Here is a 140,936-nt window from a genome sequence, read left to right as displayed (position 1 = left end):
AGGGTAGATTGGGCTGCAGAAATGCCAGAGGACAAAGCCAGATGTCAGCAGAGCTTAGTCAGGGGTGGTGTGTGCGGTAGCCTTTACCACATAATTGCCAGTTTGCCCCGCCCTCCTTTGGGGAAACGAGTTCTGAAGCAGTGAAAGCAGAAGGGCTGGAGGTGGGAGGTAGAGTCCAAGAAGCTGAAGCTGTAGCATCAGCTCCACACAGACAACCGAAGCTCGCTTCACTGCTCCTTGCCTGGCCTGTCGCAGCAGCCCCGTCTCTGGCCTCCTTCCTTTAGTGTCACCTGCACAGTACACATTCTCCATGTCCCCAGACAGATCTTTCTTAAGTACAAATCTAAGCAAGTGTCTCTTTTGCTGTAAACCCATCACTGGCTCCCACTGCCATCAGGAGGGAGTCCACATTCTTCATTGTGGTCTTCCAGCCTATACTGGGGTCTTGCTTCTGGCCCCTCTGTTTTCTCCCCCACCGCACTAAGTTCCTTACCATGGCAGAACCCACTGCGTTCATTCTCAACCTCCTTTTTGGCTGCTTCCTCTGCTTAGAACACACTTATGATGAACTAAAACACGACCTTCTCTGTGGAGTCTCTCCTGACTTCTCAAGGCCCCAGAGGCATCCTGTCCCGCTGCCTGCCTACAGCCGCTTTGCCAGCCCTGTTTCTGGTCTCTCCTCTGCTGAGCGGTCTGCCTCAGGAAGCTCTTAGCTTCAGGGACAGAGGTTGTGGCAGGCCCCTGTGTTCTCTTACCCTCTCCCAGGTGTCTTGCAGACTTTGAATTCAAGAGGATGGATGAGCATAAAATGTAGGAGTGAAGTGAGTAAGTGAATGAATTAAAGAATGAAGAACGAAGGAGAGGACTCTGCCTGCGCCAGCAGGAAACAGGATTTCCAAGGTTACCTGGAATGTGTCCCTTTTCTCTCTCTCAGGAGGGTTGTGGAGAGATGTCCCCCCGCCATAACTTGACCTTGTTAGTAAAATGAGAGGCAGAAAGGATGGTGACCTGGGCTTTTGCCTGGTGACCAAGCTTAGAGGAAAGCACATCAGGGCTGAGAGGCAGGGACCGGTCCTCTTGAACCTGTGGCCTCTGACTTCTGTGCGCCCAGAAGGTTCTCAGCAGAGCTTTTGGTGGTGGGGGCTTTTCCTCAGGGAGCTGAGCGTCTTTGCCAAGAGCTCCTGCAGGCAGCATTACAGGCCTCCAGAGTCCAAGCTGCTTGAGCAGGAAGAGTCCTCGTGGCTGTGGGCAAGATGTGGGGGTAAAATGTGAGCACATAGAAGGCCTCAGACCGGGGGGACTCTGAGCCAAGGCACCAATGTCTTCATGTGACTCTGTCTTCTAGATGATGTCTGTCCTCATGAACACTATTGTCTTTGAAGACTGTCGGAACCAGTGGTCAGTATCCAGGCCTCTCCTGGGGCTCATCCTGCTCAATGAGAAGGTGAGTGTGATTGCAGGAAACTGAGGCAGAGAGGAAGCGATCCTGGGGAAGAGGGCGCAGCCATATGCCAGGCCAGGCTGTGACAACGACAGACAGGGGAGCCAACTGAGCTTGAGCCGGGGCCTTGAGCCCCCGGGGACAAGGCCATGTTCCCCCAGAAGGCCCTTCCCCAAAGGCCTCAGATCTCCTTCAGTTAAGCCGAGGCCTCAAGACTAGCTCTCCTGGAGCCCAGAGCCCCTGCACTGGGCAGGCGGTGGGCTCAGCATTGCTTCAGACTCACCCTCACTCCCCTCCCTGTTCCCCGAGATTCTGGGCAGCAACCCCCTTTGCTCCTTCCTTGGCCTCCTCTCATTTCTGAGACGCCCATTGCCCTCGCTGGCAGCAATAGCCGCTCACGGTCAACCCCGAAGCGGCACCCTTCGGCAAGAGCACGCGCCACTCTGGGCGGCCTCCCAAGTTCTCCGGCTTGCCCTGTAACCCACCCGTCTCCCCAGCAGTCGGTAGGAACAGTGCATTATTGCTGGGGAGAATGAATTGTCTATACAATAAGATAGTACTGGGGAAAAAGACAGTGAGATTAGAGGCAGCCGCATACATTAAAATTCAAACTGAAATCCCAGCCTTGGAAGGAAACTAATAGAAGAAGAAAATATATCAAAAAGAGGAGAGCTGTCTCATCACTCACCTGTGCTGAAGTATCCAATTTTAGCCACATTCAATAGCGGTGTCATTCATCTTCCCTCGGTGTTATTGTGATTTAAATCCAAGCTCTATAAAAGAGAGCAGTTCTTTTAAAATGATTGAGAGGGAATAAGGGCAAATTCAGTGTTTAGAAAAAGCTTATGACATCACGATATTATACTTTACTGATGGAGGCAATATTTCATGGTTTGGGATGAAAAACTAATAATTTTCTATTTGGTGTGAGTCACTGCATCATTATAAAAGGGAAAAATAAGTAGTTTTGTGCATTCCCAATCTTGTTCAGGAAGACACTGTGGTTTAACTGTAATGCCTCTGATATATCGTATTTAAGTATTAGTCTGACTACATATTAATTATGTGTGTTTTTGATGTGAGCTGTTTTAACGTATGATGGAAATTAAATATCATGCTGTTTGGACTTGGAAGGATAAGCATGTGACCGGCAAAATGTTGTCTCTGTGCTAAAATTAGGCTGTTCTCAATGATTAGGAGCCACTTTTAGCAGAAGAGTTGGTGTTTGTACAAAAGCCCAGGGGCCCTGGCAGAGGGGAAGGGGCTGAGCAGTTCTTGGAGACCAAGTGTGACAGGCATCTCCCTTAGTGCCGGAACGCTCTCCCAGAACGAAGCACGCCCCTCCAGCCCACCTCACCTAGCAGGCCCGTCCTAACCCAGGAGGACGGGGACTTGGGACAGAGCCTGGGATGGTTTGAGGGGTAGTCGTTCACTAAAGCCACGGAAGATGAGGATGCCTGAGGGGGACCCTGGGCCTGGCCTGCAGTCACCAACCTGCTTCCTGGCCATCTTCAGTGAAGTTCCTCCCCTCAGCCTGAGAGGCCCTTCCTCTGTCAGGTGTTCTGTGATTAGAGGGGGTGAGAGTCAGGAAGACATGTATGTTCTTGGTCCCCACAGAGGAGGCGAGGACTCCATCAGCCTACATTGTTCAGTGACAATAAAACAATTAGAGCAAGAGGTTTTTATGGAAAGGGATGGTACAGCTTACACTCAGGAATGTCTCTATTGCTTTGCTTTTCTCTAAAGGCTTTAAGTCCACAGTGGGTCTGAACCAGAGCTCCTTTGAGCGTTAGGAGCCCTGAGCACTTCAGAGCTGGTCTGCCCCCTCCCCAACAGCCCCCCTCAGGCCCAGGTTTGCAGCCCGAGCGCTGATGCTCCTTCTGTCTCCCAACAGTACTTCAGTGAACTGAGGGCAAGTCTGATAAGCAGCCAGCCGCTCCCCAAGCAGGAGGTCCTTGCCCAGTGCTTCAGGAGCCTGATGGAAGGAGTGGAGCAGAATCTGTCTGTCAAGAACAGAGACAGGTAAGCAACACCCAGCAGCTGAGCATCTCTAGGGGAGGCAGATGTTCCAGGTTTGTAGCAAATAGCTGGATTGTGCTTAACACAGCTCCCAGACTGATGCGGCTTTTCTTTACAGCTGGTAATCCTAGATTCGATTTAGTTGCCTCCAATAAATATGCCTGAGTATTTGCTTTCTTCCAAGCATCATGCTAGGCGTTGTGCAGGATGCAGAGATGAATAAAATGCAGCCTTTGCCCTTAAGCGGTTTATAATCCAGCAGGAGAGATATAAAGAAAAAAAAATAATTAAAAAGGCCAAAAGAAGGAGAGCTTAGATCTGCTATGAAGGACAAAGAGAGGCTTCCTGGCATTTGAACAAGCATAGACTTTGAGGTCAAATAGACTCCAATTTTAATTTTACCCCAGCCCTTTATAAGCTGTGTGGCACTGAATAAGGCAATCAGCTTCTCTGATCCTCAGTTTCCTCACAAGTAAAGCAGACATGATGGTAATTGGTTGTGATGTTTAAAAGTGGCTGGTTTTGCAAAAACACAGACAGGTAAGTTGCCAATGAGATCTTGATGAGAGGAACTGGAACTTACCACCTCTGCCTGAATTCATTCATGCATTCATTGATTCATTTAGTTCACAAAATTTTATTGAGATTCTACTATGTGCCAGGCACTGGGGATACCAGTGGGGAACGCATTGTTCAAGGAGTGTCTAATGGAAGAGACAGGCATGATGAATGATGGAGAAAGAAAATGTTTTCAGGGAAAAAAGAAAGCTGCCCGCCTCATCCTTCTATAAAAGCGGCAGCATTCAGATGCTACATTGTTTGAAATACAAATTATTAGTCTCCCTGATGAGAGGCTCCTTTGGTAACACAAGGCCAAGTCGGACGGGCTTTGCGGGCATGTTCTCTTGACTGCTTGTTCTGTGCCAAGACCCTCTATCGGGCAGGAAGGGGCAGCCTCCGAAGCCAGCAGGAGGAGAGACTTAGTGAAGGAAGGAGGGAACCTTCCCTGGGTGCCTCAGGGAGGAAACTGCTTCCCTTGAGGCTTGAGAATGTGAGTACCACCTCGTGAGCCGCTCTGTCAAACGGTGTCAGACAAGCTCCTTGTTTAATGAGAGCACCAGCCTGCCAGGACTAGGCGATCCACGCGCCCGGCACTGTCTCACTGGACTCAGTAAATTCCTCCTTCCCACAACCCTGTAAGGTAACCACTCGTGCGGGCACCAAGACGAGGTTAAGTATTCATCCGAGATCACCCAGCTTAGTCAGGGAGCCAGGATTTGAACCTACGTAGTCTTACCCAGTACACTCTGTTTTTGAAGCATTAAGTTCAATTTTCTTATCTGCAAATGAGGCTGTTAATACCTATTTTGGGGAAGACTTGTGATAATTAAATGAATTTATATGTAAACTTGACCAGTGCCTGGCACATAAGCTTTTGTTCTTTTCATTATATTCCTTACCATCTATGTGTAATTTGACTTTTTAAAATAATTTTTAAATAGCATAACCACAGAATGCACCCCTCAAAATGGTCAGAGTGCATTTGCTGGTAACGCTTGTTTCGCGACAGGGGAAGGAGAAGGGTGCTGCTGGAGGGAAAGTAGTGGCCGAGAAAATGGGAGGAAGGAGCTCAGCCAGGGTCTAGGGCCCTCTCCAGGGTCCTGAACTCCACTGTGGCTTCAGCATCCAGAGGTTCACACAGCCTCGGCCCCACCACTGCCCTCGGCCCGGTCTTCCTCTTTCCACAGGTTCACCCAGAACCTTTCCGTCTTCAGAAGAGATGTGGCAGAGGCCCTGCGCAGCGATGGCAGCCCTGAGTCCTGTGGCCTGGACATGATGAGCTGACCTGACTTCTGACCATGTGCCGAGCAGCCTTTATCAAGAGACTTTTGTGGGTCTGGGTCCCAGGACAGTGATATTGGCTAGGGGAATCTATTTTTCAAAACAAACAAACAAACAATAACAAAAGCCCTACCTTTTTGTAAGTTTAGCCTAGTTAAAAGAATTTATAATAGTGCACAAAAATTATAAATTCAGTCTTCACACTGAAAAAGCGAAAGATGTGTTTTCAGTCTTTCTATGAAACATCATTATCTTTGTTCTTATAATGCTCTGAAAGGATGTAGAAACAGTATTTAACCAAAGAACATAATAAACCAGGTTTGCACCTAACTGTGTACTAGTTAATGGTTCTGCAGTCAAGGCTGTGAGTTTGTTGGAGGTGCAGCCTTCAGCGGGGTCCCAGATTGAGACAAACACCACTTGAACCTGCGAAGTTGGTGGCAGATAGCTATGAGTCTGGAAGCAGCCGCACGGGGGCTCTGAGCTGCGGGCCTTTACCAGGGGCTGGGAGCTGTCCGGCGCATCCCACAGGACTGCACCCGGCCCTCCCCGCCTCCGCGGCATCTGATAAAGTTGAGAGACAGTAACACGATTAAATGTCTTACAAACAACATTTGCTTTTCACTGGCATAAATCTGAAGTGGTTTAGTCTAGAAGAATTAAGCTGTGCAATTACTGCCTGCAGAGCTATTTCCTCAGAAGGCCCAGGTAGCCCCAGCAAGAAGTTCTGGGTGCTGCCAACACCCAGTCCTTCTGCCTCCATTTAACTTCTAAGAGATGCTGAAGCTATCTAATTAAAACACAGACTCAAAGCAGCTCTGCCTTCCTGAGCCACCCAAAACAGTTCTAGGTGCTAAAGCACAGGTTTTCAGAGAATGAGGGTATCAGCTGGTTTCCATACCTCCACAAAAACTCTTATCACTGTGAGGATTGCAGTGCAACCCAAACCGAGGACAAGGACACGGAGGAGGCCTTTACAGTTTGGGATAGACTGTAACGAGGCTATTCACTTGGCATTGCCGCTGTCAAATGGCTTGGCGTCTCACTGCTCTGTCTTCACGGTTCAGGCCTGTAATAACCATTTCTGATAAGACATGAAAGGCTGGCCTTGCTGTTGAAGAAGAAGTGAGTCCACAGGCTCTTGTTACGACCTCGTTTCTCAGACTAGTGTTTTGTGAAGCCTTTCTTGATGGTTGAGTTTCGCAACAGGCTTGTCGCATGAAAGCAAAGTCGCCCAAGTTCATCTCCAAGTGTTTGTCTTCCATGTGTGAACCCAGGAAATCAGGGAAAAGCGGGTTCTAGGGTTACTTCCGGTACTTAATGGAGACGTAAACCTCGGCTTTATGTATTTCATTAGCAGCGGGATATATAATTTTCCTTGAAAAGGCAATTCTGAACTTCATAAAAAAAAACTTCAACTGTTTGGAGGTGTCTGGATTGAGAATTTTCCGTTTCTCAGGGGCTTATTACTGCATACCACGCATCCCCCCTAAATTCCTCATAGAAGGCCTATCCCATTCTGGCACTGTTTTCTTTACAAAGGCCCGAGACCTAAAAGCATCGTGTCACTTACATTAAAATGCTCACGCGAAGATCCCCAAGTGCACTTGCCTTTCTTGACTGCGTTGCCCAAGGCTGCCTGGTGGTTTCACACCAGCCAGAGAAGGCTCCGTCTTGGCGTCTTGGTGTTGGAGAGCTGCTCAGGGAGGAGGTCATCAGGCCTGCTCGTGGCACTGGATTTACAGAGCACACCGTGAGGCACAGCACCCGGCAGGGGACAGACTCAGCAAAGCGGTGGACCAGCCGCCACGCCCTCCCCACTTGTCCCCTCCCTTAGTCCTCACAACAGCCCTGTGAAGGCAGACAGCATCACTCCCACTTTTCAGGTGAGGAAACTGAGGCTCAAAGGTGGTACCTAGCTTACAGGTCTCACAAAGCAGGACTTGAACCCAGATCCTTGTCACCTGAGACGAATTCCTGTTCTCTTCCACGACCTAAATTTGAGAATGGTGGGTTGAAACCAGTTAATATTTACATCCATTTCCACATGTTTTTCAGAACTCTATTGCTATACAGCAAATTACCCCCAAATGTAGTTGGCTTAGAGCAACAACACTGCTCATCCCACGGCTCCTGCGGGTGCTCCGCCCCGGGCTCTCTCCCAGGCCGCAGTCAGCACTGTCCACCAGGGCTGTGACCGTCACAAGGCTCGGCCGTGCAAGGATCTGCTTCCACGTGCACTCGTGGCTGGCGGCAAGAGTCAGCTTCTCACAGACTGGTAGACTGAGCCTCAGCTCCTCCGCGAGTGGCCTCGCCGTAGGGCAGCTCACGACGTGGCATCCTGCTTTATCAGCGAGCAGGGGAGACGAGCCCGGGAGCACAGCAGTCTGGAAGCCACAGCCTTTTACCCCCCAGTCTCAGGGCACCCGTCACTTCTGCTGTATTCCCTTCACTAGAAGGAAAGCACGAGAACCAGGCCGCACCCGAGGGGAGGGGTTATACAAGGGTGGGAGGCAGGATCTTCGGAGCCATGTTCAAAGCCGCTTGCCACAACTCTGATCTGGCCTTTGCTGGAGAGGTTGAGTTTGGCCACAAGCTTCTCCCCTGAAACCTGGAAAGGAATACTGATTTCCCTTAGAGGACCGAGTTCCAGTCTGTGCCCTTTCCGAGGGAGGAAAAGGGAGTGGGGAAGCTGAGATGTTTCCAGAGTACATCAGACTGCACACTGAACCCCCATTCAGCAGGGACCCATTTGGAACGGCACCCTCCCCATCCCCCCACAGCCTTGCCAGAGTCGGCCTTGGGAAGGGGCAATGGGGACTCCTGGGGAAGAGTGGAGTCCCACATGGGAGTTCTTGGGTGGGTCATCCTATCCCAAGGATGAAGCATTCAAGGATGCACCCAATCTTGCGGTGCCTACACAAAAGAGAACTGGTTGGATCTGTTATACGCTCTGATCAGATCACAGGTGTATCTAACTTACACTCAACAACGGGAAGAAACTAATAATCCTGGCAGTTCCACGGGGCCTGCCACTTACCCAGCATCTGGCCTGGAGTGAGGAGCAGAGGAAGGTGTGGGCCACTGCTGATGAGAGCCCACCAGGCAAACGTGTCTCGGCAGTGCAGCCTGGGGCTCTAGGTCAAAGCCAGCAGCTTCAGCTGATAGTCAAGCAGGAAGCAGTCCGGAGGTTTTGTGACTGCTCAGTTTTTGCCGTCTACACTGACTTAAGAACCTGACCTCCTGCTTGTGTTCTCGATGTTTCCATCTTTTCTGTGCTTTCCAGTCAGGCTTCCCTAGGACGGGGGGATGAGGGTGCTGCGCTACGTGATGATCGGAGCGGCCAGAGGAGTCCTCTCGGCCCCCAGACTCCCTTGCACAGGTCCTGCCAACCTAGAACTGCCTTTGGCTTATGTACGGAGGCCCCTTTCAGCGTGCACAGCTGGCCTGGCATTGGCCGTTAGCTGAGATGAGTGACTGAGTGAGTTAATGACCAATAGAGCTGAGCGTAAGAACAAAGAACAGGGTAGGTTTGGTGAGAGAAACTGGGGAAAGTGAAAGATCTGGCATATGGGAGCCTTGTCTAGAAGCAGGCCGGCCCGGCAGTGGGGGAGGGGGGCAGCATCTGAGAGAACTCAGCACCTTCAGGGAAGGAGGGAGGGAGGGAAAACACACCCGGAGAGCAGAGCAGAGAGGGAGAAAGGGGGAGCCTCAAGGTGAACATTAATAGCTGGCACCGCTCTCAGTTAACAGGCACCCATTAAGCACTGCAAATCGCTATCTCATGTGACTTTAATGCTTCTCAATAAGAAGGTTAAGTAAGTAGTGACCCCATTTTAGAGATGAGAAAACTGAGACTAAAAGACTGACCCAAGCCATATAGCCAAAAAGTGGACAAGCCAGGATTCAAAGTCAGGTCAGCTTGACTGCAAAACTCATGGTTCTTTTCCGCTCACACCCCTTAAGCTAGGTGCTTCACCACTGGGCTTTGAGGACAGCTGGGTGGAGAGGTGGACACAGACCCTCTGGGAACCCCAGGTGGGGCTGGGAAACCCCCAAGAAAGGCCAGGCCAGCACCTGGGCCCCTTATGTGCTGTGTCTGTGGCTTCTGCCACCGATTCCTCCTCCACCCTGAACTTTATAAAATCATTCTTGAGACTTTTTAATGTTTTATTGAGGTGCACGTTTACGATGACAGCAAACCTTTCAAACTACAGCAAGAGTAACCTGCCTCCTTGGCATATTAAAAAATAATGTTAGTGTCGGTTTTTACGTCCCATAGTTTGGATTGCTGATAAGAGCGCTTCCTTGACAAGATTCTTTTCGAGGTTTACAGAAAGCGTAATAAAATATGTAAGTTACATTTCCACAAACAAAAGCTATAACATAAGTTATTTATAAGCGTGAGATACAAACAGTATCACGATAAATAAACCATAAAGGGTACCTGCGCCATCCATCTTAATGTAATTTGCCCAACAAAATGTTGAAACAAAGTCAAATTTAGTAGATCTGTCAGGAAGAGAAGAAAGTTGTAAAACACAAAATGGGAAAAATGGCTGATGGGGTGGGAGGAAACGAGGGCACAAGATCAGGTGTTGAGCAGCTCAGAAGGCCACCATGCGCACCTGCCCTGGACGCCTGCCCTTGCCCCTGAAACTGCGTGCTCTCTGTCCTGCCACCACCGCATCCTCCACCAGGCCACACCAGGGAAGGAATCTCTCCTTCCCTCCCCCTGCCTGCCTTACACCCTCTCTCCTAACCCCCTAGCCCCGTGGCAGCTCCCTCCTGCTGCTGCCAGTCTCCCTGCCAGGCTGGGCCCTCCTCAAGGCCAGGGCCAGGGTCTGACTCAGCACAAGGATCCTGGAGATCGTTCATTCGCTCATTCCTTCACCTACCAGTGAACGAGGTGAAGTCTCTGCCTTCAGAGAGCTGGTGAGCAGGACAAATAAGATAGGGTCCAAAGGCAATGAGTGCAATGATGAAAATAAACAGGGACAGAAAATGGCTGGGGGCCGGGGGGCTGCTTTAGAAGACAGGCAGAGAGGTGATAGCTGGCTTGGGTCTTAAAGCAGGCACCTGCTGTGGGCAGAGCTGGGGGTGGCGAGTGCTGAATTTCTGACCCCTTTTTCCTTACCCCCTCGTCTGACCTTGCTGTGTGCTATTCAACTTAATACCACAAATTCCGGACGACCCTCCAGTGAGCCCCGGGCCAGCACCGGGACATGGACTTGAGTGCCACCAACACCTTTTCTGCCCCGGAGACTGTATCGAGGCCAATGCGGAGACAAGTGAACCTACTGCCAGCAGCCCTCACCCAGCTCTGGAGCTCCTTCACCCAGAGCCTCCACAGATTTCCCCTCCCTACTCAGTCCTGTGACTTAGAAGCTTTACTACCTGCTTCCAGAGCAGAAATGGGGGTAATGAGGTAAAGGGAAAAGCATGGACTTTGCAGTCAAGGCAGTACTGGGTTCAGACCCCAGCTCTAGCCCTTCCCCACCGCACGCCCCTGGGCAAGGGGCTTCACTTCCTTACGCCAACTGTTTTTTAAGCTCATGCACCGGCACCAGGTGTCTTGGCCTTCCTCCAGCTGGCAGAGTCTCCGAGGCCTTTCAGACCTCCTCAGGAAGGTCCTTCCCCTAGTCCTCCCAGTAGCGGGGAGGCAGTGATGAAAAGCTCAGACTGCATTACTTCCACTATCAGATGGGGAAACTGAGGCCCAAAGTTGGGACACGGCCCAGAAAATCTGAGTAGGTGCTCAGTAAATACCTGAACAAATGAATGAATGAGTGAATAAGTTTGGGCAAGTGTCTTTAGAGCCTTCCGTCGTAAGAAATGGAAGGGCCCCTACAGAACCCTAACCAGGGCATGTGAATTAAGAATGGAGGGTGGGCAGGTGAGCAACCCACAATATGCCAAACTGAGGTGTTTGTGTCTCTGTCTATGGAAGTGGTCCATAATATTTTCGTCAATCTTTCAAATTAGGTTGCTGACCCAAATACGTTCAAGAGCTGTGATTCAAACTCTACCCCATTTATAGGCAGGGAAATTGAGTCCCAGCCTACACACGAAGTCAGTGGCAGAGCGAGCCTGAATTCGGGCCTCCTGCACACAGACAGCTGAAAGTGTCAACATCCTGCCTCTTATCCCTGAAGCCTCCCTTGCTCCTGTATGACACCTGAGGCCTCCACCACCTCTAACCCTTCTCCCAGCTGCTTCATCAGGAAGAGGAGAAGGTATGCTGCATCCTGGAAGTCTTTCTGGCCTCACAAGTCTGGGCCACCATGCCAGCTGCCCAGTCCTTTAGAGATTTTCTAGTGTGTGTGTGTGTGTGTGTGTGTGTGTGTGTGTGTGTGTGTGATTGTTCAATTGATAACAGGTTAAAAAGGCACAGCAAAAAATTATAATTTCAGAAACACCAAATATACATCAAATAATATTTGGCCTAAACAGTGCTCAGAAGAAAATGTATGATGTTAAATGTATTTATAACAAAAAAAAGATTGACCAAAATGAACTGAATTTTCACCTCAACAAAGAAGAAATTAAGTAATAAAAATAAGACAAAATATTTCTGAAAGAGATGCTACGTAAAAAGAGAAAGAAATAAAAGTCTTTTCTTTAAGACCAATAAAAGAGACAAACCTTTGGCAAATATGATCAAAAGGCACAACTGAGTAACACTAAGAATGAAACACAGAGAATGTTAACACAGATTCAACACGAGAGTTTCAAAGCAAGAGAGAATCGCCCCACAATGTTATAGCACTGAATTTGAAAACTTGGATGAAATGGACAATATTCTGGGCACCAGCTTCCAAATTCGCATGAGTAGGCATCTGAATCACCTGGAAGGCTTGTTAAACACAGACTGCTGAACCCAACCCCAGGGGTACTGATCTGGGCTGGGATCCAAGAATGCGCATTCCTAACGAATTCCCAGGTGATGCTGATGCTGCTGGTCCGGGAACACACTTCGAAAACACTGTCCCAGGGACTACCTACCACCTGCTCCATTTACTCCTTTTCCTGAGCTGCCCAACAGCCCTGTTCTGTCTGGGCCGGGAAAGAAAGGGGGTTTGTGCTCAGTGGCTCCAAGCGCCTACTGCTGGATGACTGAGAAGCTAGGGTCCCAGGCAGCCAGGAGCTCAGTGAGGCTGAGCCCTCCCGCACACCAGGCACTGTGCCAGATGCTTGCCTGGAAGACCTCATTTAATCCCATGATGTTAGCGTTGGTGATTTACCAGATGAGGAAACTGAAACACAAAGAGGATTCCTTGAGCCCACAGCTGATAAACAACGGTGGGGATTTGATTCTTAAGCACTGGGCCCATTCACCATACTCGGGAAGCAATGTTGCCCACACAACCCACACCTTCTTCCTAACTCTCTGCCCACATACCTTTCGTGCATCCCCTTGAACAGAGCTGGGAGGTGGCAAAGACAGGCCTGGAATCCAGGGCTCTGGAAGCCTGGAAGAAAGTGGAGCTAGTGAGGAGTCTTTGCCAGTCTCTGCGTCAGAATGCTCTGAGCCTCAGTTCCCTCATCACGTGAAAAATGGAATCAATAACAGCCCTTTTGGCATAAGGTTGTTGTGAGGAATAAATAAATAAGTGCCCCTACCCTTGCCTGGCATGTGCTAAGTTCTCAACCCACAGTTGCTCTACTGTTGTCGTTAAAGTTATTATGTAACCGCTAGTTTCTCACAGGCAATTCCACAGACCTTCTCTCATTTACTTCTCACAGCCACCCTGGGGGTAGCTATTACCCTTTCCGTTTTACAAATTAGGAAAATGAGGCTCCAGGAGAGGCAATGAGGGACCCAACAACCCCCAGGCCCCCGGTGACTGAGCCTGAATTAGAAGTGGGAGGCTCCCCGTCCCGAGCAATGGCATCTACTCCATCCGAAGGTTCTGGTCTCCAGAAGCAGTGGAGGAGGGCTGGCCCAGAGCCCAACGGCCTCATTCTCCCCACCCAAAACTGAGGTTCCACTAGGGCCAGACATTTGCCCAAGGTCACAGAGTGGATGGTGACCTGACTCAGGGAGCCAGGCCTTAAGATTGTGAATTCTGAGGACTCCTGTGATTGAGGGCAGGTTGCCTTCCCTGCCCTCTGAGACTTGAGCCCACGGTAGACGAATACACCTTTCTCTCCAAGATACTGAGCCTTCGCAAATAAAATTGCAAACAACCAAACAGGAATGGCGAGAATAATACATCAACTGGTACCCTGGGGGGTAGGTGTGGGGAGGCCCTAACCCGGGCTCTCTCAACAACTCACGACCATCCCGCAGTTCACACAGTCCCGTTTCATAAATGAGAAAACCAAAGCCTAAAGCTTTGCTCAAGGTCACTCAGCTAGGAAGTGACCTGGCCCAAAGGTGAACACCTTTCCGGCCAACAGGGCAACCGAGTTCTCACCACGTCCGCCAGACTGAAAGCAAGAGGTAGAGACCTGGCAACGGGGCAGCAGTCTCAGTTTGCACCTAACGATTTTAGAATTAGCAGGTAGAAAACGATTCTGTAAGCCACCCCCGGGGAAACAGCTGAGGCTGGTGCAGGGATGGGGCTGCCCTGCACGGGCCTGTCACCGGTGCCCCTCGGCCTGCCTGCACAGTCTCCGAGGGCTTGGGCAGAGCAGGGAGTGGTCCCAGAGCCCTGGCTGGACTAGAGCGGGAAGAGCTCGCTGCTCCGGTTACCCAAAGAAACCCCGCTATTTGCTTTAATTATGAGCCGCCCCCGCCCATGTCCCTCGGGAACCCCAGGTCCCACACCTGATGCGCCATGGGTGGGTCCCCACGTATGACTACAGTCCGGTCCATCCTGCAACGAATTTTGAGGGACCGGATCCCGCTCCCCACGTGGCGACCCAGGGTCCCTAGCTCAGCCAGGCCTGGCACTCGTGGGCACCTGAGAGTCACGCCTCGGTCCTCCCGGCTGGAGCCAGGGAGCGTCTCCAAAGTGGCCGCGACGCCGCGGCCGAAGCCCAGGCAGGGGCGAATTTCTCCCCACGCGGGTTGGGGTTCTCGCGAGCGCGGGACACGCTCCGGTGCCGTCCTCACCCCGCGCACAAGGAGCGCGGAGCTTGCGCCCCGCTGTGCGCCCGTTTCGTTGCTCCCGTGACGGTGGGGTATCCAGAACGCTGCAGCGGTTTCCGCAGGGTCGTTCGGGGGTTGCAACTCCATTGCGATTGAAAGGATTCATACGGTTTGATTTTTGCTCAGATAAAAATTTGGAAGAAAACGAAACCCCCCTCAGCAAGCGACAATTTCACCAGCAGAGCGCCCTGCCCGCCCCGCGCGGCGGCCAGGAAGCGGCCCTGGCCGGGAGGAGCGGGGAGCGTCTGCTAATTGCAGCTTCGTTAGATTTCGGGTTTGGGAGGCTGCGGTTCGGGCGCTAATATCCGCCGCCCATTATCCCGGCTAATAAATTTGACCTATTGTTCGTTTGTTAAAATGATGTCACCTTGGAACAGTCCCTAAGCTCCTATTTCCATGAATTAGGCCTTTATTGAAAGCCGGGAGCCAATGGGAGGAGAGAGGCTTGTTGATAGCAGCCAATGGCTGCGGCAGGAGAGGAATTAGCAGCGGAAACTCCAGGTTCGGTTCAAGAAAGATGACACAGAGCCTGTCGGGCCCGCGCACTCTTGGCAAAGTTTCAGTGCGACGAGAGGCGCCGGGCGCTCCATGGCCGCGCCGTAACGGGGACCCAGCCGCCTCCCCGCCCAGCCCAGCCCAGCCCTTCTGCCCACCCAGGATGGAGGCGCCCGCCAGCGCGCAGACCCCGCACCCGCACGAGCCCATCAGCTTCGGCATCGACCAGATCCTCAACAGCCCGGACCAGGACAGCGCACCAGCCCCGCGGGGCCCCGATGGCGCCAGCTACCTGGGAGGGCCCCCCGGGGGCCGTCCGGGCGCCACGTACCCATCTCTGCCCGCCTCCTTTGCCGGCCTCGGAGCGCCCTTCGAGGATGCAGGATCTTATAGTGTCAACCTAAGCCTGGCGCCCGCCGGCGTGATCCGGGTGCCAGCTCACAGGCCGCTGCCCGGGGCCGTGCCGCCGCCTCTGCCTAGCGCGCTGCCCGCCATGCCCTCCGTGCCCACGGTCTCCAGCCTGGGCGGCCTCAATTTCCCCTGGATGGAGAGCAGCCGCCGCTTCGTGAAAGACCGTTTCACAGGTGAGCAAGGTGGCCAAAACAGGCACCGGCCCTCGGCCCTCCTGGGGTCAGAGGCCCCGCGCCCGATGTGCTCCATTTGAGAAACGATTTCGGAGGCCCAAGCTTGGTGGAGGCCTCAGTGCCCAGGGGCCCTGGCAACCACAGAGGGGAGGAAAATCAGGGAGTTTGGGGAAATAAGCCTGTACCCGGGGGAAGAGGGGGGCATCTCCCAAACGGCTTGGGGCCGCTGGGGAAGCGCGGGACCAACGAAATAGCCGAGGACGCTGCGCCCCACCGGGCGGCACCGGGTACGCATGGGGCCTGAATGGCAGTCGAGCCGGGCTGAGCTTCAGGGGGCCTGGTGTGTCTCCGCAGCGGCCGCAGCGCTCACGCCCTTCACCGTGACCCGGCGCATCGGCCACCCTTACCAGAACAGGACGCCGCCCAAGCGTAAGAAGCCGCGCACATCCTTTTCTCGGGTGCAGATCTGCGAGCTAGAAAAGCGCTTCCACCGCCAGAAGTACCTGGCCTCCGCCGAGAGGGCGGCGCTCGCCAAGTCCCTCAAAATGACGGATGCGCAGGTCAAGACCTGGTTCCAAAACAGGAGGACCAAGTGGCGGTGAGAGAGGCCCGGCCCTGCACCTGCCCTTCGCCCGCCCTGCGCCGCTCTCTCCATCCTGTAATACCCACTACCCGCCCTCCTAAGGCTGTGCCTCCCCACTCCTTTCCAGGTTTTATCTCCCTGCTTGACTTCCTGCCCGCCTCTCCCCACTCTCCCGCGCCTCGGCTTCTCCTCCACTGCCATCCCCGTGTCGCGTTCGTGAGCCTCTCCAACTCTCTCGGTGTTTTATTCCGTCTCCTGAGCTCGTTCGGTTTCCTCTCACCAGCCCTCTCCACACCCCACCCCACCGCACCCCAGGCCTCTTGCGCTCCCCTAATCCCTCCCGCTTGCTCTCTGCACTCAGATTTCCGACAATACGCGCGGACTCCGAGTTCCCCCTCTAGCTGCCCAGCCCGACTCCAGCCCAGTTTCTACCCGATCCTTGTTTCGATTTAACCCGTAAACGGCGAAGCGATCGCGTTCTACAAGAGGGGTTTGAGACAGAGCCTGGGAGAACTGGATGAGGCTGAGCGGGCCCGGGGACACCGGGAGGCGCGGAGCCAGCCCGCCCGCCCCACCCGTGGACCACGGTGACCTGGCTGCCCGCATAATCTAGTCAGTTACACACACGCCCTCCTCTCGTTATCCCGCAAAGAAACAATCTTTGTTGTTGGCGAAGTCACAAAACCCAGGCGTGCAGGTGGGCGGCGGGCGGAGTTCCCTCTTGGCGATCTCCGGCGCACGACAAAAACAAACGATCCCAACCCATCCCCCGGACTCGCGAGTCTCCAGCGCACAGCGCGGGTGGGGAGGCAGACGGACCAAGTGCCTCGAGGCTCCCGGCTGGCCTCGGCTCCTCGGCGTGCTGGGGCCCCCGCCGGCAGCCCCGGAGTGCCGGGTGCCTGACGGTGCTGTCCCTCTCCCTCCCCCGGTGCAGGCGGCAGACGGCGGAGGAGCGGGAGGCGGAGCGGCAGCAGGCGAGCCGGCTCATGCTGCAGCTGCAACACGACGCCTTCCAAAAGAGCCTCAACGACTCCATCCAGCCCGACCCGCTCTGTCTGCACAACTCGTCGCTCTTTGCTCTGCAGAATCTGCAGCCCTGGGAGGAGGATAGCTCCAAGGTCCCCGCCGTCACCTCTCTGGTGTGAGCCACCAGCGCGTACCGTCGCCAAGGATCGCCGCCGCGACCCGGCGGGGCGCTCCGAGCCCCCAGCCGGGCTGGGGGGGAACCAAGGCCGAGAGGGGAAGGGGCCGCCAAGCTCGAGTAGGCCCCAGGGCGCGGCCGCATCCCCGCCGGCCGCGGTGGGGGGCTGGGCCCGGGCTCCGAGCGGCTGCACAATCCGAGCCTCCGCCCCGCGCCCAGTCCCGCCCCAGGCCCGGGCCTGACAAAGAAAGCGCCTTACGTTTCTCCGCCCCTCGCCCGCAGCCCCCCGGGCTGGGCGCCTGTATTATACTTTGTACTTTTGCCCAAACGTGTAAATAATAAAAGTTTTGGCTTTTTTCTTTAGAAACCGGCCACCTGCTTCCCCCGCGGGGGCCGCTAGAGGAGGGGCGGCCCACCAGGCGGCTGGGGGAAGCGCCAGGGGCTGGGGCACCCTGCGTTGAGGCTGAGTCCACTCTTCTTTTCCGTTCATTTTATTTAAGTCGTTTTATTTAATAAAAAAGTTAGCTATTTCACTTAACGCCGCTTTTATTTCGTTTTCGTTCCAATAATGCTCGGCGACCCCCGGCCCTGCGCCCTACTCTTGTGGCGGTAGAGGCTGAGCGGCGGTGTGCGGGCGCGCGTCCACTTCTCCGAGCCTCGTGGATATCCGCCTCAGCTCAGCTCGAACCCCGGTCCGGGGCCCCGCGGAGGACCCGCGGTGCAGGTCAGTGCGTGCCGGCCGCCCGTAGTCTGGGTGCCCGCGGGAAGGGGTGGACGTGGGAAGGGCACTCTAGGCCCAGAGGTCGCAGAGCAAGCAGTGTCAGGCTGAGCTGAGGAGTGAAAGACCCCACCTGGACGGGTACTTCGACCGTCCTAGGTCACCCACCCACCTAGGGGGTGGGAGGCGGGGCGACCTCGAATTTCTTGGGACGCAAATCTCACCCCTCTTCCTCTGCTCACAACCCACTGTCTCTCTCCAACGAGGCAGGCCCCAGAGAGGCCTTGAGGCGGCCCCGCCGACTGGCTTCAAGGGATCTGGGCGTACTAAGGGCGGGCTGTGCGCCCAGACCCGGTGCGCATCCCGGGTCTCCAAACGATAGGCGTCTAGGGAGCAAGGGCGGCGCACAACCCCGGGATATCCGCGCCCTTTTGGGTTGTGTGGGACCGCAGGTGGAGCGTGACGTCAAGTGACGTCACTGCAGCCACAGCGTTTTCACAGGAGGGGGGGGGGTGGCGCCCAAACGCCCAGTACCACAGCCCCAGGTTGAGAAGCAGCGTGGCCCCGTCTACCCGCTTTACCTGGGCTCAGAAGCTGGAAGTTTGGGGATTACGAGATCTAGAGCGGGTGCCTCTTCCGACAACGACAAACACACCCGAAGCATCCGTGAACATTTCCGCTTGCTCGTTTATTTTTTTCCCCTTTTATCATTCTCCCTTTCAGTCTTTTAAAAACTTTTATTTTCTGGACTCTCCATCTCTTTCTCTACGACATTCTCTATTTTCCCCTCTATTTGTTACTCTTGGTTTCTGTTACTTTTTTCCCCTTTTCTTTACAATTTTATGTTCTCTATATAGGTTCGTTCTCTGTTGCTTTTAGTTTCTCATCTTTCTTTGTCATACCCTCTCTTCCTCCTCTTCTTTTCTCCATTTCTGACTCTCCAGTCCTCTGGCTCTCTCCTTCCCTCCTCTTATTTTTTTTCTTTTTGTCCTTTTTGTTTTCTGTCTGGTCTTTCAGAATCTCTTTGCCTCTACCTCGCTCCATCTCGCGCGCTCTCTCCCTCCTTTCCCCCCTCCAGGCCGGGCTCCCAGGAGCTCCCTGAGGTAAACCTTTTTGAATGCCATCCCAGAAGCCCTGTAGGAGCCCCGCGCGTCTCATTGCCCTGCACGCCTTGGGCCCACGAGCCACCCTGCGGGCTCCTGTATTTGAACGCCTTCGTTGTAGGCGGGCTGCGGGGAATGTGCATGGCAGGCCTCGAGGAAAGGGAGGGAGTCAGAAAGAACTGGCGCTCCCAGCGTTTCTGCCCTTAGCTCTACCTCCAGCCCTACTGATCTCGGTCGCTGGGGACTTACAGACACCCCAGAGGGGAACTAGGGTGACTCAGAGCTTCGGGTCTCTTCTGTGAGTGTCTTCCTGAAATGCTTCCATTTTCTCCTCTAAAAAAGCCAAATGAACGCCTTTATCAGGATGGGAAAGGTTGGCCCTTCTGCTGAGAACTTGAATATCTAAAAACTAGTGCGACCTTCTTTTGCCTTTGCTGGTCCAGCAGTCCCTTCCTCAGGCGCTGGAGTCGATTTCCAATTTCCCTCACTTTTATTATATTTCCCCATAATAAACTTAGTGGGTTTTGTTTTTCTAAATTATTTTTGTTGTTTCGCTAGGATGACCCTCAATTCTTGGGACTTTTAGGGGTACAGACACACGTCTTTATCTTTCTCTCTGGCGTGGTGCCTTGCTTTGCACAAAAAGGTCTCTGATCGATAGGCCCGCCGGTGTGGGCATTCAGGCAGGCCTGGGGACCGGGACAAAGTCCCACTGGCCCTCAGGAGCGCCAGTTTTTCCCCCACCGGTGCCTCCACGGCGTTCGCCCTCTCTGAGCGCATTGTCCCAACAAAGCCTTGTCCAGTCAGAAACGAGCTAGGAGTCTCTTCGAGTTAGGGGGACTGAGCCCACTTTGTGGGGCCGGGTGGCGATTCTTTTCCCAACCATGCTTGCCCAGGGCAGCGCGGGCGCCCTCAGCGGGTAGGAGCGATTGTGAGCCATGTGAGGCCATTTAGCGACTAACGCCCTCCTTCCGCTGTGTAAAGCCTTTGGCTGCGCTGGATGGGAGCCTGAGGATGCCCTGTTAAGGAACACTACTTCCAGTCTCCCGACCAGGGTACGGAAATATGCGGATCAGGCAGGAGCCCCTGAGGCTGAGTTTAGGATAAAGAGAATCTGGAGTAAGCTGGGAGGCCCACAAGGGCGCCTTCTTCGCGATCCTCTTCCAACATCAGCCCCCACCTAGCCCCGGGAAGCGGCCAAGGCTCCGGAGGCAGGCGGGTAAGTGTGGACGTCCAGCCCAGCCGCGGAGGGAGCTGAGGAAAAGCAGCAGCAGGCCTCTGGGCAAGGGCTAGCGATTTCGCCCTTCCCCGTGGCCTTCCCTCATCTCGTTGAGAGATTCTCTAAAGCCGCGTCCATTTTGCGTAAGCAGGACCAGGAGGCAAGAGGCAGCTTCTCGGCCCAGGCGGGCTGGTAGCAGGAGCTTTCCCCGCGTGCCGGTTTCGGGGCTCCACCCCCAGAAAGGGGAGGAGGAGGACGCTGGGCCCGAGGCTTTCGCAAAGAGCTGCGAGGCTGCCTGGCCCTGGGACTGGGAGGTAGGCTGCGCTCAGCTCTCCCCGGGAGACTCCGCAGCCGGTGGAGTCTGGGGTTGGGCGATGCAGTGAGGACCCAGCCGAATCAGAGCCAGAGAGAGAGAGAAACTCAAGGGCGGGCCGCTCGATTTCCGCAAGCGGATGATTCTTCTAGAGCAGTTCCCTGTACAATGCCGGCTGCGGACCACGCGTTTTGCATGCAGCGTGGTTGACGATTCGCACGTCTCTGCGGGGATTGGATGCCCCTCCCCATTTTGCAGTTGGAAAAACTAAGGCCCAGGGAAGTTCAGAAATTAGTTCTGGGTCTCCCATCGGCGTCGGACCAGCGCTCTCCACCCCCAAACAAAGCCCGCTAATATTTGGGGGGAAAGGGGTACTTTGCCTAATGAAGGATGGGCAGCAGACCCAGGGTACAACGGCAGCAACACTGACATTAGCCCCGGGGCCACAGTGAGGCAGAAGGGCCTTCTTGCTCTGGCTCGGACGGTGGACCCCAAGGATGCTGGGCTCCAAGGGTGCCCAGCTCTTGCCTCTCAGGCTTGCGCGCTGACCTGCATTTGACATTCGGGCAGGGACGGGGAGAGGCGCCGCGCCGCCCCCGGTTTGGCGATAACATCGGAGGCCTGGCTGCGCCCCTGGGCCAGGCAACCTCTGCCAGCCCGTCTGCCTCGTCAGTTCCACAAGCAGTTGGGGCCTGAGGCCCTTCTTGCGAACCTAAGGACGCGGCCTGGTCCAGTAGGGTCCAGCCACTGGCCGCGCCGATTCGGTGGCCGGGGCCCAGGCTGCAGCAGGCGGTACGCGACTGTTTGGAAGCGGTCCAGCTAGGCGCCCCGCGTTAGGGACCTCAGAATGTGGCAACTTCCCGCTGAAACCTCCCGCCCAAGGACCCGGCCTAGGTTGCAACAGTGCTTAAGATTCCTGGGTATCTTCGCCAAAATTCCAGTCTCGGCCACAGCGCAACTCAAACACAGGCAGAGCAATGCCCAAGAAGGGCCAGCATGGTGCAGGCGCCCGCATTCTGGAAACGGAAGGTTTCTCAACACCGAAAGCGGTTTTCCTTGCACGAAATCTGCCGGCTCCCGGAGAGGCTGCCACATTCCCAAGCATCTGCTCACTCGGTTATGAGCGCCTCCTCTCAGCGACGCCCAGACCCAGTCGCACACTTACTTGGTTCCGACAGACACAAAATCCAAGCAGAACTGCCACAATGATCGGTGTCTTCCCAGCCGACGATGGCCCGGAGTTCTCTGCGCACTTCTGTTGCTCCCTTGCTGTGCGGCCCTGTTGGAGTGGCTTTGATTTCTGTATCTGTAAAATTAGGGCTGCATAGTCATTAAAGACTTTCAGGAAAAGTAAAAAACCCACAGCTTATAATACAGCTGCTCTTCAAATTACTATGCGTTTAGAAGCATTTAAAATACATATTTATAGATAAGAAATCTAATTAAACATCTAATAACCTAGGGGTTTAATCAGAGGTATTGCTATTTTGGAGGAAAGGGCAGGAATGGGGCAGTGGCCCCCACTGAGGTCAGTTCTCCAGTCCACTGAAGGTGGACAGTTGGTGGAGAAATCACCTGGGAAACTGGGCCTGGGTTGATCTGGTTAGAGGCTGCAGTGTCCTGGTGTTACCCTGAGATCCGTGGCTGTATCTGCCTCTCACTTTAGTTGAAATGATCTGACAAAAGTTGTTCCTGTAAGTGTCAGACTGGCTGCCAATTAATGAGTTATTAAACCCTTTAAATATGCTCCCAATCAGTGTGGAGAGGAGGTAGGGTAAAAGAACAAAATATATTTGAACAGAACATTTGTATAGTGGTTCTCACACCATCCACCAACCCACTGAATCCTGAAACAGTCTCATGTTTTCATTCTACAAATAAGTTGGGGAGCAGAAAAGGCAGCTGACCCACCCAGGTTCACCCCACACCTTAACTGGGCTCTGACTCAAACTCTGGGTCTGCCGGCTGGGCTGGCTGTGTGGCCCGAGCCAGGCTGTGTTCCCACCCTACCACAGAGCAGAGACTGGAAAAGCTCTGCCGGCTGCTGGATCATTAGATTTGTGCTGACCCAGACTGCCCCAACTTTAAAGAAGCCAAATCTTCAAATGGAAGAATCCTAGCTTGGCTTTAAAAGCCTCTAGACCCCATGTAGCTCCCATGCTGGCCGGCTAGCTGGAATGTACTGGGTTTGTTATCAAGCCCTAGTGATCGATGGATTTATCTGGGACATGTTGAAACTCTCCAAGGCCTGGAACCTGGGTCGGCAGCGCATCCTTTGCCTCCTCCATCCTCCATCCAGGAAAAATCCTCTCCTTCCTGCCAGCACAGAAGCTGCCAACAGAAACTCAGCCAAGAGGAGGGATGTGGAGTGCTCTAGGAATAGACCGACCCTCTTGGGAAGGTGTGCCCTCAGGGGTACTAGTGGGCAAGGCCCACCGAGACCCTGGGGCTAGAGAAGGTGGTGCTGGGCTCAGAGGGGCGCCAGTGAATAGCCAGTATGCTAAACAGCACATGCTTGCATCTGCTGTCTGGGCAGACACAGCTGGGCCACTTTTGTTCTTAGGAAGTGGTGGGACTAAGGAGGAGGGGCATGGGGGAGAACAGGGAGGAAACTTAACCCAGGAAGTCAGAGGGAGAGGACCTTGGAATGGGGTCCCCCATATTATTGCCTGCAGTTTCAAGTTCGATTGTTGGAGAGGCCCCTCTGAGCAGGGATGGGGCTGTGTGCACCCAGTCCCCAGCTCCCAGTGGATCCGGAGCCCAGACTCTGGCTGCCCAGCAGTTACCATTTGTGGATAATATTTGCACAATCTTATATAATCTTCAGAACAGCCCTCAGAGATAGGTACTATTGCAATTCCCATTTTACAGATGAGGAAACTGAGGCTCTAAGAAGTGACACAACATCCCCAAGGTCACTCTGACTTTAAAGGCCAGGACTTCAACCCAAGGACACTGGCTTCAGCTCATGTGTTTTTACCCAGTGAGGCCCCTCAAACCTCCTTATTATTAAAGCCAATGTTTTTGTGTGACTGCCAGAGAGAATTCCAAATGGTTTGAAGACTATTATCCCTAAACAAATTCATATACAAACCAGAAAACCTTGGGTTGTATTTACAGCAGTATTTTTGTTGCTGCTGCTAATGTTATTTTTCTTTTGAGCCTCTTGAAGGTGGTTGGAAGGTGCTGGGTCTTACACTCCATCTAAGGGATTCAGGGCGCTTCTACTGCCCTTTCCCTCAGCCCACGCTAACGAACAGGCTCTGAGCCCCTGCGGGTGCTGACGAGCCATGGGGTAACCTGCAGCCACTAGGCCCTGAGGATTTTCAGCTCATGGAAAGAAGATGGTATTTAAATGTGACTTGCCTCCTTACCAAAATGCCCACAACATGTACAGAGCATAAAGAAGCCTGTGTTAAAATCCCAGCTTCACCACTCACCAGCTGCATGGCCTCGGAAAAGTCACTTGCCTCTGAGCCTTTGTGTCCTCATGTGTACCCTGTAAGGACAGACCTTTCTTACAGGGTTGTTGGAGAATTAAATGACATAATCCATTGAGCACTTCACCAGGAGCCCAATGCATGATAACCACGATGATACATTTGCTGTTCGTCTTATTAGTGGTGGATTAATTTTCCCAAGATAAATTGTTCTTGTTCTCCTCACAGAGAGAAGGAAGCAAACCCAGAGACGATATCAGTAACTTGCTTACGGTCAGACATTAAGCGATTGAGCAAAAATTCAAACCCATTTATGTCAGAGCTCAGAGTCCTGACCCACCTCAGTCTGCAATGTCTCTTCCACAGAGAACCTTCTAGAAATGGCTGCTGACTGGCTGTGGAGAATCTAGATTATTCTAAGTCAGAGAAGCCAGGTGCTCTGCTGCCTTCTGGGGCTTCCATTTACTTTGGTTGCTGACGTTTGGCACACTGCAACTGCTAAGTATATACTTATTAAATAAAAATAATAGTAAATAGCATTTCTAGAACATCTATGTAAGCCAGACAGTGGACTAAGCATTTTACCCAAATGATTGCATTTAACCCTTAAAATAACCCTAGGAAGTAGATCTCATTTTGAAGATGAGAAATGTGAGGTTTGGGGACGTTAAATAACACAGTGACATCACGCAGGACATGGACTGGAATCTAGCCCTCCAACTCCAGAGAGGGGGAAACCTAACATATGCTGAGCACCGACCATGTACTGTACTGAGCACTGTGCTCTGTACATTATGCATATTTTCTCATTCAATCCTCTTAATAATCTTATTAAACAGTTTTGAAACCCATTTTACAGATGAGAACACTAAGCCCTGGCAACTTTAAAGTATATTTGCCCAAGGTTGCATAGCTGCCTGAATGCAACAGTTTTCTATCAGCCCAGGCTGCTCCAATCTGTCTCCAAAGCTGAGCTCTTCAACCAAAGTTGGGGTGCTCTACAGAGATGCGGCAGACACGGTTATGAGAGGTGAGTTCTCATACAAAATGTGACTTCTCCCACGAGGAGGCCAGGCAACCCTGCTATCTCCTGGATTCTCTCTGAGGGAAGGAAGTCAGTGATATTTAGTGAGAGGATAATGATGTGTCTCGAGGTAAGATGAACACAAAAGGATAAACTAAAGTTAAGGTGTACAGAAGGCCTGCAGGCCTGCTCTCTGCCTGCAAGCATGCAGGAAAGAGCCTTGCCTCCCTCCCTCAGAAAGAGTCCAGGCAATATCTCCTCTCCTTGCCTCCCTACCCACTGTACTCTTGGAGTCCATGCCCACCTACCTCCAGAAGGAGCTGCTTTCAATAAAGACCCCATATCTGTTATACATTCATATTCAAAAGCAGGGGAGAGTGGACATCTGTGTTACTCAGTTGGATCTGAGACTTAAAGATCAAGTAAGGTGGATTGTTTTGTTTGTCCTCAAATCCATTCGGTGAAAAGCAAAGGACCTTGAAGCTGGAGGTGTTACTGAATCCGGAAGGGCAGGGTGCGGGCTGACATCTTGGATTTGTTTCCCCCACAGAAGCCAGGGTTTGCCAGCCTGGCCATGCGCTGCACCAGACAGGCTTCTGCTGGGCCCCGTGATGCTCAGCGCACTGGGTGCTTAGTAGGTGGCTCGGTGAGTCCTGGCGACCGTCCGACCCACAGCTTGCGCTGCTCGGCTTGAGCTGTGTGACTGCCAGCAACCCCCCCCCCAACCCCCGTCGGGCCATGCTTGGTAAGTACAGGTCAGAGTCTGAAGGCTTCTCTGAAGACGGGTTGCTTGGGCACCCTGAAGAGAAGACTAAACCTGCACTCTGAATAGTTTAAAAATGATTTGTCAATGGCGACAATTTACAAAAATGTACTTCTGTTGCGGCATCTTCCAGTCTTTGGGATTTATGGCTTCATCTCTGCGACTTGAAAGCACACTCGCGTGCTCTGGCAAATGAGAAAATGTATGAACAATTTGTTGGTTTTTTTTTTTTATCAAGTTTCCCCAAATATGTAAACTCTGAGAGTGCCTTATTCTTTTTAAATGATCATTCATTTGTCTCCAGACTGTATCTTTTGGCACAATTTATTATTCTCTATTTCAAAAAACTTAAATGCATTTTGCATATTAGCACGTAACTCTTGTTCCTGTCTCCTCAGTTGTGGAAAGGGCTGGATTGCTTTTATAAAGAAAAAAATGGCTAATAAAATTGGCCTCAGCACCATTGCTCTGCAATTCTTATGAACAGTAAAGTGGTACTTACCGTCATTGATGTTAAAAGCTATTTCTAAATTATGGTGCCATTTATTATCTCTAGTGTCCAAAGTAAGTTTAAATGATGCTTATAATTCATGTTTTACCAAATTTCCTTTTCCCCCCGAGGATACCTCTGATTAACTTATGCACATTAAAGCGCTTTTTAAATTCTTCTTTTATTGCCATTATGCTCTGAAAATCTCAGCGATTCTCAAAAATGGGTAATAAACTTGAGATAAAATGCTGCAGTTTTAGATCAATGCTGACATATCACTGTGGTGATTTCTACAGAGCTAAAGTGATAATGCTTCATATTTACGGAATATATACTAGGTTATTACTACAGTATTACCATTTTGTTCTAAGATGAAATGAGTAATTTACCAATTTATTAAACAGTTACATTTAAGTATTGCTTAGGACATTACCACCCCAATCTGTTTACTTAGCTTGAAGAGTTACCATTAAGATACCCTGTTTATTTAGGTAAAATTTGTAATCATCATGCCTTCCATTAACCAACTTATTTTTCTGCAAGGCTAATTGTCTGGAAATGAGTTGCTTCTTATTTACTGTGCTACATTCTGCTTAGCTGGCTGAAAACGTCACCCCGGCAAGGAGTGCTAGGGAAATTAATAATACATACAGAGAACAGTTTTAATTAGTATAATACCAAATGTTAATAAAAGATTTATGACACCGTTAAAAAGTTCTAACAGAAGAGATCTTCACAGCTTCAGGCTCAATTTGTCAGGAGAGGACAACCATGGCTGCATCCTTTTGTGGGAGGCCAGATTTGGGTGATTCTCAGGAGCTTCTGGGGCTCCTGAGAGCACAGGCTGGAGGTGAGAGGCTCTGTGTCCAGAAGAGGTTTTCTGGGAGCTGTAAAGAGAGAGTTCACACCAAGGAAGGAGAATTTGGAACATGGACGTAGAATGCCGATTCTAACTAGAAAGATACCAAGTTTTCTGCAAAGTAGGAGAGGAACACAGCCCAACCTGAGGCCCCTCCTGAGATATTTCTAGGGGCACCACTGGTCTTTAGTCCCAGTGGAGAATAGGACTTTGAGAGGCTGAACTGCTGTTAGCTCAAAAGCTATGGGGAAAATGGATTGACACAGAACTGGGAAAAGGATGCATATTTACTGAATATCTATAATGTTCCATTTGCTTACACACATCTATCTTCATCTTCACAGCTGAGAGCTAGCACTGTCCTCATTTGGTGGGTCAGGAAGTGAAGCCCTGGGAAGGGTAAGGCCCTTGCCTGAGGTTGGGCAGCTAGTCAGTGGAGCAGAGTTTGAATCCAGGTCTGTGGAAACCTCACAGCACTGACCCCTGCAAGGCAGTACTGATGTGAGGAGAAAGCAAGCAACCCCATTATAGACCCGGACATTTTGTCCCGTGATGTCAGCCAAGTAGGCATCCGGACAAGTAGTTGTATGCTTCCATTTTCATATGGATGGGTTGGTGCATTCCCATCCCTCCACTTTCCTGCTTGCCCCAAAGGGGCAGCATTCTTTCTTCATGTGTCCATCTTCTCTCTTTGACATGAGCTCACCAGGGCAGGGCCATTTCTTTCCGTCTTTAGATCCTGGCACATAGGGGGCCCCTTTAAAAAGATTTAAGGGACCAAAGAAAAAGGAAGTGAAAAAGAAAGACAAATACGGCTCCCATTTGCAGTGTTCAGAAGAAATACTGACCCCAGCTGGATATATTTTGTTGGATTATAGGGAGCTATTCCCCTCCCCACCACCGAGCCCACACAACCCTGGCTGTAGTATAAGGGTTATTATTGTTGCCATCTTTTCTAGTCCCCAAGGGCCAGGATTTAGGAGCAGTGGGAATACTTTGTACGATGAACTGATTATTTCCTAGCATGTGTAATAAAAACTGACCAAGCCAGTAACTTTTTCAAATTTCTCTCCAGTTTGAGAAACTCCATATCATGAGACACTTGAGGGCCGATGACTCTTTTACCCTACTCTTGATTAAAGAGAAAAAAAGAAAACAACAACCAAAACAAACAAAAGTTCTTGGACAGAAGGTCTCCAGGATACGAGGCACAATGGCCTGGGCTGCTTCTAGGAAAGGACGTGTAATGCCTGAGACCAGGGCCACCTGTGAGGCCCACTGAACACCTTGCTCTCCTTGGCTGTTCCCTCTGAGAAGGAATTTTAATCCTTCAGCGGATGAACAGATAAGCAAATTGGTGTCTACAATGGAATAGTATTCAGCCATAAAAAAGGAAGTATCCATATGTACTACAGCTTGGATGAGCCTCAAAAATATTATGCTAAGTGAAAGAAACCAGGCACAAAAGGCCATATATTGTATGATTCCATTTATATGAAATGTCCAGAAAGGGCAAATCCATAGAGACAGAGGAGAGATTAATGGTCACTGGGGACAGAGGAAGGGGAGAATTAGGACTGATTACTTAATGGGTACAGGGAGTTTTTCTGCAGTGATGAAGAAGTTCTGGAACTAGAGATCTGGTGGTTGCACAACATTGTGAATACACAAAATGCCATGGAATTGTGTGTGTTAAAACAGTTAATTATACGCTATGTGAATTTCACCTCAGTTTTTTTAAAAAAAGGCATTTAAGGATACTAGCATAATTGTCCAAAACTACACTGTACCTGGGTGTTCACTGCAGTGGACATAAGAAGGAAAAATTGGAAATAGCCATCTGTCTATCGTTTAGAGACTGGTCACATAAAGTAAAACCAAACCATTCATACTGCGGCATAAAAGACAACCATCAAAAAGAATGGGGGAAATTGATAGATAATGACATGGACAGATGTCCACGATGCATTATTGAGTGAAACAATTCACTTGCAAAGTCATATATATGTTCTATCTCTTCAAAAAACATATATACAGGTGTGCCCCAGTCTATCATAGGACAAGAAATGTAACCAACAGACATCAACCAAAATACGGGCTGAGGAAAGAATGCTGTAAGGAGTGGAGGCTTTTGCTTTTTACTGTATCCCGTTGTCATTTGCGAAAATTTTAAGGTTTTTTGAAAATAAATGAGTATGTTTTGAATTAAGTCAAAAATTTTAATAATGCTTAAGATGTAGAAGAGGAGTGACAGGGAGAAAGAAAGTGACCCATAGTCCTGCCACCAATTTAGTTTACAAGGCTCAATGTTTTGTTTTGTTTTGTTTCTTAAACACGTTGGACACCACGATTAAAAACAACAACACTAAAAATCTCTGTCAGACAACAAAAGATGAAACTTTAGACTAAGCAGGGCCTCCTTAACCTGCTCTGTGTTTCTTCTGATGCCCAGCACCAGGCCTTGAAGATGGTAGGAACTCACTAAGTTCTCAGCCCCTACTTTCTTAAAGGTTTCAAAACTCACTGCGTTTTCCTACAGTTTTCAGTATCCAGCACAGAGACGTTGAACCTAAAACGTTTATGAGACAAAATGGCTGTTCAATGTGCAAAAAAGCAACTCTAGAGGACAAATGCCCAAGGAAGCCTTTTGATCTCCGTCACTGGGATGCTTCAGAAGGTGTTTTTACCCTGAATGATTTGGATACTTCTCTCAACCTTTCACTTTGCTTTGTTTAGCTCTGCAGACTGGTTTGAGTTCAGAAGGGGTATCAGTTACTTCAACTAAATATTCCTTCAAACGCATAATGCCAGCTTGGGAGGTTGGTTTGTTTGTTTCTCAATGGCTTTTCTCAAACACAGCCAACATTTAAATTTCTGCTGTTTTATCCCTTTTCAAAAGGTGGCATTCTTAGAAGCTGTAAGAATGGAATCAAAGTGATGAGTGGACCTCAGTGTGTGTGTGTTTCTGCATGTGTGGGTGTGATTTTCTGTGTGTGCGTGAGTGTATGTGCTCTCTGTGTCAAATTTTCAAGGCAGAAGACAGAGCTAATTTTTCTCTTTTATTTTCAGTGGGTTATTTTCTGTGGGTTTTAAATAATTGATAAGGAGGTCCCTTTCCATAATTAAAATGGATGTCCCGACATGTCAACACTGATAGCTCTTCCAGTAATGAGTGAATTTAGACATACGTTAAGTATAGGCTATATTTACGCCCCCCTGGACAGGCTGAAGTGCAGCATGTGTGGGTAAGGACTTGGGGGCTGGCGGGAGACACAGGCCAGTTTCAACAGAGATGATAAGAGATCAGAAAAGACAGAAGCCTGGGCAATTACCAGGATAAAAGCCCCTGCCTGGCCCCAAGATGCGTCTCGGACACATAAGTGAGCCTGGCGCAGAAAGGCAACATCAGGCAAGAAGTTTGAAGACGTACTTGGTGCCATTTGGAATCTGTTGAGGATTTTTTGTTTGTTTTTGGGGTTTTGTTTTGTTTTGTTTTTTGTCTTTTCTTCCAACCCTAATGCCCTCCCAGTCTTTCACCTTCTTAGTGACATCTCCCAATTGCATCTCCTGGATGAAAACCTACTATCAAAACCTTCCCCAGCAAGGGGAGAAGGGTCATCGGAACACTTCCAGGGGTGGTTACCTTCTTATAAACATCAAAGACAGTTCATTCACCTTTGGGCTCAACAAACTCTTCCTCATCACCCACCATGGGCCCTACTCTGTGGCTGGTGCTAGGGACACTACAATAAAAGGCTCCTTGTCCTGGAGGAACTCCCATAGAGGGTTGGACAGATGGATGTCTACCAGCGGGGAGGCAGGTACAGGGCTTGGGCGCAGAGGAATGTGGGTGAGGAATGGTCCACCTCAGCTCTACCTGCAGACTGTGCAGGTGGGGCTGGGGTCGGGAGTCCTCCCTGTAGAGAAGTCACCCCAAGAATGGGGAGAGGGACAGGCGCTGGGGTAGGAGGGCAGCATGTGTGAGGGAGAGATGGACGGCAGAGCAGCCGTGTGGATGAGGACCCACTCCCTGGGGGCTGAATTCCTTGTCTAGGAGCTCAGCCATCATCCTGTGTGTGAAGCCGAGGCACTGGAAGGCTTGCTGCAAGCCTGTGAGTGCTGAGGGTGTAATTTTAGGGAAATTCCCCTGGTGGCCACTGAGGAGGAGGGTCTGGAAGTGAGACTGGAAGCAGGACTTAAGATTCAGGCTGTAAAAGTGGGGTTCCAGAAGGGAGAAGGGGGATGGCACTGTGCTCTAGAAACCTCGTCCAAAGTGAGGAGGGAGAAGAGAGTTGTGGTGGGCCTGAGTGAGAGACCAGGGGGCTGAAACAGCTGTGTGCAGCCCAGAATGCTCGTCACTCCGACAGGGAGGCAGGGCTGAGAATGGGAGCTGGCAAGTTCAAGTCCCACTGCTCCCCGACTGGTAGCTCTGTGAGCTGGGGTAATTTGGGCACAATGATACCTGCTTTGCTCATATCTACCCACCACATCAGCTGCTCAATAAATAGCGGGGTTGATGATTAGCTGAGGGTGGAATGGGCTGTTCCGCAAATAGACTTGCAGGGGAGCCCGCCCAGAGGTGCACTGACAAGCAGTCCTGGTGCAGGAGCTGAGTGCGGATGGGGCCGTGGAGAGCTCGTCACCGAGCCCTGCTGAGTGAGGAGACCTTTGAACAAGGGGAAGAGAGAGCCACAGACTGGTGTGGGTGCGTTCACTTCCCAGCAGACTCTTGTCAAGAAAAAAAAAAAAAAAAAAAAAGGGCAACAGAGTGTCGGTTCTGGCAGAAATACCCGAGACCACAGATGCATGTGCCCGCCCGCCCGCCCCGCTGTTCCCTCTGTCTGTCTCCCTCTGGCCTCCTTCATACGGTCTTGGCTTTGATACCACCAGCTGACTCCAGAGAGGCGACAGGCAACTGGGAGCAGATCGCCACCAGGGAAGAAGCCATTGGATAACTCTGGAAAAGGGGGCCCATTCTGGAAAGATAGCAAGTTCTCACCTCCCAAGAACAAACAGGGATAATGCTGATCCAAACTTAAAAAAGAAAAAAAAAAAAAAACCTTTAAAGCAGCCTTGCTGACATGTTAAAGATGCATATCTATTTGATTCACTTAAATGCGCTCAATGTTCAAAGGTCCTTAGAAAGATTTTTTCCAATTAAAAAAATTTAATCAAATTCCAGGATCCAATATTTCCTTTAAGGGAAAAAACCAAAGACTTTCTTGCTTCCCCACAAAAAGTGGGGAATAGCGGGGCTTGTGGAAGGATGACCCACGACCTCTGCAGGTACCCTGGAGAGCACAGAAAGGCTGTTATTATGGGCAGTTACTCACTGAGAAGTCAGTTGACCAACACTCAGAAACAGAGGATTTGAGTGAGTGGGGGACTACAGCATTTTGTTCTAACTTAACAGTTAGAAAAGGGGAAATCTTCATGCCTGCACCTCCTAAGCTGTGTGTAATGCATGGCCTCCTTGCAAAATACCACACAAGAAATCTGGCAGAGCCTCCTGGAAGCCCCAGTCCCCAGGCTGCTCCTGTCCTCCCTTGGCCCTGTGTACAGGCTCCCCCAGCACAGGCACCACTGCCTCAGCCGGCAGCGGCCACGTCCCGAGTCTCCCTTCCATAAGGCAGAGCCGACTGTGTTAACCATAAACTTAGCTCTCGGAGCAGCCAAGCCAGAGGATGCTCTTATGACTTAGAACCCTGCACTTCTGTCCCTTGTGTTAGTGCTGACGTGGATGCTGCCACCTGTGTGAGCTTATCCGTACCCATCCATGGCGGCTGACCCTTTCACGTGACTGTGGTTGTGGGCGCAGGGAGGTGACTACCTGGGGGAGTAGATATGGCATGGAGACTCCAACAACTCTGTGACAGCATCCTTCTCCTTGGGGTCCACACCTGTGCCTCTCAGCCTTTGGGCTTTTTCCCCAGACATGGGAGCTCGTGCTCTGTTGCCTGTGCTCCACGGAGAGAGGTATTGCTTATTGCCCTCAACCAATGATGGGCAAGGAGCTGGCGGATTAGTACCCCCGCTGCCCGGCCCTAGGTGAAGAGGTGTATTCTCCCATCTCCTAGACAATGAACTCCAGCTGCCCACAGTGGGAACTAGCTTGAAAACACACCTTTTATTGGCCGCCTTCTTTTCCCGTCTCTCTTACCTACTCTCATGCCATTGCCTCCTAGGATCACTGCCAAATAACTACTCCCACCGCAGCCCTTGTCTCAGTGTCTGCTTTTGGGGAAGCCTGAACAGAGCAAGGTGGGGTTAGCTACACAGAGCCCTGTGAAATTGCCAGCTCTAACCGGAGCAAGTTCATATGGTTTAACTAATAATTCTTGGTGCCTCAGCTCTATCTTCTGAGATGCCAAAACAACACATCTGGTCTCTGTTACCTCAAGCATATCCATGTCTGTGAAGCTACAGGCTGTGGGCAACAACAGTTTGATGGGTTTTTTTCATGTGTGTTTTCCTGTCCTGATGCATGTCTCAGGCTTGTCATGTTTAATGATGACCTGATATTCCATTGTTCTGTTCTATCCACTTGCAGGAGCAGCTTTGTGGGTGTGTAATCTGTGTGGTCGCACCGGGCCCCGAGTTTGGAAGAGGCCTGCACTTGGTTTAATGCTCTGCTGTTGCCACCAAGGTAATTCATTGCAGCACCACTTAAAAAAGCAACCCATTTTAAACAACCTAAATGAATATCAACAGGAGACATTCAATAGCATACAGAATAATTACGCCATGGAATACTATGCAACCATTTAAAAAACAGACCAAAGCATAAAGGTACCTCACAAGACTGCAAAGAGAAAAAAAAAGGAACAGAATGGTGTTCACAGTAACTTACATTTCTATTTAAAAAAAAAAGATGAGAGATAGGCTAAATACTGTAAACTCATGCACAGATCAGCTCTGGATGGAAGGATGGAGGAAATGGCTTCAAGACTGCGGTGGGGAGGGGAGTTGGAGGCTGGGAGATAAGAATGGAGAATGACAGACTTTTCACCACTGCGCTCCTTCTTGGTGTTTGAATTTTCTTTTTTTTCTTCCCCTGTGTGTATTTTTTAAAAATCAGTTCCAAAATTTAATACTTTAAAATGTTTTTTTTTAAGGGAATAAATAGAAAGAAAGAGGGAGGGAGGGAGGGAGGGAGGGAGGAAGGAAGGAAGAAGCAAGCTAGCTAATACGATGCCAAGCCAGCCAAGCAGCCCTTCTGCTCCGACTCAAGCTTCTGGTCTGGAGTAACCAGAGCTACAGAAAAGCCTGCAGCTCATTTCTGCATTGCCCTGATGTCAACTTCCTCATATTTCCCTGGGGCTGCCATTGCAAGGTCCCAAGTAACAGTTCTTTTGAAATCCGGAGCAAAATAAAACCTCTTTATTTCTCTTGATGAATTTGTACATTTTCTGTTTTGAAAATAGGAATATATAACTGACTGTATCTCCCTTTTTTTTTCCCCCTTTGGCTGCCAGGAAGCTCAGAGACAAATTTTAAGCTCAGTTATATGTTTTCCACATGAGCTGTAGGTTAAATTCTTTTCTTTCCTCTGGGCTTGACTTTCTACTTCTATTGCATTTTCTTTGTCTCTGATTCTCTATTTATATTTTAATTTATGATTGATTTTAATGTATATGGGCTAAAAGAATAATTTGAATTTTTCAACTGAGGTTTTTCTCTTCCTGTAATTCCTTGTACCCTGCCTTCCCCCCAACTCTTCCCTTCATTCAGTTAATAAGACCAGGTGGCATCCTCGCCTCAGGGAAGGGATGTCACAGTAGGAGGATGAAGAAAAATCTTTTGAGTTTCAAAGTCCAGGCTCTGTGGGACTATGAGCCTGAGCAGTACGTCTGGGAGAGGAGGTAAGAAGTCACACAGAGCAAAGCTGGCTGAAGCTTCTCAGGCTGGAGAAGGGAGCAAAATGAAGTTGCGAGTAAGGGGACAGCAGAAAATCCAGATTTCTGGGAGAAGTCTGTCCCAGGGAAGCCTGTGCCCTGCTTCCCGTTCAAAGTACTGTGGCACAAATGGCTGTGTAGTAGACAGATGGGCCTGAGGCCACCTTCCAGAGTGTCCTGCACCCCAGGCAGCAGAGGAGCTATGTAAGATGACTCCCATATGCCACAGGAGGAGGGGTGTCTGGATGAGCTCAGAGGGATATCCAGAGGGGCCTTGTGGTCAAGAATGATACTATGACAGCATCCTTCATGGGCCCAAGACCAAAGTTAGATAATGGTCATCACCCCAGATGCAGCATGCTAGGACAGTGGCTGAGGACAAGTGTCTGGCTTGCCCTGATGCTCCGTAGCCTCCCCAAATTGAGAGCAACCCATTGAAATCAAGACTTGATTGAGATGAACTTCCTGCCCTTTGGCAAAATGGTACCCATAAAAGAAACTGACTTGCTGTGGAGCGAAACAGTTAAATGTATCTTATAAACCTGAGTTTGCAAAATGTCACACTCTAAGCCCCTCAATGAAATGCAAAGGAGAATCAAACGAAGAAAGCAGCAAAGAGCCTTATCCTAAAATTAATCCTTTCCAGACTCTTCTCTAAGAGAAAGCCCAGGACAGAGGCCTGGCAGGGCCCCTCTGATAAGGACAGAATTTTCATGCTCAGGACACAGCTAGATCCAGCTCCCACATTTTGACAGGCCAGGAAGCGATGTGACTCACTTCCTATGTCTTCCTCCGTAAAAAATGTTTTCAGAATAAACTGAAGCTGCCACTGAGCACGGTTAATGGCCTGGAAGCTTCCCAGGTGCTTCAGGAAAGAAGCGGCCTTTTAACCATGGTTTTTGGCCACCATAACTAAAGTCAGCCTTAAATGCTATTTGGAATAACAAATGAATGCTTGTCTGACACTGAAAGCCTTTGCTAACTGCACTCCCATGCTTTATCATTTCACTGATGGAGTCTGCTTTTGTCATCTGGAGCAAGTTGCCTTGGCAGTCTGACTGTTAGTTTACCTGTCTTTCAAATGAACATAAGAATAATTTCTTCGTAGGGGACTGATACTGAGCAGATGTTCACAAAACCCCTTAAGATCGCCGGCACAGGGCCCTCCGTAGGATTGAGGTTGTTGTTGTACAATACTTTTTCTTCCAGTTTTGATTAAAAATGATCCATATGGGTTTATGTCCACGAATGCGTAGACGCTAAAGGGACGTGCGCACCAGAACCACCTCCATGCAGATCGGAATACAAGGAGGGCGTCCTCCAGCCAGTCTCCCTAACAGCAAGCTTGCACAAACAAAATGATTGGAGGATAAAAATCTCTTTAAAAAAAAAAAAATCGCGATGTTCCTGACCTTTAGATGCCGCACATTCGTGGTGAAAGGACGTTAACATAGAGCCTTACTTGGCCTTGTGGTAGACTCTGGTGCCCTCTGCTGTCATCTGAGAGATGAACATTTCTTCAGGGAGCCATCAAGGTCGGCCACAAGGAAGGCAAACCAGCTACTCAAGTTTCCACCTGAACTGGGCTCTGTTTTGAGCTACCTGGGTTGGAAGCTAGGTGTCCCCCATGGAGCCCGGGGTGTCCTGTCACACTCACTGTTCATCCCATAGATGACACTGAGATGTCTTGCAACAAAAAAGCAAACTCACTGAACACAAGGATTCCCAGGGATTGAAACAGCGCCAAAGTGTTTTGGAAAGCTCAGTGAGAGGCTAACGCGGGCCGGGTTTGATGCAGCCCCGAGACGTTGTGTTCTGAGGGTTGCTTATTCATTTTGAAATTTGTTTTAATTTTATTTGGGTCCATCAAGCAAGAAAAGGGCTTGAATTTGGCCTGAAGTGTGGCATTCTTCATTGGACGTGCCCCCTCTGTCTGAGCCTGTCTGTAACACCTGGGAATGGCCCAAAGATGGAGTGCTCATTTACTCTGTAAGTGAGAAGGATATTTGCCCATTAATTTCAACTCCAGTGCTCCAAGCCCCATGTAAGTCTCAGTTAATATCATCTCACTTTAGATGACACTCAGAGGAGCTGGAAGACAATTTGTGGGGGGAAAGGAATAAGAGTTAGCGCACATTTAACCAGAATGTTAATATTTACTCGTTGCCGCACTTGGTATCTGGGAGGCTACACAGTCACTAAGTGGGGATTACATCTTCAATTAAGTAGCGGTAGCAGGGGAGTTGGTGATGTTTCACAGAGGGAAACTGCCGAAATCAAACTTTAAGGAGAATAATTTTTTTAAAAGCTACAAAAAAAATTGAAATAAAAGCCCGAGGGGAAAAAATAGAGGGAACATTTCTGTTTAGGGAATCCTAATATTTTGGCTGAACACATTATGCAAAATTAAATACTATTTTAAACCAAGGAGATATAATATCTAATTAAGTTTTTGTGGTTGATGGGCTTAGAGAGGGCTGTGAATGTTGTATCCATTGAACTGAAAGAAGTAGAAAAATTAAATAACACTGCTTTACGGTTGAGTTTCACCCAGACATACAAGCAGTCTTCCATAGCCTGCTTTTACTCGGCCCGCTTCCTAGGCCTCACTGAAGGCATGAAAGAGAAATGAGAATGTGCACGATGAGCTCATTAAGCCTTCTAATGACCCCAAGGAGCAGGAATCAAGAGTTGTTAGCCTCATTTCCAAGCTGTGACCAGAGGCTGAGGGGCCATGGGACTCTCACAGGGTCATCTCATGAGTCCAGGGGTGGAGAACAAACAGAACCACCATCTTCCAAATGCATCTGGAACTTCTTCTGCCCCAGAATGCTCTTTGCTCTACAGTAAGAAGAATATCAAACTTTGGGATGTGAAGCTTTCTGTTACTGAGCAGAATTACCAGGAAGCACTACGACTTTAAGGCTACTTGAAGTTTTAGGAGAATGTCCATGTAAGGTGTGGCGAAACCAGACACAGAAGGTTAGTTTTAAAAGAGATGTTGATTTCTAATTGTTACATGAAGGCATTTTCAAGTCACTGAATAAAATAATTTTTAAAGATAGGAAATAAAAAGATTACTATGTGAGTTTTGGTAGGCAATTTTTAAAAACTTAACTTGAATAGTAGGCTTTCTTAAACTGAGTAAAATCAAAATAGCTGCAAATATAATCCAGACAGAGACAATACTAACAGGGCAAAGACTGAGTATTTCTATCGTATATCATTAGTTTTTCCTTTAAATTTACCATCACAGAGGTACAATAAAAGAATTAACTCACCACTTTAAAAAGTTTAAACTTTGGTAATATTTTGTCTATAGTTCCTGAGATAAATTAAGCAGGGTCACATTTAATATTTAGGGGGAAAAAGAACTCTCAGGACATCTTCATACTGAGGTAAAAGAAATTTGGTCAGCAGGCTATTCTAGAAAGTAGGATATTCAGATAATAATTTGGCAATAAGGAAGCAGTTTAAATAATTGAAAATGAGGAATTGAGCTGGGAGAAGTCGCTCTTCGGTGGTCGTTTTTGTTTCAATTGCCACAAGCGAGAAGTAGGTGTTAAAAATAGATCACCAGGGCAGGGCAAGTGTCTCTGACAGGCACTTGCAGGCAGGATTCTAGAAATTACAATCATTTAACAAATTGCACCATTAAAAGTCATAATAGGTCTAAAAGCCATTCTAAAAAGAACTTACTAAGTAATTTGATCTACATAATCATCTTGTTAAATTCATTTGATATCATGAGACAGTTAGTGAAATATGCATAGTCCATTATATTAAAGAGAAAAGCACCCTGCGATGGGTATCTGATGTGCACTTTGCAATCAGAGCTATTAGTTGTCTATAAAACTCCTAGACATGATTTGATTTGATTTGATTACTGTTATATCATTTTACTTTGTAACATATAGGGGTGGAGATTACAGGTCTGCTATTGCTTACTAGGAAATATTTAACGAAGGATGTTTTATTTATTAGCATAAAGAGACACAGTGGATTATTGGGTGATTAAAGTGATGATGTGGCTGCCGTACTTGTCAAAAATATCGCTCTAATTCAATAACAAGGCGACAGTCAGTCTCTGAGTTGATCTATGCCTGAGCAAACTGACTCTGAAAGCAGGACATGGCCCGCTTAAAAGGATCTTGGTAAATTTCTGCAATTGCACATTATCAGAAACAAACAGCAACAACAGCAAACCCACAGAATGATTTCTCAATTGAAAGTTTGCTTTTTCTCTGCCAGGAGCCCCTGCATCTTATCTTTTGCGTTCCTAACGTGCCAAATCAATAACAGAGAGTGAGATTTAATGTTACTAATCTACGTGGGAAATACAATATTTTTTATAAGAAGTAAATTGAGAAGAGAATCAATGAAGAGAGCAAAGGAGCTAGCATTTCTTGAGTGGCTGCTGTGTGCCGGGCTCTGTGCTAAGTATTTCACGAGTAATAGGCAAGCTATCTCATTTAATCCTGTGGGAAGCTGCAAGTGAATGCATAAATAAATTTATTTTTAAATTTTGAATTGCACATATATTTACTACTTTGTCCTTTGTTATCCTTTGGTTTAATGTCATTCAAGCCCTACGAGTAATTTGTGTCATCAGAACGACTTCATACCATGTTGGGAGGGAAAAGTTATTAATATCACTTGTCAATGAAGATGTTTACTGCCATGAATGTCCATATTTTATTCTCAACTCTTGCTCAGAGAATACTTGGTCAGAATTTTACTCTGCATCTAGTTAAGCATAAAATAGATCCTTCCTGAAATACCAGCTCTTTGCTAATCGCTGCAAATTTAAAGAAGTCTTCAAAGATAAACTCCATCATGTAAATCGGTTTGTTCTTTAATATTTGCTAACTGTATTTATATGCGTTTCAGGACAAAGCTAGTGCTGTTTCAAGTTAACTATTAAAGATTCTGATTTATTTTAGGTTACAAGCCAAGAAATGGTAGAGACTTTCAATTATTTTAATATGTCAGTGAGCTAAAACTGATCTGGTACATCATAAATGTTTACTGGGCTTTAGGAGCAGTTTAGTTTCACAGCGCCCTCTGCTGTTACTACATAAGTTTTTCACTCTTCTAACTCGCTAAGAGAGCAGAACCCAGCGAGGAGAGGAATCTACTCCTCAGGGAAGGGTCATCGCAAGACAGAGGCAGATCCTCAGGCTTTCAGAACTTGAATACTGACAGTGAACCTAGCTCAGGACACTGATGTTCGCTGACCAAACCCCCAGGAATTCTCTTTCTATCCCTGTCCTCTCCCCCAACCCCCAAGGCTCCTATCCTCCAGCCGCCTCCAGACAACAACTAATGGGCATTATACAATTTGCACCTCCAGAACAGACCTCTTGTCTTATCACTCCCAGTCCAAACATGACTTACCCCAGGTCTTCTCATCTCTATTTGTGGACCATTAGTCATGCAGCCCTCAAACCTAGGAGTTGTCTGTGATTTCTCTCTCCTCTCACCTGGCACACAGTAAGACTTCATAAATATCTGCTGGATTAACTGGACAAAGAAGCAGAATTTCAGTGAATTAATTCATAGAAAAGCATCTGTGAAAACAGGAATAAGATCAACACATTATTTCCAGACAGGCAGCCCTACATGGAGAGAGGCCAGCGCCGTTTATACATCCCTGGCCATCCCTATCCAGGCAGGATAGAATCCCTTTTGATTCCCATCAGGCGGCGCAGAGAACAAAGGGTCTGGCTTTAGGCTTCTAAGTTATGAGCACATTCCTTCCTCACTCTCTGAGACTGTGCACTGCTTCTAGTTACTTGGAGTATAACTGGATTGCTGCTAAACCCGCCAATCTGTAAACAAGCCATCTCATGTGCTTCTTGTCCCCAGAAAGCTCATCTGCAACATTGTGTGTGGAAGCTTACTCTTGTCACTGGCTGAGAATAACTTTTTCCTTGTTCTAGGAGACCCTTATGTGGCTCCTTCAACCACTGATCTTTATTGGTCAAACTTTACTAACCAAAATGTGGCATTCTTGCAGGTCAAAGTAATTTCTAAATTATCTTGGTTAGTTTGATTTAAACTAATGCCCTTTGATTTAATACTTATAATACACAATTTGATAACATACATAATTCAAAATATCAACATTAGGCTAATCCCACAACCCAGAGATAAATTCTGTTAGCATTTTGATGTATTTTTTAATAGTGTATTTTTTAGACAAGTTTTAGTTTTACAGCAAAGTTGAGTGAGATACAGAGATTTCCCATATATGCCCTGCCCCTACATACCACAGCCTCCCTCATCATCATGCCCACTGTGGGGCATTTCTTACAATTGATGGGCCTATACCAACCCATCATCACCCACAGTCTGCAGTTGACATATGGTTCCCTCTTGAGTGTTACACATTCTGTAAGTTTGGACAACTGTATAAAGTCAAGTATCTACCATTATAGTGTCACATACAGAATGATTCCACTACCCTAAAAGCCCTCTGTGCTCTATCTGGTCATCCCTCCCTGCTCCCCAACACTTAGCAGCCACTGATCTTTTCTCATTGACATATTTTTTAGTCTCTTTTCTGTGTATATGTGTGTATGTATATACACATACATATGTGTATATACAGATATAAAATTGGGCACATACTATATATATAATTTTATTTTCTGCTTTGTTTTCTCCTTAAACTTTAAAAACTTCATGTTATGGAAAGTCTCAAACATACAAAAGAGGTAAAGGGGAAACTATAATGAATCTCCATGTGCCCAGCACCTGGCTTCAGTAATTATCAACAGTTTGACAATTGTGTTTCATCTATCTCCCTCAACTGCTTTTATTTATTTATTTATTTTTTGCTGAAGTATCTTCAACACATTCAAGCATCATGTCATTTCATCCATAATACTGAAATATGTATGCATATAGACTGCCTTTTTCATTTAACATGACATCTTGAATACTTCCCATATCATTCACTATGGTTTGAAACATTGTTTTGAACAACTGCCAAATACTGTCATTGTTTATATACATTACAAACCTTCCAGTGCATCTCTGATTATTTTCTTAGGATACAGCTCTAGAATTAATTACAGGATCAAAGGATAAGAATTTTAAAGACACGAGAAATACTATAATGATTAATCAATTTATATTCCAATCACTGGAATATGAAAGGGTTTGTTTCCTTGAACCCACACTAACTCTGGGTATTACCAATCATATGGGTCAAGATTCCATTGCAGATAACAGAATCCACTCTAGCTGGAAACAGATTTATTACCAGTTATTATAAAATCACTAGAAGATTTGGAAAGCTATTGAGCTCCCAGAAATGAATTCAGAACCACACTACAGAACTGGCTCACCGAGGGAGCCAGCCACCTCTGTCATACTGGGAAGCTGGGAATAAGAAATTCATCATCACAATTGCAGGTTCTAGGCTCACAGTGCCTTTGTCCTGATTTTCACTGTCAAAATGAATGCCTCTAAACACCTGTAAAACGAATTGGACCTTGGTCTTCTACTACAAATGCCATAGAAACTCTAAATGCCTCTAGGACTGCGCTTGCTGGCAAAAACAGTAGAATTATGGCTTGTGCCACAGAATATTGCTACTGTCATAACTTCACATGGGCACACTGCTCAACAAAAGGTAGGTCATCTGAAAAATTCTAGCTGTAAGGGAGTCTGGGAAATGTAGTGTTTTGCTTTCCAGCTTTTAGCAGGCAGCAAGACATAATACAAAGTGGTTGGAATGGAGCTAAATGAGCCAATCTGCACTGTCTGCTACAATCCACCCTTTTGGCAATGCAGCATCCATATATAGTCTTCTGTCAATAAATCTTGCAAACAAAAATAACAGCCAAAACCAACATACTTTCTTAATGGACTCATACCTCATACAAACAAAAATGAGCTTATCCTAGAAAGGAGGCGCAAATCTCACTACATGCATCTCTAAGTGATATTCATTCCTCTTCCAGTATAATCACCTATTGATGCCTTGAAACCTATGTGCTAACTAATAAAACTTACTACAATGCTGTATTAAGTATCTTAACTTACTCTATATAATACAGGAGGTGAGAGAGGACGAAAAAAAAAAAGAAACAGTATTATGTATAAAACTTGTAATCATGGATCTCATTTCTTCGATTAGTCATAAGGTATTCAACACCAGTCAATGGTCAAAGATGCTGTTTACAGTTGGTTTATTTGATTCAGAATCCAAACAAGGCCCACATGTTTGGTTGTTTGGTCTCATAAGTCTCTTTTATCCAACATAGCCTCCACCTTTCTTTTTCATGCTTTGATTTGTTAGAGAAACCAAATTATTTTTAAAGTGTAGAATGTTTCATGTTTTGGATTTGGTTGATTGTGTTCTCTTGATATCATCTAACTTGTTCCACTATTCCCTATTATTTCCTGAAAGCTGGTGGTTATTCTCAAGACCTGATTAGATTCAGGTTCCATTTGTCTGTTGGCAGTGGAGCTCACAGGCACCTTTGTGTGCTTCCTGTTGCATCACACTGTGATGCATATACTGTCTATTACCTACTTTCGGAGAGTCTAAGATTGAGCATTGGGTTCAAGTGATGTGGCCTTGGTCCCCGCGTTATAAAGAGTCTCACCAATACTCCACCTAATGAGTGTCCCTTGTGATTATGATCTGGATCTATTATTTCATTAGGGATCAAAATAGATGATTTTTCTAATTCTACCAAACAGTTAGCTACCCATGAATCACTGTAGGTCTGCACCTCTGGCTATCTCTTTCGCTAAGCAGAACAAATGACCAGGTACTTCTGTAGTAATTCTATATGTAATACCAGACATCATTGTTTGTTGTTCCTCAATTAAAACTGCCAAATTTAGCAAATAAAAATACCGGACATCCAGTTAAATTTGAATTGCAGAAATAATAAATAATTTTAAATATAAGTGTGTTTGAAATGCTAAAAGATAAACTGAGACATATGGAAAATTTTAAGAGTGTTTTTGAGCAAAAATCAATTTGAATCGGGCAACATCCGCTCTAGCACATAGAAAGGAGCTCCAAGGAGCTGTACAAAATGAAACACTTTTATAGACAGAAGGGAGCAGGAACAAAGAAGTTATATCAGGCAAAAGAGTGGGTTGGTTATTGCAAGGTTACTTTCCTTTAGGGGATGGCAGGGGTCTATCAGGCAGATTACCCAACTAGTGCTGATCAGACAATTCCTGATTGACTGGTTTGAGATTCCATTTCTGGGAAAGCTGAAACTATAACGAAGTCTAGTCTTGGTTTGGTGACATGGGGCTTAGCATAAGCAACTCCACTGTTGTCTTGTTTTTCAGAGAAATTTTCAGAGGCAGGGGCAGGTTAGGGTTAGCTGGGACAGAGAGAAGTCTGGAAGGGGACAGTGAGAGGATCAGAAAGAAGTCATTAGCCAAGGACCACAAAGGGGACCCAGTGAAGACAGCTTCCTACGGAAGGTTTTGTGTCTAATTGTTGGACTAAAGTCGTTGTGGGTCCACAGGGCTAGATGTTGGGAATAAAAAATGAATGTGAAGCAGAAGAGAGAAGGGACAAACTGGAAGCCATGAAGACATACTAGAACTCACATCTGTTTTTCAGAGCCTCCACCCTTGATGCCATGAGTGACATGCAGAAGAAGCTGCACATGCACCTCGCTCAGGACCCAGAACTGAAGGAGAAGATGCAAAGAGCCAAGGAACCAGCCAATGAGGGACAACATAAGCCAACAGCAGCAGCACCTGGAACCCTCTACTCATCTTTAGGCCTTGATGGCGACTGTTTCACTCTCATCGTCCAAACCTCATGCACATTTTTCTTATGGCTGCCCTTAACATAAGAGTTAAGGGAAGGGAATTCCAAGTAACATAGTTCCAGTTAACCAGGTTAGCACCCTACAAAACCACCACAGTTCACCTCATGTCTATTAACCATAGTTATCTTCTAAATAAAGGCAGCAGTAGAATCATACCTCTGGCTAACATGTGGCCACTATCCCCCATACAATAAAAACATGCTAACCCTCTATCAAAAAGAAAGTATGAAAGCCCGTCTTTTGGATTATTAGCTAAGTCACACTCTATCTTTGACACCCTGTAATTTTAATACTGAGCTATTGAGTTGTGGTAGTTTTTCATTACATTTTATCATAGGTCATGGGAGAACTAAGATGCTTCCCAGGGGAATGACTGCATTCCAGACGTAGTCCTCCTGACTCCATTGTGTACTAGCAACCCAATTTCCCTTTGATAGTCAAGATCAATCGCCCTAGCCAGTACAGAAACTGTTTTTGCCTGAGGAGACTTCAGTGGCCGGGCACAAGCCTCAGTTTCCAGTTTAATGGAATCATTGCTATGTCCCCTGGTGGAAGCATTCCTTCCTTAGGAACTAAGACCTCTAGACCAACAAAACCCAAAGATAAGGGAATGGGAAGCAAAAATTGTATTAGGGATCACTAGGGGTAGAAATGGGAGTGGCTTTTCTCGTGATTACCATTCCATTTCACTCCTAGATTTCCATGGATCCTGGCTATATACTAACCCTTGATTTCGCACATTTACTGCAACATGGAGGACATTACTCCAGCCCAAAAAGATGTTGCCATCTGGCTGAGAATGTAACTGAATCTTCACAAGGCCACTATACCATTCCATGAGGCCAGATGACAGGAAACAAGGGACCAGTGGGTTCCATGGGCGTGGATTTATCACCACACTTCATTTGCTGTAATGTAAGTCACTTGGTCTTGTAAGTTCATTGGTTGATGCATTATGGAATGCTATGACAGTTAAAAGTCTATTAATTCCATGGAGGTTGGTTTTGGCAGAAGCAAGTGGGCAGGGAAAGCAAATCTACATACAAAGTTAAGTATATAATCTAGTGAGAACAAAGTGCTATCCCTTCCAATACAGAAGAGACCCACTGAAAACAAGATAAACTTACTTCTAACACCACATGACTGGCTCATCCCCCTGGGGAATGGGGCCACATCAGAAGCTCATTGCGGGTCTTTGCTGTTGGCAGGTTGGGCTGTGGAAATCCGTGTTGCTAAGCCCATGCATAACCTGTCTCTGCCACTTTGGCCTTTTTTTTTTCCCATGAGCTTTTTGGCCAGGGATAGGGGTCACTGGAGAAAGAGGCTGACTGATGGTAGCAGAACAGCTCACCTTGCCTGTATGATAATTAAGATTCTTCTTTGCTTAGGTTACTCTTTGCTAAGCATTCACTTAAAATACTAAAATCTTCATATCCTGTGCCCTTCAGAGAGGTCTGTCCACAAACCTATTCCCCAGACCTCCTTGGCACTAATTTTCTAATAATTCTCCCTCCAAATCCCTGACCATCCAGCCAGACAATTATCCATGAATCACTGTAGATCTGTGCCTCTGGCCGTATCTTTTCCAGGCAGAATGAACAACCAATCAGGTACATTGCTCAGAGTTCTGCCTGCTGAGAGGATGTCCCTTCTCCATGGTCTTTCAGGGACATAAATGAGTATACCAGTTATCTATCGCTATATAACTAACCACTCCAAAACTTAGTGGCCTTAAATAACAACAATCACTTATCTTGCTCATGAATTGGTTCTTTGGGCCAGGCTCAATAGAGATGGCTCGTCTCTATTCCATGTTGGAATAGCCTGTTAAGAAACCTGACTGGGTCCTGGAGGATGGACTTTCAGTTTGGCTCATTCAGTGACGGGTGAACTGGTGCTGGCTGTTGGCTGAAGCATAGCCAGGACTGTGGGCCAGGTCTTTGTTCTTCTCCAGGTAGGTCCCCCCACAGGCTGCCTGAGCTTTCTTCATAGTATAGTGGCAAGGTTCCAAGAGTGAGAACCCCAAGACCCTTGGGAGTCACATGACATCACTTCTGCCTTAACTCTACTGGACAAGGTGTAGGTTCAAGGGGAGGGTACACCGACTCTACTTCTTGTTGGGGGAGTGTCAAGGTTATAGAAGAACTGATGGGGCAAGAGATATGACTGTGGCCTTCTTCAGAAATACAGCCTGCCATAATGCAGGTTGAGAGAGAGGAGCAATGAAGTGAGAGTAGGGACCCTAGGCATCTGGGCCCCTTGCCTAAGAAACTTATTGTCTCTTCTGGATTTACCTGGACCTGATCTCATATACCACTTCCACCTGCAGGTGAAGTGCTGCTGTGCATGCCTAACTTTATGACTGGATGAATGGGACAACACTCAGTCTATGATGGGCAGAACAGGTTACATGGTAACTTGATGACTCACAGTCAAGTGTTTAGTTGCCACTAGTGCCCTTTAGCAAACCATTCTCAAAGGAGAGTAGCTTTCTGTAGAGGATGACATAACTTTGGTCCAAAATCCTAAATGTCTGAGCAGAGAATCATCTATGGGGGCTTGCCGAAGTCTCCACATAGATCCCTATGTTCCACAGACACTTCAAGCACCAGGGGATCTTCTGGGTCATGTGAGTCATATGACCCAAATGGTGGAGCAGCATCATAGACTTTCTCTTGTTCCTACTAAAAGCTGGTAGCCTTTTGGGTTACTCAGTAAATATGTTGGAACAGCATGGCCAAATGAGATATATGTTGCCTCCCAAGTCTAAAGAGGCTCACTAAGCATTGTGCTTCTTTCTTGGTAGTAGAAGGGAACAGATATAGAAACTCATCCTTTCTCTTGGAAGGGAAATCTTGAGATATCTCAGACCACTGGACCCCTAGAAATTTTACCAAGGTTGCAGACCCTTGAAATTTGTGGGATTTGTTTCCTACGCTGTGGTATGCAAGTGTCTCTCCAAATATCTAGAGTAGTTGCTACTTCCTGCTCACCAGGTCCAATCAGCACGATATCATCAATGGAACAAACCAGCTTAATATCCTGTGGAAAGGCAATCAAGGTCCTTCCAGACTAGATCATGACAGAGGTTCTGAAGATTGATATAGCCCTGAGGGAGGACACTGAAGGTGCCTTGCCAGCTAAAACGAACTGTGTCTGATGGTCTTAATTAACAGATATAGGCAGGGAAGGCATTCTCCAGGTCAACAGCTTAACAGCAGGTCCTAGGGATGTGTTGATTGACTCCAGATATTAAACTGTATCTGGAAGAGCCGTGCAATAGAAGTCATTACTGAATAAGTTTATGATAATCCACTGCCCTTCTCCAAGATTCATTTGTCTTCCGCACAAGCCAAAGAGGCAAGTTGAAGGGGGAATAGGGTAGGAATTACCACCACTTCATCTTCTTCCAAGTCCTTGATAATGGCATTAACCTCTGCAATCTCTCCAGGAACATGGTATTGCCTTTGGTTTACTATTTTCATAGGTAACCATAAATAGAGGCAGTTATGGTGACTTCCATTTGGCCTTTTCTCTCATCATAGCCCTCATTCCACAGGTCAGGGAAACATTGTGGGGATTCTGCTAGCTTATGAATATATCTCTGCCAATTACACATTCTGAAAGAAGAAAATGACAACCTCAGGTTGGCCAATTACTAATTCAGGACATGGTGGGAGTCCTCCACGGTGAGGTTTAAAAGTACCCTCATCCAGAGGGCAAACCATGTGGAAAATTGGGTCTAGGTCTTAGTAGTAACATAACTACTAAGGAATTCAGAGGAGCCTGAATTTGTAGCCTCTGCAAGTCTCTTAGCCATGAGAGGGAAGAAACAGGTCCCAGAGAGCTGGTGTGGCGATACCTAAGGAGAACTTGTTTGACTTCATTGAAATTCCAGCTTCCTCTGAACCTGTGGGCCTGCAGGAGTGGTCCAATGCCCGTTGCTAGAATCCCTCTGCCTGAAGATTACATTTGTTCCAGCTAAGGTTGGATGACTTTCAAGATGATACTTGCCCTCCCCAAGATCTGTTCCCACCTCCCCTATTGGATATTAGACCAGTAACTAAAGTCAAGTCATAGCATGGCCTGAACCTGCTAGGAAAGAAGAGAGATTATTCCCTGAAGAAGAGTACAGGGCCTAGAATCTGAGGGAAAATACCCACTGACAGTGGATTTTAAGGAATGAGAGGTGAATATAAAGTCTGATGATAAGGAGGATCTTTTCATAGTTCAGGATTCAGAACCTTAGCAAGGGTTCCTAGATCAGCTCTAGCTGGGATGGCTGCTGAAAGCTTGGGAAAAAATGATAGTGTACAGAATTAAAGGTAGGTGTGCTAGAAGGATGTTGGGAAGTGCTGAGGAAGAGATTACAAAGCTCATTATGTAAGACCCAAGAATTCACCAGATGATCAGGGGAAAGAGAGCCCAGAGGTTCTTCCTTTCATTAAGTGATACTGAATGTCTTAGTGAAGGAGCAATTTTCATCACTGAGAAGCTCAGTATTGGCTGTTATCTGGGGCCAGGAGGTGCTACCAAAGGCAAGGTGGGTGAAATTAACTTAATGGGTAGTAAGTCTGGAGTACCATTGTGGTAAAGGAACGACACCAATGAGAAGTTTCTGTCAAGCCCTATGGGTAAACCACAATGCAGACCCCTAGAGTGCTGGAGCAAGGGCATGATGTCTGCAGTAGAGAACCACTTCTGGAGTGTTACTGTGTCCTGGTAAAGACTGAGTATCCAACCATGGGGCCAAGTCACTGTCAGATGCACTAAATCATAAGGCTGGGGAGACTCAGCAACACTCCACTATACAATGGAAGTAATATACTCAGGGTTGAGCTGAAGCAGCTCCAAAGGGCATAAGCAAGCTGTATGAACAGGTGGCCCAGACCCTACATTACCTACTTCCATTGCACAAATGCTTATACCTATGGCCTCACTGGTAGGTTCCTTAAAACCAGCTGATTAAAAGAGAAACCCTGGGCTGCAAGCTGGGAATGGATGAGATGGGCCACTCTGAGGTGGTCCTAAAAGACAATGGGGAGGATTAATCTTCCCAATGGGCAGACCTTTGGATGGTGCCCTTAGTCATTCACTTTGCATGGACAGCAAACTGGTCTCACATAAAGAAATAGACAGAATCCTGGACAGTGACAAATGGCGAGTTGGCCAGGGACTAGAAGAAATGGGATTGAAAGATCATAGATAAGGAGGTCTGATAAGGGGAACAGGCACTTGATAGACCTATGGAGTAGACGCTAAATGTGCAGATATATGTCATTTCTGTTTTTGGGGGGTGGGTGGGTAATTAGGTTTATTTATTTATTTTTTAATGGAGGTACTGGGGATTTAACCCAGGACCTCATGTATGCTAAGCGTGTGCTCTACCACTGAGCTATACCCCACCCCTTCCCAGATCTTTGAATCACACATTGATGCTCACCAGAGAGCATCCACTGCAGAAGACGAACTAAACAACCTATGAACAGGATGACCCATTCAGGAGATGTCAGCCAGCTTCTGCCCCTACTCCAGTGCTCATGTAGTGGCTCATGAATGGAGAAATCATGGTGGCACAGATGGATACCAATAGCATAGGCTTGCTCTCACTAAGGCTGATGCGGTAGTGTCACCACCAAATGTCCAGTTTGTCAGCAGCAAAAATCAATGTTGAGGGTCAGTTAAAACTCTTAGGTGAATGGAGGACTTTATAAAGGAAGAATCAGGCTGACGATACCTGAACTTAACATCACAAAAAGTGAAGCAATCAGACAATCTGTGTTCATGTACAACAGGAAACATTCAAGCCTCCTATGAAGTATTCTTGCCAAGAAAGTGAACACATCCTGGTGAAGACTCTACATCATAGCTGCAGACAACAGAACTTTCTGCAATGATGGAAATGTTTTTGTGTGCTACCTAATACTATATCCAATACTAGAGCCATTAGTCAATAGCCACATGGGTATTGAGCACTTAACTAATGAGACTGAGGACCTGACTTTTAAATTTTAGTTAATGTTAATTATTTGAAATTTAAGTAGCCACATGTAGTTAGTGGCAACTACATTTGACAGAGCAGCTGCAGATCTACTAATTTACAGAAAAAACAGGGAGTAAAGGAATAGGAATAGGGGTAAATGGTAACACATCTCAGTGTATAATGTGTAGACCTTGTTTGGATCCTTAATTAAGCAAACCAAAGGTAAGAGATAATTGGGTAAATCTGAACTGGATAATTCATGATATTAGGAATTATTTAAAATTTTGATATGTATCATAATGATATGTTTAAGCTTTACAAAATTATCTCTCAAAGATTCATACTGAAGTATAGATAGGTGAAAATATACATATGTGGGATTTACTTTAAAAGAATCCAGCAGAGGTGGAGAGCAAAAGGTGGTAAGAGGGTATATATAAAATAAGATTAGCTGTAGCAACGTACTAACTGTTGAAGCTGGGTGATGGGTATGTGGGTGTTCATCATAATAGTCTTTCTATTTTTGTGCATGTTTGAAAATTTCCATTACAGAATGTGTTAACACATGAAGAGATAAATAAAACCTGGAATTTTAAAAATAGTGTATATTTCATCCTGTGGAATATTATGCAACTCTTAAAAAGAATGCAATGGGCCTCTATACATTAGATATCACAGAACGATAAGGATATGTACAAAGATACTATAGCAGTCTGCTTGGGTTGCCATAACAACATATCACAAACTGGGTGGCTTAAACAACAGAAATTTCTCAGTTTTGGAGGCTGGGAAATCTAAGATGAAAGTGCCAGCCAATTCAACTCCTAGTGAGAGCTTTTTTCTGGCTTGCAGATGGCTGCCTTCATCCCATGTCCTTACAAAGAGGAGAGAGAGAAAGCTTTGGTGTCCCTTGCTTTTCTTATAAGGGTACCAATCCTATCAGATTAGGGCCCATCCTTAAGACCTCATTTAACCTTTATCACCTTTTCACAAGTTCTATCTCCAAACAATCACATTGAGGTTTAGGTTTTGGAGGAACACATATGAATTGGGGGGGAACACAAATATTCAGTCCAAAACACTTACTAAAGCATTATGTCTTACAGTAAAGTTATGAAGAAGATTTTTGCATTTATCTATGGAGAAATGAATAGTTAAATTATAACATATCCATATTATGTACTCGTTTGGACAAATGTCCAAGATGTATTTTTGAATATAAAAAGCAAGTTGAACAATATATGAATCACATACATTAAAAAAAAATACCAAAAAAATCCCAACTCTATGATCTGCCCCCATTCCACATATATGTATGTATAGCCTGGAAGGATAATCATACAACTAGGGAATAGGAATGGGGATATGGAAAGAGGGGCATTTTACTTTTTCACTTGTATAGGCCTAAATATTATTAATTTATTTTAAAGGTAATGCATATTCATTACATTTGTGTATCTGAAAAATGCAAAGTCTTTTTTTTTCTTTTAACCACTTAATTCCATGAGATCATATATGGACTAGGTACATAAAATACTAAAACAGCAAATGTATTTACATAACATGAGCTATGGCTTCCAATGGTACAGGCTCTGTACAGAGCTGCATTGTCTAGAAATTACAGAGTAGTTACAACTTTTATTTGCATGAGCTCAAAGAACATTAACCCTTTCTCCACTATCCTATAGCTTCTCTCTTGAACTTTTGCCATTCTAAATCCCTAAATCCTCCTTAGCCACAGTCCTCTCCTTCCTTTTATCAGCCTTTCTCAGTTCCATTACACAGATATCCCTCCAAGGCTCAGTTTTCTTCTCTAGTAATTGGGCACACTCTCCATTTTGAAAGATCCAAGAATCAGGCTGGTGAAGACTCTTCAGATGGGGGCAGGGAGAAGTGGGGAACAGCTAAGACCATAAACTGTTCTCATTGATTTCTCCAAATTTAGAATTTTAATTCTATTAAGCAATAATTGGTTCATGTGAACCACAGTTTATCTTCCCAAATAGACTGTTTTTGGAGAAAAGTGGGTAGGGCATCGCATGCCACTATTTTTGTTCTTTACAGTACTTCTTAACTTTGACTTGTTGATGTAAAAAAGATAACTAGGGAGCTCCTCAGCACGAGTTCCCAGAAGCTGCAGTTGGCGGCGGGGCGGGGAGGGAGGGGTCTTCAGTTAAAGTGTAGCTTGTTTAAGATGCTCATTTCCGGGCTCACTCCCAGAGTCTTAAGTAAGGTTTATGCATTTCTTACAAGTTATATGCGTTCTTTACAGGTCAGAACATCCTTAGGAATGTTACAGATTAAGGACTGCAGTGCCTCAGACACTGGACCCTCACATAAATCTCCGAGCCCTTTTACATGCATGTTAGTAAGATTTAGACTTGGAGCTAGAGAACCCTGCCTAAAATCACTTCATCTGTTTGGGCACCTTACTTTCTCTCACACCGTTTCCTTGTCTGCAAAGTGGGAATAGTCACATCTGCCTCACAGGACGTTATGTGGCGACAGAGAGTGGATACACAGCTCTTTTAAAACCTGGGAGAAATCACCCAGGTTTGGTTCATGCCCTGCTTATATGGAAGAGGCCCATTCAGTCCCGTTTTGGCCCCAAAATGACATAATGAAGGATTTCAACTTCGGAGATGTTTCTTCAGAAAGGACAGAGCTATAAAAACACAGCTGAATAAGTCTGGCCAGCAGCTACATCTTTTCTCCTCAACAAACGGAAATCCCTAGTCCACTCTGGCTCCTCAAGCTTTAACTTTGGGAAAATAATGAACTCTGCGCCCAGGCCTTCAGGCAAGTCAGAAAACCTGAAGTGGTTATGCTTGTTTCGAGGTCCGCGAGGCAGAGGATGGAGAAAGGTGAACAGAGCTGCTCTCTGGCTCACTTAACAATCGGCTCGCCCTCCACAGCTAAAAAGCTAAGAGTTACCGTCGCCATTTTGCAGGGTGGGCTGAGCAGGCTCCTGGCGCGAGGCCCGGACGCCAAAGCAGGAGAAGACGTGGACGGCTTGGAAGGGGGAGGAACGCGCGCTACCCTGGGGCAGCACGCGTGCGCACGGCGGCGGCGGCGGGTGGGTGGGGCTAAGGTACGAGTGCGCGTGCTCGGTGGGAGCACATGAAGTACCTGGAGGAGGTGGGGGGCGAAGTAGAAAGGAGTGAGGTTGAAGAGCGCTTGCGCGGGAGGGCGACCGTGAGGGGAGGGGGGCTCCCGAGCACGCGCGGGGAGACGGGACTTGATGAGTTCTCGCGAGATCTCCACGGTGCTATATATGTGCGCAGGGAGCCCGCGTCCTTTCCCTGGTGTGATTCCGTCCTGCGCGGCTGTTCTCCGGAACAGTGGTGGTTTATCTCCGTCCGTCTTCTCTCCCACCTAAGTGCGTGCCACCAACTCATGGAAGATTCGATGGACATGGACATGAGCCCCCTGAGGCCTCAGAACTACCTTTTCGGTAACTGCTAGGGGGTGGAGGAGGCCGAGCAGGGCCTGTTGGTTTTGAGGTGGTGGTGGGGGGGTCCCACCGAGGCTTGGGCTGGTGGAGAAAGCTAAGCAGACAGGTGGCTCGAGGGAGTGGGAAGCGAGCTGCCAGCGTCTTGAAATCTAAGGATGGGGAGCAGGCGGGGAGGAGGGGCGGCTTGAAGCCTGGGGCGTGAGCGGTCGGAGGCCCAGGGCCTGAGGTAACGTGGAACCGGCGGACTGAGGGTTCGGCGTTGCCTGAGGCACACGGTAGAACTCCAGGCACAATTATTTTCTGAGGTGTGAGTCGGTAGGCTTCTGATGCCGGGTTCCGCGTTGGTGGTCCATGAGGTTGTGTGGGTTCGAGATATGAAGCTTGGCCCTCCTTTCTGGAGGAGAGTATGGATAGCGCCTGGCGTTGTCCTGCGGCCCTCAGGCCTCAGGGTCGGGCGCTCTCGGGCCGAGACTCGGCTTCAGTGCCTCGGCGGGTTACGGGGGGAGGGGAGGCGCGGCCCGGCGTGAGGAGGCCGCAACCGCTGGGAGCACGTGGTTGCCACGTGGTTGGGGGAAGGAGGGGGTGTGGGCGCTACATCCGGGGCTCACTGGTGTCTTGTCACCCCCGAGCCTGGGGGTCCTGGGGCTTAATTGAGGCTGTTGGGCGGGAAATGTTAGGAGAGTTGGTAGGCAGCGCCAGGATGCTGGAGGTCTTTGTTCAGTGCTAACCATCTCTGCTGGTAGTTCTCGTTTAGAGTCTTTTTTTTTTTTAATCGTCGCGCCTACTTTGCAGATGACGATACTGATGCTCAGGGGAAAGTGACTTAACGAAGGTTGCACTTGTAGGGAGAAATTAGACCTAACCCCATCACCCTTGGCTCCACAATAAATGATTTTGTCGGGGAGGAAGACTTGCGGAGGCAGCTTTCTGTTAAAGGTGTCGTTGTATATAGAGAGAGGTTTTGGGGTTTCCCCCTCAGGCACCATGCTAAGAGGCCTGCGTTGGTTTTTCAGTCTCACTATACTTAATTTTTGAAGCCATTTCTTTGTGCCAGATAAGCTTTGAATTAAGTGCAAGCCCTGCACCCAATTTTTTCTTTATATACCATACTGAGATTAGTTAATTGAGCAATAACATTTGAGCATCTATTCTAGTAACTATCAGATGGCAATTAAGTGGGATTATTTAAGTTAAGTTTAATTCTGATGGTATTTAAAACAATTTGCCTGTTGTGAATGGTAGTAACATGCAGTATACACTAGGCTTTTCTTATTATTATTAGTTTTGAAAAGTTGGAGTTTCTGATGAATTTATATGATAATTTCTGTTAACTCTTTGTATTGGGAATATTCCTAGGCTATCTCTGTTCCTGCCTTAAAACAATTTCCGAACAGAATTTAATATATATCATTTCTTTTACTTCAAAGATGGAATGTTGACCTCTGTAACGTGTTTTTGTTTTTTGACGTTTGTAGTTTTTCTGTTGTAGATATAAGCTGTTGATGTAGATGTTTACTTTTAGTGGGAGTTTTGGTAGGTAATACTGGGATTCTATCAACATTGTAGGTTAGGTTTGGTTTCAGTTCGTTTTACTAAGTATTTGAGCCTGTTTCTACCTGAGAATAGTAGTGTAGTTGAGGATAAAATAGTACATTGGGAAAGTGGAATTTATAAAGCTCTGTATGGATGTTATTTGGTGTTTATGAACTTCTGTGTTTAAGAAATCCGGAGAGGTACTTTTGCCTTGCCTTTTGGTAGAATAGTAAAAACTAGTTCAGAAGTTAACTTTTTGGTTACCAGCACTGAAGTTTTGTGTTATTTTCTCTTTATTATAGTTGGTTTTTTTCTTCATTTACAGGTTGTGAACTAAAGGCCGACAAAGATTATCACTTTAAGGTGGATAATGATGAAAATGAGCACCAATTATCTTTAAGAACGGTACTTAAAACTTTTCAAAATAAACTATATCTCTTGTTTTGAACCTCTTAGTTCCTATTTGTATGGCCTAGTATTTATTTTATAATAGTATTTTTATAACTGAATATTGTATATACCTAATTTTCTTTATGTATGTGATACAAAGCTTGGCATCTTTACCACTCATTTGGTAATTGTAATGAAAGTCCAGTCACACTATGTTCAGCTTTTTTTATGTACTTTCCTTCAGTTATAAAGCCTTTGAGGGTAGTGATAAATAAAAATCTACTTGTTCCCCACAGACACTAGGCTTTATCCTACTACTCAACCTTTAGGTGGCCAACAAATGTTAGGTAATTTATACTATGAACAGGTGATGACATAAATATTTATGTCATCAAATGTATTTTTATTCAGATTTACTGAATATGAGGAATTGTCGCAGTCACATAAAACTTGAAGACAACATTGTGCTCAAATCAGTTTTTTATCGGTAATAATGAAAGGTTTATAGCTGTCCTGCTTTTTAAAAAACAACTAATTGGGGGGCATTGTAAAATAGTGGAAGCTCAAGTTGAATTACTGTTTTTCTATTCACAGGTCAGTTTAGGGGCTGGTGCAAAGGATGAATTGCACATTGTTGAAGCAGAGGCAATGAATTACGAAGGCAGTCCAATTAAAGTAACACTGGCGACTTTGAAAATGTCTGTACAGCCAACAGTAAGGACACTTTCATACTTTGGATTTTATGTCAAAGTCTAATTTTGTTAATTGTTAATTAAGGTGGGTGTCATTTAGATTACACCAAGGAAATAAAATTTGGTTTGGTTTTTCTAGTAGTCACTTGTTGCATCTTCTGTCACTATGGGTTGACTGATCAACTCCTGAACATGGTGGTAGCTGCTTGTTTATCAGAGGTGGAAAAACAAGTTCACTAGGTTATTTGGCTGATGAGTTTTCTTGTTCAGAGACATTTTAAAATTATGAACAGGTTTTTTACCAAACTTAACCTTTTATTTTCTTCACAATATTTAGTGATTTAAAATTTTTTTTCTTTTTTTTTTTTTTTCAGGTTTCTCTTGGGGGCTTTGAAATAACACCACCTGTGGTCTTACGGTTGAAGTGTGGTTCAGGGCCTGTGCATATTAGTGGACAGCACTTAGTAGGTATGTTACTTTTATGTGTTATGCTGTTTATTCTTCATGCAGTTTCTCTGTTCCCAATTTGTACTTTATAAAATATGCTTAGTTCTAGTACAACTGTCTGTAATAGATTAAAATGGGCATCTAGTAAATTATAACTAAAAAAGCTGGGTGTTTTGCATGTAAAACCTAGTATTAGCTCCCAAAATTCTTCTTAAAAATTTTTGTTTTCTATTTTCTGATTCTAATAGAATCTCAGTTTTTAAGTGCTCATCACTGTATGTTAACAATGCCCTTTTCTTCTGAGTTCTTGCTATTGGTTGAGTTTTAGTTTTGGCTGATAAAGGATTTTATTTTAGCTGTGGAGGAAGATGCAGAGTCAGAAGATGAAGAAGAGGAGGATGTGAAACTCCTTAGTATATCTGGAAAGCGTTCTGCCCCTGGAAGTGGTAGCAAGGTTCCACAGGTATAGATGTAATTTAATACCCATAACTTACTCTTGGCTTTAGTTTGGTAGTTTGGATTAGCACTTGCTTATCAATGTGTGTTCATTTTTTTTTTAATAAGAAAAAAGTAAAACTTGCTGCTGATGAAGATGAAGATGATGATGACGATGACGATGATGATGACGAGTAAGTAATGTGCCCTTAGAAACCTGACATAGTTGTATGGGGCGGAGTTGCATGAAAATTATTTACCAAAATTATCTTGTGGAATTAAGTAATTTTTATTAAATGTTAGGTGAATGGTCAATGGTTGTGAGTTTTTGTTAAATGAGCTGAGTTAAAGGATGGAGTATGCAGCATTTCCCAAAACGTTTTGACTAGGTGCTTTATTTTTGAGGGAAATTTAGTAGAAAAATTACTAAATGTGCTAACAAGTTAACAAGTCTGGTGTATCTTACGCTCACAAGTCTGGTGTATCTTATGCTGAAGAGTTTGTAATAAAATGGATTGAGCAGAAAGAATCTGAATAGCTCCAGCTGTATTTTGTAAGTTTTCCCTTGATTTTCTTTCCCCCCACAAAAGATTTTGGTCTGTGGTTATATGGTCCTTAGAAGAAAAGTTTCTAAAAGAGAATAGGATTTTCTTGGAGAATTTTAAATTTGGTTGTAAACAAGTTTTGATGTGTTTTTTGAACTAGGTCAGGCTATGGTGAAGTCACAGACACTGCAATAAAATGCTGTTTGTGATTAGTCTTTGCTATGTGAAGCAGTATCAACTTCATTTTTTTGATTGTGAATATCCAGTCCACATTTGTGAAAGACTTCTTTCCCTACTTTTTAGTCTTCATCCTTTTGTTGAAAATAGTTACCATAAATATGGATTTATGTCTAGACTTTGCATTTCCATTCTACTGGTGTATGATCACTATTCTAATTTCTTTTGCTTTGCAGTTTTTATAGATTTCAGTTTGAAGTCACTTAATGGGAATGCTTCAACTTTGTTCTTTTTCAAGATTTCTTTTGGCTACTTTGGGTTCCTTGAATTTCAATGAATTTTAGGATCAGTTTCTATGGAGAAGCCAGCTAGGGTTCTTTTAGGGATTGGGTTAAATCTGTAGATTAATTTGGAGAGTTGCCACCCTAATATATACTGGCCCCTGAATGTGGGATATGTTTATCTTTTAAATTTCTTTCAGTAACCCCATTTTTATTTAAAAAATTAATCTTTTTAGTTATTAAAAAATTACACATTTACCATCTGAACTATTTTAAATGTTGTTTAGTAGTGTTAATTATGTTCTATTGTTAGACCTCAGATTCAACTAGTAATACTGAAAACCGTAACTATTGAAGAAAAAGCCCCCATTTGCACCTCTCCCCAGCTGCTGACAACCACCAATCTTTTAGTTTCTGTAAAGACTGATTGTTTTAGATACTTGATATAAGAGGAATCATACAGGATTTGTCTTTTTGTGACTGTCTAGACTGTCTTCTTTCTCTTAGCATAATGTCCTTAAGCTTCATCTGTGTGCTGCATTTGACAGGATTTCCCTAAAGACTGAGTATTCCCTGATGTGTATATGTATGGCATTTTCCTTATTTAACTATTGATGAACATTTGGGTTGTTTCTACCTCTTGGTAATGGTGAACAATGCTGCAATGAAGATGAATGTGCAGATATCTCTTAAAGATCATGCTTTCGGTTCTTCTGTCAACCCCCAAAATTGTGAAAGTTCTTCATGCTTTAATTGACTAAACTTGTAGGTTCCTTCACTTTTTCTAGATTTGTTGAGTGCATTGAATCAGTAATAAGGACTTATTTCTTTTGTAGTGATGATGATGATGATTTTGATGATGAGGAAGCTGAAGAAAAAGCTCCAGTAAAGAAAGTAAGATGCAGTACTTTAAAATAGTCAGAAATAGCTAATAACAAGAAATAATGGGCATTTTTTAGTGCTGTTGACTTGTTTTGTACTTAACAAAAGTTGGCTTAGGAAACGATGATCTCATAATTAAAATTGGTCCTGAGTAGTGCTGTCCTGGAAACTTGCCTAATAGTGGGGAATAATCTATTTTCTTTCTCCATGTGGGCTTCTCCCTGTTGTTAGCCCTTTTGCAAGCTTTTGTCAGAATGATTGTTTTCATCTTAACCTGGCTGCTTTTACACAGTTTGGGGCAGTTTTATTTGCGCTGATACATCTGTTATGTAGAGAGGGGCATTGATTAAGATTAATTTCTAATTGCAGTCTATACGAGATACTCCAGCCAAAAATGCACAAAAATCAAACCAGAATGGAAAAGACTCAAAACCATCAACACCAAGATCAAAAGTAAGTGGTAACATAACGCACAAATACAGACTCCATTGAAGTTGGTAGTTTCCATAGAAGTGGAAGAATCTACTGTCTAAAATTTGGTAGGCCTTTGGAGAATACCTATAGTTGGTGTTGAAGAGCTAAAATGTGCTTGTTGGTAATCAGTGTCATAGACGGTTGACCCTTGAACAGCATAGGTTTGAACTGTATGGGTTCATTTATACATGGGCTTTTTCAAGTGGTAAATACTACAGTACTGCATATTCATAGTTGGTTGGATCTGGATGCAGAGGAACGACAGATGGGGAGGGTTAACCATAAGTTACACACAGATTGTTGACCACTTAACATTGGTTGGTGTTCAGGTTGGTGAGAGAGCTAACAGAAGGATTGTCATCGTGATATAAATAGTTGTGTTACGTATGGGTATTTGCTTATTGAAAGATATATTTATCGTATAGTGTAGAGTTTCTCAATGCTGGTTGTATATTGGGAGATTATCATTTAAATGCTATGGTTGTGGGCCCCAGGCCTCAAGCTGCATTAACTTTCTTACCTTCTGGTTTCATTTTTGAAAATACCCTTTTTACAAGAAAAAAAACACCCTTTAAGTGTAGAACTGACCTAGTGTTGAATGTAAGTGCAGGCTCAAACTATTTTCTATTACTTTTCCAAAGTAATTTAAGAACAAAAAATTATTGTTCAGACATGAATTCGTTTATAATGGCAACTTAACTGGTATACAATCGTTTTTACAAGGAAGGGTTGTAAGAATAATTTATTGAGAAAATCCAGGTAGGTTAGATCTTAAGAGCTGTGTGTACTCTTACGGTGTTGAAATTAGCCCTTTTTTCCAGGGTCAAGAATCCTTCAAAAAACAGGAAAAGACTCCTAAAACACCAAAAGGACCTAGTTCTGTAGAAGACATTAAAGCAAAAATGCAAGCAAGTATAGAAAAAGTGAGTAAAATTGTTCAAAAACTAGATTGACTTATTTCTCCCTCAAATTAAACTTTTCTGGGATTTGGGTAGAACAGGACTCTTCCTCATTTTTTATCCTACCCCTTTTGTGGTGTGAAATTTTTTTAAAAAATGGATTCCTAGTTACTTATGTTAATTCACGATCTCTGCTGATTCTTTGCGTATTTGAAGTTACATATGCTTTATTTTCAGTTACAAAAGGAATACAGCTGTTAAGATATATTCTGACCCTAGGTGTTAAAATGAGATCAATGAAAACATTTCCCTTGCCTGGTTGTATGATGCTACAGAGCCAGCAGGGGGCGTATGAGTCTTCTAAAATTGCAAACAGCTGGAAAAGTATAGTCTTTTGCTGCTTGGTGTTAGTTTTTTTAAAAAAAATTTTACTCTAGTGAGAAACATTTTCCAACAAACTGAGTCATTTGTTTGCCTTGTGCACCAAGGTGTCACCAGTCAAAACGTTTGGTAAATCTTGAATTTTTGAGTGACTAATAGGTTTACATTAATCTTCCTTTTAAGTACTAGAAATGTGAGAGGAGGATTTAGCTTTTGTCCTACTTGTTTGTTTTGGGGTGAGGGCTCCCCTTACTAGAGAACTCTATACTGGAATAATTGGTTTAGATTCCTTGAAACACATTTGAGAGAAACTTTGGGTAATATTCTTAGACCCCAGTTATTGAGAATAAATATGGTATGGTGAGGAAGTTACTGACCCCCTTTCCCGTATTTTTTTCCTGTGCTCTCTAGGTTCTACATGGCTTCAGTAGGTTTCTTTTCCTTGTGCAATTATGAATCAATTGGAAAAGTAGCATTTTAAAACCAGAATGTATCTTGCTTTAGTACTACTGTAAAACTTTTAGCCTTTGTGGTATCAGTCACTGCTCTATTTTTATCCCTTGCATACAGTGCTAAAATGACATATTTTAGGTACCCCTCCCCCCAATTTTAATATGGTCCTATCTCCTTGGTTTAATTGCAGGCACATTGAACAATCCTGGGCACTACTGGTAAATTAAGCCCAAAGATGGGGAGAGAGGAAAAGGAGAGAAATATAGTCCATACTGAGTATCATCAACAATCCAGACTGAAGTCTTCTATTTTAATACCAATCCCCTTTCCTGATTTGCCACCTGCCCACGCCCCCTTCCAGGCTGGAAGCAATCTCTTGATCTCTCTCCTAAAGCACTTTCTTTTGACTGCTGTGATTCAGTGAACCTTACACTTTGCTTTTTATTACTTGTGCATCTGCCTCACCTCTTTGACCATGTTTTAATCACCTTTGTATCTCCCTAGTTGGCTCAATAAATCTTTGAATCAAATAAGAATGTATGTGACGGTAATTTAAAAGTGTAAACTATAGTGAGGTTTATTTTCTAGGTGATAGAGGCAGTTAAGTATACCATACCTAAAGTGTTCTTGATCTTTTTAAAATACATAGAAGATTCAGGTTACAAGGAAAATAAAGTACCTTGACATTCCAAAGCAGTGATAAACATTTTGAGATCTTTGAAAATATTTGGTGACAAAATACTTTGAAAATAATTTGATGCTAATGAAATTGTGGTTTCTTCCCTGTGCCCGTAATTGAAAGGAATGCCAAATTTTAGAGTTTAATGAAATGTAATACAATTTTTCCCCCCATTTTGTTCATATACCCCCTGAATTGACTCCTAGATTAGCACTGTGCTGGACCTATGGTCTTGGTACATGTTAAGTGATTTTCTTTTTCTAGCAATTTTGGTTGCTTTTATATTACATGATACTTAGAGGGGCTGTATGTTTTGTATTTAGTCCTGGGTGGTAGAGGGTGATGATAAAGCTGACTTGTTACATAATATAGTAGGCAGTCAAGTTGACATGAATGCCTAAAGAATCTCAAGCATAGCTTACAATTTTTTTTTTCCAGAGTGACTGGGGGGGATTTGAAGCTTTGACAGACCTTATCAGTGTGAGAATACTGTGGAATACCGTTACTACATTTTTCCCTAATATGTTGCACAACAGGTCTTTCTAGGCCTAAAAAGGGATTTACTAAGTATTTTTTAAGAGTTGAAGGGGCAAGGAATGAATCACAGTGATCCGTATAATAAACAGCATGCAAATCTTTGAGGAATTTCATAAAGTTACCTCCCCAAAATAGTGTTTCTATACTTAGCCTTAATAATGCTTTTGTTTCAATAGGGTGGTTCTCTTCCCAAAGTGGAAGCCAAGTTCATCAATTACGTGAAGAATTGTTTCCGGATGACTGACCAAGAGGTAACTAAATTTTCTGGGGACATGGCCAAATCCAAAATTTTTATTGTGATTTATTATAGTTATTTGTTTAGTCTTTTTAGGCATTGGCTTCTTTTAAAAGGTTACTAACCACAGGTAATACTTGACATTAAATACATGGAAACTCTTAAGAATTTAGTTGGGATAGACTGAGAAGATTAATTTTAGTACATTTTTCCCAGCTTTTGTATAGCTGGTAAATTATCTCTTGGTTACTGAATTCAGTTTTGCTTTTGGTACTATATTGGCCATGGAAATGAGCTGTGGTTTTCTGTGCTGCTCCATTTGGCTTCTTGAGCAGTCTGGTCTTTGCTTTCTTGTGAGTTGGCAGGGATGATTTTCTCCATAGATCTTATGGGAAGCACATTTTGCTGAAATCAACCTACGTGTAAAATTTGGAAGCAAGAAGCCAAATTATCATACTCAATGTATAAAGTCACCTATTAGATTTTGTGAAGAAATACCTTATTAATGGGAACGTTTTGTCAATAGAAGAGTCATTTATTTTTACTGTCTTATTTACAGTTGACTCAGGCTGTAAAGGAAAATGTAAAAGCAGTTAACAGGGTTGCTTTGCATCATGTACATATAGGACATGCCCTTTGTATAATGGTTGTTTTCAGGACTCCCTGAATCTCCTGTATTCAGCTTTTTTCAGTAAAGAAATATATTACTTAGAGCTGTTTAGTATTTAAATCATTTAAATGGCAACACTATTTTTCTCAGCGATTTAATACTCTATACAGTTACTTGTGAGTTAGGCTTCATGGCCATAGCTGTGAGATGACCAGATTGAATCTTTTGTTCTTTTAGTTGGTATTCTTTTTGTGTGTGTGTATATTTGAATCCCAAATTGCCAGTGTAAATTGGATGAATTTTCTGAGTAGTGGGCATTTAGTAAATATAAAAGTCCTTTTGAAACTACACAGTATGCAGTTGTTAATTCAGTATTGAAAATGGTGAAAAGTCAGATATAACCCAACATCTATTAACAGGGAAGCGTAAGAGGTGTATTATTTCTACAACTAATACCAAAGAAAGTGGTAAAATTTTTGACTAAGAAAATTTCAAGTGAAGATAAAGTAATAACCAAAGTTGCAAGGCCTTCCAGACAGTGTAACATCAGCCATACAGCTGAAATGATTGAACTCCCGCTGTCAGAAGTGTTTTCTGACTCCAAAACTGAAAGCATATTTTCAGGTGCCAGGATGAAATTTCTTCAATAATAAAGAATATGACAGCTCAGTTTACTGTTAAGGAGACACTAAAAACGCATCACATTTTTATAGCATAACTGCAAATGTATATGATCACAATGTATAAAATATCTTCTCGTTGCTTATACAATTTTTCTTCTGAAAAAAGTTGCTTATGAGGATATGGCCAGTAAAATATCTTCGAGATGAGACCTAGGAAGGTGTTTGCCACCCCATTCAGTATTTTATATATTACGTAGGTCAAGCAGCATCTGGTATTTTTTGACATTGGAGTGTCATGAAATTGTTCTTTAGCATTTGTATTTAACTGAAAGATTAGAGAATGATATTTATTGACATGGTATTCATTCAGTTCCCTTGCACTTTAAATCCGATGGCTGTGTTTAACAACAGTATTTGTGAGAATTCATCTTTATTTGAAGCACTGAAATCATATTTTTTTAAAGGCCCCTGAAGTTCTTGGTGACATTTTAAGTAATACATTGAGTAGAACCTACTTATTTCTTGTTCATAGTTTTAAATGTCTTCAGCAGTAGGATCATGTAAATTAATAGAAGAACAGTCACTGAAGTTCTCCATTGCTTTGAAGGAACTTGTTGAATCCTTTAAAGAGTTGACCAAAAAAATCAAAACTTTTTCTCTTAAAGAGGCATTATTTATGAATAGGAAAAGAGACCACCAGCTTGAGATAGATAATACTGTACTTAAATGATTGTCTTTTGAAATGGCTTTTTATCACTTGAAGAATTTGGTTCTTTTACATGGATGTTACTAAATACAAGCATCAGAACAAGCAGAATGAATTACAAGTTGAAGAAGGACATAGGAATTGACAAGGGTGCTCCTTTTTTTTGTCATTAGTATTTTAAATCATTAGATTTCAAGAATGGAAAAGTAAATTAGTCATGGAAGACGGTGTTAATGTGTTTTAACAAAGCAGAAGAGCTTGTTTGAGTAATTTGGCAGAACATGCTCTATATATATGATGGTAGTGCTAGCATGTATTCTCATTAATGAATGCTCAGTGGATAAAATGAAATAACTTGGATGTGACCACTATAGAAACTGTTAAACAGTGTAAACAAAACATAGACTATAAGGGATTTTTATAAGGAAATCATGCAAAACAAGGAACCGTTGATCCCATGTCATCAGGGAAATATAATTTGAGAGGTAAAGAGATGTGTATCTTTGGTGTATCTGGTTTATTTCAGGTATATATATTTATGTGGTCCTTGTACAGGTGCATGTTTTTCTCTAAATCCTGGCAGCCCTAAAGCTGATGGCATTGAGGCAACGTTGGCCAAAGTGGTTTTGAATTCCTTAACTAAATACACCTAAGCTGTTAAATACGTATTAGTATAAAATTAGTAAAAACTCTTGCTTAGAAGAATCGCATGATTTTATGTCTGAATTGAAGTACTTGAAATTAAATTATGTTTAAGTGTAATTTTTCTTAATCAGTTAATTATCTAAAGTGAACCTTTTTGGTGTTAGATGAAAAATAGATGCATTGAACTGAACTGTACAAAGACACGTTTAATTTATTGGTGTCTATGAAGTGTTGTGGTTTTTAAACCACATTTCTTTTTTTTCTTTTCAGGCTATTCAAGATCTCTGGCAGTGGAGGAAGTCTCTTTAAGAAAATAGTTTAAACAGTTTGTTAAATTTTTCCGTCTTATTTCATTTCTGTAACAGTTGATATCTGGCTGTCCTTTTTATAACGCAGAGTGAGAACTTTCCCTACCGTGTCTGATAAATGTTGTCCAGGTTTCATTGCCAAGAATGTGTTGTCCAAAATGCCTGTTTAGTTTTTAAAAGATGGAACTCCACCCTTTGCTTGGTTTTAAGTATGTATGGAATGTTATGATAGGACATAGTAGTAGTGGTGGTCAGACAAATGGAAATGGTGGGGAGACAAAAATATACATGTGAAATAAACTCAGTATTTTAATAAAGTAGCACTGTTTCTCTTATTATTTACTCTCAATACTTTGTCAAAGAAATACATGTACATAGTTAAAAGTCTAAATAGTATCCTCAAATCTCTAAAATAGTAAATAGTTCTGCTTCTCAAGAGTTAACCAACCTATTTTTCAGAGGATTTAGTGCTTTTACCTTCCCACCTCTTGGTAACAGTTAATTATTACCAGATGTTCATCAGACCTTCCTATCAACCTGTCCTGGCCTTTTCATTCCCAAAGAAAATCTGGCGTTTTAAACAGCCTGCAGCAGCCTTTCTCAACTAGGGTTCTTCATCTGAACCAGAACAGAATGATTTCTATTTTCTCAGTTTACCCAAAATAGTACTTAACATTTGAGATCTGTAGGGGAAGTTAATTGCATGCAATGGTTATTCGATGAATCATTGGGACCCCCATTATCTGTTTTACCAAGATTTGGTTGCATGATGGTCAGGGCTGGATTTCTATTCCTCTTGTTTTGCTGTAGTGTATCCTCCAAGTAGTTTCCTAATACATGGCGGGTCTTTTCTGAGTTTTTGCATATCTGAAAAGAACTTGATTTTTGACATCAAATTGTATACTGCCTTGTTGGCTGAATGTTTTTCTCAGAATTTTAAATGTGAGTCTCGGCCTAGTCCATTCCATGTTTGTGTATGCTTTTGTATATGACCAGTTTTTCTGAGAGCTAAGTAAGATTGCTTTACTGCTGGTGGTCTGGGATTTCATAATATCTTATAGTCTTGTTCTGGGCCCTTGGTGGACTGTGGATCTATTCTCCAGAGACTGTTCTTGGTCTGGGACATTGTCTTGGGAGATTTTAGCCTTCCTACTTAACATTCATTCTTAGGCTGTCTGTTTGATTCTCTTGGATGGTTTTCCTTGTTCCTTTTTGTTTAAACTTAGGAAAGAGACTTCACAAGTTTGTGCTGGTTTTATTTTTTTTTAACTTCCAAATGCTCTGGTTATGTTCTCTGGGGGATGTGGTATCTAAAGTCTTAAACTTCTCATACCATGCATTGTTTACTTGTTACCCTGCCCCCAGCCTGTCTATGTATTGATTGGGGGGTGGTATTTGTTGACCAGGCCCTAGTTCCAAGTATTTTAACGGAGGTCTGCAGATAATAGCCTTTATATCTCTGAGATGGTTTTCCAAAGTAAACTTATTTTGGAGGGTGGGGGAAAATGTTGGGACAGTACTGTCTCGTCTAACCTGTTCTCAGGTGCCTCTTCTAGTCATTTACTTCAGGTTGTGGTTTTCTTCATTGATAATTGAGTTTCTTCTCTTCAGTCCATCTCTGCCCTTGTAGCTTCTTTCTTTTTATATATTTAATGGAGGCTCAGATTTGTTCTTTGTTTCACTGCAGAGTACATCCATTTTAGAGGATGTTTATGTACTGCAGATTTAAAAGATGATTACTTTAAATTGATAGGACAATCCCAAATGACTTAACCATCCTACACGTTAATTTGAAAAGTTGCTGGTGTTCAGCCACAGAGAACAACGTTAAAGTTGAGCTATCTTCCCTAGATAGTGTTTTACATTATAGTATGTGATGTAGGAGTGTGGTAGTAAGTATTAGTATCAGTTGCTTAACGTGTTCAAAACTAGAAATACAGTGTATGCCGTATAATATCTTAAAATGTAAGTCTGAAATTTTTAGTATTTGAGTTGCTGCAAGTTAAACCTTGACTTTGGTTTAGCTGATGACACTTTTATGTAGCAGGAAACCCAAAAGGACTTGTCACCATTCTGAGGGAAAGCAATTGGCCTTACTAGTCCTGTTCTTAGCTCATTAAAAAGGGCTATAATAAGGTCCAGGTAGGGCTTGTGTGTTTTTTTGTTTTTGTTTTGTTTTTTGAAGGGTAAGAATTAAAGATTTCCCTGTGCCTCAGAAGTCACTAATAGTGCTAGTTACTAGACATCACATCAGCCAACTAAATACAGTAATCTGAAAAGTGAACTACTGCTCCTGGACTTCTGACATATGAAATCCCTCCTTTAAAGTCACTGACTTACCTTTGTATGGTACAAACTGCTTAGTGAGATTGGCTATAGTTGGATCAATATTGGCTTAATTGCTAAAAACAAATATACTTGGGTAACCTACTATGGGGAACATTGAAATGTTTTAGTCAAAGCATTTTCAAAGTTTTCTAAGACCAATAAAAAAAGATTGCTTTTTCATTGTTCCTGCTATTAATCTTGATTTATAGTGGAGGAAGCTGTAAGAAAAGCTGGTTTATTCTATTTCTGGAATTTTTAGTACATTTACCAGGAATAATACTTGGTTAAGGTGCATCTGGGGCTTAGTTGCTTGCTGATGGAATAACTTCCCTTAAGCTAGTCTGCTGAATATGAGTGTTTTCTTAATGGCTTAGTCCCTCAACGAATACCATTTGTTACTCTGTAGTCATTTTCTTTAAAATCCCCACTTTATTGCCTTTAGTTTGTACCTAACTTTGAATAGTACCTGTAATGCTTTATTTTCATTTACCGATTTTCTGAATGATGGATTGATGTCTTAGCAGCCCCTGAAAGTAACTAGTTTAAGTATCCTGAACTCAGATTTTTATAGACTTGGATTTCAATCCACTGTGTTGTCTATCTTCTTTTTGGCCAGTGGAATCCCCTTCAAGCTTGCTCCCTACCACCACTGACTCCAGTAAGTAGTCTTTGACTTAAACTTCTTGCTTTCTAGTGTGACAGAATGTTCCAGGTTTATCTTCATTTCTTTCTCAGTCCTAGAATTGTCCGTTTCCCTTAGGAGCTTTGGTTCCTTTTTTAAGAAGAATGGCATTTAGAGACCATAGCCTGGGTGGGAGAAATGGCCAGTAGTGAACTCAGTATTCTGTAGCTGACTTAGATGCAGATGATCGGATCAGACCCTTTGGAAAAGCAAGGGGAAAACTAAGCACTAGGAGGGCAGGGAAGCACTTGTCAGCTGTCTGGAGGAAGCTTCTCTTCATTCGATACCTTAATCACATATGGCTAGGTTATGAGTGAGGAAACCCTACAGTTACCTTCAGTCTGAACCAGAGGACAAAATCAGTTAATGAAATAAGGCCATTTGGGGAAAGCAGATCAGGCTGTCTAAATTAGTGGGTCCTGCAGATGATAGAATGAGGTTTATAGTGGTGTATAAAGCTTGCAGAGCTACTAGCTTGGCAATGAGGGGGGATTATGTTTACATGGTCTAGGGGGTGGTTTTGTTTGAAATTATCCAAGAAAAAAGATTGAGGGTCACAAAAAGTACTGACCCTATTAAAGGTTAGTGATCTGGCCTGTGTAGGTACAGGATTAAAGTTGTTTCAGAAAGTCTTAAGGCTACCTTCCAGCCATATCTTACCAAAGAGCCAGTTGCTCCTCTTCTCATGAACTTGGCAGTAGACATCCTATTTTAATGCTGTGAAAGTTCCAAGAGCTGGTTTTGAGGAAATTTTAGAGCCACATTTGTGCTAAGGGTCTTCTTATTAAACTACTTGATCCTACTGAAGGCTTTAGGCTGTTTTTGTCCTATGTTCTCAGGCTGGAAGTTCATCCTTCTGTCTCCAAAATATTTGTATCCTACAGGCTCCCTGAATTTTGTGATTCTTAAGATTAGAAAGAGGTGGAAAACAAGTGTTAGATTGTGGTGCTGTTAGTTACTTTCACTTAAGATGAGATGGGAAGAATAAACATTTAAATTCATACTGTGTCCCAAAGTTAAGGATTAATCAGCAAGCAAAACAGTTAATTGCGCTCCAGGGCTGGCATTCCATTGGACAAGCAGTCAACGTACATTCTCCACTCCCCTTAAGACAGCCAGGGATTTTACATATGAGAATCTGCTTAGAAAACTGAATTTGCTAGCCGAGCTGGGAATTGAATGTAGGTGTGTCTTGACTCCAATACGAAACTAACACAGTCAGCTGGCCCCAACTACTGTACTTTTTGCCTGGACACAGCTTTTTTTGTTGGCCTCCCAACTGCCACTGCTGCTCCCTTCCAATGTATTCTTATCACCTGCAGTACGCTTTTTAAAAAAAAAATAGATTTTGACCCTTAGTGTCAAAAGTCTTTGATAAGTTGTCAAATAAATGGATATATCCACACTGTTGAATACTCTTTGGCAATAAAAAGGAGTAATACTGATAAAAAGCAACAAGGGGTGAGGATGAATCTCAAACATGCTGAGCAAAAGAAGCTAGACACAAAAGAGCACATACTACATGGTTCTGTTCATGTGAATCTGGTCCAGCAGATGAAAAGCGACTTGAGACTAGTGATAGGGGGAGGATGCTTAAGAGGTGTTTACATAAGTATAAACATTAGTCAAACTCCAAGCACACTTGAGATGAATTTAAAAACACCTTGAAGGTGCCTTTGAGAGCTGCCACCTATTAGCTTCTGACAGGTACCTATTGCCTGTTTTCACCCTCTTGCCTGTCACCTAGCCTTCACCTGCAGGGAAGTGACATCTTTTGCCTGGAATATTTCTTTGCCTGGCTGGCTCTTCCGCCTTTGGGTCTTAGCCTAAGTTTCAGTAATAGGTCTTCTCTATCCCATTGGTTTCCTTCAAGGCACTGATAAGTTTGAATTTCTCTCGGCTTATTTGCTCATTGTCCATCTTGTTTAGTAGAAGTAAGGTGCTTTTTTTTAACGCAGGAACTGTCTTCACCTAGGGCCTGACACAATAAATAGTGACTGAACTGATGAGAAGTGACTACCAAATTAGTGACCCTTACTAACTGCTCTATGAACGTCATTCAAATAGAGAAGTCTCATTTAAGATTCATCTGTATGGTAAATTGATAGGTTTGAAGGTATGAATGATGGGGAAAAGGAAGTTGTCATAAGTTCTTAAGGCTTTTGTGTGCACCTGGATCATGAAAAAGATGGAGTAACTTGTGGACTCAGTGGTTTCAGAAATGTATAATCACCCAGAAGAAAATAATGGTGTGATTTTTTTTTTTTTTTTGCAAGGGGCAATGGTTGTTTTCTTTTCTCCTTGGCCATGCATTTGAAAATTCTGGTGTTTTAAGTATGCTTGTACTTGTACAGAATGTATGCATACCACTTTGTTCTTTGTTTGTAAATTAACTGTTATGAACTGTACCTTTTTTATAATAAACCAAACCAACTTTCTTGAGGCTACCTTTGTAATCTCCTGTACGTCTTGAGCCTTGAACTTTGACCTCTGCAGCAATAAAGCAGCGTTTCTCTGACACACCTAAGGATTGTTTTTTTTTAAAGAAAAGAGTGCAGAGTTGTTACATTTTTAAGTGCTGCGTTTAAAAGATAGTTACTCAGAATTCTCTAGTTTCCGTAAGTTCTTGCAGAGTATCCCTCTGTAATTTGTGATATGCTGTGCCTGTAAGTGTACTTTTTTTTTTTTTCACTAATAGTTTACTGCAGCGCCTCAGCACGGTTTCTGTCTAGGTAACACATCACTATATTTTGTTTCTCAGTCATTAGGTGTGACTGAATTTCTTTTGCAGTTGTTAAAAAAATCTCAAATTTCTAAAGCTGCAGAATACAACTTTTTAAAAATAAAGAAAAAAAATGTGGTAAAGTAGGATATGGAGTCAAAAGACAGATTCTCTTCAGCAGTAAATTGAGAATGATTCTGTCTCCCTACTTTATGAAATGGTGAAGAAAAAAGTGGTGTGATACTAACCTGAAAACCGTAACTAGGATTATTAATAATAGCTAAAACCTTGGGAGCCTCATTGTGTGCCAGGCTGAATGATTTCATTTGGTAACTCACAACAACTCTTAGCTGCTGCTGTTCTTAGCCATGGTTTGCAGATGAAGAAGCAGATTCTCACTGCTGCTTTCTGGAACTTAAAGAAGTCAATGTTGGAGGCAATATTCAGATCCAGGACCTCTGACTCGAGTTTATGCTCATACTCAGAACTTCTCTTGACTGACTTTTGGGTCAATCTTATTTTGGGTGATAGTTTTATTGTGAAATCAACAAACACTATCTGAGACTTGAAAACAACTGCAAGCATTTTAGAACATAAATAATTATATACCCAGTCCATTCAAAACTAATAGAAACCAGGAATAGTATAGAATACTGGAAGTATGATCTTTAGCTGGGAGATGCTTCAAACACCCCACGTTAGCAAATAAGCCAAAACCACCTCTTGACCGATCTATCAGGTCTTTATACAGTAAGATTAAGGATGGTGGCAATGACTCAGGCCCCAAGGGGAGCATTTCTGTCCAACTCTGTCTTGTGGTTGGTCATTGCATCCTATCTTGGGATTACCAGTTCTGGTAATGAGAATGCCTAAGTAAATTCAGCCTGGTGATTCACGCAAGAACTTTCCCCATAATTCAGTACCTAGTTTTGAAAAAATTTCCTGCGCTTGTGTCCAATGCTGAAACAGAGGGCTATCTGTTTAAGAGATCCTCACCTTCAAAAGGGAACTTAAAATAGCGTGTTAGAGAGGTTTGATAATCAGAACAGTTGCTGATACTTTCATTTTTCATGACTCTAGGAAGCAGCACTGTGACAGCACCTACCTCACTTTCTCTAGAAGTGAAATGGGAGTATCAACCGTAGCCAATGACACAGGAAGTTTTTAACCAAATAGTCTGGATTCCTGACTTTTGCTTTTTGAGCTTCTTCAGTTTTTTCCCCCACTATGACTTTCCCCTTAACATCAGTCCAAAGCAGAGCCTGGCTGTCTGGGGCTCTAGACAGAGTGAGGCTGTTGTGCGTGTGACAAGAACACCTACGTTTTGAGATTGGTGGGAAGGATAGGAGTGATACCTCTGAAGAGGCAGAGGCTGTTAGAAGAGATGTCCTCAGAAGGGAGCTAGTTAAAAGCGTCAAACTGCCTAGTAAGCAAAGAGTAGCAAATCTCAGCCAGGAGGCCGGAAGAGGGCCTAGAGTGGTCGCTGACCAGAGTCCTGCTGGCTCCTCCCTGGCCTGTATATTCCGACCAGCCTGGGCTGCAGCGAAGCCTCGGAGCCACTAGGTGGCAGCCGTGCGTTTCTAAAGCTGGCTCGCCTACCGGAGAGCCGAGCTGGGATCTCCAGAATCGACGGGGGTGGGAGGCGGTGGTGAATGAGAGACGCCCTGGAGACCCCTCCCCCTCAATGGCAGCGACGAAGATCGGAAAGGGGCTCACTTAGAGTGGCCAGCAGTCGGAGAGGGCGTCTGGGACACGCCACGGTCCAGCGTGGATTCACGCGGCGGGTTAAAAGCGCCCCCTCTTTAAGTGGAGCCGCCCCGAGGGCTGGGCCTGACCCGCCCCCTCCCTGCTCCCCACTCGAGCGCTGGTGGGTGTCAGTGAGTGCAAGTAGGCGAGTAGCGAATGTAGGCGAGTAAGGACGTTCCGCACCTAACTGCATTCTTGGGGACCGGTGCCTGCCCAATTCCGGCAGCGTTTGCGCCGTGGCGCGGGTCAGTGCGCCCAGGAACAGAGTTCCGACGGCTTCCAGAGGTCACCAGCTCCAGCCTCGCGGGCTCTGCCCCTTCGGAGCTGCCGGTCCCGTCGCCGAGAGTCTGAGCACCTCCCTCCAACCCAGAGCCGCCAGGAGGAGGAGGAGGAGGCGGTGAAGAGGCCGCGACAGGCAGGCAAGCAGGCAGAGCCGCCTTTGATGTGGGCGCGGCGCACCCAAGCGAGCTGAGCGCCCGTCCGGCCGCGCCCCGAGGGGGGAGCCCCCAGGCCCCGCATCCTCATTGTGCCGGCTCGGGCCCGGGCCCGCCCCCGGCCCCCCGCCCCCTCGCCGCCCGCGCGTAGAAAACGCCCCGGCCGCCGCCAGTGGTGGGAGGCGGCGATGCGCACAGCCGGAGAGACGCGGAGGAGGAGACATGAACCGGCGGGCGCCCAGACGGAGCGGCCGTGACGCGTTCGTGCTGCAGCCGCGCGCCCCGGCCCCGGAGCGCTGACCCCTGGCCCCGTACAGACCCGCGCTCTGTCCGGAGAGCGCGTCCCAGCTTCCAGCCCCGCCGCGCATGCTGTCCTCGAAGTGAGCCAGGCAGCCAGCCTCCCGCGGACGCCTGGACGGACGGACGGCCAGCAGTGAGCAAGCTTCCTCGCACCGGCCGGTGCCTCCTGCACAGCGGCGGCCGCCCCGCAGCCCCCGCGCCAGCCCGGAGGGCGCAGCGCTCGGGAGGAGCCGCGCGGGGCGCTGATGCCGCAGGGCGCGCCGCGGAGCGCCCCGGAGCAGCAGAGTCTGCAGCAGCAGCAGCCGGCGAGGAGGGAGCAGCAGCAGCAGCGGCGGCGGCGGCGGCGGCGGCGGCGGAGGCGCCCGGTCCCGGCCGCGCGAAGCGGACATGTGCAGGCTGGGCTAGGAGCCGCCGCCTCCCCCCCGCCCAGCGATGTATTCAGCGCCCTCCGCCTGCACTTGCCTGTAAGCGCCCGCGCGCGCGGCTGCCCACCCCTCCTGGCCGTCTGTCCTTGTGCCTGTGGCTCTGTCTGCCCGCCGGGCCATTCTTCTGACTTTCTAACTGCGTATCTGTCTGTCTCTACGGGGGTTCCCCTCCCTCCAGTTCCACTGACCCTCTCCATCTCTCTCCCGCAGGTGTTTACACTTCCTGCTGCTGTGCTTCCAGGTACAGGTACGTGGGCTCCTGACTCTGACCTCCCCCGGCCCCTGCCTCGCGGTACATGCCGACCCCCCTCCGCCGGGCCGCGCCCCCTCCCCGTGCCCCACCCCTCCTGGGCTCCGAGCCCAGTGCACCTGTTCCCAGGGCGCGGAAGGGCGACTCCGCACGCGCCCAGCGCGGGCTGGGGACCAGCCAAGGGCAAGGGGCTCAGCTTCGAGACTCAGTCTGGCGCAGGCTGGCTCGGCCCCTGTCGGCTTCGGCTGGAAGGAGATCTCCGGAGCCGGCGGGCTCAGCCGCTATAATGTCCCGGGCTCCAAGCCCCCCGGCCCGCAGCCGGTGAGGAGTTGGGACGTAGGAATTTTCTCTGCCAACCGTCCCTTAACATCTCCGCTCGCTCTTCCAAACAAAAAGACTCCTTTCAGCCGAGCGGATTTCGAGTCCAGGGAGAAAGCTTGAGTTGTAAATTACTCTGTGGTTTCAAAGGCGTTTGCAGCATTGAGAGAGAAAGAGAGAGTGAAAGAAGGAGAGAGAGAGAGTGGGAGAGAAAGAGAGAGATGCGGGACTAGGAAGGGAGACTGGGGTGAGAGGGAGTAGAGGGGCTCCTGGGCCGAGGGACCATTGCCTGTGAGGCGGCTCCCGAAGAACGGGCCGCGCTCCGCACACCCTTGCCCAAGGTGGTGCAGCCCTCGGCTGGTTCCCCGCCTCGCTCCCCGCTCACTCGCTCTCCTGAATCAGAAGAGGGCTTGGCGCTCAGCCTGGAAAGCACTTGCTAAAATCTGATCTGTTACTTCAGCAGCTTTCAGACTCGGGAAGGTCTTGGCACGCAGACAGTTGGAACGCTGGGGCTTCCAAAGCCGTGGAAATGAAGGAAAAGGGTTGGGGGGGTGTGGAGAAGAGGGACTGAGGGAGCGACTTCAGCCCCGATTAGAACCAGACCAGTCTGCCTCAGCTTGGGGAGCGGGGTTTGTAAAGGGAAAGGGAATAGGAAGTGCCAGCTACCCTAGCCCCCCACCCACCTAGAGCTCTGAGGGAGGGGCCCTCCGAGCAGCTGGACTGGGGCCAATAGAGATTATTTGCCCCCTCCCCCCGGGTTGAAGGCAGGTGTCCTTATAGGGTTAGAGAGGATGCTTAGGCCTTAGCTTTCTGGATTCCGGAGATGCCCAGGGAGAGCCCTGAGTTCTCCCAGGTATGTGTGTTGATGGCTGTTGACACTCAGCATCTCTTGCAGTGGGGCGCGGTGGCGGTGTTGGTGGGTCTGCTTATCTCTCCTGCCACTCCTGGGAGAGAACTGTTACCATCAGGATGGGCGTTGAGCTGGGGGCAGCTAGCTGGGGCTGGGGACTGGAAGGGTGGATGGACAGACTGATAGGTTCTTTCCTTCTGTTGGCCAGGCTGGGGTCCCCAGTGACTCCTTGAATCAATACAACTGGAGTCAGTAACTTAAGACTGGCTGTTTGCCAAAGCAGATGTGACCCTGTGTGGTGGTGGGGGTGGGGTAGGGAATGGCTGGTGTCAGAGAGAGAGGCCAGTGCCAGGCATGTTCTGCCTGGTTTGCAGCTGAGTCCCCAAGCAGAGGGCAGGCCCCAGGGTCACCCTGGGGGACTGCTTGTCTGACCTGGGTGAGTGCTCCTTTCCTGAGTGCTGAGTCGGGGGTGGGGACGATGAAATGGGCATGAAGTGGAGAGATGGCTTCGGACCTTGTTGCCCAAGCCTCTTACTGCCTGCTGCCTCTTGGTCCTTGAAGCGGGGGCCCAAGGGAGGCTGCTGTGTGGTCTTTGTATTCTCTGCGGGAATGCAAGGGAGGGAACCTAAACTCTGCTTCTCACCATCCCACCTCCGTATCCTGGCCAGAGCTAGAGCCAGCCTCTTGGGGAAAGAGCTGGGTGGTCCATCTGGGTTAGGTCCATCTGGATTAGGCCTTCAAGCAGGTGAGGGAGCCTCCTCTCTCCCCTCTCCTACCTCCCTGCTTCCTTTACAGCCTTTCCCCTTCCAAACTGCCTTAGGACTGACATGTTTTTAACCCATGGTCCATGCACCCTTAGAATACCTAAGGATGGGATTATGGGGGAGGGGTGGTCCCTGAAACATTGTGTGCAAAACAGTTCCCAAAAGTGCTGTGTCTGGGAGAGGATTCTCAGCTCCCCACAGATTTTTGAAAGCACCCATGATTGCTGAAAGATAAAGCTACACTACCCTAGGGAGGTGTGGGCAAAGTTGGCAGGCCAAGTCCTCCTTTATGCTCTAGGGACAAGGTGAAGTGGTTATTAAAGATGAGGGGTGGGCCCCAGGTGATAGTTGCCTGGAGTCTGGAGTCTGCTCCCCACTGAACCATTGGGTGGATTCCGGGAGAGCAGCTACTTCCCAGGCAGAGTGCCTTTGGAGGGTGGTAGTGAGAGCACACTTGGTGAGCAGGACCCAGTGGGGGGGCCTCCTTGCACAGTGGGAAGGGCTCAGGGCTTTGCCATCCTGTGGTCTGGGCCTGAATGCAAGCTCCGTCTTTCCCTATCTGTAGACCTCTGCGATCTGTGAAGCTTAGCTTCAGCATTTGTGACATGGGTGGCCCTGAGGCTGAAATGGTATATGATGGGTGTGGAAGAGATTTTTCAAATTCTCATCCTCCAGGAGGACACATCCCTCTGCTGGGAACTCTACACACCTATGCCCTTCCTTCCCCTACCTCCAGGTTTTGGGTAACTGGTCCAGTCTTAGCAGTGGAGTTTCTGGGCTTCTGCCCTCTTCCCATCCATCAGCCACCAAGCCCCAAATGGGCCCCCTGCCCCCAGCCACATTTCCGTGAGCACATCCAAAGCCAGACACTGCCCCCCACAATGTGGTGTGCCCCGCCCTCCCCAGCCGGCAACCCCGGGAACGGGAAGCTGGGAATTTAATAAAATCCCTTCTCCACACGACTTGGGACACCATGGGTAGCTCAAATCGGAAGAATTTTAAAAATTTCCAAGGGGAGCAAGCGGCGTGACCAGTAAATTGCTTTTCTGCACTTGGCTGAGCGCTGACAATGACACCGGGCTGGGCCTTTCTCGTAGCTCGGCCGGCACCTGCCTGACATTGTTCCTGCCGCCAGGCTCGGCTAGGTCCTGGCCTTCCCCAGACAGGCCTGGCGTGAGGCGGCTGGGGGGCAGGGGGGCTTCTGCTGGCCCCTCAGCCCTCCCTCCCGGAGTGCTGCTTCCTCCCTCACCGCAGGACTTGTTCAAGTTTGGAAGTTTCCTTCCACGCCCCCTCTAGGCCTGACCTCCCTGACACCTGGCCTCCTCAGTCAGGTTTAGACCCTTTCTTCAGCTGGCCAGGACAGGGAAGCCAGAGACAAGAGTCCTCAGAGACTCGAGGAGGATGGGAAGCTGTCGTTGGATAGCACTTTTAATTTCTTAAAGCAGCGACCTCATTCATCCATCCGTCCATCTGTCCAGTCAGGTGTTCATTCAGTAAATGCTGGGAGCCTGCTTCTTGCTGATTCTGGAGCAAGACTGGTCCACTCCTGGCCTCAAGGGGCTCCCAGTCTAGAGAGGGAGAGTGCCCAGTAAACAGGAGTTCTTCAGTCCCGCCCTTCCTCTCCCGCGCTGTGCCGTGAAGGGTTGGGAGGCAAGGAGCCCCCTCCTCCCGTCTGACAGAGGAGGAAGTCGAGGCTGGAGACGCGTGACCTGCCTTTGGTGGAAAAGTGCTGCATGTCAGAATTTCAAGGCGGCTCTTGCATCAGGAAGGTCCTTTCATCCTTCCTACCATTTTACAAGGGAGGCTGGAGTAGGAGGGAATAACGTGCCTACTTCGCAGGCAGAGAAACTGGGGCACAGAGCAGGGAAGGGATTTGTCCAAGGCCACAGCTAAGACTCAAGACTCTAGAACTAAGATCTTGTGTTCTTTCCACCACACCAGGCAGACTTTTTCAGAAATTCTGAAATTATTGGGGAAGAATACTGATGAGAAAGTGGAATCTCCAAAGACATGCTGGGGGTCCTCAGTGAGAGAGTCAGCTGGACCCCCATGACAGGATCCCTGTGGTTGGGGATGATCCGAGGCTAGGTGGGTGTCTCTGTGTCTTGGTGTCTGCAGGCCCTGATCATTCTAGAATGTTCTGGTCTGAAAGGGTTTCAAAACAAGAGGTGGGTGTTTGGGAGGTGGGGCCTGGGGTATTCAGCATTCTCTTCGCACCTTCTTTTCCAGCCTGGTGGTGGGAGGGCACCCTGCCAGCCTTCCTGCAACCCAGGAGTGTCACCTGCTCTGAGACAAGGAGATGGATTTTAAAAATTTCTTTTGGTTGTCATGGCCAGTGTCCAGCAGGCTCTGGGGAGCATGTTAGGACCTGCAGTGCAGTCTCTTCCCAACCCTGAGTGGCTGTGAGGGCACATTGGGCCCGCAAAGGGAGATGGAGGGGGATAGAGAGGAGACTTTCTGTCCCCAGCAGGACCTTTTGGTTCTGACCTCGTCCTATAGCAGGTGTGGGAAATCAGGGTGCAGCAGTGTCAGGCTAACAACTATACCAGTAGCTGCCACCAGGTATTGTGGGCTCGTTATGTGACCAGTGCTTTCTCACAGCGTCTAGGCAGTGCCTCACAACCAACCTGGAATTATGGAATTCTACAGACGAAGAAAGTTAGGCTCAGAGGCGTGAAATAATCTGCCTTTGGCCACACAGCAAGAGAGAGGAAGAGTGGGATTCAACTCCAGGTCACCCTTTCTAGGTCTCAGGCTTATTACACAGCACTTTAAAGGCTCTGGAGTCTGCCAGCTTGGTTCAGAAAGACTCTCTGCCTTGTCTTTGCTGTGTGACCTTGGACAAGTTACTTAACCTCTCTGGTCTCAGCTTCTGCACATATGAAATGGGAAGAAAACAACCAACAAAACAGTTCCTACTTGCTAAGGGTATGGAGCAGGGGAGAGTGTGGAGCCCAGTGATCTGGAAATCTTGACTGTGTTTCAAGACCTAGTCTCTGTGGCTCTTGCTCTGGGAGGGCTCCCTGGCCTCTGCCCCCCTGTCAGTGGAGTGAGCTCCCCTTGCCCATGGCACTGCCACCTCCTGGTGACAGGGGAGAGGGGAGGTGTTGATTGTTTCCTATCTGAGGTCAGGAGTTGTCTGATGAACATCTGTATGCCCCATGCTGGGTTGGGTTTGCCCCCCACTCACAAGGACCCGTGGCCAAACACTTAGGGAAGGGTAATGCCAAGGGCCCTGCTAGCGTGACTTAGGCTGGAGGAGAGTCACTGGGCCTCAAGAAGGGCCGAGGCCTGCTGTTGGCACCTTGGGTCTGGGTAGAGAGGCATTTGTTCTGGAACATCAGTGGGTGAGCAGGCCCCTTGGGCTTCAGTCAATCTTGCTGGTGGTGGCTAGGAGATGTTTGGGGTTTGTTTGCTTTCATATCTAAATGGCATAAGGCCTCAGGCCCATTTAAAATGCTGCTGTGCCAAGGATGGGGCTGAAGACAAGCCTCCCATGGGCCACAGGGCAGAAGGACGCTCAGGATGCCTGGGTTGGTGTCTGGCTCTATCACTGACTCGTTAGATGACCTCCCTCTCTGTGCCTCAGTTTATCCATCTGGGTATCAGTGAGAGGAGCCAGGTGGCTTCTGTGGTGCTTGAATGCAAGGACTTTGGCATAGGAGAGACCTTGGTCTGAATCCTGTATGTGCTGCTGAGCAGCTGTTCAGCACATTCTTTAACCTTCAACCCTCAGTACCTCACTTTTCCCCATCTGTATAATGGGATGATGAAAGATACCTACTTCTTAAGGTAGGATAATGCACACAGGATAGCTATCACTGTGGCTGACACTCAGTAAATAATTGAGTAGTAGTAATTACTGGATCAGTGATACGCTCTGTGCGTGTTAGGTATTGAACATGCTGCAGGGTGCTGAAGAAAGCTGGGAAGTATGCGCTCCTTGCATTGGTGACATCAGGTCCCCTCTAGTCTGAGCACAGGCCTTGGATTTAGGTCTGGATTTAATTCTCATTGCGCACGCTCAGGCTGTGTGGCCTTGGTCAAGATCCTTAACCTCTCTGAGTCTCTGCCTCTTCATCAGCTGAGAAATAGGTCTAATAATACCACTCCTTGGGCCTAATGGGAGAAGGAACTGAAGCCGTATCTTGGACTTGGCATGCAGTAGGTACTGCATTATGGTGCTGCAACTCATCAGCAATCAGAAAACATTTGTGGGACGCCTGCTGCATGTCTGGCCCTGGACTGGGTTTTGAGCAGGATGGAGACATCCAAGGCTTCAGCTTCTCCCCTCATGTTTCCTGTAAGAGCTGGCCAGCACTTTGGGCAGCTTTATTTACCACTCTCCCCATCCCACCTCGGCCTTGGAACCCCTTCACACTTTGCCGCTGCGTTCCCTGCTGAGGCTCACAGGGATGTACAGGAGCTCATGCTCGGGACCCAACCCACCTGGGTCGTACCCTGCCTCGGCCACTGGGTAACTGCATGACTGACCAAATTCTTGGCTTCTCTGTGGCTCATCCTTAATATGGGCATCAGGATAGAGCCTCCCTCTTGGGGGTTGCTCAAGGATGAGCTGTGGTCACTTGGGGGAGGCACTTGGCCCAGCGCCCGGCTCATTATAAGTGTTAAGTAAATGTGAGCTGCAGTTACGCATTTGACTCCGGTGTGCCTAGAGGCCTGCCCGTCCGCCAGCTGCTGGTTCCTGGAAATCAAGGGAGGCCCAGCCCATCCCAAGGGCCCTATGGCGCCTGGCACAGACCTGGTGTGCAGCATGAATGTTGGGTCAGCGAGTGGAGGAGTCGGGGGAGCAGCTTCTCTGAGGGCCGGGCACCTCAACTGAGCCCCCTCTCCCCTGACCCAGACCCCATACCAGGTGTGGGGCCCAGGGTGCTCAGGACCTGTCCCAACCCTTGGGAACTTGAGAGAAGTCTGAGGGATCTGTGCAGGGGGACAGGGGCTCAAGGGCACATAGGTTTCTCTGATGAAGGGCCCTGAAACCAGACTCAGGGCAAGAAGATCTGGCCAAGGAAAGTGCTGCATTTGAATGTTGAAATAGAAGCAAGCCAGGTGAAGTCTCTGAGCCTATGTGTGTGTTTGTGTGTGTGTGTGAATGTGTTTGTATAGAAAAGCCTTTGTAGGGCTGTGGACCACTTCTCCTGAAGCAGGGAACAGCCTGATGTGCTCAGGGGACTCCAAGCCAGTTGGGGTAGCTGGTGCATGGAGTTAAGGAGTGGGGATCATGTAAAAGGCCACGGTGGGCACTGAATGCCAGGATAAAGGGCTTGTTTATTCCCTCTTTGACATGCATGACCACTCTTTCCACCCAAGGGCCTCAAGGCAGAGGAATTGGAAGGAAGGAGAAAGGGAGGGAAGAAGGGAGCGTGGACCTTTAGGGGTCCTGCCCCCTTCCCCAGGCTGGCTCCAGGGTTGACTGGCCGCGGCACCCATATTGACGATCTGTTCAGAGAAGGCTGATGTATGGGCAGAAGGAGCTCTCGGTCAGTGCCTTGGGTGGCAGCAGCCCCCTCCTGTGCTGATGGCTCAGCCCTGCCAATCAATACATTGATAGCCCCGGGAGCTTAATGGACAGGCTGGGGATGGGGAAGGGGCCTTTGGAGCATCACTCTGTCCTGGCTGGACAGTGGGGAGTGTGACAGAAGAGAGGGGAGAAGCCTGGGGTGGAGGGGTGGGTGGGGGCATCAGTCCGAGTGAGCCAAGCTCAGATTCAGGGCTGGGCGGGCCTTCGTCTTCCCCTTTCTGTCCAGGGGGGCCAGCTAGGGGAAACTGATGGGCTCTAGAGCCAGAGATGCGTTCCATTCTTGGCTCTGTCAGTTTCTGTACCACTTGGGCAAATCCCTTGGCTTCTCTGTGTCTCCTTTATCGCAGGGATGGTAATCGTTCTGACCTGCCTTGGTCCCGTGAAGATCAAGGAGCCGGTGCCTGAAAAGTGCTTAGCTCAGCCCTGGCACCGAGGAAGTGCCCACTAAGTGGGAGCCAGCGTTAGTTTCACTCTCAACGACAGTAATACTCTTCGGAGCGCTGACTGTGGCTGGCACCACCTCCTGGGCCTGAGTCCAGGCTCGCTCTCGAGGAAGTTTGGGAGCTGCATTTCAGGGTGGAGGGGGTGCTGACTCTACAGGGGACCACTCCTAGAGCCGCATGCAGGTCTCAGGTTTGAATCCAGAGTTAGGAAAAGCTCTGAAAACCCTCAGCATGGCTGGCCCCAATGCTGCTGCCGGAGGAGGAGGCAGGCGTTGGTGGAATGTGGCCGGAAGTCTGTGGGCTGCCTCTCCTGGGACCAAGGAGAACCTCCCTTTCTGGGCAGGCTGCCTGGAGACAGGGGCATGGATTGTATGAGGCCTCAAGGATGGGGACCTGGGTGGGAGGGGGTAGTCTGACCCCATCCTCCTCTCTTGGTTTGGGGTCGGGGGTGAGTTTAAGGCCTTCAGTCCTTTCATGTTTAATCCTCCACCTTAGTCCCTGCCCCATCTATGGTCTGTGGACAGAGCCAGTTGCTTTCCTGAATGGGGGAATGGAGGTGGGTGACAGAGAGAAGGGAGAATGAAGCAGGTGAGGGTAAAGAGGTGGGGTGCGTGGGTTCTGGGCTAAGCTGGATTCGAATCTTAATTCTTTTTTACACCAATTCCACGCTTTTGGATGAGCCATGTAACCTCTCTGAGCCTCAGTTTCCTCATCTGTAAAATGGGGATAATAATTGTACTAACTCATAGGGCTGCTCTGGGGATGACATAAGATAATTTACTTAGAGTGCTTCTTAGCATGGAGGACATGCTTCATAAGTAGTGGCTGTTTAGAAAACAAAAGAAGAAAGCAAAGGAAAAAAAGTGGCTATTGTTAGTAATATAATGTTTTTCTAAGATAAATAATTGTAAACAATCTCATCCTGCTGATGAGAAAACTAAAGGGTAAAGAAGTCAAATCAGTTGGTGATAAGAGGTGGCGCCAGGTCACACCTGAGGTCCGTGAGTGCTAGTTATCTTGTTGAATGTGTGGGGTGTGAGTGTACTTGTGCAACGTGTGTACGCAGGTATTGTGTGATACGACATATGTTGGTGGGAGGTGGGCCCAGGAAGAAATGGGAAGCAGCCCAAGTGTGCCTTCAGAGCCATGAGTAGATCGGTGAGGCTGAGACCTTTGATCAGAAGGAGAAACGGTGGCTCTTGGATGCTACAGTGGTTTGGGGTGGGGGGACGACCTAGGCTGATGTCTGGAGGCTGGCCCTGGGGTCGGGAGCTCACCTCAACCTCTTTTAATCCCCGAGAGATTCCCCGCAAGGTGCCTGGGAAAGCAAGGTTGGAAGGTAGGCAGGGGCCGGGTGGTAAAGGACCGCACATGGGCACTGTGCTGTGGGTAGTGGGGAGCCAGGCAGAGTTTGGAGCAGGGAAACCCCTCACCTCTGCACCCACAAGGCTGACTGCAGGCAGAAGGCAGTGGGCTCTGTCTCACTGACCACCACGTCAGTGCTGGAGTCTAGGGGGCAGACCTGGGGGCACCGTTGGACCTAGTGGGCCCTTGTGCCCTTTGCAGTTCCTGGATCAGGGACTGAATATTTCCACCAGAGCTCAAGCCCTCAGGGCAAAGATGGGGCTAACTGGAGGGTAATTGGGGTCCGGCTGCAGGGGAACCCAACTGTATGCCTCCCAGCTGTGAGAAAAGCTACCTTGAACCAAAAGATAATCTGTGGCATGAGGTAGGGGAAGGAGGGCCTTTTGTAAGGCACCTTGCTGTGCCCCAGGAGACACCCCATAGGTGCCAGCCCTGCTGGCCTTGCAAGAGCTGCAGCATTGTGATTTTTTGTCACACTGCAGCTTTTCAGCGCCCAGGCACCTGGATGGGTGTTAGCCAGGTAAAGAGCAGTTCTGACTGTTCTAGGAAGGCCTGGAAGACAGGCCCCCTCTTGGGCAGTGAGGCCAAGTGACCTGGTACCCAGCTAACAGGAAAGGAGGAGGGCGAGGATGTTCCTGAACACGGCACTTTGCATGAGCTCTGCAGGCAGACCCTGGAGGTCTGTGGGCCCAGAGAGGAGCCTATTTGGTCCAGTCTGTGAAACGGACTCTAACTGGTACCTACCTCCAAGGGTGGTTAAGGGAATTTGACGAGGTACCATGCCTTGAGGGTTTCTTAGCAGAGTGCCTGGAACAGAGGAAAGCTTAGCAATTGATATCTTTAAAAGCCCTCTGGTGGGCACTCTGCCTGTCTAGGTAGTAAGTGGGGTGGCTGCCAGGTTTCCCTCGTCCTAGCCACAGTTACGTAGGAAACATTGGCCAGGTGCCTCCTGGAGGCAGAGCTGGAGATTCAAGGATGAGCCAGACAGACTGGACTCTGGGGACACTAAGCCATTACAGTGGTGTCCAGACGCTGTAACCCAGCCTGAGGCCGGAGGGTAGGAAACACTTCCGAAAGAGGTACCTGAGAGCGGGTGTCAGAAGGTGCCCATGGCAGAGGACTCAGCCTGTGCAAAGGCCTGGAGCCCCCCAGAGGGCTGGCCCAGGATGCCCGGGGGTCTCCCTGTCCTCTCAAAAGGACAGACCCTGTTTCCACCTCCCTCGAGGTTGATGTGGCCACGGAGTGTGGCTTAAATGGTGGAAGCTGGGCAAGATGGATTGTCTCCCACGTCCTGGGGAAGGGCCACCGGATACCCCCGCTGACCCTGGGTCACCCATGCTGCCTCTGTCCAGTGGGCCAGGGAGAAAATCGTTAATGAGAGGCTGGCTTCTGGGGCAAGGCAGCTCCCCTCGGGGGCCTGGGGTGAGGAGATTGGTTTGACCTCTGGTCGATAAGGTCTCCTGTGAGCAGGAGGAGATCTAGAGAACGGGGGGGGGGGGGGGGGGTTGGAGGTTGGAGGCCCACCCTTGGGGGAGGGGACAGGGCTGGGCCACCTCGGGGAGTTATTCCAGGAGGGTTGAGAGCCATGGGTGGTGGGGGGGTCTTCAGGACACATGCCCACCAGGTGTGGGCCTCAGGGGCACTGGAGTTCTACCCTCCCTCAGCCTCAGGATGTGAAATGAGGTGGGTCCCAGGTATCAGATTGGGCCGTGGATGGCGACGGGGCTGGCCATCGAAGGTAGTGTAAGTGAAATATGTTCACGCTTAGTGGGCCAGGCCCTGCGCCTCCAGGCTGGACAGCTCAGAGCAACCGACTTAACTTCTGTGAGTCTCAGTTTGTACATCTGTTAAATGGGAGTGATAAGCATTTCCACGCCCCAGGGTTGTCAGGACAATCAAAAGCAGTAACATCTTCCCAAACTGTAATCGGCGCTGCAGAAGTGCCTGGTCTCTCAGGACAGGAGAGTGTGATTCGCTTGTGTCCTGGGAAGGCTTCTATTTTCAGGGCTTCACTGAGAGCCTCTTAAAGGGGCTCCCTTGTATCCTCTCAGTAGTTATCTACGCCTGCTGAGCACTTACTCTGTACCAGGAAACTGTTCTAAGACTTTATATGTTTAATCTTCATAGAAACCCACAAGGTGGATGCCATGTCACCCTCTCTCATTTTATAGGGGAGGAAACTGAGGCACAGAGAGGTTAGTAACTTGCCCAGGGACCTGATCTAGGGAGTAGCTCACCCTGGGTTTTGAACGTCGGTGCTACTCCTGATTGCCCAGCTGGGGCAGTCACAGCACAGAGAGGTGGGGCTGAAAGCGGAGCTTTGGGGCCACATGGCCTGAGGCTGACTCTGCCATTGCCTGGCAGTTTGGCTTCGGAGCCTCAGTTTCCTCATCTGTAATGTGGGATAATGCATCTACCCTGAGGCTGATAGTGAAGGTTAAATAATGTGGTCTGGCTGATGCACCTGTGGGGCCCAGGCTGGGCTGGGAGGACATGTGCAGGTCAGCTGGGAGACAGAGACCCCTGGCCTGGGCCTGGGGTGTAGCAACGAGGAAAACATGGGCCCTGCCCTGGGGAGCTCACAGCTGAGGGGTGAGATGGATTCTTGTGCAGCCTTGATTCCAAGAGCTCCATCGTGGACTGAGTGGGGCTGTGCTCGCATGGGAACAGGGTCCTGCATGCCTAGCATGACTAGAACAAACCTGGAACGCTGTCTGGACTTCAAGAATTGTTCAGCTTTACGGTTAAGATGGGATGGCACAGGCATGCAATTAGCAGGGCATAGGAGAACCTAATTTAATGCTAAGTGGTATGAGAGGACTCCAGAGCTTTTCAATGTTCAGTTGTTCATTCATTCATTCGACAAGTGTTTGAATTTCTACTATGCTATGTGCTGGGGATATACTATGCTATGTGCTGGGGATATAGCAACAAACAAGTTGGGGAGACAGACAAAAACCGGATAAATAGATATTATGTCAGGCTGATAAATGCTAGAAAGAAAAACAAAGCATGGTAAAGAAATGGAGAATGACAGAAGTGAGGGCTGCCTCAGAAAAGCAGTGGAGGAAGTCCTCTCTCAGGATGTGACGTTTGAGCAGAGAACCAAATGAATTAGAGAAGCTAGAGTGTGAAAATCTGGGAAGGAGCACTGAAGGAGCGGGAAGGGCAAGTGTAAAGGCCCTGAGGCACGCACACGTTTTGTGTTTGGAATGCTTAGCAGCATAATAAGGCAGACGGTGTCATCGGTGGGGAGGGAGTAGTTGGAGATGAATGCGGAAAGGCAGTCGGGGGCTCATCTTAGTGGGGTCCCTAGTGGGGACCTTTATCTAAATGTGATGGGAAGCCCTGGAGAATTTGGAGAGGGAAGTTTACACAAGGTGATTGAGTTTGGTGGAAGACGGACTACCAGAGGGAAAGAGTGGAAGCAGGAGGCTGGTGAGGAGGTGGGTGCAAGTTGCCCAGCCGAGAGGCCATGTTCTGGGAAGGGAGACTGGAGAGATACATGTTGGTGTAGCCAGAGGTGGCTTCCTGGAAAACATAGTCAGACATGAGCTAACCTCTAGGGATATAGGGAATTTTGATGGGAGATGCAGAGCAGAGGCTTCTCCATGAAGGGCTGGGGGATGGTCAAATGCTTGGTGGTGGGGCGAGCATGAGGACCCTTGGGGCATGGAGAGGAGACCACCCCAGCATCAGCTCCTTGGGGCATGGAGAGGAGACCACCCCAGCATCAGCTCCTGGGGGAGAAGACAGTGGGCTCTGGCCCATTTGTTCCCAGGAAGAAATTTGCCAGGCTTCGCTCCTTCCCACTAGACAGCATCATATCCCCTCATCCCTCTTCAATCTCTGTATCGATTTGGGTGCTTTTCTTCCCAGTTGCTCACTTTATCCTCAGAGCCACCTTGGGTTGTAATCAGGGCAGGGATCTGCTCGCTGTTTCACTGGAAAGGAATCTAAGGCTGAACAAACCAGGCACCCAAGGTCACAGGGGAAATTTCCACTCCATGTTTCTTGCTTTAATTTGGGGCTATGGTGGGAAGACAGCAAATTTTGTTGCCAAATAGACCTAGACCTGATTCTAAGCTTTGCTGCCTCCTGCCTTGGCCACCCTGGGCAGCTTGCCTCACCTCTCTGGGCCTCAGGTGCCTCATCTGTGAAATGGTGTGTGTTGGGGGGGTAACAGGGCCATTATGAGTCTGTGTTGATGCCTGGCCCAGAGCTGGCGGAGAGGAGGCCCCAGCTTTTCGTTGTGAATGTGGTGCCTGCACGCAGGGACTCTGGCTCACCGTCACCCCTTTGCCTGCCCAGGTGCTGGTGGCCGAGGAGAACGTGGACTTCCGCATCCACGTGGAGAACCAGACGCGGGCTCGGGACGATGTGAGCCGTAAGCAGCTGCGGCTGTACCAGCTCTACAGCCGGACCAGCGGGAAGCACATCCAGGTCCTGGGCCGCAGGATCAGCGCCCGCGGCGAGGACGGGGACAAGTATGGTAGGTGCCAATCCCCTCCTCCCAGATGGTGTGCACATTCTTCCTGTCCTCTGAGACCTCGGGTTCAAACCCCAGCTCTGCTGTGTCCTGGCTGTGTGATCTTGGGGCTGAACCTTTCTGGGCCTCAGTTTTCTCATCTATAATATGGGGATGCAGGAGTGCATCCCTGAGAGCCTTGCTGGGAGTAGGAGCTGAAGACATGAATAAAGCATGCTCTTGCTGGTAAACGCCCCATAAATGCCAGTTGTTATGGGTGTGGGTGGGGATGGCCTAAAACAGGTTGCTGCTCCCCATGGCGTTGCTTTATCCCAGGTTCAGACGCTTAGAGGGATGGGAGCCTCTGGGGGATGCTTTTTGGATGCTGCTAGTGGTGGTGGAAATTGGCCTGGTGTGAGTGTGTGCACATGTGTACATATGTGTGTAAACGTATGTGCATGTGCACGTGCACGTGGACACACATGTGCGCTGTGCTGTGCGAGCTTGAGCTTGTGCACCTGTGAGGTATGGGCACTCACAGCACCTTGTGAGTCTCCTTGACCTGCCCTGACCATGGAACGGCCCCGTTCTCCTCCGGGGTGTTTAGGAACCATCACCTGCCCCAAGCTGCCTCTGTAAGGGGGCTGGGAGGAGTGAGACACCCTGGCTCCCTTCCCTCCCCAAGCCCTCAACCCACAAAGACCCTCAACAGTGGATGAATCAGACAGGACTTCTCCTTCCCAGCGCTTGGAGGGGGTTTGGGGCCAGACCCTGACTGCTCATGCCCCCACCGCTTCCTGCCCTTTGAGGCCCAAGTTCTGGGAGGTGTCCTAGGCCCCAGACTTGGGCAGGAGAAGCCGGGGCTGTGGGTGGCCAAGTCAGGCTGAGGCCCGGGTCCTACGTGTGTGTGTCTGGGGGGCGAAGCCTGCCAGCCTGGGCTTTTCTGAGATGATGCCCCGCCAGCCCGCCAGCCCCTGCCTGTTGCAGTCAAGACACGACAACAAGACAAATAATTTCCTGGACCTTTTATCTTGGACACCATTTATTTTCTCCCAGCCCCGGGGCAGGACTGACCTCGTGGTAGGGCCCAAGTGTGGCAGCTGCACCGTCACTGGGGGCTGGGCCAGGCCGGGCTGGGCAGGGCCGGGCCATGCTGGGCTCCTGCTTCTCCAGGCCAGCTGCCTCCCCTCCCTTCTCCTGCCCCATCAGTCTTCACTGCCTCCATTCCCTCCCTCCCTCTTCCCCCTTCTCCCGTTCTCAACTGGCTGCTTCTCCTTTTATCTGGGCTTCCCTCTCTCTCCGAGTCCTTCTCCCCTCCTTCTGGTTGTTCCTGGTTGTCCATCTCTCTGCCCCCTACCTTCCCCACCATCTCTGTCTTTCTCCTTGCTTCCCTCCCTCTGACCACAGCTTTCTCGGCCCTGCTCCCCACCTCTCCCAGGCCCTCTGCTGGCCGCCTCTCTGGGGCCTCGTGCCTCCTGCCCCACCCCCTCCGCGGACGCCTGGCGGTGCTGGGCAGACCCAGGTGCTGGCTTTCCCTGGGATCTGCTGTCCAGTTGCTGCCAGGGAAGGGGCAGCTGGCCGGCTGGGGCGGGAGGGAGGTGCCCTCCTGGGGAGTCCCTGGAGCTCTCGCTGGCCCCTCCAGGCTGGGAGAGTACAGGGGGGTCAGACTCTGGTCTGAACCATCTGTCCAGGCTCCGAAATAGGAGTCAGGAGCTTGGGAGGGAGAGAAGGCTGGAAATGGCCAGGCCCTCACTCCAGAAGCCGCTTGCCCTCCCATTTCCTCTGCCTGGGCTGGAGACTCAGGGGATCTCACCTGCTGTGTGACCTTGCCTTCTCTGGGACTCAGTTTCCCTTCTGTACATTACAAGGGGCGGACTAGAAAAGTGCTTCTTAAACATTAACGTGCGTCTGAATCACTGAGGGATGACGTTAAAATGCGGGTGTTGATCCGGAGGGCCTGGGGTGGGGCCTGGCTCCTCACCTCCAGCAAGCACCCTGGTCATGCTGCGAGGCAACGCTTTGCGTGTGCGGGGACTCGCCCATCTCGACTTTTCCTCCAGCTCCACAAACTCTAGATTTAATGATTCTCTGTCAGGGAATCTGTTTATCACTCCTCCAACCCCTCCAACACCCAGGGAAGCAAGGGGCCTGGCTGGCCTGGGAGGCCGCTCCATTTAAATGTCGAATTAGAAACGCAGATGAGGTGAAGGGACCCCATCTGTGAGTCCTGGGAGAGGAAGTGAGACAATGGAGCCAATTGAGGCTTCCAATCTAGATAATCAATACAAATATTATTGGGAGGGTGATTTATGTGACCAAGCCGGCCAGGAGGATGGGGTTGCATTAAAGGCCTGCCCCGCCTGTGGGGGAGGGGTGGCCAGCAGTCCTCAGTCAGGCCAGGGGCCCAGGATGGTCCAGGAACCTGCTCCCTCCTTCTCAGGCAGGGCTCCATCCAGCTGAAAGGATGGTGTAATCTGAGACTTGCCTTCACACACAGTTAGAACGCAGTCTGCGAATTTCAGCAAACACCAAGTATAAACAGAATCCCTATAAACGCCTGGAATTTGGAATCCTCACAAACCCTCGGAGTCTCAGATTTAAGTTCGTAAAACATGCTGAACCTCAGATTCGACGGCACACAGCGGCAGCAGACTCCATGGGCAGGTGCAAGGTGCGGGCCCACGTCTGTCCGGCGCCTTGCGCAGGCCTGCTTTAGAGCAGTGAGCAGTCTTTGGTGAAATCTGCATAGATGTCAGCTGGGCTTCTATTCTGCAAGAGGGTCTCCCCATGGCTCCCTGAAGCTTTTCCAGATCACTCTGAGGGCCCTGAGTGTGGCTGTTCCAGGAGTGAAGGACTTCTTTGCTTTGAGTTGGGCTCCGGAGGGGCAGGTATGCTGGCCGGGGGTTAGAGGCTTAGGTAGTGGGCCACCTGGCAGGCTGGGGACTGGAGGAGGGCCATCCTGCCCACCTGGAATTATTATATCAGCCCTTCCCCTTCCTGCCCTTGGTCCTGGTCACCTCAGTCCTGTAGGTAGTTGCCACCTTGAAGAAACAGCACTGATGCGGGAGGCAGGACCCCTGGGTTCCAATAGCAGCTCTACCACTGAGAAGCCCCCAGTGCCTGGGGCAAGCATGTCTGGCTCTGGGCTCAGCTTCTTGACCTGCCAACTGAGGATGAGAAGGTCCCACTCCATCTGCCTCTGAGATTGATGCCCTTAAGCCGGAACGTGGAGGTGTTAACGCTCCCATGGCTGCAGGAAGCAGGGCTGCTGGGTGATAGGACTTGAGTCTTAGCAGAGGAGAGCCTGGGGTCAGCTAAGCCAGTCCTCAGGGAGGGGTGGGGGCCCCAGCATTGGGAATGGTGGTGTGGGGGCAACTCTGCTTTTATAAGCCTTGTGATTGGGTATTCCTACCTGCTTTCATTTAAAAACATGGCTTCTCTACTTGATTAAAAAACAACAACAAAACCCCAAGGTTTTGCAGTGGGTCACCTCTCAGGACCGACATTGCCCAGAATGGCCCCGAGCAGGCCACGGGGGGGCCTGTGATAGCCAGGGAGGTGGTCTTCTGAGAGGTGGAACATGTGGCCTCTGGAGTAGGATGGGATTTGAGTTTCAGCTCCACCACTTACAAGCTGGAGACAGATGTGAGTTAGCCTTTCTGATCCTGTTTACTCTTTTGTAAAATGGGGTAATTGAAAGAAGAGAATTTCTTATGCTCAAAGATTATATGATTATTAAAGCAGGAATGTTAATAATAACCACCTGAATTCACTGCTGTTGTAGGGGGGCAGGGGGATACCGTCATGGGGTCCGGTCAATGTTCCCTTCTTGGGAACTGATTCCCAGAGCTTCCAGAAGGGACACTGCCCCTCTCCTATCAGGGGGGCCCTGGCATGTCAGCTGCTGGTAGAAAAGGCTTCTTCAGCATGATTTTAAGCAGCAGGGTTGGCTGGCCATGCTCTGGCTGCTCCCCCTCATCCTATGAGGCCAGATGGGGAGGGGTCTTTGGACCCACACCAGGAACCCTCCCTCACTTGGTGATACGGCAGTGAGTGAGACACATCTGGTCCCAGCCCTCAAGGAGCTCCCAGACCAGCCCCTGCTCCTTCCTAGGGGCTGACTCAGTAGGAAGAGCCTGGACCCTTCACTCTCTGTCCCCTTGGGCCCTTCCCATTCCCGCCCTGTGCATGGGTTTCCTCACTGTTGTTGGGGGTAGGGGGCAGGGCACGGAGCCAGACCTCTGTGGGCTTCCTCCCCCTTGGCATGGATCAGTCTGGGATGCCAGCCGTGTCGCCGCTGCTCGGGGTCACGGGAAGTCAGTCTGCCCCACTAGGCAGCCTTCCTGAGCCCACCCCTCCACCAACTCGCCCTTGCCCCCCTGAGAACATGAGCTCCTAGAAAGCAGTGAACTTTCTGCTTGTCCCCTTGTCTGGTACAGGGCCTGGCAGAAAGCAGCCCCCAGTTAAATGTGACTAGATGAATGAATAAAGTAATTAATCAGGGGCTGGCTTGCACGGCTCACCTAGGAAAGTATGTGAGATCTTCCAGGGCTTTGGCTGAGCTGGTGATGGAAGTGGGACAGGGCCCTATAAGTCCCCATTCCCTGCATCCTGGTACCTGCTGGAGGGCTGTGCGTGAGCAAGGAGCCAGGTCCTTTGGGCCGGCCAGGGTGGCTGAGGCAGTAGAGACCGCCCCTCGCCACCCTGCCCCCGAGCCTGATGCGCCATTGTCTGTTCTCCATACAGCAGTCAAAACGTGAGACTGTGTCACTCGGTTAGTCAAAGGCTCTCATCTCATTTAGGATGAAATCCGAGCCCTTGGATCAGCAGGAAGGCCTGGCGTGTCCTGGCTTCTGACTACCACCAGTCTAGCCTCAGGCTCCACCGCCCTCATCCTTGCCCGCTCTGCTCCGGCCCGAGCGAGCTTCCTGCCATCCCTCAAACACACCTGCTCAGGGCCTTTGCATTTGCTGCGCCTTCAACCGGAGGATGCCCTTCTCCCAGATGCCCTCGTGGCTTTTGCTCCCTCGTTTCACTCAGACTACTGTTCAGTTGTGTCCTTACTAGAGAGTTCCGTATCTTGTCCCCTTGTGGGTCTAATTCTCTTCCTAGCACTTACTGCTACCTGACAATAAATTTTCTATTTAGTTGCTCACTCTCTGTGTCTCCTGTTATAATGCAGACTCTAAGGCTAGGCGGCTTTTGTCTGTTGTGTTCACTGCTGTACGTGTATCACCATGCACAAGAGCCAGCCACAAACAAGCGCTCAATATATGCTTGAGCAAGTGAATGCACGGGCGACCCATGTGCACGTCCGGGAGTGTGGACGGGACCACTCCCCTGAGGCAAGTGCCTGGCACAGAGCTCAGCACACAGTAGGTACTTGGCAAATCAGTGCTCCCTCCTTCCTCCTCCCCTGTCCTCCTCTCCTGTCCCCACTTCCAGCCAGCCTTGCATCTTACAATGAGGATACAGCGAGCCACAGACCCAGCTTCCCTGAGGGGCTCTCCCAGCTGGGAAGAGGCAGCAATATCTCCATCTAAACCCCCTGCCCTCTGAGCTCATGTCCCACACTTCTGTCCCCAGTGAGGAGTGGCCACCCATACCTTGCTGACTCTGCCGCTGAAACGGCCACATAAGAGCTACAGCGAGGATTAAATATAGCCCCTGATCAATCCTATTGATTCTTTCCCTCTTCCTTTCCAGCAAGCCCACGTGGCCTGTGAACCTCCTTGGGGGACTTTAGGAGAAAGGGGACCATGGGCACCTTTGGAGAAAGGCCATAGTGTGTGTGGGGGGTGTGGGGGTGTATAAACAGTGATGCTGACATACCTGCAGGAAAGAGTACTTCTCACCCGCCCCCGCCCCACGTCTCTCCCTTCCCCTCGACCCGGTCCACCTTCGGAGGGGAGGTGGAAGGGAGTACTGATTCGGTCTGACCTCCCAGAGCCTTTCGTGGCAAGAACATTTCGTTGCTGGAGGATGACGCCTGGAGAGCGGCCAGCAGCAGTGTCAGCACTGGAATTGTAGCAGCCAGCCGGCTGCAGGGCCCAGGTGCGGGCCGGCTCTGTCCAGCCTCGTACTGGCTCCCAGCTTCCCCACTGCTCTCTCAGGTTGTGGGGGTTCTACCCCAGGGCTTGGGTGGAAAAGAAATCAATTCTCCAGTGTAGTTTTCTCCAGTTCCTTTTCTCAGGGTCCTGTCTCCTGTGTCCCTCTGTGTATGAATCTCTCTGGGTCTCTGGCTGCCTCTCTGTCTTTCCCTGCAGTTTCCTACCCTTCAAACCAAAAGTCTTCAAAGTGAGGCCCTGGATTATCCGCAGGGAAGCCCAGCTAGGGAATCACACTGGAATCAATCAGCCAATCCATGAAAGTCACTTCTCTTTCCTCTGCCATCACTGGCCTGCCTGATGCCTGTCCCACTCTGCCTACCTCTGACCGAATCTCTCTGTCTCAGACTAGCTCTGGAGTTACTCTGCCAGTGTCCAAACCCTGGTCCTACTGTGTGACTCTGGCAAGTAATTTAACTTTCAGTGCCTCAGTTTCATCATCTGTAAAATGGGTGTAATAGTTCCTACCTCATAGGGTTGTTGTGAAGCTATAATGAGACATTCCGTGTTCAGACTCTAAGCACACTGCCTGACAGATGATAAATGCTCAAATAGGTATTAGCAGTTATTTTTTAATTGTCATGGTTACTCCATGCATTTAAGAGAAATGGGAAAAAAGACAGTGTGAATTTTTATAGAAAGGACTTTCTTTCCAGCTTTTTCTTCCACTCTTTTCCCTTTTCTGCTTTCCTCTCTGGATGCTGGAGAAGGGACTGGGTCCTTTCTCATGGGCAGCCCTGGGCTCCTGCTCTCAGCTGGGTCCTGGTGAGACCGGCTCTGTGGGCTTTCCCTTCAGGCGAGCTGTGTTGTGGGGACCCCTCATCCTGCACTCACTCACCCTCCAGTGCATGCAGCCTTTCCTTCCTTTGGCCAGATCTGAAACCATTTCCTGCCTCTCTGGCTATGGTTTGAACCCAGACTTGGGTGCTCCTATGGGCTCCCCCACTACCCAGAATTAGCTCGAAGGTATTTTCCTCAGGGTGACCATAGGCACTCCTTCCTCCCTCATTTGGAAGTGGATTGGGGAGGGATGGGCCCCAGCCTTTGGCTTATCCCCACCCACAGACCTCTGCCCCAAGAAGGTGAGGTCAAAGCGAAGACCTTCCCTGCCCACCTTAGGTGTTCGTCCACTCACTTATGCCCCCAAGAAAGGGACTGGCATGGAGGAGATGTGACTGGTGTGAGAGACTGGCTAAGACCCAGACTTCTGAGTTAGCCTGCCTCGGTTTTAACTCCATCACTGTGTGACCTTGGGAACTCAGTTTTCTTATCTGTAAAATGGGGATAATAAAAATAGTTCTAATCTCCTGGGATTGTTGTAAGGATTAAGTGAGATAATGCGTATAAGGTAAAATGGTGCTCAGCATCACCATTTAAGACCTAAATAATGTAAGTTATGATACTTCCTAGAGGGGCGGTACTGAAAGAAGTTCACCTAGTCCTGGCCCAGAGAAGGACAGGGGTTTTTCCCCTTGTCACACAGCAAGTCAGAATATGTGATAGTAACCTTGAGGCTGGGGCTGGGTGTGAGGGAGAGCAGAGTTCTAGTGTGAGTCAGGAGTAACAGTGCAGGTAGAGGGTGGGAAGAGCAGAGTTGCTAAGGGCACTGACCATGGGATCAGAGAATGGGTTTGAACTTTATGTGCCCGTGGGCAATCCTTTTACCTCCCTGAATCTCATTGTCTTTAACTTTTAAATAGCATTACTCATAACTAACTCACCAGTCCCTTTATGCATTTACTAAAATTTCCTTGTCGGTCATTTACTATGAGCCAGGTACGGACTAGGTGCTGGAAATCTCAGTGGTGAATGAGACAGTTAAGGTCCTGCCCTCATGGAGCTTACCTTCCGGTGGGTAGAGACAGACAATAGAAAAGGTAGCAAATAAGACAACTTAGAGAAGAGCTCTGAGGAAAATGGAGCCGGGGATGGGTAGAGCTAGACTGGGAGTGTGGTATGACATTGGATAGCGTGGCCAGGGGAGGCCTCTTTGAGGAGGTGACATTTGAGTTGAGATGTCAACCGAGGAGATGAGAAGCCACTATGGGATGGTCTGGGCAAAGCAGTCTCCAGGCTGAGGGAAAGTGCAAAGGCCCTGAGGTAGGAGTGTGCTTGGCGCACTAAAGGAGGAACAGCAAAGAGGCTTGTGTGAGTGAGGGTGGGAAGTTGGGGCAGGCAGCAGGGGCCAGATCACGTGCCCCTTATGGGTCCCCATAAAGAGCCTGGATTTTTGGTGGGTCGGAGATCCCCAGGAGGCTTTAGCAGGGAAGAGACACAATCAATTTTATATTTTAAGAGGATCTTCTGGCCAATGTGTAGAGGAGAGACTTCTGGGGCCAAATGTAGCAGAGAGAGGAGGCCGCTGAATTGTGCGGACTGAAGGGGAGGCCAGGGTGGTGAGAGGCGAGATAATGTCATCAGCCCCTCCTGCCTGGCCTGGTACAGACATGAGGGCGGAACTGAGCAGAGATGGGGTTTCTAGCTCCTGAGAGCTGCATCTTGGGGGCTTGGGTCATAAGACGCGGGGTTGGGGGGGAGCATGATGCTGAGGACCAGGCAGGCTCTGGGCAAACCTGCTCTGGGTGGGCGGAGTCTCTCTTTCTGAGAACTGCTGCGGCTATGACTCCCCAAAGACTTGACATAATTCTGGCCCAGCTCCCTCCTCATTATGTCATGCGCTGAGTGGAGTCTAGGTCACTCCATGGCTTGTTGTGGTCGAGTGGGGGAGAACAGACTTCTGGCTCCCCTGGCGCAGTGGCTGATGCAGACCCTCCCACACTGGGGTGGGGGCGGCTAGGTTTGCGAGGGTGAGGTGCAGTCCAGCCCCGGCCCCAGGCCCTTTGGATGGCTCAGGCAAACGCCCACGGCTCCTTGAGATGGGCTGTGGTTAATGAGAGATGAAGGTTGTGCTTTGAGCTGTGTCCCCAGAGCTGGGGGCCCTCGCCTGGGACCCAGGCACCAGCAGGAGGAGCCAGGCTGACCTGATGTCAGCCTCTCCTGCTGGGTTGCTTCTCTGAACCTCACTTTCCCACACGGTAAAAAGGGGACAAAGATACCCAACCTCGTGGGGATATGTGACTTCAGCAGCCTCACAGGGGAGCCAGATCCAGCCTGTAGTTGGAGCTATTCTGAGGAGAGAGGCCCAGGTGCTGGGAGAGGGCAGACAGAGCAGTTTCCCCCTTGGACTCACTTAGGGTTGCCTGAGCCCCAACCCTGGGGCCTCACCCTCTTCTCAGCTCCCCATCTCTGCCAATCTCCAACCCCAGAGATGATCAGAATAGGGTCAAGCCCCCTTCCCGTTGTATGGGTAAGGAGACTGAGGCTCAGAGCGGGAGGTGGCGTACTCAAGGTCACACACCCAGGATGGCAATGCCAGAAATGGGATCAGACCCCTGAATCCCACCCTAAGGCATTTTCTGATGCACTCACAGTGTGGGATACCTGCAACCCCGGAGGATGCTGAGGAAGTTCAGGACAGAGGGCATGTCTCAGGGAGGCAAGTTCTGCTCCACTTCTGCCCTTACACACATCTGGTTTATTTTTCCCCCCACTATTTTTTTTTTTTTTCCCTAGGAAAGCAGTTTTATTTTGCAGTTGTTAGGAAAGTTAAAAACAGTTCCTGAGTTTCACCTACCCAACCTCTGAGAGCAGGATGCTAGGCCCTTTACAGCATCATTGTATGCAATCCTCACAGTAAGTGCTGGAGATTAGGGATGACCGTCCCCATTTTACAGATGAAGAAACTCAGGCCCAAGGTCATATGGTTTGGTCGGCAAGTGGGGCCAGGGATTCATAGCCATCTCCGTGCGTCCCAAAGCTCTCACCTTTCCCCTTACACGTGCTGCTTTGGTCAGAAGCTCCTGGGAGCTGGGGACCCTCCCGACCCCCAACAACCCCCATTCCCATGTGGGGCCTAAGCTTTGTGAGGAGATACAGAAAGTAAGTCCCAGAACTGCTGCGATGTTTGGCCCTCGGTTCCCAGGGACCAAGCTAACAGGAGAGTTAAGAGAATCTGAATTAAGGGGAGCAGGGAGCGCGAAGGGCTTATAACACCCTATCACAGGGTTGGTTAATATTCTCAACTCAGTGTTTACTAGGGATGGGGGAAGGTGGAGAGAAGAATGTGCCCCCTCCCTTGTTCCTAGAATTACTAAATTCTTGTTAGATCTTTAAATTTTATGTAAATTCTTCTTTTTTTTTTTTCCCCTTGGAAAGGGATATCATATTTTAATTAGTAGTGGTGTCAAAGGAGGGCTAGATTAATTATTGGAAATCCTGAGTTCCAGATGGTTTTAATTTTCACAGCAGGCACCAGGGTATATATTTAAAAAATTTTTTTTATGAAAATCATACCTAGTGTATTTTAGGGGCACTGTGGTACACTCTTCGTGGCCCCAAGGATACTGTATTTAGGGTTGTGATTTTTGTTATGGAGAAGCAAGTCCCTTGTCACTGAAATTAAAATTTTGTGGGTGAGGGAGGGGCAGGTGCTGGGAAGCAAAGGGTCAGGGGAGGGAGGGTGAGAATGGGGGGGGTCATAGGCAAATAAGTCAGTATAAGGGGGTGGGGGGAATCAGGCACAGGGATTCAAGCTCAGAGAGGGCACATGGCCCACCAAAGTCACACAGCACCCTACTGGTGAGAAAATGTGGAATGGCAGAGGGCCAGGGAGGGGTCTGGACACAGTAAGCCTAATCAAGAGATAGTCACCCTTTGGCCACTTGATGTCCTTGTTCATTCAGGACTTTGAGGATCAGCTCTGGACACCTCCCTCCCCCTGATCCTGAGGGAGGCTCCGTGGAGCATTGATGGTTAGCATGGGGCCTCCCACTCTGGACCAGGGGGTATTGGGTCCTGATTGGGACTTTCGGGCTTCTAGGAGTTAGTTACCCTGCAGCCTTGGTGGCCTCAATTGAGGAAAATGAAATATTATGCAGACAGCCTCCTTTCCCCAGGATCTGAACCAACCCTCCCCAGCCCTTCCCCACTTCAAGTGGCCAGGGCACTCCCTTACCCCCATACCCTCAGGGAGGAGGGGACACTCCAGATATTTGCCCTGGAGGAAGGGACCTCTGACTTAAATTTTGGAGGAAGTAGCTTGACATCCCCCAAGGCAGGATTGTGTGTGTGCGTGTGTGTGTGTGTGCACACGCGCTACCTGTGTGAGCTCACATGCATCTGTCCGTCTGACTCCTTATTCCAGAGACTGCTGCTTCTCTGAGGCTGTGCGGCTTTGTATTCTGCCTTGGGCAAGGGAGCTGAGGGATAAAGGAAGGTGGGTGATGAGGGGAGAAGGCACACTGCTCTTAAGCCACAAGGGGCAGAACTCCCTTCCAGCTGGAGCGCTCTGGGTTTCAAGTGTAGTCAAGAGACGCTGGGGTCAGGGAACAGGTGTCAGACAGCTCCTCTCCCTGCCTAAGGGGCAGGGCGCTCCAGGGGTCCCGGTCGGAGGTACCCACCATACCTGATGTGGGGGCAGCAGGGGGTCGATGGACAGGGTCAGGGATCATGTTGCTCAGCCTTTAGGCGAAGCTGTTGCCCCCGGTGAAAAAAAAACGTGTGTTGTTCTCCTTCTGCCTTTCGAAGCCCAGCTCCTAGTGGAGACAGATACCTTCGGTAGTCAAGTCCGGATCAAGGGCAAGGAGACGGAGTTCTACCTGTGTATGAACCGGAAAGGCAAGCTCGTGGGGAAGGTGAGTGATGGTCTGGAACTTGGGTGCCCCCTCCTCCCCACCACCTGCACACACAGCTCTGGGCAGCTGGAACCATGTGTCCCGGGCCCCGTTATCCTCAAATGGAAAACAGTCCCCATGAGTGTGTGGGGCCCGGGACACTGTGTTTGTGTGTGTGTGTGTGTGTGTGTGTGTGTGTGTGTGTGTGTGATTCCCACTATGCTCTCTTTCTTTCACTACCCTCACTTCATCTCTGCCCCAGCACCTACTGCCAGCCAGGCCCAGGTATCCATGGGTGTGACTTTGGGGAGCACGCAGGACCCTGATCTCTCTTGGAGGATGTGGAGCCCTGGCTTATTCAGTAGTGGGAGGATCCTTGAGGGGTTCTGGGGCTCCCTGCCTGATGTCTGGGATCAGGGAACCAAAAGGCCAAGGGCTGGGGCTGTAGCATTGTTTTAACAATCACCAGGGGTTTACAAGGCCTCGCAGCAGCGCCTCCAGAACCCAGCCACCTTGGCAGTGCTGGGCCTCATGAATCTAGCATTTCAGGAAGATTTTATTACTTTGGAAAAGGCAAGAGAGCTGCATGTAACAAATTAGGGCAGGGGTGGGGTGTGGCAGGGGTGGGGTGTGGCCGGGGTGGACCCATATGCGGGGGGGTCTGAGCCTCCACTGATACTGCTTTTTGATGCTGCCCCCCTTTTTTCTTGGGTATCCTTGTTTGTGACGTTCACATTCTTGCTTCCTTTGGATGTTCCAGTGGAAGATGTTACTGCCAGTAGCTCTATGGTGAAGTCACGCTCCATGGTCCTTTCTCTCGGTAGGGACTGTACTCACACCCTATCCAACTTGCATAATGGGGAGGTGGCTTCTGCTGGACAGGTGGTGTAGGGGGTGGAGGGCAGACCCAGATTCCAGGGTGATGGCTTCTCCTGCTTGGGGGCAAGGTCCTAGGTGACGATTTGCATTTATTACGCTTTATTGTGGGGGAAGGAAGCATGACCTCGATTCCAGTTTAAGCCAAGATTTTGGTTTTCTAAATCCCCCAACTCTTATCCCTCTACCCCTTCCACATACCCAAGTGCCTGGAAAGAGTATTACAGGCCAGGGACCTGAGCCAGGGTATTGTGGCTTATTGTTAATAGCAACAATACCAAGAGCCTCCGTTAATTGAGTACCTACTTCCTACCCAGTACTAAGCAAAAATGCTCCCAAACAATCCGATGAGGTTGGTACCTCCACCATCCCCATTTCACAGATGAGAAAGCTGAGGGTTGGCCGCTTCCCGGCACTTGTCCCAGGTCCCACACTAGCGCTAGGCGGGCTTCAAAGCCTGGCTTGGAAGGCAAAGATTCCAGCCGCACTGCCCACGCCAACTGAAGCTCCTCAAAGAGCAAAATAATAGTAATCCGCGTAGCGCGGCCCCGGGATGCCGAGGAGTGGTTTTAATTAGTGATTCACTTTCCGCGTCCCGAGGCCGGCCGGCCGGCCTGCGAGGGGGTCTGGGGCAGGGGCGGCGCGCGGGCCGGGCGCCGGGTCCCCTGGCCTGGCCGCGCGTCTCGGGGGCAGCGCGGCCAGCCCCGCGCCAGGCGCTTTGTTCTCCTGCCCGCCTGGGCCGCCTCCCAGGCCCAACCTGCCTGCAGTCGTGGGCTCGGCTTTCTTCTTTCTTTTCTTTTTTTTCTGTTTAAAGGAGGGGGCGCGCGGCAGCCCGCCGTGCCCAGTGCCCGCGCGCCCCTCCCTCCCCGTCTGCGCGGTTCCCGGCATCTTGACCCCAGGAGGGCCGTCCTGGGGTCAAAAGAACAGCCCCGTCCCCTCGGGCCGCTCCCCGCCGCCCGGCCGCCCTCCGCCCGCCCGCCGGCTGGCCGCTGAGTCACCGCTTCCACAGGAGCCGGCTCCGATTTCCTGCCCCCTCGCCCTCTCTCCCGTCATTAATATTGGGGACGGTTCAGCTGGCGGCGAGGCTCGGCGCAGCCCAGGGAGGCCCGCCCTCCGCCCCCTCCCCTCTCTCCCCCTCCTTCCCGCCCCCCTGGCTGCAGCTCCGCCCCCCCCCCCCCCCATCATCCCCTTCCTGTCTTCCAGGCTGGCCTGGGAGGCTCCAAGGGCGTCCCTCGACCCTTAAGTCCACCTGTCCCGACTTTGCCCCGGGCAGGTCCCCCTGTTGGCCTCTGCCTAGCCCAGCGCCCCTCACTCTTTCTGGCTCCTACAGCTGGAAGCCCCAGGCCTCTGGGTTGCTATTCTGTCACAGGCTCCCCAGCCAGTCAGGCCCCCACCCTGGGATTACCTCTCCTTGATAGCTGGTGCGTGCCTCTCCTTCCCTAACTCCTGCCTCTGTTCTGGCCTCCTACCTTCTCAGGAATTGTTCCTCAGCTCCTCAGGCTCCATCTCCAGGCCCTTCTCCTTTAGAAAGTCCAGCCTCAGCTTTCTAAAGCACAAAAGGGATCAGGTCTCCCCTGCCCTCCACCTTCAATCCAGCTCACGGCCAGTCCCTGGGTCCTCACCACCTACCCAAGAAAGGCCACATTCCCTGGGGAGAACCTCCTTGCCCTCTTGTTCCTTATGTCGCAGACACAGGGCGCTGCCAAGCTCTACCCCCCGATGGGGTCTTCAGGCTTTGTGCATACTGCATCCTCTGCCAGGGCTGCCCTTCCCTCATCCATCCACCCCTAGTCCTGATTCATCCTTCCACAGCCTCTAGCTTCACTGACTGCCCAGTCGGGCTGGCCCACCCTGGAGTCCACAGCCCCTCACACAGCCCTCTCTTTCCTGTCTGCTAACTTGGGTTGTCACTGTCTGTCTTCCTGCCTGCGTCTGCCAATAGACTGGGAGATCCCTGAGGGCCCATGCTGGATCCATCCATCATGCTTCTTGTACCTGCTTAAAGAGCCACAGGGACACCAAAGAAATAGAAATGTGATGCTTGCTTTCTGAGGATTGACTCTTAACCTACAGCCAGGATTAGCCATGTCAGGCCCCGGACTCAAAGTGCCCTGACCTCACTGAGCCTCAGTGTCCTGGCCTGTAAAATGGGAAGATAATGCTGGCACTTAGTAGGCACTTAATTGTTAAACATCAGTTGCCCTCCCCTTTGAAGCCAGGTTCTTCACCTGTGGGAACCCTGAACCTCAGCTCAGGCTCTGGCCCCTTTGGAGTGGCTCAACAGGACAGCTTTCTTGGCTGGCCTGGACCCTGCGTGTCAGTTGTCTACACATCTGGCCACAGCTGGACACGTCATTGAGCCCCTAACAGAGCCTCTTCTGATGCTCCAGACCCTTGGCTGGGCTACTTCCTCTGATGCACGGTACCAATCCTATGCCAGAGCTCTTCTCCAGAGCCCCTGAGAGACACATGACCCCTTTTCTCCTTGACGCCTCTCTGGACCCCACATCCATCTGGTCCAGAAGGAAATACTTCCTTTCATTCCATAAATAGGTGTTGAATATCGAGCACCATGTACTAGGCAGTTTTTCCCCATCTCTGGAGATTCAGCCCAGAAGGATTTTTCTTATCGGGTCCCTCCTATGTGATCACTGGTGTGTCCTCACTGGGGCAACATAGGGCCCCAGACTTTCAGGGCAGGGGACACCCTGCCCACCACTACATTGTTGTGAAGACCGCTTTGGTTGTAAGTGACTGAAACCCAATTCAAAATGCCTTTAAGCGAAAGAAGAATTTTTTGCCTATGTAACTAAAAACGTCCAGGGGGTAGTTCTGTTTCAAGTAAGACTGGATCTAGGTGCCAAATGATGTCATCAGGATTCAGTCTTCAGATCAAATAGAAGGAACAGGACTCCAGTTTGGAAAGAAGGAGGTTGGAGGTGGGAGATGGGGAGAGATGATCAAATTCTACTAAATCACCAAGGTTCTGGGATGGCCTATTCACTTACTCTCTAAATATTGATGATCTGCCTTGCCTGAACCAATTGAGTCAGCATTTGGGGGGTGAGGCCCGAGCACATGTGTTTTTTAAATCTTTGTGAGCCATGAGCCCGCATAGAGACAGTCAGGAGCAGAGGCAAGGGTCAAGCCCCAGGGGCAGCCTACCATTAACTTCTTATCCACTGGGTCTGAGTTCATGGTGGGGAACTTGTAACCACCTTAGGCACCATGGCTTCTCTCCTGACCTCTGGGGTGTTGGAAACTTCAGGCCAAAGCCCAGCCCCTCAACCCAGACATATACGAGCTCGTGTGCCAGGCACTATGCTGGTCCTTGAACCTCCAAGTCCTTGCTTCATGCTGACGGTGGCTCTGTGGGCCTGGGGGAGGTGAGGGGTGTCGGTGGGCAGCACCCACTCTCCCACACCCTTTCTCCTCTTGGGCCTGCCTGCAACGAGACAGCAGAGGAGTGAGCTGCAGGGGCAAATGCAGGTTCAGATCCTGGCTCTCCCACTTAACAAGTCCATGACCTTGGGCAAGCCATTTCTGCCTCTTTGAGCTGCTTTCTTCTACCAGCTTGAGTCTAGATCAGCAATTTAAGAGGATTAAATGAAATAACGGATGTGAAAGTGTCTGGCCTGTAGTTGGCAATCAGTAAATTCTGAATGAATGAGTGAACAGATGAGTAAGGAGACCAAGACAGACAGGCAGAGAGCTGCATCCCTCTGCTCACTCTGTCCCCTTCTCAGCACACCCCCCAGGTGGGGCCCCTCACAGCTCACGGCTGTCTCTGGGGCATTAGTAAGGGCTCCAGGAGGTGAAGTCTGTTTTCTTTCGGAGGCAAATTCATTCATATGTCACGCCCACCATGTCTATCCCAGCTGAACCCTCATCCATACAACAACAGGTGCTGTGGGCATCCTTGTCTTGGGCTAAGACCTGGGCTGAGCCATGAGAGCAACTGAGAGGCAGCCCCGACCTCATGAATCTCTTGGACTGATGAGGCAGGCAGGCAGATACAGAATACTCTGTGGGGGGTGGGAGGAGGCATGGGTGTTGAGGGTGTTCAGAAGATGGAGCTATGTGAATCCAATAAAATCTGATGCCTGAATGGAGTCTTAAAAGAAGAGAAGGAAGTACACAGGAAGCTAGATGGCAGTCAGGGAAGGCTTCCCAGAGGAGGTGGTTAGTGAACTGAGCTTGAAGGTTGAAAGCAGTTTTCCAAGCAGACATTCTAGGGTGGGGAACCAGCCATGGTGTAGCCTTTTTTCAGTTTGGTCTGACTGTTCCACTGAGATCAGCCAAGGGACCTGGACTCAGGTTGGATAGGCAGCTTCCAGAATTATCCATGGGGGGCCCAGTGCCCAGAGACCACTCCTTTCTGTCCCCCTTGCACATATGCCCTGGCTTCCCTCACTGTAGTTCCTCACTGCTCACCCAGCCCATAATGTCGTCTGGGTCCTGGTGTGTCTTCCAGGCCCCCTGCCCACTCTGCAGCCTCCTCGAAAGATCTCTCGTCCAGGCAATGTTTTCTTACCCTGCCTGTCCCTTTCTGCAAAGTTCAGCACTTTGTCTGCAGGGCTCAAGCTTGCCCTCCGCTCAAAGGTGAACGTTCCTGGAAGCTCCAGCCCGTTTTCCACTTCAAACAAAAGGCTGGAACTCGCACCTCAGTCTCCACGCACAGCCAGACCGCTGGGCTTCCAACTTGGCTGGGCATCCGTCCGTAACGAGGAGTGGGCCCGGCCTAAATCTGGAGATGTTAGTTGGAAACTCGAGTGCTGCTAATTCAGGCCTTCCAACTTTGTATGTTTCCCACTCTTCCACATCGAGCAATCCGGCTTTCTCAAGGAGGAGATTCAAAGCCTGCTTCCCACCACCTTTTGTCTAGATCAGATCCAGGGAGGGAGGCCAGACCATCCGAACCACCTGCTCTTCAGAAATAATTTAGCAAGTTCCTACTGTGTGCCAGGCTTATTTAAAAGCGTCATTCCTCATAACATCTCTCTGACGCAGGAGTTGTTGCCACTGCTTGGTCCAGGAGAGGAATCAGAGGTTTAGAGGGTGGAATTAACTAGCCTGAGGTCACATAAGGAAGTGTTAGAGCTGATTCACTTCTGACTCTGAATCTAGTGCTCCTTGCCCGGCATTGTCTCCCAGGGAATTCACCTCAGACCCTGAAATTTCAGAACCATGGGTACAGGCTTTGGAGTTAGGCCACGCTAAAACTCTTATTTTTAGAGGCTTCCGTTCCTCTTTGCATCAAACATTAAAATGTACCACATCCCACATTAAATGTAGTTTATGTTTAACTACATAACAGTGGAGTTGAGTGGCAGCTGAGTAGTTGACTTCATGTCAGGTTTAGTGCACATAAGTTGGGACTCCTTTCTGTTAAAAGTGACAGAACACAGTCTAAACTGTCTTAAAGGAAATGAGGTATTATTGGCCCATGTAACAATGAGGTAACTTGAGCTTCAGGTGCGGCTTGGTCCAGAAGCTAAAAGAAGTGATGAGGACTTGGTTTCTCTCATTCTCTTCCTCTTGGCTTTGCTTCCTCCATGTTGGCTTTGCTGTCAGACAGAATTTCCCCTCCTGGTGGTACAATGGCTGCCTTCGCTTCAGCCTTACATGTTCCCCAAGTTTAAATCGGCCTATGTGTTTGGGCATTACTTATGCAAGGGTCTCGAGGAACACTGATTGGATGGCTCAGGCCACCCGTCATGGGAAATAGTGTTCTGATTGGTCAGGTCTAGGTCTGTTGTTCTAGTAGAGCTGAGGTAGAAGGGTGGAGAGTGGAGAAGAGATGGATCCCTGAATGGTAATAGGAGTCTGCTAGCTAACTGGTGAGTAGGGAAGGATGCAGGGGCCAATACCGCAGGTGCCCTCCACAGATCTAGGGAGTGAAATTACTGAGGCCAAAGCTTGGGTCAGGCCCTCTCTACTCTGCTACCCCAAGCCCTCGCCACCTGCTCATACCCTCTCTGTGTAGCTCTGTCCCCTTGCACCTGCCCTCTCCCTTCTCACCCTCCCCCCTTCTCTCTCTTCCCACAGCCTGATGGCACCAGCAAAGAGTGTGTGTTCATCGAGAAGGTCCTGGAGAATAACTACACAGCCCTGATGTCGGCCAAGTACTCTGGCTGGTATGTGGGCTTCACCAAAAAGGGGCGGCCGCGGAAGGGCCCCAAGACCCGGGAGAACCAGCAAGATGTGCACTTCATGAAGCGCTACCCCAAGGGGCAGGCAGAGCTGCAGAAGCCCTTCAAGTACACCACGGTGACCAAGCGGTCCCGGCGGATCCGCCCCACGCACCCCGGCTAGGCTGGCCCCGCCGTGGCCCCACCGGGCTGTCCCAGCCCACACTCACACTCACAGAGAACTGCAATCAGAGGAATATTTTTACATGAAAAATAAGGAAGAATTTCTATTTTTGTACATTGTGTTTAAAAGAAGACAAAAACTGAACCAAAATTCCTGGGGGAGGGGGAGCGATAAGGATTTTACTGTCGACTTGAAACCCCCTACGACAAAAGACTCACACAAGGGACCGTTGTCAACGCACAGGTGCTTGTGTCTCTCTAGGAACAGACAACTCTAAACTCGTCCCCAGAGGAGGACTTGAATGAGGAAAACGACACTCTGAGAAACCAAAGTCCTTTTTCCCAAAGGTTCTGAAAGCTAAAAAAAAAAAGAGAGAGAGAAACAAAGAGAAAATAGTGTCCCTTCTCCCCCAGCAAACTCCCCCTCTTCCCCAGTCCCCTGCCCCTGCCCCAAACTCCAACAAAAATCGCTCTCTGGTTTGCAGTCATTTATTTATTGTCCGCTGCAAGCTGCCCCGAGACACCGCGCAGGGAAGGTGTGCCCCCCGGAATTCTCGGCGCCTCGACCCCCGACGACAGACGGCCTCGTCCAATCATGGTGACCCTGCATTGCTCACAGTTCTGGAGGATGCTGCTATCAACCTTCCGTGACTCACGTGACCTAGTACACCAATGAATAAGGGAATATTTTAAAACCAGCTATATTATATATATTATATATATATAAGCTATTTATTTCACCTCTCTGTATATTGCAGTTTCATGAACCAAGTATTACTGCCTCAACAATTAAAAACAATCGACAAATTATTTAAAAAACCATGAGGCGCGTGGTGGCCGGGGGCAGGGCTCAGACGCCCTTTGTGTTTCATTCTTCTTGGTCTGAGGTCCTCACACTGAGAGCTGGGGGGGGCCTTGCTCATTCATTCATTCCTCATTCATTCATTCATTCATTCCTTCGACACCGGCTATGCACCAGGCACTGCTCTAGGCACTGAGAATGCAGCCTTAAACAAAGCAGGTGGAAACCCTTACCTCCAGAAAGATTAAATTCTAATGAGTCATTGATTCGATGGTTGACTCAGTCCTCCGTTCACGTGTGCTGTCACACCCGTTTACTTGGCACCTCCTCTGTGCCAAGGCTCTATTCGAGGCACTGGGGATTTATCAAACAAAGGGAAAACCAATCCCAGCCCGCAGGGAACTTCACTTAGAGCAGTTCTCTTGATGGCAATGATTCATTGCTTCATTCATTGATGTATTAATGGAATCACTTATTCAACATATATTTATCAAGCACTTGCTAAGTGCCGGGCACTCTTTTAGGTACTGAGACTTTATCAAAGAACAAAATAGACCAAAAAAAAAAAAAAAAAAAAAAAAAGGTCATGCCTTGTGGAGTTTGCAGTTTAGGGACTGCTGATTGAGTCATTTGTGGAGTCCACACCTAGGTTTTGCCGGACAGAGGCTGAACAAGGCAGTGGTGGTCCCCACCCTCCTTCTTCGGAATTCTCGGCGGAGGGGTCAGAGGGCCCAGGTCAGAAAGGGGCCTGATGTTTCTCTCCTCAGACTTTCATGGGCTGGAGCACTAAGAGAGTGTCTGGCTCGTGAACTTCCAGGCCTTCTCTTCTAGGGCTTTTTTTCCCTTTTTCCCAGGAGGTGGGGAGAGGCTAGGTTAGTCTTGAGGTGGAAAGTAGATTGGACAGGAGGTTGACTGAGGCAGGAGGCTGACTGAAGTTGCCTCTTCTAGGGTCCTCCTGCCATCACCTGCCTCCCTTGAAAAGGGCACCTGCCTCCCTTGAAAAGGGCCCCTGCCGAGAATGGCCTTTCTTGAGGTTCCCCAATGAGGCGCTAAGGAGGAGAGAGGGCAGGGGCAGGGCCTCCTTCTCTGCAGAGGGCTCCTGGGCAGGGAGGGGGCTTGGCTTCTTCCGAGGTGTGTTCTCCGTCTGAGACCTGCCTCGGGGCTCAGGCCAAGCACAGCTCTGGGTTCTGTCCTTCATCCCTGGGCCCTGTCCTGCCCGTCTGTGGTCTGCCCTTCTGCCTGTCGCAGCACATATCCTTAGGGCTCTGTGAAGCCCCTTCAGGGGCACAGTCTCACTGTGACCTCTGGGTAACTTCGGAGGAAGGTATTACCATTATCCTCATTTTATGGACGAGGAGACTCAGAAAAGTTTAGCTGCCTCCCCACGGTCACAGGATAAGTGGTGGGGCTGGTATCCAAATCCTAGACTCGCCAGGACTACAGTGGCTACCGCTTGGTGAGTGCCTACAGGGTGTCAGACCCCCTGCTAGGTGCTCATGTCCACCACCCAGGCATCCAGCAGACGTCCTGTGTGTGGGGCAGAGATGCTCCTAACTTCCACGTGCAGCAGATGAACAGACCGAGGCTCAGAGAGCTCACCGACGGGCCCAAGGCCTCAGTGAGCAGGTGACAGAGTCCGAGACCCTTGGTGATAATAATCATGAGAGTGGCTGTCATTTATTGAGCACCTATTATGTGTCAGTTCTCTTCACCCTCTATTATTTAATTTAAACAATAACCTTATGAGAAGAACATGTATTACGGTTTGCATTGGAAGTTTCAGAGAAGTGAAATGACCTGCCCAAAGCCATCCAAGCTAGAAAATCATGGCACCAGAATTCAATTATTCATTCATTCAAGCAATAAAGGTGTATTGTTTACTTTGTGCCAGATGCTGTTCCAGGGCCTGGAGATACCCCAGTGAACTCAGCAGAGCCCCTGCCCTCATGGAGCTCACATTTCATTGGAGAAGATACATTATAAAATACAATGTCAGATAGTGGTAAATCATGAGGAAAAATCACAAAGAGTGAGGGGATAGAGGTGATGGGGCTGCTGTTTTAGGTAGAGTGGTCAGGGAGGGCCTCTGGAGGAGGATTCAGGGAAACACTGAAGGGAAGAGCATTCCAGGCAGAGGGAATAGAGAGTGCTAAGGCCTGGAGGTCTGTCACAGAACAAGGAGGGACCAGTGGGGCTGTTACATAATGAATGGGGCAGCGAGGCAGAGTTTTGGAGGGGGCCACACCACAACTTGAACTTTTATTTGGAGTGAGATGGGGAGCCACATGTGATGCGCCTTATACTTTAAAGGGACTGCTCTGGCTACTGTGTGGAGAAGGATGAGCGGACTCCAGCCTGGGGCTGAGGCCACAATGACCCTGCACTGCCTCCTGCTGCTGGCTTTGCCAGCATCCTGCCCTAGCACATTCTTGGGCCTCCCTTCTCATCCCGCAGGCTGCCAGCACCTCCAGCACCCAACACCTTGCCTTTGCTCCATCCCAGGGGCCACAGCGCCAGTGGTGATTTCCTTTTCTTGGCCCTCTAGAGACTTGCTAGGTGCCCTGGAGCAAGTCACTAACCCTGTCTGGGTCTGACTTTGGAAGATGTGGACAGAGCTTTCTGGACATTTCCCGAGCTATGAGAAATATGTTCATGATAAGCACAGTGGACTGGCGGGAAGATTTCCCAGCCAAGGATGATGTCTTAGGATGCTCGCCTGAGGGAGGACCAGAGTGAGTGTTTCCACAGTCCAGCCGAGTGGAACCCCAGTAATAACAGCCACCACTTTTGAAGCACCTACTGAGTACCATGCACGATCTTACTGAATCCACCCAACCAGCCTTTGGGGTGGGCATTTTTAGCCTCACTTCATAGAGCGGGCTCTGAGAGGTGGAGTCACTTCTCTGAGGTTACATAAGAGCTGGGATGTGAACCCACATCCGTCCGACCCTAGACCTGTGGCTCGATGCCAGCCTGGATGCTTGGAGCCCTCAGTACCTGTGCAGAGTTTCAGTCTTTCCCTGCAGCCCTCTGATGCTGCCCCAGTACCCATCATCTCCTAGCCTTCCAGAGGGAGGAGGTAGAAATAAACCACATTTCCAGGTGCCTAATGATAGCCCGTCCCCGACCCTCTGGATCCAGGGTCCCCGAGGTCACTGGGATCTGGGACCTAAAGCACATGAGTTTGTTGTCCACTTGGCCATTTTGCCAGCTGTGTGACCTCGGGCACGTCGTGTCTTTTCTGTGAGCGGCATCCCTCGTCAACCCAATTGTTTTTACCTTGCAAGGCCCATGTAATGTTCAAAAGAGGTAGCAGAGCAGATAACTGGGGGCTATTCCTGCCCAGTAAGAGCCGGAAGTCAGGTGTTCTGTCTTCAGTTTTTTCTCTCCATCTCCTTTCAACCTCATTACTTTAGAGAGGAAGGAACCACAACCCAGACGGTGGAAGTGACTCTCACGAGGGTACCAGGCGAGTTAATAACAAAGCCCATTTAGATGATAATAAACACAGTGGGGTACAGCAAAGAGGGGAGTCAGGGCTCTTCCAGGGAGGTCAAAACGTCCCATCCAGCAGCCAGCCAGGTCACTCTTAGCATCCTTCCCATGTTCACTTCTCTGACCCAGAAAAGTAGAGGTCTCTTGATCCTGGACCCTCACCTTCTGCCCCCCGACCCCCACAGGGGGGCCATGTGCCTGAGTGCACGAAGTGAATAAAGACGGACCCTTGCCTAGCATTTCAAGGAGCCAGCAGGCAAGAACGGTAGGATCAGTACCCCCATCAGGGAGAGAAGTGGGTTTGGGGACGGCTGTGCTCTCTACCCACCTGCCCCATCCTTGGGCATTGTTTGGATTCAATCTCCTTCCTCTACAGCCACCCATTCCCCCAAGAACTAGGGTAGAAGAGGAAAGTGAAATCTATCAAGCACCTACGGACCCTTGTGATCACAGTGACGTGCACAGGTCTTGTGCAGGATGGTTCCTGGTGCAGAGTAAGCTCCTGGTACCTTGGCTATTGCTGTGATCATATTACTACGGTCTCACAAGAACCTTGCAAGATAGTTGTCAGGAGGCCCATTTTGTAGATGGGGAAACTGGGCCCACAGAAGAGCGCAGTTGGCCCTGGGTCTCATGGTCGAAGGTGGCGGAGCCAGCTTTGAATCCAGGATGGCATCCCACGTTCCACTTCCCCACCATTCCTCTTCATCTCTGCTTTTGCTGGGGTGGAGAGGGGACTAAAGCACTAAAACTTGGGGTGAGAGAAGTAAAGTGTCTTTACCAGGTGGGTGGGTAGGGAGGACCTGACAACCAGGAGAGGCTGGGTCTAGAGGTGTTCCTGCCAACCAGGTGAGCTGAGGGGCTGGGCGGGGCTTGAGGGGGCAGCGTGTAAAGTCCCAGGCTGAGTGCATGAATGAGATGCTCTCCTGGCTGCCTCCCCTGCTGGAGCCTAACAAGGCTGGGCTGGGATGCCCAGGGCTTGAAAGCCCCATAAACGGGCAGAGCCCTCCCTCTGCAGCCACAGGATGGGGGCTTCCAAAGAAACAGTAGTGAATTAAGTGCTAAAGATGTGAAGGCTGCCCCCCAACCATGCAATTAGGTAGTGGGTCTGTTACAAACATTAGGCGGGGAGTCGGGGACCAGATGGCCGTGAGGCTCACCCTTGCCGTCCTGTCCCGGAACCGCCAGGCCCCTGGCTGAGGTTTTCAGCTCTGGCAAGGAGAGCAGGCGGCAGGTAGCCCCGGTGTGTGGCCCCCCTGCAGAGCAGGCCAGTAATTAGCCAGGCATTCCTCCCCTCCCTCGGGCAGCTTCACGGACCTAATTAGCACTTGCTAGAATTTCTACCCAGCTCCTCAGCTTGCTTGCGGAAGGAGCAACTCTTTGAATGTTACAGACTGCTAGGCTGACCACTGCAGCTGCAGGCCTCCTTGTGGCCTCTGGGGCGAGTCAGAGGTGCTGGCTGATTTTAAAAGATTGTCACAGACTGAAGTTTCATTCGCCCAAGCCGCACAGGGCGAATTGTCTCCTATTGAGTACCAGCTTTGTGTGGGCACTTTACCCAATTCTCTTATTTAACTCTCACCACAATCCTCTAAGATAGTTATTTTTGTCTGCCTCTTACCAATGAGGAAAACGAGGCTCCAAGAAGGTCAAGGCTTGGTCAAGGTCACCTGTCAGACTCCCTGAATCCTGCACATTACTCTCATGACTACAAAGCAGCCCTCCAGGGAGCTAGTATTACACTGTTCTATCCAAGGACAGAGAATCAGAGAGGCAAAGTGACATGTTCAAAGTCACTCAGTAAGTAGGGAAGTCAGGATTTGAAACTAGATCCACTGGGTTCTAGAATTTTACCTCTCCACTCCTCCTGACCCTCCACTTCTGTCTCTGTGTCATTCCAGGTTCTTTGGCTACCACTGACAAACACATGAAAACGGGCTTAAGCTAATAAGGAAATGTATTGACTTGTGTAACAGAAAAGTGCACAGGCCTCTGACTTCAGGCAAAGCTGGATCCAGGTGCTCAGTCTCTTCTCCCAGCTTTCTGCTTTGTTGGCTTCCTTCTCAGGAAGATTTTCCCGGTAGCTCTTACATCCTACTGGCTTCACAACTTCAGAGAAAAAGGAACATACATTTTTCACAGGCTTTAGTAAAATTCCCAAGGCTGATTCTGATTGGATCAATTCTCTCTCCTGCATATCTTTAAACCGATCACTGTGCTCAGGAAGATAGAATATTTCAGTGACAAGGCCTAGGTCATGGGCAAGTCCTTGCAGCTGGGGTGGGGAGCTACAGGCCGGTTCCACCCACTATAAGGTTTGAAAGGGGCGGAGGGTTGGTTTTTCCAAAGGAATATGGAAGTGTTATTCCCAGAAGAAAGGGGTAAAAGCAAAAAAATCTGCACCAGTGTTGTCCACTTGGGTATGCATCAAAGTCGCCGGAAGGGCTTGTTAATGTGCAGACTGCCAGGCCTCACCCCTACAGGTTCTGCTCCGATAGGTCTTGGGTGAGCCCAAGAATGTGCAAGATCCCAGTGGATATACCGATGCTGCTGGCCTGGGGACTGCCCTGAGAGAACCACTGGTCTGCACCGTTCTTCTCCTCTCATTCTCCTCCCTACCCATCTTATCCTACTGTGTGAGGGCATGTGTTCCCACCGAGGGCCTTCAGACTGGGGATGCACACACTGCGGGCTACACGAGAGCTTTCCGAGAGGCCCATGGGTACAATAATGTCACAGGAATTGATTTGCAGGTCCTCAGCTTTCCAGTGCTCTTCCCTAAACTGATCTGCTGGAGCATCTCCTTGTGGTTTCCTTGATCCCTTTCCTGCTGCCCTTCCCACAAAGTTCCTCCTCCTCTTTACAGTAAAAAGGCACACCTCTCACCCTCCCTGTGTCTCACTGCAGCCGTTTCCTGGGTTCAGAAAACTCCAGAGGGTGGAATGAAGGGACGGCATCCGTGTGAGGAGCCCCCTTGAATCCTGGTGCCTTGAGTGTGTGGTTGGGTCAACCTTGACATTGATGCAGTTTGTAACGGCAAAGTGGGGATCCTGTTTTAGTGCAGGTGGGGTTGTCCTAAACTCAGGCATATCGCGCTGTGGGGTGGAGTGAGAGCACTGACAATTTTTCTTTAATTCCCTTGCCTCTTTTATTCCCCCGATATTGTCTGGAATGTGTTCACTACTGAGGGATGGTCTTGTGAAAACAAAAGAAATATTAATGTGGCAGAAACTTATTTTATTTAGGGGACACACACTCATGGCTAAATCCCATGATTGACCTCTCCATCCATCCATCTATTTACCCACCAAACCATCTTGGAGTGACAACATTCAAGATTTGGAAAAGGCATTCTTTGAATTGCCAGGCTGGGTGGACTGGGTCCGGCTGTGTCACCATTCTCAGTGATAAGAAAGAGCCTCCTGTGTTTCTCTTCATCCCTTCCTTGGTCCTTTGTCTTTGGGGGGAATATTTTGCCCGATTCCAAAAGGGAAATGTTCCAAAATGATTTCCTATAGGTCGTCTTTGAGTAAAACATCTCGTATCAGAGGAAAATTCGTGTTTTGGCTTTTCTTGAACTTGTATTAAGGCTTGTAGGGGAAATGTTTTAAATATTTTCATTTAACTTCTGCAAAAAGATTACTGGTTACCATAAATCCACGTTCCTTTTCCACCTGGGTGTCAAATCTCTTATTTGCTGTCACTTGTTGCTGTTCATTTATTCATTCTTAGCATGTATTTATTAGATTTAGAAAAAATTAATTGCATATGACATGGTTTCTACTGAAAAGATAGACTTTATTTAAGGGGATTCATGAGAAAACAGTGTGAAGACTCCAATCTAGTCCAACCCACGCACCTCTAAGCGCTACACTCATGCACAAATACATAGTCTCAATCCAAAAACATTCCCGGAACGCTGGCCGCAAGCCTGCCTTCCACAGCGGGCAGCACAGAGGTGCCCCAACATGGTCCCATGGGGGCACCGCAAGAGGTTGAATGCTGTGAGCAGGGGGACTATAAAACAGTAAGAGAAGAGCGTGCAGTAGCCCCCAGAAGCCCTGAGTGCACAGGGGACTGGGCGACTAACTGGGAAAGAAGTGAGGGGTCAGGCAACTCTGGAAGGCTGAATGGAGACTTAACTGCAAGGAGAAAGCGGAAAAGGGCAATCCAGGTAGAAGGAACAGCAGGTGCAAAGGCGGAGGGAAGCAAAAAGGTATGGAGGCTTACGGAATATGGCATGGCAGGAGCCAGGAGGGGCAAGGTGGAGTGATGGGAGGTACAGCTGGGAGGGGAGACAGGCGGGACAATCAAAGCTGGGGCTTTCATAGCCCCCATTTTTGCACGGCACTCCTACACTGTGCACTTGGGTCCCTGTGGACACGCACCCCACTCTGTACACACAGGAACAGTCAGTCACACACAATCCGATGCTCAGCCAAGTGCATACACCAGTGCTAAGAAAGCACAAGGTCATGCCTCCTTTCTGCCCTCCTTCCTCCTCCCTTCCTGCTTGCAACATTTTGAGTGCCTGCTCTATACTGGACTCCTTGGAGATAAAGCAGTAAATCTGCAGTCTCTGCCCCCAAGAGTCTTATTGAGAAGAACGACTGTTAACAATGACCACACACTGTGATGAGTGACACAACGGGCAAAGATGGTACAAAGCGGGAGTCAGTGAGGACTTCCTGGAGGAAGAGTCCTGGAAGCTGAGACCCAAAAGAATGAGGAAGTATTGGCAGGAATAGAAGGGGGTGGAAGAGGTGAAATCTTCTGGGTAGAAGAAGCAGCACGTGGAAAGGCCTAGCTAAGAGTGCACAACCTCTGGGAAAACAGAAAAGAGCCAGGAGGGATTTATGACTTCAGCACAGAAATGGCAACTTGGTTGGCCAAAGTCGGGGGCCCAGGCTGAGGGACATGGATGATGGCGCTGGGTACCACACCTTCCACAAGCACCTCTGGTTTTCACCTCATGGTTTTAGCAGCCGCTGAGGACCATGACCGGCATCAGTGCTTCCCAACCAGCATGATTTCATCTCCCAGGTTCACTTGGCTGTGTGTCTTAAGTGGAATGAAAGTTCAGCTTAGCCAGAGACGGCTGCAAACAGTGGCTTTGTTGGGCAGAGGGACCTGCCAACCAAGAGAGCACATCCATTAGAAGCCAGGGTAAGCCGGCAGAAGAGAGGGGGCAAATTAGCTAATTCAAGAGTCAAGGCCTTGCTTCTGTTTCCTCTGTCAATTTTAATCCCTCAGTAACCTTTGACCTAAGCCTTGGGGGTAATTAGTTCCTGCAATTTCGAGTGGTGGTGGGTTTGAACTTCTGCCTTCCTCCCCAGGCTGAGTCAATAACTTTGTGTTCTATTACATGTAATTGAGGCAAAAGGGTTTATTTAAGCTAACAAATGATTATTTCCCACAATAGAACCTCCATCCCAGTTAGTGAATTGGCTCTTCAGGCATCCTATGTTTTGTCTGCAACCAAAGCCTGTACTTCACCGACTGCTTTGTCCCCTTCCCTCCTTCCTCCTTGCTCCTCTCTCCATCCTTCTGCCCCTTCATCAGCTGATCAATACATAACCTTGTTTTGCCCGTGTTTCTGTTTAAAGACACCTTATTTAAAATACATTGTTGATTCATTAACATTAAACTCGCAGCCAGCAGCGCTATAACTCACACCCGAACGAAACTTATCTAACACACGTCTTCTCCATCAGGCACATCACGGCCTTCTCGCACTTAGGATCACTAGACAGCCCTTCAGCACTCTGCTTGGGGACCATTTTCAACAGTAAAGTCACCAACAAAATGAGAAAAAATGCGGAATTAAATAGATGTACAAAAAGGACACTTTTTTTTTTCACAATGCAGAAGCTGAGACCAGGAAGCAGAGTGTCATCAAGTTGTTTTTTTTTAAACACTTTTTATTGAGTTATAGTCATTTTACAATGTTGTATCAAATTCCTGTGTAGAGCACAATTTTTCAGTTATACATGAACATACATATATTCATTGTCACATTTTTTTTTCGCTGTGAGCTACCGCAAGATCTTGTATATATTTCCCTGTGCTACACAGTATAATCTTGTTCATCTATTCTGCATATAGAGTGTCACCAAGTTTGACCTTAGCTGGTAATGTGTGCATCAGAAAACCCCAAATTTTCACCACTCTATGCATGTCCACAAATGACTGTGAAATGCCACAAATATTGATTTGGGGATTGCAAATGAATTTCCCTAAGTAGTCAAATTCACAAAAACAGAATCTGTGAAAAATGAGAGTTGATTGTAAGATAGAGAGAGATGAGAGAGAGAGGGAGGGAGTGCTTTCTCAGCTCTGCTGGGATTTGAGTTAGTGGCTCTAGCTTCTTCTCTGTACTTCTTATGGTTTAAATATTTGATTTTTGTTTGATCATAAAATTATGAGATATTTCAAGGTCCTTTCTACATCCCACCCCCTTTTGTTTTACCCTAAGCTGATTCAACTGGAGTTCTGTTGCTTGCAACCAAGAGTTCAGACTTAGTGTATAAAGCCCTTGGCACATAGTAGGTCCTCAGTGAATGTAGGTCCCTTCCTTCATGGAATGCAGGGTTGGATAAAGGTAACCAATGAATGTATGTCCTAGGGAGAGACAGCGGTGATGAAAAGAGGGCTTTATAATGATAAAAATAGGGAGCAACATATTTCTAACTCTTCCGTTTATGCTTAGAAGCAGCAATCACTTCTTGCCATGTTCCAGTACAGATGGAAAAGTCACTGAATTACAAACCCAGTTGCAAGCTATTTTTGGTGGAGTTGTGGTGTGTGTGTGTATGTGTGTGTGTGGTGTGTGTGTAATGTACGCATTGGGATTCTTGGCCACCGCCTCTGTTTGTATCAGCTGTCAGCAAATCAGAGGCGCCATACACGTTTGTCATAATTCATTACATTAATTAACCACGTTTGAGGACTGGGCACAGGCCAGCGGGAATGCGGGGGAGGGAAGCCTCCACATTGTTGTGTCTGAACCTCTCGGGTCAGAATTTCCACGGTTTGATGGGCTGCCATCGCCTACACATGTGTCCCCTGACACGCGGACCTTGATGAAATCATTATGTTTACATCTTTGAATATTCTCTGCAGATGATGCCCATGGCGGGAAGCCAGAGGCAGAGAGCATCCCAGAACTTGGCTCTGGAGGCCCATCTCTGTACCCAAAAAGAGTTTGGAATTACCCTGACGTCCGATACAAAACTGGGCACCCTCTGCTAGTCCATCCCTCTCTGGCCAGTTCCCTGGGCAGGCTGCCTGGGCTGAGCCTTCTGCAGGACAAATGGCGCCGGTCATACCACCCCTACTCAAGGCAGTGGGGTGAAGCTGTCCTCTCTCCACTTCAGTGAATGCCAGCTGCCAGGCTCAGACCTGGCAGATAATTCTTGACTCTTTTGCCATACGCTAGCTCCCTCCACATCTTATCGATTCCCCTTTATTACTGTTTCTCAGATCTTTGGACTTCAGGAAATCAGTCTTCTGTGCCAATTCCTCCATGCTTCCCATTGACCTTGGGATTCTTTACATTGGCTGACATGACACTTCCTGACCTGACCGTGCCGATCATTGATTCCTGTCCACTTTCAAGCCTTATTCTCCAGCCTGCTTAAAGTTCTTCCCATAAGTTTCTTTTGCCTAAGTTAGTTTCTGTTGTATGCAACCACACATCTTGACTTCTGAATCATCAAAGTTTATACTTGTTCTGTATGTCAGATTAAGGGCAATTTTTTTTCCAATAAAAATGTCTTATGTTCTTACCATGTGCTCAGTAACTGGACTACTCACTGGTGTTTAGCCACTGAGTCTTTGGTTCTTAGAAACTAAATCCTTAATGACACATTTAAACTACTGGATCGAACCTTACCTGAAGTCAGTATCAAACATTTCCCAGTTTTGTTTTTTTTTTTTCAGTCAATAGGTTCCCCTTATGTTTGAATTAAATTTTCTGTGACTTTCAACTTGTAACAGACATTGAATTACAAATTTTTTTTGGACAAGAACAATGCCTGCTTCATCCTGATCTTAGTTATCTGCTAGGGTGAACTTTTTATTTGTATTATCCAGGCGTGCTACCAGCCTCCTCCTTTCCTTGGTGTAATTGCCCTCTGCACATCACTTATAGTTTATAAAACACTTTCACGTCCATTATATCATTTAAACCTGCCAACAATCCTGAGAGGTATGTATAACTGTATCCATTTAATAGATGAGAGAACTGAGGTTCAGAGAAGTAACAGGTTTGTCTGCTCAAGCTCACATGGCTAGTGAGAAGCAAGGATAGCTTTTAAATCCTGTCCTCTGATTCAGAACTTGTATGTTTTCTAACACTTGTGCATTCATTAATTCATTCAAGAACCTCAAAAAATGACTGAATGCTAACTATGTCAGAGATTTGCTAGGCTTTGGAAATAAACCAGTGAACAAGACAGAGTCCCTGTCCTTGAGGAAATTGCCAACTAGCAAGAGACACAGACCACAGCAGTGATCTGTGATGGGGGTGTCTCTTCATTCTGAGTCTGAATGGCCAACAAGGCACCACTGGAGGGGAAAAGTCCCCACCATTTCCAGTCTTTTTGTCTCCTTGTGTAAGATTCTAATTCTAGGCTTGGTGGGAGGCAGGTTAGAACAGATGGAATAGACCATGTGCGATGGGGAACAGGCAATTCCATGTGAGGAAATTGAGACACTATTAGGAAAGGAAATAGGAACAACAAATACTCACTATAATTTGGGACACTTGAGTCACTCACTGGATTCCAAGGTTATTGTGCCTGGGTGATGGTCAAGAGTTACAATTGCTACACCCTGGCTTTTACTAGTGATTTCCCAATTTGGGATATTAGGTTTTTTCCCCCTAAAGTCCTTTAGATTTATTTTGGAACCATTGCCTACGAGAATAAAAATATTGCTAAACTTTTTAGGGAGAAGGTAGAAGTTGGTGAGCAGGGCCAAAGCATTTTTTCATCTTCTGCAGTAATGTAAGTACTTCGTCTGTACCCTTTCAACCCAAGGCAGACATGACTAATTGAGCCTGACATTCTTTTCCACTGAGCCCAAATAAAGCCCCAGAAATCTTGTTACAGCCACAACCAGTTGACCAGAGTTGGCACATGGGGTGACCCCTATTTGCCAGCCCTGTTTTGGGATTGTGGGACCTTGGGAAAATTCCTTTCTTTCTCTGGGCCTCCCCATCTGTTAAATAGTGGCCGAATGACCTGAAGGTGCCTCCCGGGGGTGCCTGCGTGACTACGTGGGAATGGAAGATCTTTAAGTTGGGAAGACACTTCACACAGTAGGCTTTTAGACTGTAGGTGGAGTTCACCCCCTCTCTTTCCCCATCCTCCTGGGAAGTGGGGTGGTAATCAGACCGTGTGCTGGGACACAGACTAAATATTTCCCTCACGGCTGGTGCAAATTGGCAAGGATGTCACCATTTATTGAGTGCCTACTGTGTATGCCTGGCCCCACCTCTAATCTTCAGCACTACCCTCCAAGTTAATATTCTCATTCTCTTTTTTTTTTATTAAAGTATAGTTGATTTATAATACTGTATTAATTTCAGGTATACAGCAAAACAAAAAATCAGTGTTTTCAGATTATTTTACACTATAGGTTATTATAAGACATTGAATATTGTTCCCTGTGCTAGACAGTAAATCCTTGTTACTTGTCTATTTTATGTACAGTAGTTTGTGTCTGTTAATCCCATATTCCTAATTTATCCCCTCCTCACTCCCTTTCCTCTTTGGTAACCATAAGATTCTTTCCTATGTCTGTGAGTCTGTTTTATATGTAGATTCATTTGTATTGTTTTTCAGATTCCACATATAAGTGATATCATATAATATTTGTCTTTCTCTGACTTCACTAAATACAATATTCTCTAGGTCCACCCATTATGCTGCAAATGGCAATTTGCACCTTTTTTATGACTGAATAATATTTCATTGTATAGATATGTATATGTGTGTGTATACATATATATGTGTATATGTGTGTATGTGTGTGTGTACACACCTTATCTTCTTAAGCCAATCATCTGTTGATGGGCACTTGGGTTATTGCCATGTCTTGGCTATTATAAATAGTCCTGCTATGAACATTGGGGTGCATGTATCTTTCTAAATTAGAGTTTTCATCTTTTCCAGATATATACTCAGGAGTGAGATTGCTGGATCATACGGTAACTCTATTTTTGGCTTTTTAAGGAAACTCTATGCCATTTTCCATAGTGGCTGCACCAATTTACATTCCCACCAACAGTGTAGGAGGGTTCCCCTTTCTCCACACCCTCCCCAGCATTTGTTTGTAGACTTTTTGATGATGACCATTCTGACTGGTGTGAAGTGATACCTTACCGTGGTTTTGATCTGCATTTCCTTAATAATAAGCAATGCTGAGCATTTTTTCAGGTGCCTGTTGGCCATCTGTATGTCTTCTGTGGAGAAATGTCTGTTTAGGTCTTCTGCTCAGTTTTGATTGGGTTATTTGTTTTTTCAATATGCTCTCATTCTTATTTTACAGACGAGGGTGCTGCCCTCTGAGGGTTACCCACACACTCACCCAGTGGCAGAGTCAGGATCAGAGCTCAGGTTCTGTGTCCATAGCTCTTCCCCTAGTTCTGCCTGCTTCCAGCTAGAGAGGCCCTAAGGGTACAGTCTTCAGAACTTATAGGAATTTGCCAGGCCCAGTGTTACTGGTCCCCCTCCCCCTGGGGTGCTTCTCTGTCTCTGCACCCAACACTGTCACACTCTTGTTGCTCTCCCCGGCTCCCCCATCTTTCCTGGCATCTGTGTTCTCTGTGTCTATCAGCCTGTACCTGCACTGTATTTGCAAGGTTGCCCGGGACTGGAGATGCTTTACCCAGAGGCCAAGAGAGGGCCGTGCCTGAGAACTTGCATTCTCCTTCCACTCTGCACCTTGGCCAGTGACTGGCTGGTACTGCAGTCTGAAAGCCCAGAGCTGGTGTCCAGAATCAGCGCAAACTCTGAGGGTAACGTCCGCCCCAGTCTCCCTGCGGGATCAGGCCGAGGCTGGGCCTTTGCCCCAGTGTGCACCCTTACTTGGCTTCCTTCCCTTCTCTGTTGTCCTTCCCTCGCTCTCTTACTGAAAACAGCTCCTTAATAAATCACACGCCCGCAAATACTCAGCTCAGAGTCTGCTCTGGGCACCCTGACCTCAGATACCTTCCTTCCCTCTACTTCTCAGGAAATTACTCAATCATAATAACTGAGATTTGTAGAATTCATTGCAAAGCATTTTTGGATAAGTGATCTTACGTAGTTCTTTGCAGGGGCGGTTCTCTCTGCCTGGAATGCCCTCCCACTGCCCGCCTCACTGCTGGACCCAGTTCCGTCCTCACTTCCTCTGGGAAGCTTCTCTGCTCGGTCAGGTAGAGCGACATTCTCCTTTGTCTCCCCCACTGTGGCAGAGATGTGCAACATATACAGCAGTCCTGGCTCCTCAATTTCCAGCTCCCGCACAGTGGGGCAGTGTAACCAGTTCTAGCCAATGGAACATGGGCAAGTGAGGTACATGACTTGTGGGCCAGGCCGTAAAATGTTCCATGTAGTCCTCCATGACGCCTCACTCCTGCTTGCTGGCTGACATCCAGTAGAGGATTCCAGTCAGAGGACTCTGAGGAGGCCTGGCTCTCATAATGATTTCACTGAGCAGAAACCCCTGCCAATGAATTGGATCGTGGGATGTCTTTATAAGTCACTGAAATGCTGGGGTTATTTGTTAAGGCAGCTTGCACTGAATGCCCTGACTAATACACTCAACACCTTGTAATTTATCTGTTATAACAGCAATCACACTACATTATAATTGGTTACTTGTCTGCCTCACTCAGTATGCTGGAAGCTTCTTGAGAGCAGATGCAAGATTTACTTTCTCATCCCTAGTGCCTGGTACAGGAAGATGTTGCATATTTGTTTGCTCAACAAATGCATGAAAACATTGTGAGATGCAACGTAACAGTCTGGTGTGCAGAATCTAGAGTTGCAATGGCTAGGCTGCAATCCTTGTTCTCCCTTTTTTTGCTTGGATCACCTTGGGCAAGCTACTTACCCTCTCTGGGCTTAGTTTCCTAATTTAAAAAGTGGTGATAATAGAAGTACCTACTTCATAGAATTGTCGTTGAGGATTAAATGAGATCTGTGTTTAGCCAGAGTCGAGCAAGCAGTAAGCGCTCTGTAAATACAACTCATTATTATCTTAGCCATTATCATCCCCAGTGACACCGACAGTCTGAGAGGTGGCTTGACTGACCCAAGATCACTCCTGGGGTAAGGGGTGAAAATGGCCCTCGCATGCAGAATTTCCTCTTTCTGCTGGGCTTTGAGGAATAAGCAGAGCTTGTCTGTCATCTTAGGGCTTTCTCCTGGAGTTCTGGGTGACAGCCAGTGACCCCAGCAGGAGTGGTGACCTGGGAGTTTTTAACGCCTTCAGGCGCCGCGCTGAGGCAAAGGGCTTGAGTGACTTCCCTGGGGAGCATTATGCACTTGGTTGAAAGACCCCTCAGGGTGGAGATGAGGCCTGGAACCAGGGCCCCCACCCTGTAGGAGCCTGGCCGCACCCTGGGGTCTCCCCTGGACGACGCTCGTGGGAGATGGGCATTGGCTCCTGCAGGAGCCACCGGAACCTGCGGCCAGCTTCCTCCATTTTCCAGGCCTTCTTTCCTTCCCCTCTCAACTTCTATCTCTCCTCCTCCTCCTCCTTCAGAGAAACACTCAGCAGTTTTCGAGCTGCTTTGGCAGACCCATGGCCTCTGAGGACCGGGAGCCCAGAGGAAGGTTTTTAGCTCTGTGAGACCCAGACGGCAGGAAGCGCGGGGGTTTCCTGAGGGGGGTGCACAGGGTTTCCCCAGGCTGCATGGGAGGGGCCCCTGCTGCGGGCCAACTTCTGTCCCCAGCTGGGGAGACAAGGCCCACATGGAATGCTAAGGAATTCCAGGGGATCTTGGCCTTCTCGGTGGTGAGGGGCCCTAGCAGTCCTGGGGGACCCTGCAAAGTGCCCTGCTGGGGCCCCGGGATGGCCTGCTCGATGGGTGATGAGCTCGGCGCCTTTCCTGGTCTCCTCTCCCGTTTCTGAAACACCTCCTCTTGCCCACCTCTCTGCCGTCTTCCCTGGCTTGCCCTCTCCCCGCCTTCACCACCTGGCGCCCTCCACTCACCTTTCCAGATCCCTCCCGGGCTGTGAGCCCCTTGCAGTTAAACCACTGGCCTCCTGCAACCTCAGGTGACTGTCTCTCCCTCAGAGACTGTCTGTGGGGAGCATGCCTGTCCTAACCGAGACTGCCTTGAGGTCAGGATTCGTGACTGTTCACCTCAGAGCGAATACGTCAGTGAATGAATGAATGAACAAGCCAGTGAGAAGGAATGAATGAGTGAACGAATGAATGGAAAAGTGGCATCTGTGCAACCGAATAAAAGAGTCAATGAGAGCAGGAGGGGGTGAATGAACTTGCCCCTGGGGGAGGGAGTGGGGAGCTGGGGGATTCTGGGGTGACCCCTGGGGGAAGAGGCCGTAGAAGCAGGAAAGGAAGCCTTGAGGGCCTGGGTGCCGCTGCTCATTACCCAGGGGGCACCCAGCGGGCCGAGGGGTCCCTTCCGCAGGCACAGACCTCCGGTCTTCTCTCCAGGCTCCGGGCTCCCGTCCTGGGCCATGCTCAGAGGAGAACCCTCCTGGCCCCCGCCCTTGGGTTTTCTTGGCAGGATCTTCCTCGGAGGCTGTTTCTCTTGGATGAAGCCTCTCTCTGACCCCTCCTCCCCTCCCCAAGTCCCCATAAAATGTTCAAAGTATTTTCTTTTACTCAATAAAGCAAACAAAGGCGAGGGCAGCCTTGAGGGCTGAATCTGCAGCCCTTGGCTTCCCTGGGCGGGTGCTCGTAAACCACCTCCCGGCTGGAGCCTCTGGGGACCCTCCCGTGGGCTCCACTTCCCAGATGTCAAAGCCAAGCTTGGAAGGGTGAAGGTTATTCTGCTAAAAATGGCAGGTGGAGACTTGACCTGGGACCTTCTGACTCAGCTCTGGGGAGAGCCATCCTCCCTCTCGGTGGCCCATCTCCACGTCACTTTGATTCCAGTGGGTGACAGTGGGCTGGGTCCTAGGTGGCCTCTGCAGTGAGGGTCTGCACTTCTCTCTGCAAGAGGCTGCCACGTGGCTCTTCGCATCCCTGCTGAACATCCTCTGTACGCGGGCAGGAGGACAGTAGAGCTGACTGCTGCATGGGGTGGGAATCCCATTCCCTGGGGATGGATGAGGCCTGGGTGTGTGTTGGGAGGGCAGGCAGACCCACAGAGAGGAATGCAAGTTGACAGAGCGCGCTCTACACGCCAGGCTTTTATTACAATGGCCCCCCTGTGCTGGGAATCAGTATCATTTTACAGAAGAGGAAACCGAGGCTGGAGAGGTGACATGACTTGTGCCAGATCATGCAGGTGGAAATGGTGGAGCCAGGATTTGAACCTAGCATTTGTCCGACCCCAAAGCCCAGGTTCTAACATGTTCTCTGAGTTGGGAGAGAACGTGAGGTGGGGAGGGAGGCAGGGACAGGTGTAAGTTGCCAGGCCCAGAGTCGGTGCTCACCCACCTCCTGGTTTCACGCCTCCTGTCATCAAAGGCCAAGGCTGCCCAGAACAGAAAGATGGGGTCTTTCTGTTCTTGCACGAGTCTGGACACTCCTTGCTCAATCAGTTCTTCTAGAAGCCTGACTGCTTGCTTTGGTCTTCCGTGGTGATAGATGCTCTCCAGCCCTCAAGTATGGGCTGGTCTCCTTTCTGCCTGCCCTAACCCCACAGCCCTGTGGTGGGTGGAGCCAGCTCCTCAGGAAAGGGGGTTCCCTCTAGACATCCCTGCCCTCCATCCCCCACTCCATCGCTGGCCCTGGCCAGCCCCCTGGGCCCCGGCTCGAGAACAGACACCCCTTTGCCAAGCACGGAATGGGAAGGGCCGGGCTACAGCAGCCCCAGCCAGGAGTCCCAGCCAGGGAACAGAATCAAGAGCGGATGGGATGACTGGGGCTGCAGAGGGGCCAGGACCAAGGCACTGGGACCTGGAGCTGCGGCCGGCTGGGGGTGGCCTAAAGGTCAAGGCAGGAGCAGGGGGCTCCCTATCCCTAGCTCTGCCTGGGTGTGAAAGCCAGGAGTCTTACAGCTGCAGCTGGAGGGGGCACACGGTGGGAAATGGTCCTGCCCCCATCCCCTTCTTAAAGGGGCCAGATCTCTTAAAGGGGTGTGCTGGGCTGGGAAGGGGCCAGGGGGGTTGTCAGCCTCTCAGCTCTGGAGTCAGAGCTCGGGCACAGGCAGCGGGGTCACCCCCTCTTAGGGATGCCTTGGTTTCCTGCTTCCTCATTATTAAGGTGTCCAGCTGGTCCTGTTCCTACTCGAGGGGCCATAGGGCTGGGGCCCTCATTTACCTTCTTCTTTGGAGGCGGTCTTGGGCCAGACCCAGGGAAGCACACCAGGCGTTACTAAGGAGCAGATGACTTGGTGAGGGGACCAGGTTGGAGCTGTGAGTTGGGATCCCAAACGCCAACCACAGCCCTTCCCTGACTCAGTTTCCTCTTGGTCTCCCAGACCCAGCACATCCAAGGGCTCAGAACAGATCCTGGCAGGGACGGGCACTCCCTAGTTGGGAGCTGTTCTCTGAGATCCCCCAGCCCCTTAAGGGCACCTTCCCTTCTGGTGACATCACCTCCACTCAACACAAAGTTCCCAGCCCCGCAGCCCATCTAACTTCCATGATGTGATTTTCATGCCTCATAAGTGGACACTGTAGCAATTAAGGGGCCAGACAGGCTGATGCAAGCCCCCAGTCTGCCCATTCCCAGCTGTCTCAGTTTCCTCATCCATAAATGGAGCCATCAGTAATACTGAATCAGAGGACTGTTGAAAAGATTTGCTCAGTTAACGCAGCTGAAGTGAACAGACGAGTACAATAGATGCTAGTTAGGGTTTGAACTCAGGTCCATCTGATGCCAAAGTCTGCTTTCTTCCTGTCACCATGTGCCCTGGGATTGCACGCTCACTGGGAGCTGGGGTGGGGGATAGAGCTGGCATCTCACCAGGGTCCTGGAGGCCAGTGGCCTTCTCCAGCTGAACAGAATCTGCTCCTCCCTCCCTCCAGCCTAATTTCATGGACTCCAAGAATGATGGACAGTCACGCAGGGTAGAAATGGCCCTGGAGCCCTAAAGTCCCTTTCTTTTCCTGGGCCTCAGCTTTCCCGTCTGTAGATTGGGAAGATGGTCAAAGACAGTATGAGTCTCAGCTGAGCTATAATGCGTGAGAAAGCTTTTAGGACACACGGTAGGTGAGGCCTCCCAGGTTGGAAGACAGGAAGGGGGCCTTCAGAGTGGGGAAAGTGAGCTGGCTGTGTCCACAGCCTCGGACCTTGGCCTCAGCCGGCAGCTGGGCCTGGATTCCTGCTCGTGGCCGCCCCCTCTCATGGGTCTTCCGGGATTTCCCTCCTCCAGGCTGACCCCTTCCCCACTAAGGAGGCTTCTGCTGCCCACCCAGGAACCGCCGTGCCTGGGTGCTTCTGTGTGTGTGACTGTGGGCGGGGTTCTCGCAGGCGCTAAGATGGGGTGGGGGTCCAGAGCTCACGCTGTGCCCCACGCACGGAGCCCCTGAGGAGTCAGCCGAGGCTCAGCCATCATTCCCGGAGCCTCTGCAGTCCTCTGGCTGCCGCCGCAGGCAGATTCCCGGCGAATGGTGCTCCTGAGACTGCCACGGGCCCAGGCTGCGTCATTCCCACCCTCCCTGAGCCTTGGGACCGGCTGGGCAGGACTCCAGCCCTGGGAACTTCGCCTGCTGCTGCTTCTTTTTTTTATTCTCCTTCGAAACTTCACTCTGATTCAGTGAAAATGTCCTCTGCTCCCCATTGCCTGGGTTGGCCAAGCTGACCTTGTAATGGTAGGGAGCACTGGACCTGGAGTCCAGGCTCTGGTCTGTGTTCTGCCTTGAGTGCCCTGTGTGACCTTGGGAGAGTCACTTCCCCTTTGTGGGTCTCAGTTTCTCCATCTGTAAAATGGAGCTGGAGGATGAGGTGACGGTGCATAGAAGAAGGAGAAATGCCTTCATACCCTCCCAGGCCTGTCTCTTAGCTCCGTGGTGTGTACTGTTCTTACTTTGCAGAGAAGTTTACCCAGGGATCCAAGCTGGACCTCTCCACTCTTCCCTTCCCACCAGGCCCAGCTGTGGTGGCTTTGAGTTGAGACTCATCCCCAGTCCCAAGAAAGTCCACCTCTAAGGTCTAGGCCCCAACTGTCCCCCTCTTCCCTCTCCTTCTGCCCCCAGGCTACAGAATAAGGCACCCCTCCATGTGGGGCTCCACCACTAGAGGGCGCCCACCACTCCCCAAAACGTGATTAAAAAACAAAACCAAAATGCTCACCCCAACTGAACCTAATGATAACAGCCACCATTCATTGAGTATTTATATGTGTCAGGTGCTGTACCAGCCCCCACAGCACCCCTAGGAGGTGGAGAGCGCCATTATTTGCATCTAACAGACAATAAACCGAGGTCTGGAGAAGTAAAATGACTGACGCAAGGTCACCCAGCTGGTGAGCGATGGCTCTGGGACTGGCATCCATGTCCAACTAGGGGTCAATCTCAGGCCCAGAACTGAAGGCTCAGGGGACCCCAGAGTCAGTCATCAGGGGCGATATGATGGCTGGGAGGGGAACTAGAGATGGGAGCCCAGACAAAATGATCAGAGACCACCAGACCAAACTTAAAAAAAAACAAACCACTCAGCAGGTCTTTTAATAATTACACTGGCAGGTTACATCCATGAAGCACTCCATGTGTCAGGTGTACGTGAGTTTGCCTAATATTTGAAACTACCCATGGGATATGTTCTAGTTATTCCCACTTTACAGATGGGGAAACTGAGGCTCAGCAAAGCCAACTGTCTTGCCCAAGCTTAGTCATTTGAACTCAGGCCCATTTGCCTACAGAACTTGTGACTCTTAACTTCTACACTGTGCTTCCTGTCTTGTTTTAGATGAATCTTACCCAGAGTCCCAATATTTAAGAGAGATACGTGTGTGAAAGCAGAGGAGATGGAAACCCAGAAGCCTGAGGCTCTCTGGGCCACAGCTGGAAGATCCTTGGCAAGATGCACCCCTCTCTGCAACCCAGAGAGGAACAGGGACTTGGCCGAGGGCGCAGAGCTGGTTAAGGGCAGGAGAAGCGCCCAGGCCTCCTGGCCCCTCATCCGCTGCCTGCTCGCTCTATGTGCTGCCCTGACTTCTAGACAAGTACAAGATTCTGTCTGGGTCCAGGCCTGGGCTGACTGGGGCAGGTGCTTTAGTCCTCGGCTTTAACGACTAGATGGTGAACGTCTTTCCCCTGGCAAGGAGACCTCAGCCCTGACTGGAGACCTATGGGACACGTGGGTTGTCATAGACAGTGGCAGCCAAGAGGTGGCTTAGGGGATAGACATCTGGGCCCTCATAATCTCTAACAATACTTTCCCTAAGCCATTCCAAACAAGCAGCCCCTGTCCCATCTCTCACCCCTGTGCAGCCCCAGAGTTCTCCTGGGTAAGACGCTGGAGCAGCCTGAGGCCATGTGAGTTGGCTCCATGGTCTCACGGCAGCTTGTTTAGCCCACGAGCCCTAGGGTGGGATACAGTCCCTGCAGTGTGTGAGGCTCTCTTTTGCTGTAGTGGGATAACTTCCCCATCCCAGGCCCTGCCTTGGGTTCACCTTATTCTTTTGTAAGAGTTGAATCTTTGGAATTTTCTGTCCTCTGTGGTGATGCTAGAGGAACCAAGTTCGCTGCAAAATAGACAACACATCCCTGCAGCTGGGGGAGACTTGTTTGGTGGGTCAGCCAGGGGCTGTGGGGATCAGAGCTGAGTATGTATGCACTCCTGGGGACCATGCTGGTGCTAAGTATGACCACAGTGAACCTTTACAGCAACCTGGTGAGGTAGGAACACTTTTGCATTCACCCTTTTTCTGCAGATGATTAAGTAGAACTCATTGTCCAGTTAGAGAGACGAAGGCAGACTAGGGACACACAACGCAATCAGCATAACGGTCACAAGCCCTCATAATGTGGTCCAGATGGGCAAGGTAAATGAAGGGGCCAAGTGTGAGGCAATAGAGAATGGTGAGGATTGTGGTGAACCTCGGAGACACACCTTAGGGTGGGGCGGTGGTGGCTGCTCTCAGTGCTAATCACTTGTTGCCATGTGGGCCCAATGTCGTCAGAGCCTCTAGCTTCTTAAGCCAAAGCAGAAATTTTGATATTTGTCTGAACTCCTCCATTTTCCAAAACTTGGAAAACTAAAACTAATTTTTAAAAATCTGGGAGGAAAAAGTGTGAAGTTAAAGATTATTTTTAAAAAAAGAAAAAAAGAAAAATCTGGGCAGAACAAACTTGTAAACCAAACCCAACCTGATAATATGTTGTAAGGGTCCTATGGGATCCTTGAGGCCGGACCCCTAACAGCCTAGGAAGTTCCCCCAGAGAAAGAAAACCTAACCTGAGGGTAAGACGAGATTGGGAAAGGGAAGCAGCGGAAGAGGAGGGGGTGAATCAGGCCGTGGGGATGTGTCAGGTGCTGAGCAGAGGATGGGGGAGGGGAGCTGCAGAGAGTGTGGTTTTGTGAGCCTACCGGCTGGCTGTATCATGATGCCCGCACTGCCTTCATCCCTCCCAAGGGAAGCTGCCATTTTTGGTGGCCCTAAAGTAGGGGTTTGGGTTTTGGGGGATAAAACTACTCCCCAGGAATATGTAAGAGATTCCCTTTGTTGGGGTAAAGGGCCAAGAAACTCTAGGGACAGAGTATATTCTTTTGCAGGGATATTGCAGGAACATCCCTCAGTCATGGGCAGAAGCCCTGTATTCGAGATGCTTTGGGGAATGAAGGAGAAAGGGCTGTGTCCATGCTTAGGGGGAAAGTGAGCTGGAGAGGGGCCAGCAGCCGGCAGCCGAGGTGACCAGATAGGCAAGTGACCACAGGACTGCCGGCAGTGGGCTTCTGGAGGAGCAGACAGAAAACACTGAGAGGTGGGCAGGCAGGTACTCTGGATCTCAGAAGTGTTCAGGAGGGCACTGCGTTTCCTGCAGCCACCTGTGGGGTGGGGCTGGAGTGACTGTGTCTGGAGATGGTGGGAAAGGGGGGCCCCCCTGACACATGATGAGATGGTATTTGGTTGAACTGTTGCGAGGGCTCCAGCCCCACTCCGCACCCAAGTCCATCATTTGCAAGGGAAGGTGGTTTGACCCAGATTAAGATGGCAAATATTTTCATTTCATGAGTCAATCCCCACTAATTGACTGCAGTTTTGCATTAATAAGAATTTCAAGCAGTGTTGGTTCAGCCAGAAAAAGTGCAGAGATGGATCAATGACGCCTGCCAAGGGTGCAGAAAGGAAGACCGTTTCTATTCTCATTGCTTGTGCACCTCCAAAGGAGAAGTTCTTGTCTTTATTCTCAAGTTCTCTTGATTCAGGTTCCTCTCCCTTTGTGACTTTAGACATTTCCCCCTCAGAGGGCCAGATTGTCTCATGTGACTTCCTCCCTTCTGGGACCTGGATTCCACGTCTGTAAAAGGCAGTGTGAAGCCTATGAGATTAGAGTCAATTCCCCAATTGTAAGTACTGTGACTTTAGAATGCATTTTAACATCTGGTAGGGCAAGACCTCCCCCATCCCGATCATTCTTTCTTCCCAAATATTTCATGGCTTTTCTCTCACAGTTATCCTTCCATACAAACTGTAGGATCATTTCATAAAGCTGGGACAGGAAATAAGATTTTCTTTGGTTATTCTATAATTTTATGGAGTCTGATGCTTAGGAGTGTAGGCTGTGAAGTCAAACAGCTAGGGTACAAATCCCGACCCCATCCTCCCCACTTGGGTGATTTGGGGCAAAGACTTAAGCTTTCCATCATCTGTGATTGGGGCTCATAATGGCACCAACTTTATAAAGTTCTTAATGAAGATTAAATAATTCACGGGCAGTGTTCAGAAACTTGCCAGGCACATGGCAAGCAGGTGGCAACTGAGAGCAAGTTTAGTGTCATTTGATGTGTCCTCTCTCCTCTCTGCTACCTGCTCGAGCCTGGGGTCCACATGTGGTTGGTGGGGCTTGCAGTGAAGGGTACATGGAGGAGCCAGGGTTTGATGAGCAACTGCAAACCATGCAGCACATGTCTGTGGCACAGGCTGCCATCAGGGACATCAGAATAAATGCCGTATGGTCCCTGGCTTCAGGGGCCACAGTAGAAGGAGGAGGCAGACACAATGCCAATCACTGCAGAGGGTGGTAGAAGGTGCTGTCTGTCCAGACAGATGGATAGTACCCCACAGGGTGTCCAGGGTGTCCGGAACGCTTCTAGGCAGAGGGAACTGATGAAAGTGGATTCAAGAGCAGCTGCATCAGGAGACTCTGGCCCCACCATGAGCACTTTGAGGGTCGGGTTAGGTGGTTTTTTCCAAGGGCAATGAGGAGTCAGTAAAGTCTTAAAATGGGTGGAGGGAGGTGGAGACCTGGTGAGAGCCCCAAGTTTGGGAAATGAGAACTTTGGGGAGGCACTTGCAGGGATTTCCTTGGTACATCTTCTGATGCTCCCTGACTGTGGCCCAAATCATTGTGTGATGTTATAGCTCATCTAAATATCTGCTAAGTGTTCAGCACAGCATTTAAGGCATAGCAAGTGAGTAAGTGAATGAATGAATGGACAAGCACGACCACTCCAGGTCTCTGAGGTGGTACATGGTGTGGAGAAATCCCTCATTTGGTTTCACGGTTCAAAAATGAATCTCTTTCTGCATCTGGCCAGAGGAGGGCTTGGCAGAGGGAAGTGCCCTATTGCGAGGAGAACTGGAGGCTCCTTACATGAGCAAGGGCCTGGCACCAGGACCAGGAACACCCACCCGCCTAACATGAGAATGTAGAACTCAGCATCCTTGCACGCAAGCACGTTACCACTTCAGTCATCCAAGTGCCCACTGGCGTAAATAACGCAACATTTATGCACTTTTTAAGTGAGATGTGTTTTGGAGGAATTCATCTGCAAAAAATCATAGAGCTGGACACTGGTAAGATTTACTGAGAAAAAGAGAAAGAACAGCAACCCAGGTAAATTCACCACTGAACATCACTCTCCAACAACTATTGCTGAATGTGCTCTGGAGAATGGGCCACACCCACTAGTGTTCTAGCCAATCAGAACGTTCAGAATCCAAGCAAATTCAACCAACCAGAACTCCGCAGTCTTTGATGCAGAGTCTGGCTGGCCCAGCTAGCAACTGATTTCTGCCAGTGACAGCACTTAGGGACTCAGCTGGAGAAGTGGTTTTCAAGAATTACAAGTCAATTGAAAAAATAAAGTCCACACAATTACAACATAATAATTAACATTTACTGGACACTTGCACATTAGTCATGTTTGACATGGCCTCAGAGAGGTTAAGTGGCCTGCCCGAGGTCACAAAGCGGTGCGGAGCCCGTGCCCCTGCCTGCTCTACCGCTGTGTGAAATAATAATTGTCACCAGTGATACTTAAAGATTATTTCCTGTGTGCCAGCTACTGTGCCTTTAGGCGTGAACCACACACAAGAACTCCATGAGGTGGGTGCTATTACCACTTCGTTTTGTGTAATGACTGATCAAATAATAATAAAAAATCTGAAACCTATCCTAAATGGGTCTCCTATTGGGAGAGACTTTGACAAAGGTGGGAATTGTGAATCTTGAGCCTTCATGCAAAAACCAAACCAAACCAAAAAACCGAAAACCCAATCCTGAAGTCTAGCCAGTAATTATTTAACAAATGTTCACTGATGGAGTGAATAAATGGGGGAGTGAGATGGTACATGAATGAGACCCAGTGGAGAGCCACCAAGAGCAGTCGATGACAAGGCACAGTAGGACCCAATAAACGGTGGCCAAAAGCCTGAAATGACAGGACAAAGAAAAGACTGTACCTCACTGTGATCCAAGGCAGAAGACGTGAGAAATGAATTGCAGGACAGTGCGACTTGGGTGCTCCACATCCTTTGCCCCGTCCCAACCTCCCACATGGTCATCAGAGCGTTCAGGGTCAGTTCTGGTACCCTCCGGGTGGCCCCGAGACACGTGGAGCCCTCAAACCTACATCTGGGGGCTCCAGCACTGTCAGGTGGACACAAACAGCCCTCGAATCACAAGCAGAGATGGCTGTGTTGGTTGTCATGGATACACCCATGTGTCACCTGCAGGTGAACACACACACACACACACACACACTTCTCTGAGGACCTTGTGGAATTCCTAAAAAAGAAACTCCCTCCCTACGTGCCTTTGGTTACTGCTGATGGTTTGATGGCTCAATTGCCCACCCACATTTATTGGGCGCCTACAGCATGCCCAGCATGCTGCTGAGCCACAGGGCCTGTCCTCAGGGGGCCAGGAGAGAGATGCCCCAACTCAGGGATCAGGAGGACTCGGGTTAAGAGGGGGGTAAAAAAGTGTTGGTAAACCCATGGTGGTGCTGGTGGGCCTGTTTGGAAGAGCGTGTCAGAAAAGCTCCAGGGAGCTGGCCCCAGTTCAGACATCTTCCAGGAACACAGCAAACAACCACATTTTACTAATTATAGCGAAGGAAAACACACAGCGATTATAGCTAAATTGCATTAAGACACAACTGGCTGGCTCGGCCAGGGCTCTATCTCTCGGGCTCACGTTTCAGCCAGGCTGGGTGGTGACGCAGGCTGGCATGAGGGCAGGCCAGCGAGGCCTTGGCCGGGGAGTGCCCCACAGCCCCGTTCTCTGCGGGGTCGTGACCCTGGCATGACTCTGGGGAGTCCCAGGGCCAGTCACTGTTTGTACGACCAACATCGTCCCCTCCCGAAAAGGGCTTCCCTGGGCCCCTAGGTTGGAACAGAGTGCTGAGAGGGCCGCTGAGGCATCCAGCCCCACTCTCCTTCCCTCTCAGGGCTGAGGGTCAGAGAATTTAGGGCTGCAAGGAAGCTCAGGGCCAAAGCTTTAGTCATTTAGAAGGTAACTCGAGTGGGTTGTTTTTCTAAACTTTCTCTTCTGTTGTAGCCACTGACTCTGTCTTTGCCTTCCAGGCCCCGTGGTCTGCACCTGCCAAGAAGGGCTTGGCACCTGTTTGGGGAATGAGGTGGACCCTCTACCCCTATTCTCCACGTGATTATTCCCAGAGGGCCAATGTCTGATTCATTCCTCACTGGTAGGAAGGAGGGAAAGAGCGAAGGACAGAAGGAAGGAGGGAGGGAGGACGAGAGGGAGGGAGGAGGAGTCATCAAGGAATAGAGGGAAGCAGGAAGGATGGGAAGAAGGGAGAGGGAGGCAGGGAGGAAGGAGGACGGGAGAGGCAGACAGTAATCAACGTGCGACAGACGACCTACTGGTTACTCGCCAAACACCAGGCATCGTCCACACAGTACCTCCCTGAATCGTTACAACAGCCTTGAGGAAGGAACCCAGCCTGATGCTTCCATGGGTGGTAGAGCTGCACACATTGTAGATACTCAAGAATCACTTCAATAATTTCTTCAGTGAGTAAATGAAGCCAGGCAGCGAGGCCATATCTGGGGCTCAGCTAGGGCAGTGACAACTGGACATCACAGGCTTGGGGTTCCAATCTAGCTGTTTGGCTCCAAAGCCCACTCACTCACCCCTTCCCCCCAGGCTGCTCCTCTTCGAGTGCTAACAAAATTGGTGACTCCAGTGATCATGTGGTCCCCAGTTATGATGGGACCTTGGTCTCCAGCCTCAATCTCGTGGAGCTTGGGGCTGAACCAAGGGTATGCTTTTATTCTGCCAGACACTGTGTGGTGAAATGAATTATCTCATTTAACCCTCACACCACAATTTGGGGAGGGGGTGACCCTTAAAATTCTCGTCTTTTAGGTGAGCACCCTGGGGCTCAGAGAAGTAAAGCGACTTGCCTGAGCTCACACAGCAGCTACCTGGGGATGCTGGTGCTCCCATCTGGGTCTGTGTGCTGCACCAAGCGCCACGTTGCCAGAGCAGAGTCCCTGTGGGGCCTGGCGTCTGGCTACCTCCTTAGGGCTTGTCTGATGGCCAAGAGCAGGGGGTGGGTTGAGTGAGAGGCCCTTGCCCCTCTGAGGACAGACCCTGTAGCTGTTCCCCAGGCCTTCTGACTATGAGGACAGTGTTTGGCCAGGGCCCCTGGGCTCAGCTCTGGGAAAACACACCAGCCTGTGCCCGGTGCCTGTGGCGCTGGGCCCATCCCAGGTCCAGGGGCAGCAGGAGGTGTGGCCCTGGGCATGAGGAGCAGCTGGGCTGTGGTCTAGTGGCCACTGTGTTCTGGCCGGTTATGCTGGTGTTTACAATCCACATTTTTAATAATCTGATGTTATGCTTGGCCCTAGATCCCTTCTGCAGGGCCTACGGCTTGCCTCCAAGATGGGCTTCTAGTGCCTTCCAACTCCTGCCCTGAAATGAGCGGGGAAGAGAGGGAGACCTGGAGGGAGATGGGGACCGGGAGACAGATGTAGGAGCAGAGGGGGAGGGAACTCCACCTGACGTTGGTGGAGCACCTAGTGTGTGCTGGCTGCCTTTCTTACATTAGTTTCATTTGATTCCCACAGCAACCCGGTATGGTGTGTTTTCTGTACTCATTCTGTGGCTCAGACTGAGGCCCAAACGGGAGGGTATAGCTCAAGCGTAGAGCGCGTGCTTAGCATGCACAAGATCCTGGGTTCAATCCCCAGTACCTCCGTTAAAAAAAAAATTAAATAAATAAACCTAATTACATGCCCCTACCCCCCAAAAAGGAACTGAGGCCCAAGGTCTGAAGCTGCCTGCCCAAGGTCACACGTCCATGTGGACCAGCCTGGGTTTGACCTCAGGTGGGTCCTGCCCCAGAACCGAGGTCTTTCCCACAATGCTTGTTGAGCTAGATGTGCTCCTGGAAACGGGGCTCCCTTGGGACGACTCAGCCACCCTGAGTCCTACACCTTTTCCGGGAGGCAAGAAGCTTTCATTCCAGGTTTAGGGGAGAACAGAGATGAATGGCTATTCAGAGGGGCAGAAAAGCCCAGACCCTGCGCTACCCTTTTCCTTTCCTCTCCCATTCAATCCTTAGCACGGCCTGCCCCCGCCCCAGCCTGGGGTGGTGGGGTAACTCGGTCCGCTGAGTCAGGAATGGCAAAGCCAGACCTTTCTTTTTAGGAAAAGGTCCAGTGATCTCCAGCCCCCCCTCCCTTTTCTTGTCTTGCTTCCCTCTGATGCAGCGCCACACTTACTAGCTGCGTGAATCAGAACCCTAATAATTACACGGTTTTAATTGTGTTAATAATTCATAAAATTCTTAACTTTAATAACTTCAACTTTAACTTTAATAAGCTGAATACTTTCTATCATTCTCTATAATGACAGAAGTAGGTAAGGTGATTGTTCCCATAAAACAGATTTGGAATTTGCCTGTAATTACACAGCCAGCAAGTGGCAGAGCCCACATTCTTACTGCCCTGTCATGGTGCTTTCTGTGACTATGGCCGTGAACCTCAGTTTCCTCATCTGTAAAATGGGAGTGCTAGTTCTAACCTCAAAGAACTGGTATGATGATGCAATGAGGAAAAGAAGATAAATGAGCCAGGACATAGAATGTGCCTGAAAGATATTAGTTGCCTCAGTTTGTCAGTCATTCAGCAAGTTTAGGGGGTTCCACTGGTGCCAGGCTCTGGGATGGAGAAGGATCACACAGACGAAGTCTCAACCCCCACGGAGCTTGGTGGTGAAGACAAGCACTAAGCAAATCATGACACATCATTGATGGGATGATTTCAAGCCTGCCCTGGGCTGCCAGAGAGACGTTCAGGGTCAGGTAAGGACTGGAAATGGATAAAGATGACGTGCAGGGAAAAATACAAGGAAAGACTCCTGTCTAGGGCACTGCGAGGGGTCCTCAGCGTTGAGGAAGGAAGATATTTGAAAGACAAAAGGATTCTCCCCATCTTCTCTGCAGCAGCTGGGAAAACCCTGGCAGTTCAACCTGACCCAGGGGAAAATGTGCCTGTTCTCCAGGCAAGTGTCCCCTGCCGGGCAGCTGGGAGCTTGCTTAGCACATAGGGGTGTGGGGATGGGGGACTTGTGTCTGAGATCTGTGGAGGGCACGCCGCAGCCTGCACGCCGCAGCCTGGCCTGCCTTTTATGGCCCGGCTGTATGGAGCTGGCCCAGCCCTGCCCGTCACTGAGGTGACTGTAGCCAGGCCGCAGGGTCAAATCCCATCATTGCTGCTTATTTCTTGTGAGTGACCTCGCTTCTTGGAGCCTCAGTTTATCTGATCTGTCAAATGGGGATCTTAATGGCCACCTCTCTGATTGTTTTGAGGACTTAGTGGAAGCATGAATGAGTTATTATTATGCTTTTACTAAAAATCACAGGGAGCATGTTAATTGCCAGCTTGCACCATGCTAAGTATTTGACAAGCATTGGTTCATACCACAACCCCCTGAAAGAGGTTCTTCCTTTGTTATCCCCATTTTACAGATGGGAAAACTAAGGCTCAGGAGAAGTCAGGGAACTTGGTCAAGATCACAGAACTGGTGATAGAATTTACAAAAGGAGTGTAAAACATATCAGGACACAAACGAATGGAAACCCAAACTAAAATTTATGGGGCTCCTGCTAAGTGCCAAGCAATTGATGTATGAACCTAGGTCTGCCCACTTCAGGGGTGACTTCTCTACTTTGGCCCCGGGGTCTTTGTGGGGTCGGGGTGGACTCTGGGGACACCAGTTCCATTTGGCCCTGGCCTCACAACTGTGCAACGCCATAGGTATAGACAGACATTCAACAGTTTCTTCTAATGAGATTATACATACTGTTAAGATTGCCAGATTTAGCAAATAAAAGTGTTTCCAGAAACACAACAATTTATTTTTAGTGTATGTTCCAAATATTCTAGTTCCTTCTAACTATTAAGCATGAACATACATTTATTAAAACATTATTTGTCATTTACCTGAAATTTAAATTTCCCTGGGCACCCTGTGTACTATCTGGCCACTCCACGTGCTGCCCCAGAACCACCCTGATGGGGTTAACAAATTTCCCTTTACAACATACTACCCTACCCTGCCTGCGGTGCTATATGAATTGATACTCTTAAAAGGTCCTGAAATTATCTTGGGACTATCTTGTATTTCATGGGTTGAAAAGTCCTTTAATTTGTTCAATGCTAATATTTAAAATAGGCTACAGTGTTTTATAACGTTAAGTCTGTATTGGGGTGAGCAAACTATGGCCCGTGGGTCAAATCCTGTTCAAAATAAAAAATTTTATTTATACAAATAAAGTTTTATTGGCACACAGCTGCATGCATTTGTTGACAGATTGTCTGTGACTATTTTCACACCACAAGTGGCCGAGTGGGATTGGATTGTTGGACAAGAGGCCACATGGCTCACAAACCCAGGCTATTTACTATCTGGCCCTTTTTTATAGAAAGTTTGCTGCCCTCACTGCTGTTATGATTCCTACTGATGGGAGCTTGAGTTCTTATCAGTAGCAACATACAGGTGGTCCTTGCACGTGGAGGTGGTGGAGGGGTGACTGGAGTTTGGAGCTGCCATTTCTAAGCCTCTCAGCATCTTACCTGACACGCGGTGGGTGTGTGGGAGGGGTGAGTCCTCCCCCACCTTTTTTCTCCACTTTCCTCCACCCTCTCTCTTGGAAAGGGAGCTCTCCAGTCAGCCCCCCTCCACTCTCATGGAGGTCTGCTTTGTAAATTCAAAGCAGGTTTCTGCTGCATTTTGAGCCCTGTCTGCTTTTCACAGATTTC

The 140,936-nt window shown here is 48.7% G+C and overlaps 4 protein-coding genes and 1 long non-coding RNA gene across 14 annotated transcripts in view; 4 read left to right on the top strand and 1 right to left on the bottom strand.

Moving 5' to 3' along the window:
• RANBP17 (RAN binding protein 17) overlaps positions 1-5,632 on the top strand; it is a 275,746-nt gene extending 270,114 nt beyond the window's left edge. For 2 of the 8 annotated variants that reach the window (XM_032465107.1, XM_032465106.1), the window contains 3 exons: positions 1,346-1,444; positions 3,336-3,463; positions 5,209-5,632. In XM_032465107.1, the coding sequence (XP_032320998.1) occupies positions 1,346-1,444; positions 3,336-3,463; positions 5,209-5,305 (324 nt within the window). In that variant the 3' untranslated portion in view covers positions 5,306-5,632. Of the gene's footprint in view, positions 1-765; positions 1,445-3,335; positions 3,464-5,208 lie in introns of those variants that run through there. The other 6 variants (XR_004314233.1, XR_004314235.1, XR_004314237.1 and 3 more) reach the window with 4 other exon arrangements.
• A 9,425-nt stretch (positions 5,633-15,057) lies between these two features.
• TLX3 (T cell leukemia homeobox 3) lies at positions 15,058-17,639 on the top strand. Its single transcript, XM_032466329.1, has 3 exons — positions 15,058-15,478; positions 15,833-16,076; positions 16,996-17,639. The coding sequence occupies exons 1-3, from the start codon at positions 15,058-15,060 to the stop codon at positions 17,204-17,206; spliced, it is 876 nt and encodes a 291-aa protein (XP_032322220.1). The 3' UTR covers positions 17,207-17,639.
• An 8,795-nt stretch (positions 17,640-26,434) lies between these two features.
• Positions 26,435-53,954, bottom strand: LOC116658984. Its single transcript, XR_004314232.1, has 3 exons — positions 53,765-53,954; positions 40,424-40,549; positions 26,435-27,159 (listed from the first exon to the last, which is right to left on the bottom strand). It is a non-coding gene; the product is annotated as an uncharacterized LOC116658984 (long non-coding RNA).
• A 151-nt stretch (positions 53,955-54,105) lies between these two features.
• On the top strand, positions 54,106-71,671 carry NPM1 (nucleophosmin 1). Of its 2 annotated transcripts, XM_006195650.3 has the most exons (11): positions 54,106-54,284; positions 56,143-56,222; positions 56,802-56,921; positions 57,274-57,367; positions 57,703-57,809; positions 57,911-57,975; positions 59,621-59,678; positions 60,036-60,119; positions 60,962-61,063; positions 63,266-63,340; positions 66,179-71,671. In XM_006195650.3, exons 1-11 carry the CDS (start codon positions 54,227-54,229, stop codon positions 66,215-66,217), a joined length of 882 nt encoding a protein of 293 aa, XP_006195712.1. In that variant the 5' UTR covers positions 54,106-54,226; the 3' UTR covers positions 66,218-71,671. The 2 variants fall into 2 exon arrangements, with proteins under 2 accessions (XP_006195712.1, XP_006195714.1); XM_006195652.3 differs by lacking the exons at positions 63,266-63,340; positions 66,179-71,671 and adding an exon at positions 62,064-62,409.
• A 2,068-nt stretch (positions 71,672-73,739) lies between these two features.
• Positions 73,740-108,562, top strand: FGF18 (fibroblast growth factor 18). 2 transcript variants are annotated; one of them, XM_032465105.1, is made up of 5 exons: positions 73,740-74,892; positions 75,064-75,100; positions 88,697-88,877; positions 100,547-100,653; positions 107,557-108,562. In XM_032465105.1, exons 1-5 carry the CDS (start codon positions 74,861-74,863, stop codon positions 107,821-107,823), a joined length of 624 nt encoding a protein of 207 aa, XP_032320996.1. In that variant the 5' UTR covers positions 73,740-74,860; the 3' UTR covers positions 107,824-108,562. The 2 variants fall into 2 exon arrangements, with proteins under 2 accessions (XP_032320996.1, XP_032320995.1); XM_032465104.1 differs by lacking the exons at positions 73,740-74,892; positions 75,064-75,100 and adding an exon at positions 88,403-88,549.
• The last annotated feature ends 32,374 nt before the right edge of the window (positions 108,563-140,936 follow it).

The sequence above is a fragment of the Camelus ferus genome, chromosome 22, assembly GCF_009834535.1.
Source record: "Camelus ferus isolate YT-003-E chromosome 22, BCGSAC_Cfer_1.0, whole genome shotgun sequence".
NCBI classification, from domain to species: domain Eukaryota; kingdom Metazoa; phylum Chordata; class Mammalia; order Artiodactyla; family Camelidae; genus Camelus; species Camelus ferus.
Note: the sequence above shows the minus strand (reverse complement) of the source record. Positions and strands in the feature narration are given on the sequence as shown.

What these genes read in the sequence shown, in the direction of transcription:
- FGF18 (XM_032465104.1), top strand. Translation starts at nt 88,418, where the DNA reads ATGGTGGGAAGACAGCAAATTTTGTTGCCAAATAGACCTAGACCTGAT. An exon ending in GGTGCCTCATCTGTGAAATG is followed by an intron (nt 88,550 to 88,696) that starts GTGTGTGTTGGG and finishes TTGCCTGCCCAG; the next exon opens with GTGCTGGTGGCCGAGGAGAA. An exon ending in CGAGGACGGGGACAAGTATG is followed by an intron (nt 88,878 to 100,546) that starts GTAGGTGCCAAT and finishes TGCCTTTCGAAG; the next exon opens with CCCAGCTCCTAGTGGAGACA.
- TLX3 (XM_032466329.1), top strand. Translation starts at nt 15,058, where the DNA reads ATGGAGGCGCCCGCCAGCGCGCAGACCCCGCACCCGCACGAGCCCATC. An exon ending in CGTGAAAGACCGTTTCACAG is followed by an intron (nt 15,479 to 15,832) that starts GTGAGCAAGGTG and finishes GTGTCTCCGCAG; the next exon opens with CGGCCGCAGCGCTCACGCCC. An exon ending in AACAGGAGGACCAAGTGGCG is followed by an intron (nt 16,077 to 16,995) that starts GTGAGAGAGGCC and finishes CCCCCGGTGCAG; the next exon opens with GCGGCAGACGGCGGAGGAGC.
- NPM1 (XM_006195650.3), top strand. Translation starts at nt 54,227, where the DNA reads ATGGAAGATTCGATGGACATGGACATGAGCCCCCTGAGGCCTCAGAAC. An exon ending in AAATGTCTGTACAGCCAACA is followed by an intron (nt 56,922 to 57,273) that starts GTAAGGACACTT and finishes TTTTTTTTTCAG; the next exon opens with GTTTCTCTTGGGGGCTTTGA. An exon ending in TAGTGGACAGCACTTAGTAG is followed by an intron (nt 57,368 to 57,702) that starts GTATGTTACTTT and finishes ATTTTATTTTAG; the next exon opens with CTGTGGAGGAAGATGCAGAG.